This window comes from Pelobates fuscus, chromosome 11 (assembly GCF_036172605.1).
Source record: "Pelobates fuscus isolate aPelFus1 chromosome 11, aPelFus1.pri, whole genome shotgun sequence".
In the NCBI taxonomy this organism is placed as follows: Eukaryota; Metazoa; Chordata; class Amphibia; order Anura; family Pelobatidae; genus Pelobates; species Pelobates fuscus.
In genome coordinates this window covers 3,696,632-3,840,810 of record NC_086327.1, presented here as the reverse complement: position 1 = coordinate 3,840,810, position 144,179 = coordinate 3,696,632, and the positions used below count along the sequence as shown (strand labels likewise).

The 144,179-nt window shown below is 42.8% G+C and overlaps 3 protein-coding genes and 1 long non-coding RNA gene across 7 annotated transcripts in view; 1 reads left to right on the top strand and 3 right to left on the bottom strand.

Annotated features, from left to right (window-relative positions):
- Positions 1–857, bottom strand: part of LOC134577194 (uncharacterized) — a 24,653-nt gene extending 23,796 nt beyond the window's left edge. Inside the window, exon 1 of the long non-coding RNA XR_010085955.1 lies at positions 810–857. This is a non-coding gene — a long non-coding RNA (uncharacterized LOC134577194). The remainder of the gene's footprint in view (positions 1–809) is intronic.
- Positions 858–6,358: 5,501 nt separating this feature from the next.
- Positions 6,359–21,734, bottom strand: FXYD3 (FXYD domain containing ion transport regulator 3). Of its 2 annotated transcripts, none has more exons than XM_063435773.1 (8): positions 21,639–21,734; positions 10,798–10,860; positions 10,197–10,229; positions 10,064–10,087; positions 8,308–8,382; positions 7,419–7,455; positions 7,209–7,249; positions 6,359–6,499 (listed from the first exon to the last, which is right to left on the bottom strand). In XM_063435773.1, the coding sequence occupies exons 1-8, from the start codon at positions 21,709–21,711 to the stop codon at positions 6,480–6,482; spliced, it is 366 nt and encodes a 121-aa protein (XP_063291843.1). In that variant the 5' UTR covers positions 21,712–21,734; the 3' UTR covers positions 6,359–6,479. The 2 variants fall into 2 exon arrangements, with proteins under 2 accessions (XP_063291843.1, XP_063291842.1); XM_063435772.1 differs by having other exon boundaries at positions 6,361–6,499; positions 10,798–10,863.
- Positions 21,735–48,833: 27,099 nt separating this feature from the next.
- Positions 48,834–134,074, bottom strand: HPN (hepsin). Of its 3 annotated transcripts, XM_063435998.1 has the most exons (14): positions 133,990–134,074; positions 84,302–84,395; positions 83,425–83,502; positions 82,792–82,890; positions 81,909–81,950; positions 81,125–81,254; positions 79,818–79,940; positions 79,386–79,426; positions 79,058–79,223; positions 77,143–77,333; positions 63,343–63,438; positions 53,974–54,116; positions 51,561–51,725; positions 48,834–49,497 (listed from the first exon to the last, which is right to left on the bottom strand). In XM_063435998.1, exons 3-14 carry the CDS (start codon positions 83,438–83,440, stop codon positions 49,459–49,461), a joined length of 1,251 nt encoding a protein of 416 aa, XP_063292068.1. In that variant the 5' UTR covers positions 83,441–83,502; positions 84,302–84,395; positions 133,990–134,074; the 3' UTR covers positions 48,834–49,458. The 3 variants fall into 3 exon arrangements, with proteins under 3 accessions (XP_063292068.1, XP_063292067.1, XP_063292069.1); XM_063435997.1 differs by lacking the exon at positions 133,990–134,074 and having other exon boundaries at positions 84,302–84,649; XM_063435999.1 differs by lacking the exons at positions 82,792–82,890; positions 133,990–134,074 and having other exon boundaries at positions 84,302–84,649.
- On the top strand, positions 101,852–132,000 carry LOC134577687 (uncharacterized). The gene is made up of 2 exons (XM_063436548.1): positions 101,852–101,934; positions 131,367–132,000. The coding sequence occupies exons 1-2, from the start codon at positions 101,852–101,854 to the stop codon at positions 131,998–132,000; spliced, it is 717 nt and encodes a 238-aa protein (XP_063292618.1).
- Positions 134,075–144,179: the final 10,105 nt, after the last annotated feature.

Below are 144,179 nucleotides of genomic sequence, written 5' to 3'. Positions count from 1 at the left end.
TTGAGAAAGCGTGACGACATCCAGTCAGAGATGGAAGAGAGGCAAGCAGTGACACGTTGCAGGACGGCCGGGGAGAGGTCCGGTGAGGAGAGGTATATCTGAGTGTCATCAGCGTACAGGTGGTAGTTGAATCCAAAAGAGGCAATAAGTTTTCCAAGAGAGGCAGTATAAAGAGAAAATAGAAGGGGACCAAGGACAGAGCCTTGGGGAACTCCAACCGAGACAGGGCGAGGGGAGGAGGTATCCTTGGAAAAGGAGACACTAAATGAGCGTTGGGAGAGATAGGAGGAAAACCAAGAGAGGACAGAGTCACAGAGACCGAGTGATTGAAGAGTTTGAAGGAGGAGAGAATGATCAACTGTGTCAAAGGCAGCAGAGAGGTCAAGGAGAATTAATATGGAGTAGTGACCTTTGGATTTAGCGGAGATTAGGTCATTAGTCACTTTGATAAGAGCGGTCTCAGTAGAGTGGAGAGGGCGGAAGCCAGACTGAAGAGGGTCAAGGAGAGAGTTGGAATTAAGGAAGTGAGACACACGGGTAAAGACAAGTAAATTATACATTTAAAGGGATCTAGCGTGTCAGATTATACATTTTGGAACGTGCAGCCAGTTTGTGAAAAACAATACTGGGATAAAGTGTGTTGGATCATTACAGCAAAACAAAACAATAAAAGTTGCAAAATCTAAAAATCTAAATGAAAATGAAATGGGCCAAACTGCACAAAGTGTGTGGGTAACAGCAGGAAACGTGGGGTAATCCTTGGTATTCAAACCTCAAAAGCAGTTAAGAGGGTCGGAGAGATTTCTTACCAAAGAAGTCATGTTGAACTGACGAGTGTCCCCAGCGATGTGTCACCGTCTCTCCTCGAGTTTCTCTGTATTTCAGAGATTTTATTAATGGAAAACAAATGAAAATATAAACAAAACACAAGATCTGACCAGCCAGGAGCTGCTCTCAGCATCCCAGAGCAAAACACGGCAAAAACACAAAACAAGAAAAATAATACAGTCTATCCAGACTCACAGGTAATACGAAACAATTCGACTTATTGTCGTACACTTAATTATTGCATAATGTAATTAAACATTAGAAAAGGGCTTTTATTATGCTTGGATAAGCATTAGTTCCCCATGAAATGAAACGGAAACATAGCGCTTATCTATTTAACCAGGCACTGGCCTAGATTGTACAATTCAAAGGAAACGTATACATATATGTTTCAATAAAGTATTTAGTTATTCATTATATAGAATACATTTCTTATAACACCTTATCTTTGCTGAGGATTGAATTAGAGTGGACACATTTGTATTCTACAAACTAAAACCCAACACTCCTCGAGTTAAAAAACAAACAAACAAAAAAACAAAACAAGAAACGTTTTAAACAAAACCAGGTAGAAACAGCAAATATTTGTTCTGGCAGTATCCACGTATAATAAAGAAATTGATTGCCATTTTTAAAGTTCTGATCTGGGATCCTGCAAACTGACACAAACATCTCAGATAGGACCTTGACGTGTGAATAGGAGAATCAGGGAGGGCCGGGAACATTAGATGGAATCTAATCATTAAATAAGACACAAATGTGTTTATTCACAAAAAAAGGTATGAATTGCAGTGAATTTAAAGTGAATTTATTTATTCAATGCTGTAGTCGCCATTTGCAGCACTTTCCATTGAAATCACGTATAGCTGGCAAAGTCGTTTTCAGAGCACCAACATGTGCTGCAGCGCTGCACGGGGGGTTAGGAAAATCAAACCAGTTGTGACAAACAATTAAAGGTGAAAATGGAAAAGGAAGACGTGAACACAGCCCTGGCGCTAAGCGGTTTGTTTATTGATCTCTTACAAGCTGATTCATTTGAGTTTTAATGTATAAATTCTGGAGGAAGCAGTAGGAATTCAGTTTCTGTAGGGATTGTCACAGTGTTTGAGATATTAGACCCTCCCGGACACTTTCAAAGCTTCCGTCAGCCTGAATTCCCTCTCTACGTATCTCAGTACAGAATGCACCTGTAATCATTGCCGGTTATAGCTCTTACCTGTTCTGTGTTTAAGTTATATCTGTGCTGTGTATTAATATTACTTTGTATTCTTAATATTATATTGTATCCTATTGTAACGATGCAGTGTTACTGGGCCCAGGACATACTTGTAAATGAGAGAAATCTCAATGTATCCTTCCTGGTAAAATATTTTTATAAATAAATAGACTTGTCACACAAGCAGTGAAATGGAACTGCACCATTTAGCCAGCAGAGGGCGCTGCGGCATACTCCGTTTACTGAGTCGGGTGCGAGGATTACTACACCAGATTAAGGTTTTCCTTGCAGCCATTGAGTCCGTGGAAAGCCAAGAAACAGACACATTGTGTCGCAATGATCCCCAAACAAACAGCAGAGCTTGGAGGAAGGTGGAACGCCTTGATTTTATATCTGTGTCAATCGCTCACTCAGCAACAACAAAATACAGTGACCTTGTGGGAAGGTGGAGGGGGGGGAGGGGGGGGGAAGGAGGGTTTATTCTTCATTAAACCAGGAATTATATAGAACAAACCAGGAAATTGCCAATATTCCATTTTAAATAAACCTTTGTCAAAACGATCATTGTCTAAAAATAATACCAGGAAGTATTACTTTACTGAGAGGGTAGTGGATGCATGGAATAGCCTTCCAGCTGAAGTGGTAGAGGTTAACACAGTAAAGGAGTTTAAGCATGCGTGCGATAGGCATAAGGCTATCCTAACTATAAGATAAGGCCAGGGACTAATGAAAGTATTTAGAAAACTGGGCAGACTAGATGGGCTGAATGGTTCTTATCTGCCGTCACATTCTATGTTTCTATGTGTCAGTTGGCCGAAAATGTAAATTCCTAGTTTGAGATCAATTTCAAAGGAAATCTGTTTATAAAGTCCTCCCATGTATCACAGCTGTGTAAATATACAATCTGACAGCGTCACAATATAATGGATGCACATGTGAGAGTAGGATCCATTAATGTGTTAAGATACAAAAGTAACATAATAGGTGTAACGTTGTAATATGCTGTTGTATCACCTCGATATTCCGGTATCTTACCATAACGCTCCGGTAACAATATCACCTCAATGTAGTGTGATATCACACAGACGCATTATGGCAGGATACAGATGTAGTGTGAGGTCACAGACGCACTATGGCAGGATACAGATGTAGTGTGAGGTCACAGACGCACTATGGCAGGATACAGATGTAGTGTGAGGTCATACAGACGCACTATGGCTGGATACAGATGTAGTGTGAGGTCACAGATGCACTATGGCTGGATACAGATGTAGTGTGAGGTCATACAGATGCACTATGGCTGGATACAGATGTAGTGTGAGGTCATACAGATGCACTATGGCTGGATACAGATGTAGTGTGAGGTCATACAGACGCACTATGGCAGGATACAGATGTAGTGTGAGGTCAGACGCACTATGGCAGGATACAGATGTAGTGTGAGGTCAGACGCACTATGGCAGGATACAGATGTAGTGTGAGGTCAGACGCACTATGGCAGGATACAGATGTAGTGTGAGGTCATACAGACGCACTATGGCAGGATACAGATGTAGTGTGAGGTCATACAGACGCACTATGGCAGGATACAGATGTAGTGTGAGGTCACAGACGCACTATGGCAGGATACAGATGTAGTGTGAGGTCACAGATGCACTATGGCAGGATACAGATGTTGTGTGAGGTCACAGACGCACTATGGCAGGATACAGATGTAGTGTGATGTCATACAGACGCACTATGGCAGGATACAGATGTAGTGTGAGGTCATACAGACGCACTATGGCAGGATACAGATGTAGTGTGAGGTCATACAGACGCACTATGGCTGGATACAGATGTAGTGTGAGGTCATACAGACGCACTGTGACAGGATACAGATGTAGTGTGAGGTCATACAGACGCACTATGGCAGGATACAGATGTAGTGTGAGGTCATACAGACGCACTATGGCTGGATACAGATGTAGTGTGAGGTCATACAGACGCATTATGGCAGGATACAGATGTAGTGTGAGGTCATACAGACGCATTATGGCAGGATACAGATGTAGTGTGAGGTCATACAGACGCATTATGGCAGGATACAGATGTAGTGTGAGGTCATACAGACGCACTATGGCAGGATACAGATGTAGTGTGAGGTCATACAGACGCACTGTGACAGGATACAGATGTAGTGTGAGGTCACAGACGCACTATGGCAGGATACAGATGTAGTGTGAGGTCATACAGACGCACTATGGCTGGATACAGATGTAGTGTGAGGTCACAGATGCACTATGGCTGGATACAGATGTAGTGTGAGGTCATACAGATGCACTATGGCTGGATACAGATGTAGTGTGAGGTCATACAGATGCACTATGGCTGGATACAGATGTAGTGTGAGGTCATACAGACGCACTATGGCAGGATACAGATGTAGTGTGAGGTCAGACGCACTATGGCAGGATACAGATGTAGTGTGAGGTCAGACGCACTATGGCAGGATACAGATGTAGTGTGAGGTCAGACGCACTATGGCAGGATACAGATGTAGTGTGAGGTCATACAGACGCACTATGGCAGGATACAGATGTAGTGTGAGGTCATACAGACGCACTATGGCAGGATACAGATGTAGTGTGAGGTCACAGACGCACTATGGCAGGATACAGATGTAGTGTGAGGTCACAGATGCACTATGGCAGGATACAGATGTAGTGTGAGGTCACAGACGCACTATGGCAGGATACAGATGTAGTGTGAGGTCACAGACGCACTATGGCAGGATACAGATGTAGTGTGAGGTCACAGACGCACTATGGCAGGATACAGATGTAGTGTGAGGTCACAGACGCACTATGGCTGGATACAGATGTAGTGTGAGGTCACAGATGCACTATGGCAGGATACAGATGTAGTGTGAGGTCATACAGACGCACTATGGCAGGATACAGATGTAGTGTGATGTCATACAGACGCACTATGGCAGGATACAGATGTAGTGTGAGGTCATACAGATGCACTATGGCAGGATACAGATGTAGTGTGAGGTCATACAGACGCACTATGGCTGGATACAGATGTAGTGTGAGGTCATAGACGCACTGTGACAGGATACAGATGTAGTGTGAGGTCATACAGACGCACTATGGCAGGATACAGATGTAGTGTGAGGTCATACAGACGCACTATGGCTGGATACAGATGTAGTGTGAGGTCATACAGACGCATTATGGCAGGATACAGATGTAGTGTGAGGTCATACAGACGCATTATGGCAGGATACAGATGTAGTGTGAGGTCATACAGACGCATTATGGCAGGATACAGATGTAGTGTGAGGTCATACAGACGCACTATGGCAGGATACAGATGTAGTGTGAGGTCATACAGACGCACTGTGACAGGATACAGATGTAGTGTGAGGTCATACAGACGCACTATGGCAGGATACAGATGTAGTGTGAGGTCATACAGACGCACTATGGCTGGATACAGATGTAGTGTGAGGTCATACAGACGCATTATGGCAGGATACAGATGTAGTGTGAGGTCATACAGACGCACTATGGCTGGATACAGATGTAGTGTGAGGTCATACAGACGCATTATGGCTGGATATAGATTAAATTTAGGGTAACTGGACAGGTATGAACCGTTTGACGTAACCAACCTCCCTCCATACATTCCCCCATTACGGATAGGCCCATGCACACTCGCTAACGTTCTGCATTTGGATAAGAGAAGTGAGTGCGGGGGGGGGAGGGGAGGGGAGGGGAGGAAGAGCCAATCATAGGACAGGGATTCCAAATCCTACAGATCCCAGTGTTCTGCCTCCTCCTGTAAGGTGTGAGTGAGTGTGTGAACAGGTACAGGTGAAATCGAAGCCTTTTGGAGACTGCCATGAGGAAAATGAAGGGAATTAGCAGACATTGTTTCTCCTCAATTAACCAGACATTCCATTCCCTGGAGGGAAACTAGGCTCGCACGGTTTAGAAGACGATACTATGAGCGCCTCGAAGTGGTTTAACAGAATTATTTGCTGCAATCAGTCAATTCAGACAACACCAAATGTTGCGTCCCATTAAGAGAAAACAGCTTTATAATAATCTGATTATTACTTTTATAGTCCTGAAAGGACTGGGAAGTGTTTTACACAACTTGAAAAAATGTCCTTTCTTGAACATCTCTCCCCCCACGCTTTCTCCTGGTGAGAGAGCTGATAAAAGCAGGGCAAAGAATTCAAATGTCACAAAGTGGTCATAATACACTTCTAAATAAAACACACTGTGACAAAACAAGCTTTTTATTGAAATTCTAGACAAAAAAAAACAAAAAATATACATATTTTATATAAACAAGGGAGAGGGGCAGGTGTTGGATGTCATGAGAGACCAGGAAAACGAATGCATGGAGTTACAAAATCCTTCATTAAGCAGAAGATCTCTTAGCAATGACTGGCGGTCCCTGCAAAAACAAAGACATGAAAACAAAATCAGCAACAGATACAAAATGTTACAGTTATTCAGACAACAATACATAGAGCCAGTGACGCTCAATGGCCAGACAGAGAAACACATATACATATATATTACCATCTGCTGTGTTTGTGACACAAATAAACATAAAGTATTTATATATATATATATATATATATATATATATATATATATATATATATATATATATATATATATATATATATATATCGCATCAGGCCATTACCAAGTACAACACATGGATATCGTCAATGGTGTGAGAGGCCCAGGAGGAGACATTTCCCAGGTAAAGTTGGTTAAGCTCATGAAAGCAGGCACTAGTTTGCTGGGATAGGGCCTGCCAAGAATGGGGCATATTGATGTGGCAGGTTCATGTACTGTAACCAAGCGCTCACTGTTTTGCCAAGGTAAGGAGATAAAAAAAAAAAAAAAAAAAAATATACCAAAATACAAAAAAAAAAGCTAAACAAAAATTAATAAGTACACAATTCAATTTTGTGAGCTTGGATATTGCTGGATCTTGTATGATCGACACACACACCATTTACAATATCCAGGTATTGATGTACATGTTAATAGATTGAGCCGCCAATATTTTAAATGACTAATTACCATTTTTCTTGCATTCGCACTAGTAATGTATGAATTCATGACATTTTATAACGTCACACAGTTACCTGGAGTGATTATTTGCGGTTCCTGTGCTCGATTCCTTCGGCTAAAATAGATAAAAAGCAATGTGAATATTAGTAGAGAAACAAGGAACATAAAGAAAGTTATACTACGCAAACTAAAAACCATGGCAGTAATTAAAACGTGTAGTATGGAAACCTATACAAAGTTCCCTCTGACTGCTCGGCTTTTAACACCGCGCATGGATTACTTACTCATTCTTTTGGTTGAATTTACATTTGCATTTTCCACCTAAAAAAAAAAAAAAAGTTAATCATAGCAGATTTAACGAACAGTCTTAAAAAGAATGCTTTTATCAATGTCACCTTTCCTATTATCAATTCCACACAAGAGTCAGTTTACTGTATTCAGGTGGTGGATTATATCAAGCACAATTCCCACACCAGACTTCTCAGAGCCATCCAAAACACATCAATCCCACCTAATAATCTTTAAACCAAACTGCAGCCTTTGCAAACGTTTTTTTAGATATTACCCGCAATGGGGTTACCCTAAATATAGTAAAATCTCACCTTTATTCCAGTCTGCTGCTGCTGGCTCTGCCCCGATCTGCCTGCTTGGCTGACATCATCAGAAGTGTTTAACAAAAGCAGATCACAATGCTTTCCTATAGGAAAGCATAGGATTGTCTGAGACTGTCAAAGAGGCAAATCAGGGGCAGAGCCAGCACAAGTCAAACACAGCCCTGGCCAATCAGCATCTCCTCATAGAGATGAATTGAATCAATGAATCTCTATGAGGCAAGTTCAGTGTCTCCATGCAGAAGGTGGATACGCTGAATATCAGTCTCACTGTGCAGCACTGACCCAGGAAGCACCTCTAGCAGCCATCTAAGGAGTGACCAGTGGAGGTATCCCTAGGCTGTAATGTAAATACTGCATTTCTCTGAAAAGAGTGTTTACTGAAAAAGCCTGAAGGGAGATGGTGATTCCCACCAGAACAAATTCAATAATCTGTAGTTGTTCTGGCGACTATAGAGTCCCTTTAATTTCCTGCTAAACACTTTGGGATTTTTTATTTTAATTTTCTTGGAGGAAATGGAAGAAATCTATTAAATCTGTTCAGTATTGATTTGTAACTTACTCATTAAAATAATAATGCCCAAAGCACAGAGCACCCCAGCCATTATCAGTCCTGCAATCTTCAGGGATTCGTAGTCTGAAAGGCAAAGAAACAAAAAAAATAAAAGCAATAGAAGACACAAACTGCTATATAAAGGAACAGAGCTTCAAATCATTGTAACATTGCCTGCGGACTCTGCATTTGTAATAAACAAAAAAATAAATATAAATATAATGAAAATAGATAAAAGCCCATAGTGGGACGATAGTATGATCTTAGCTGCTGGTGAAATGTTTGGGGCGATGGATTATTCTCACTGAATTTCCCTCTGACTTGTCCGTGTAATCCCATGTACTCAGCCTCTCACTTACACATTGTGCCCCTTTCAAGACCATGAACCCATAGATCCGTGTATTTTACAAACAGCAACTGCTTTACCCATGGACAGCTCTAGAAGGCTGTACAATACACACACACACACACACACACACACACACACGTGTTTTGGGGCATGCAGGAACAGATCGCCCAATGCAATGCCAATGAGTGAGGTCAGAAATCCTTTTACATAGACTCCGCATCTCCAAGAGGTCTACACTCAGAAAAATGACTTCAAGGGATGTTCCCGACTCCTAGAGCACTTTAGCTTGCTGAAAAGCTTTATGTCTGAAGCGTGTGCCCTCTTTGCAACAAGTGCAGATTTCAATGGAAACTGACACTTTTCTAAATTAATCTTGGCTGTCAAGCAACTGGTCCTGTCATTTCCTGGTTTGGTTAGCTGAGTGGAGATAAACTCAAGGGGCAGCAATTGCCCAGAGCACCTGCCTTGCAAAGACTTCTCATTGAGCAGCAGTGGGAAGTCTGTGATTGGACAGCCACAGAAAGTCTGGGCGGGATTAGCAGGGGAGGGCTTGTAAAATGAATAAATAGAACAATGGAAACAATGTAGAATTAAATACATGCAAGTTTTTCCATTAAGATGTGTTTAGTAAACAAGGATTTCATTTAGTATTTGGGCAGTTGACAGTGCCTTTAATATGACTTAATGTGGGGGAGGAAACTGCAGAACCAATTACACAGACATGTTCTTTCCTAACATTTATTGTTATTAGTTACCACGCCAACAGGTTATTTTTATTGGTTAGTACCATTCAAACATCATTAAGTCTCCAAAGATAAATAGGCAGCATCTGGGTTTACTGGTCATTAAGTACTGTTTATAGTTACAGGTATGAAGCTTTCAATGCAGAAGGTAGAGTTACATACAACATGCTATAAATTCCAGGCCAATGGGTCAGATAGGGACATATTCCTGGGCCCTTAAAAAGCAGATTCTTGTGAGGTGGTGCCTGCTTTAACAGTAATGTCAATCAGTGTCTCTACGTCAAGTGACTAACAAAAAGCAACTTCTTTAGTCCGAACCTCTCCCTTGTGTCGAAGAAAAGGATTTGGGTTTTAGTGATTTAGTTCTTAAAGACTCAGACTGGGGAGGGGGAGGAATATAATGAAATGATCTATATTCTATTCAGGAGTAAAAATAGATCAGATTATCTGGAATGGAGCTGGCCTGTGTCATCTCAAATATATCTGGGCTGTTACTTGGCAAAACACCCAAAAGGAAAACAGAATATTTATCGTGTGTGTCTATAGAATTAGGAGACAAATGCACAAATAAATAAACACACACACACACACAAAAAAAAGTCAGATCAGATTTCTGTATCCTATAGCACCGTGGGTGAGATCATCCAAACAGTATACACCAAACATAACTTACCATAATAAAACTGTTTATCGCTATCTAAAAAACAAAAAGAAAAAACATTGAATGCATATATTTATATTAAATGAACACACCCATTTTACATTAACTATGCCACTGGCATTAATCAGTACGGTTGACCACCTACCTGCAATATCATTTGCCTGGAGGCAAGGGAGAGCTGAAAATAAGGAGGTTGAGATTTTGTCAGTTTTTGATCAATGATTCACAGTTTAATGTATTTGTGGGGAAAACCCTCCCAATCCCAGTGCAGCGAGTGCAGTTTAACTCTGCCCATTTAGTATTGTTGGCCATTTGTGGAGCAGATCCATCCATTTTTTTCTATGACTGACCTCCCCACCCCCTTTCACCACAGGCCACACCCTTCCCACCCCTGAAGAATCCACTTCAGTGAAACCTGCGGAGCTCGGGGGAGGTGGGATAACGCAATCCTCCTGCAGGGAACCTGACAAATTATCTCCAAAGCGGAGCTCTCCCGCTGAGAGGGGATATGGAGCAAAACAAGCCTGCTATAATGACCCATAACATTCACAGCACTGGAGGAGTCCGACTCCCTCCAATTGTCAACAATAAATGATCAAAGTAAAAATCACAACAAGTACTCGCCCCATCTTGGTAAACAAACCAGTGACGAGAGGAGTTTAGGCCAACCCCATTATACCAGGATACCTCTAGCGTGTCACTTGTCAAAGGGTTAATGTAGCAGATCGTCTCCGAGGGTCACTTACCAGCCAGGACAAGAAGTAATGCGGCAGACAGGTCCAGCATTTTCAGATTTTGCAGCGTTGAACCTGCTGAAATAGAACACATTAACAGGCGATCCTCCTTACAATAGAGTTTGCATTTGCTGGGCATAGTGAGTGCCAGGGCTGGTACCCATCTCCAGCTTTCAGGGCTTTATGCCATGACCCGATATGGAAGGCCACTATGGAGACAATTATACAGCCCAGGCCTATAAATTCTCTTTTATTTTATTTTTTATAAACAAAACAACAGGTTCCATAATGAAGGATTATAATAACCATCCCTCTCTAAACATTCAACTGTGGCACTGACAATGAAATGCTTATTATATTACATCGACTATGCTCACATTAACCAGTTTTCAGTGCGGTCAGTCCTCTCCCAGTATGTGCTATTAAAACCTGTTTTTCCAACCCCTGGAGGCACAAGGAAGAGAAACATTTTTGTACATGTTCTCCAGCAAAGACTTACAGAACGGGAAGAAAGACCACACAAAAACTAAAACCCAACCTACATCGAGTAAGGGGTAAACCGCAATAAGAACCTAGAAAGCTAGATTTACATTGTTTGGTATGAAGAGGAAATACGCCTGTATTTAATTTGTGTGTCTTGACTAGACGTTTCCATTTGTATGGCTAAAAAATTTAATTAAAGTTTGTTTTAAACAAATACAAACCGGACAAGATGAAACAAGAATAGGTTCCATTTTAATTGCAGAGAGCAGAATTAATTGAAACACGCTAATCTGTGCCATTATCAGATGATGTAGAGTGTGGAGCTCTGCCAGGGGTGGTAACACAACACATTTTTGTCTACAAAGACAAGAACAGGCCCGAAACACGCATCACTCCACCCATGAGCTGGCAATTTAGAGAGACAGAACAACATTTACCAGACTGAAATGGATATAGCCGGATTGGGGAGACAATCCCCAATCTAGAGATATGGAGCTAGTCAGGAAAGGTGTTCTAGGTAAGATAGGGTGGATATGATGGTCTGGGGAGATCCGCAGGTCTGGAGAGTAGCTGGGAGGAAAGCAGGTACTTTGTGACAAGGGCAATGGTGGGGGTCGAGACAGAGGGATGGAGAGTATTTTAAGGTCATTTGTGACATCCTAGTTTTGCCTAGGACAGGGGTAAGCAACCTTTGGCACTGCAGATGTTACAGGCTACATCTCCCATAATGCTGGCGAAACATCATGGGAGATGTAGTCCACATCTGGAGTGCTGAAGGTTGCTTAACCCTGTCCCAGGTGGTCAGTAAGATAGGTGTAATAATGGGGGAATAGACATGCAGCAGTATGGTGTAGAGCCCGGGGGAGGAATTGGTTGAACCCATTGAAGGCAGGTAAGTTATTCCAGTAGTCAAGAGAGCACACAATCTACTAATTATTATTCGAAATATATATATATATTTTTTTTTATGAGAATGTAGCAGGTGAACTGCTGAATTTGAGATTGAGGATAAAATCAAACAAGACACCAAATAGACCGCTTAAACACCTCATCTCCATACCACAAATTACCAGCTCAATTAATAGCGATTAGATATGGCTGAGAGATTCCTATCCGAAAGCGAGAGATCAATAGACATGTGCAATTTATTTCGGCCCAAATTTAAATTCGGATTAATTTCGGCAATTTGGACACTTCCGAATGGCCGAACCGAACTGCTGAAATGCTTCGGATTTCTGAAAAGTGGCAAAACAGGAGAATGAGGGAAAATTAAGGGAATGAAGACAGGAATCTAACCCTACCCTTCCTCTAACCCCAGATAGGGGTAGGGTTCGGGAATTGCCAGACCACATTTTTTGCCCATGCACATCCCTAGAGATCAATTCTAAGGCTTGTTCATTCATTCAAGAGGAATGAATTCATAAGTGTCGGATCCAGCAGGGCAATACGTGAAAATCATCATCGGATTCATTGATCAAAGTGGCAAAAAACACCAAAAAAACATTAAGATATATACGATGTCCTATTTCTCATTTTTATTATAGTGAATGAGGGAAGAGTTTCCCCTTTTTCTTAAAGATGGACTCTGCCTAATAAATCATTTGAGAGGAACTGGTTGGTTTTACTTGTATAGTCTATGTTTACCAGTGGAATAAGCCACAGGCTGATCCAGCCAGGAGGCCGTTAGATGGGAGTGTGGAGCAAGGATTGTTATTTGATCTATACATACACATTCTAGAATTGCATGTTTACAGGATTCCCAGACGTTCAAAGATTTCTCTGTTCAGTAACCGATATGTGACCAAACGTCAGAATCCTAAGAATGTGTTCTGGCCCATGGACGTTCACGTCTAGGAGTAAGATTCTTTACAGAAACCTGCAACATACCTGAGCCTGTCTGATCACTAGAAATAAATACTCATTGAAACCGGGCAGAAGATTAAACTTTCTTGAAGTCACAATACATTTTATATTTACCATTTAATTCAGTCAGGACATTACGTGGGTTTCTATAGCAGCTGCTCCACACAGTCCTTCGCCCCTGAATTTATTACACGTCGAATATCTCAGTACAGAACATCCAACTACCATCTGACTGGAGAACCCTGCGGATATGGAGGCTCCATCAAAATGCAGTTTGTGCTTTTATAAAAACAGAAATCTCCTGGGTCATTAACGCTCCCATCGCTTATCAAGCCCTGCATTGTAGGGTGCACACAGTTTAAAAAGGAGGATGAAAGCCTAGTCAATCTGGCGGAAGAATATAGTTTGATAAACTACTGCAAAAAGCAAAGCTATTGGAAAGATTCTGCCAGTCGTTCAGGACCATCAGAGCAGGTTCTCTTTAGATAACAGATCCCTTTTTAATCTGAATACATGTCTCAATATAAATCAATAGAATCTAATCTGAAAGTAAACATTGCAGTTTTCCCCCCAGTGGAATATTAAACCTCCAGCAGGACATCTAGGGTCTCCCCTCTGATTGATCCACACGTCATTTGTCAGGGCGCCATAGTGAGACACCCAGTACTTCTAGTGCGTACAGACATATCTACAGGTGTTGGTACAGCCAGACGTTGCAGAGCAATGGGCATGGAAGAGCAGCATTTTGTAAAAAGAATCAAGTAGGAATTAAAGTCATGGGTTTCCATAGCAATGTGTCCCAACCAAAAAAAGAAAACAAAGCGAAAACAAAAATCGGGCTGTGTGAAAGGGGCAGTTCACGGTAACTTGGGAAATCTACTTTGGAGCAAAAGAATTTGTTGGGAAGCTTGCTGTGAAAAAGTTATGAAAAGCAACACATTAAGTGAGGAACAAGAAAGAATGGAACAGAAACCAGGTCAACATCTGCTTTGTGTTCTTGGTTATACAGGGTATCCAACAATCAGACCTCATCTTAACGCCCCAGCATTGCCCAATCAAAACGCACTGTGTCACATTTAGGTAAACACTCAGCATTCAATGAGCAAGGATTCATAGAAAAAAAGATTGGTCGAAGCAAAACAGGACGAGTTCCGGGCAACCAGCTCCAAAAGGAGCAATCGGCTAAAAAAAAAAAAAAAATAATTAGTTTCTGTGGGAACGGTCCCACATCTAACCCAATATGTGTTGAATTCTCTCTAATGTTCACATTCTCTCTAATGTTCACATTCACATTCCTGAGAAAACATGTTATTCACATGGAAACTTGCAGAAACACTGTTAACATTAGAAGGAGCTGACGTGGAACTTTTAGGAAGAACTCAGTACAATCAGTAAAGGATATATTCCACTTCAATTACTTCTCCCAGTTCTCCCAAAATCCAGTTCCTTCTGCCTGGTTTAGTCTCCGTCTAGCCATGATCTGCAGTTATTTCAGGTACCAAAGTCCTAGGGCTCAACTTACAGAATTAGACAGCTGCTGCGGTCAAGACTCCAATGACAACTTTACAACTCGTTCTGTAAGGAGGATCTAACCAGATAATGCCGGCCAAGTCTAATCACGTTGGAAAAGAGCAATCTGGCCCGCACCAAACATTAGGGTAAAGATTTTGGACACCTCTTTCAATATCTTCACAACTTCTGTATGGAGATCCTGGATACATTGCAATGCTTCTAGAACATTGCTCAATGTGTCAGGAAGGTAATTGTACATCTAAAACCTCTGGGGCCTAATGTTCATCAATCCATACTTTTATGGTTTAAAGCCACGTGTCCTGCTTGATCCTGGAATATTTTGTTAATATTACAGAATCTAAAGATACCTGGATGTCATAAGAAAACTTCACAATTTGTCACCAAGATACAAAGCGACTACTTTACATATCAGTTATGAATTCACTCTAGAATTAACACTGCTCTCCTTAACCCCTTAAGGACACATGACATGTGTGACATGTCATGATTCCCTTTTATTCCAGAAGTTTGGTCCTTAAGGGGTTAAAGAGGGGGTCTGTGGGGGGATACAAGTGATTGCCTTCCCAGGAAATCCAGACAGGTGTTCTGCATTTGGGAGATTTTGAAGAGGTTTTCCTGAGGTGAGAGAGACGGCCATCATATTTATAAAGTGTGTGGTACGGGGTGGGGGTCAGACTAGCTGTACACCTTAATAGTGAACAATGAATGTATAAATCCCTATATGTTTTGCATCGCTGCAGATGACAATACGATACACGATATCCTCCTTGGGGGGTAATTGTATAAGCCAGCGTTCCACATGGCTGTACAGTAAGAGCCTGGTAACAGTTATCGATCTCATGAACACCTGGAGTTGTCTGCCTTGGCTGGCATGCTGCCACGCTTAACTGAAATATAATATAGAGGATGTACCAAGCTATACACGGCAACACGTAGGGCACCGCTCATACAGTGAACGTTTATAGTTAATCTACACAATGGCCATGAATGGGTGCCCAGCGCAATCTGCATGATGCCCAGGACTGCAGAGCGCACTGGAACAGAACCAGGCTTCATGCCAGGCCGACCTACAGTTATTTGTGCAAATCGATCAATAATATTAGCAACAGTGACGTTATTTGCATCATTGGTCCGCCCTGTTTTACCGCACCCATCGGCATCCAACTTCACGCAATGCTGTTATAGAGGACACTGTAGACAGAGGGGTACCAACATGGGAATAGTTTCTGCAGAAACCCAGAACACAAAGTAAGTTGTGAATGTTACGTGATTTAGCAGATTCCTTTTTACACCTGGAATCAGCAGACCCAGTGGAAACGTTTCTGCTTCTCTGTAAATACGGATCCTTTGTATCATCACCGACCTATTGACCAATACTTCCTCCTGGTAACGATACGGCTACACCGTGTAACTACGGATAGAATCTTTACAAGCAGCCAGGTTAGCTTGGCACATTAAAAAGAGCGCAGGCCTTTTTAATAGTTTATTTCTTTAGTTTAAATCATTGAAAAAAAATGGACAAACAGGCCGTTCTGTACACATAGTTTGCATGCTTTGCTCCAGACCCATTTAAATAGATCAGATTTGCATATCTAAAGAACCTGGTCTGCCGGCAACGAGAGTGACTGGGCTGCAAAACACATCACCTCTCGCTAGAGCCAAATCATTGTGAGAGAGGCAGGGATTATTATCAGCACTTATATAGCGCCAACATATTCCTCAGTGCTGTACAATCATAGAAAGAATCCAGTTTACAGATCACGGTGGGAATTAAAGAATTGTGTAGAGAGGTTAGTAGCTTGCAGGTTTAAATAGAAAAATAAAAAATAAAATTACAGACCCCGTGGAAAGGTAACATGGAAGAGAGATTAAGGGGTTAATTCACTAAACAATTCTTTAATGCATTGAAAATACATCTCTCTCGCAATTTGGAAGAAAGAAAAACAAAAATAAACCTCTCAATGTCATCCAGTCATAATGGGGTTATTTTAGGTAAATTCCTTAGTGCAAGTATTAAAGGAACACTATAGTCACCTAAATTACTTTAGCTAAATAAAGCAGTTTTAGTGTATAGATCATTCCCCTGCAATTTCACTGCTCAATTCACTGTCATTTAGGAGTTAAATCACTTTGTTTCTGTTTATGCAGCCCTAGCCACACCTCCCCTGGCTATGATTGACAGAGCCTGCATGAAAAAAAAAAAAAAAACTGGTTTCACTTTCAAACAGATGTAATTTACCTTAAATAATTGTATCTCAATCTCTAAATTGAACTTCAATCACATACAGGAGGCCCTTGCAGGGTCTAGCAAGCTATTAACATAGCAGGGGATACGAAAATCTTAATTAAACAGAACTTGCAATAAAGAAAGCCTAAATAGGGCTCTCTTTACAGGAAGTGTTTATGGAAGGTTGTGCAAGTCACATGCAGGGAGGTGTGACTAGGGTTCATAAACAAAGGGATTTAACTCCTAAATGGCAGAGGATTGAGCATTGAGGCTGCAGGGGCATGTTCTATACACCAAAACTGATTCATTAAGCTAAAGTTGTTCAGGTGACTATAGTGTCCCTTTAATAGTATAGATATTATTCCACTCATTGGGAATGAGACATTACGGGGCATGATTGACCAGAATTCTGTGTTTTCTTACTTAGAAATATTATGGGATTATTGACTAAATATTGAACTGGAGCCAATGAAAACGTCAATTGCAATAAAAAAATAAAAAGTTTAAACTATAGGCGAGTCGGGGATTTATTACACCATTATTTTCTTAATATTACAATTCTGATTTCAATTCACTGCATTATACAATTCTCCAATATGTTAATCACTGTCAATCCAAGCACCGTGAGCCCCCCATTCTCCCAATATGGTTCATGTCTTATAGCTCTGACTGCATCTTTCACCCTCCCACACCCCCCCCACCCCACCCCGTCCTGCAGGACACCCCAAAAACGACGGGCACTGGAAGCATAAAATGTGTGAGAAGAGCCACAAATTAAAATAAACAGGGAACATGTAGAAATATTTATAAATAGAACATTAAAACACACTTCAAGTATTAACAAAATCTAAAGCAAATCACATGCAAACAAACCAAACAAACAGCTCAGCAGAAAGCACCGACACAGCAGGATTTGGACAAAAGTAGGAAAACAGAGATCTTGGTAGTTTAACATGAAAGGACTTTGGCTCCCAGAACAAAGAGGAAACTGGAGCCATTTCTTTTCTTGGAATGAAACCTCTCCCCAGAAGGCCAAGCAGATGTCCTGTTTAAAGGGTCCCATGAAAATATTTTATTTGGCGTTTTAGCAGCTGTATAAATGTAATTCCTGACAATATATAATCCTTAGGTCCCCCCATCCTCAGGGTCCCCCACACTTGGCACCAAAGGGGTTAAAACCCCCTTCAGCTACTTATTTTAATCCAGCGCCGGGCTGCCTCGGCGCTGGTGATCTCTCTTCCTCCTCCGCCGTCAGCGTCCGAGTGGAGCGGAATGCGCATGCATAGCAAGAGCCGCGCGCATTCAAAGAGTCCATAGGAAAGCATTTCCCATGCTTTCCTATGGACGTCCTGCACGCTCAATGCGATTTTCGCATCCAGCGTTGCAGAAGCGCCTCTAGCAGCTGTCAGGAAGACAGCCACTAGAGGCTGGATTAACCCTCAATGTAAACATTCTCTGAAACGGCTATGTTTACAGCTGCAGGGTTAAAACCTGAAGGACCTGCCACCCAGACCACTTAATTAAGTGGTCTGGGTGCCTATAGTGTCCCTTTAAGCTTTGCCCACGCCTGTGGGTAACGTGGCCAATCTGTATCCTTGTACAAGCTGGTGTTCAATCTGTGTTGTGAACCATGTGGTAGGATTAAAGTGTAGCACAGTGGGCTAATTAGCAGAAATCAAAGCTATCTGAGCAATCTTTATGGTCAGCAGAGGCTTCTGGGACTTTAGTTCATCCTCTAGTTGTCAAAAGTAAAAAGCTGGTAACTGAACTACAGCATGCAGAGAGTTTTATTGAAAAAACAATAATTAGCTCAAAAACTATAAAATGCTGTGAAAATGTTTGGAGGGAGAGACCCTTTCATTTTGTGTGTGTGTCCCTGGATATATACAAACACACATGAATTGCATTTCCCACAGAAATCAAATTGGAGTTCATGTTTGCTGTATACAACAGCTTTGAAACAACTCAGGAAGTGAAGCAAAGCCAGTGACCCACTCATGGACAGCCGTTTCCTTGTTAATGCAACTAATCAGCATGAGGTTGGTTTCTGGCTTGCTAGTGAGGCTTGGCGTTACTTGTGAAGTCATGGTGGGGAAACCCCTTCCACCTGAAGTCAGTGGAGAGTCGATACGTTGTTAAACACAGATCTGCACACCAGTCCAGCCATAAGACATGCTTTTCTGAAAGAAATGTCAAATTTGCAGTGATGTTACTACTGCAATGGATTCTGGGTGGGCATAGACACACACACACTCTGAGCAATCAATGCAACATACAAGATTCAACGCCCTCACGCTCTTTGATAGAAAAGAAAGATAGGAAATCTCTATAATAAAAAAAAATAAAACGATCTATTAGAATTCATCCTTCAAATGAATTTCATCAATATATTAACCCAGTCATTGTATGAATGGGACGTCACTTTAGGACAGCCTTTCAATGTCAAGAAAGAAAGACCTTTTTCAATCAATCCAGGTATTTAATTTGTAGCAAATAAATTGTGTGAAACAAGCAGAAATTGGGGATCTCGGCCCAGGGATTCAAGATAGACTTTAGAAACAGCCAGCCCATCGGACACAAGGAAGATATGCCACTAAAAGGTTTTGTGGGCCCAGGACATACTTGAAAAACGAGAGAAATCACAATGTATCTTTCCAGGTAAAATATCTTCTAAGATATAAAATGATTGTCTAATATCTGGGAGAATACATACCGTATATACGGTAATAAAGATTAACTTGTCAGACACCGGCAGAAACCCTCTCTCTAGCAAGAAAAAACATTCTGGGATGATGGGAGTTACAACCAACCTTAGCGATTGTCGGGTTATTTACCAAAGTGGGGATTCAGAGTAAATCTCAAATATCAGACCAGAGTAGCCAAACTGAAAGCAAAGCAGATTGAGGGATTTTCTCTCATTTTGACATTAAATTCAAAAACTTTAAATTCTCACTTTAATGAAAAACTCCCCTCCGTAGCGCTGTATATGAGACACTTTAAAGCAGTACGTGCACCAATCCAGGGAGTAGTGGAGAACAACGGTCAACGAAATATAACTTGTTCGGGAAAATATATGAAACTGTATCAGGTTTTAGAACATTATTGAAATACATAAAACACAGACGAATACGATGTTCTAAGGAAAAGAACTGGACTCCTAATCTCATCTCTTTGTGTGTCTGTTGGCTTGAGGTTTGGAGAATTGGTCGGCCCAGGCAGACTACCATGTCATCTCCTGGCCCTCACCATCTGATATCCATTATTCAATCCTAAGGTGTGCTCCGTGAATCTCTTACTGAAGATTTGATGTGTTTTTGAAGTAAGCCGTGAGAGCCATTCTGGATGTCCTTACCATTGACACATGGTCTTCGTCAGTATCCCCCCCCCCCCCTCCCATCCAACACTACCAACTACTCAATGCCATCACCGGTACCCAATACATAACCCACATTCGTTGCACACACAAACCTGGGCAAAAGCCACCAAGTTTTCCTATAAGAACATTTATATGCCTTTTCTGAAATGCATCATTCCTGGAAACAGTCAAGGTTTGACCTAGAGGTATCTTCTAGCACCTACAGGACTTTGGTAAAAGGGGCCAATTTCTCTGGGCTGTCTAATGATACGATGGACCTCCCAGTCTGTGCTAATTTTATTGGTAAGTTCCAGGAGAAATCAAGTTTAAAAGTATTTAAAGTTACTATGCGGACTGAGATACCAGAAACATTTTACACCAAATGAGGATTTGCTCCATAGAACATTTGGGAGCCAAAGGGTTGGTCTTTAAATAGGGCGAACATTTGAAGGATTTCTACACAGGTATGGGAGATCATCATGCTATTACCGCTTCAGTGGGAACTTTAAAAACAAAAACAGATAATTTACTCTAATGATGCCGGCTGTGGGGTTGAATATGAGAAAACAAATTAGCAAATTCCTCCAGAATGGGTGGTGGGGGGCTGAGTACATTTACTGCTACACCAGCTCCACATAGAATTTTAGGAGAACAAAAAGGTTCTAAAAATACAACATGTGGAAGTGAATAGTCCAACATAATCCCATTCCCCACAGACTATTGGGCAGAAAGAGAAACAAGAAGCGTAATGTTACCTAACTCACGAAGCACAAACTGGAATAAATTCAGAATGGAATGTTTGTGTATCGGAAAACAGACTAAAAGCCTACACAACGTGCAACTCTATAAACCTGTATCCTCTGGTCACAGACCAGCAAACTCCAAATATTTTGCATCCTTTACTGATAGGACATGTTCAGGAGCACTATCCAGAGTACAGAACATTAGAACTTTAAACAAGTCCCTTGCATTTGGCAATATCGGCCAACCTTTCTTCTTACAGACTGATACAGAAGAGTCTTGTCCACAAGCTTACAATCTAAAGATAATGCTAATAAACTATGTGCTACAAAGAATAAGTGATACAAGTCATTCCTTAGTTTAGAGTGATGGTATATTTAATCCAGTAATCCTGAGCACTGCCATGGTACATTCCCTCAGCACGCCAAGATTAATATTAAAGAAATGCCCATTAAAACAAGCACTATCTGATCATTTTAAAGAGACAGGATGATTTCTGGATTAATAAAGGTGCAGAGCATATAAACCCCAGGATACAGGTAAACGATACATGCAGGCGGATACTCTATAATTGCACGATGTGGACCTAGATTGATACATGTTTATCCATAAACAGACAGCAATAGTAAGGAAGAGATGGCCATCACTTACTTGTTGCAGTCAGGATGAAGCAGCTCAGAGCAGATACAAGCAGAATGAGTGATTCCTGCTCTGAGCTGCCCATACCAGACTCATTACATCTCCTCCTCTGATCCGCCCATTCTCACACAGGTGACAACAAGTCCTACTAGCTGGGACAGCCAGACACCCCACCCACAGCTGTATTAACCACTTAACCCATTCTCACCATCTGCATTAACCCTTAAATTATTACATATTACCGCCTATGTTAACCCTTAAATTATTACATATCACCGTCTGTGTTAACCCTTAAATTATTACATATCACCGTCTGCATTAACGCTTAAATTATTACATATCACCGCCTGCGTTAACCCTTAAATTATTACATATCACCATCTGCATTAACGCTTAAATTATTACATATCACCATCTGCATTAACGCTTAAATTATTACATATCACCGCCTGCGTTAAGGTTTAAATTATCACTAAATTAACCATCCTCACCAAATGTCTACTTTAACCTATCTTAACCTATCCTCTCTAAAAATCTCGATTAATTAGCACCATAATCTGTCTACAAATGTCTACATTAACCCTTAACCCATTCTCAATGAATGTCTGCGTTAACCCTTAAATTATTAGATATCAAAATTACTAAATTAACTAAACCTTACTGAATGCCTACATTAACCCCTTAATCTATCCTCACCAGATATCTACATTAACCCCTTAATCTACCCTCACCAGATATCATCTACATTAACCCCTAAATCTACCCTCACCAGATATCATCTACATTAACCCCTTAATCTATCCTCACCAGATATCTACATTAACCCCTAAATCTACCCTCACCAGATATCATCTACATTAACCCCTTAATCTATCCTCACCAGATATCTACATTAACCCCTAAATCTACCCTCACCAGATATCATCTACATTAACCCCTTAATCTATCCTCACCAGATATCTACATTAACCCCTAAATCTACCCTCACCAGATATCATCTACATTAACCCCTTAATCTATCCTCACCAGATATCTACATTAACCCCTAAATCTACCCTCACCAGATATCATCTACATTAACCCCTTAATCTATCCTCACCAGATATCTACATTAACCCCTAAATCTACCCTCACCAGATATAATCTACATTAACTCCTTAAATTATCCTCTGCAAATGTCTACATTAACCATTAAATTACTACATATCAAAATAACTAAATTAACCCATCCTCACCCAATGTCAGAATTAACCCATGACCTGTTTTACTGAAATGTCTACATTAACCCTTTAACTATGCTCCAAATTAATCTTTCTGCACCAAAACATCTAGATTAACCCATCCACATTGAATGTCTATGTTAAACCTGTAACTAATTTAAATCTTCGTTAACCCTTAACCCTTAACCATCTTACACCAAAATATCTATAGTACGTTATCCACACCGAAATACGTTAATACTGAACTGGAGTTCACAGCTAAATTCACTCCTAAAGAAGCGGTTCATTATCCTACTCACAAACAGTGAAACATTGAAGTGTTATCAAGAAATAAAGAAAAATAAAGCCTGTTATACAGTTGCAGTAAGTAACGTTTGTTTTATTTGAGAACATTATGTATTCTCCCCAGGAGAAGTTGTACCAACAAAGTGAATGCAACGGCTACATACTAATTGAGAATTCACAGTGACTGTTACAGGGCTATTTAAAGAGCTGAACTGGAAAAATTCACCAATTCGCTATATTTTCTGCCGTTTTGGCCTACAATATTGACTTCACTTGAAATGGCAGACCATTCCCACTTCAGTGAATAACGCAATCGATTTGTTAGAATTTATATAATCCATACGACGGAGTGTTCCTTACTGAGTTCTCCATGTTACAGGCATTGACAGACACTGAAATTTAATCAGAAACAACTATTTAATTCTCTGGAATTTGCAAAAATCTCTAATTTATAAACCGTCTCAAACTCAACTGTAATAGCAGCCGGGATATTAGATATTCATTTCCCCCTGCCGGCTGACCCTGGGATTAACCTGTCTCCCGGTTTAGTGCCATTCGTCTCAGCGCTAACATAGTAATATATAAATATAACTCGCGCCAGGTTTACCTGGGCATAAAACCATGTTTGAAAACACAGATTCACCAACTCAATAATCTGCTCCAATATTAAACCTTAAAACAACTCATTTTGCTTCCTGAACAGTTTATAAAACTAAATGATTTGTTTTAAAAAAAAATACACTATTGATTAATTTGGGATAAACTTGGCTTTGCAGAAGATTGTGCACTCAGTCTCCCATGATGCTTCGTGCTGACCAAGCATCATGGGAAATGTTGTTTAGAAATATCTGAAGTGCCAAGTGTGCCATTGCTCCTGTCAATCATCTCCTTTGTGATGCTGGGCACACACTGACAACACTCACGTCACGTAAACCGGGAATTGTGGGAAATTGGCCAGGGGATAGCTGTGATGGGAATGCATCCAATATGGAGACCTTTTACATGTATCCTGGCAAATGATTAGACTTACCCCACGGAGTTTAGTCACAAACAAGGGATTATATGGAACAGGAAAACACTCTCTAAATTCATTTCTAAATTGGAATTGGAATTTTCAATTCCCTAAAATTCGCTGTCCGTAAAAATACCTTTATGTTTTTAAGATGTTATATATATATTTATTATATAACTCCTGCTGACGTGTATTTACTTTGTATATTTTCTATATATGTTACTTAAACAAGTTTATACAGAGTCAAAAAAAAATATAACAAGTAAATCCTTCTGGTAAAACAATTTCTAAATGAAACAAGCTTTGTGGGAAACCACAGGTACCCCGACATCCGCAAAGCTGATATCGAACTAATTTAAAGAATTTTCAGACCACTATCACCCCGTTGATTTATCGACAGCAAACCGCAGGTGAAAAGTTTATTTTTTCCAATTTCAGGATGTCCTTCTTAATACCCGGTGCCCATATCAACGCTGAATATTAAAGGTGGAGGTTTTAACATTTAGAAATGTTCGATTTTATTTTTATTATGTGTATCAATAGTCTCTTCATACATTACACACATTGATTGGCCTTCGCAGCCGCAGACTGGCATTCGGTGTATTGGTTGAAAGGTTTCACTGCCGGTAATACAGGGTTATTCCCTGAATTTGGAATTTAATATTTAATATCCAACTCTGTATTGCTATATTCCAGTATGACAATTATTTTAATTACCAGGTTCCAATTATGCATGTGATATTTTGCGTGTTACTCCATTGCCCAAATTAAAAATGTAAAAAAATCCCTTTTTGGTAGATATAACCCAATGAAAACATGCTTGCATTTAACCCCTTAAGGACACACGACATGTGTGACATGTCATGATTCCCTTTTATTCCAGAAGCTTGGTCCTTAAGGGGTTAAAGGATTGCTGCCTCTTGAGTTTATCTCCACTGAGTGAGCTAAACAAACCAGGAAGTAACAGGACCGGCTGTCTGATTGACAGCCAGGGGGGTGTAACCAGGTTAATTTACAAAGTGATAATTTCTATTGAAATCTGCACTTTTTGTAAAATGAAAATAAAATTGATTCAGGAAGCGAAGCTGGTTTTGGGGTCTGGGATGACCCTTTGAAATAGCTGCCGAGAACGTCATAAAATAACATCTGATTAATAGTCACATTGTTCAAGCTAAATTGTATCTTGAAATTTAAATTTTGTAGTTTTAAGAAAAAGCATTGATTTCTAATAATTCTTCAAATCCTACGTGTACGTTGTATGGCTAATACACTGAATGCTGCAGTTTAGTTCTTGATTCACTGCATTTTGATTGTTCTTATTTTAGGAGTGAATGATGCCTTTAATTTAAAGTTTTTACACCTTAGCAACCCCCGGGTGCATGAACAATTAACCCGTCCTGTTACAGCTCCCACACATCTTCATATTCCAAAATGTAGGGACAGCTGATTTTTCATCTGTTTTAAAAATAAAACGAAATTACAGAAAACACAATGTGTCCCTCTAGACGGAACGTGATCATATATTGTCTAAAGATTCTGGATTCCTTTCTGAATCTGCTGGGGAGAAAGTAACGGTATTGTTATTGTTGAAATATTGACGTGAGATTTACAAAAGTGGGAATTGTCAGAATTCAGGGTGAATTCCAGCTTAATTTTACATTTTATTCCACAATTTTTATTCCACAATAGCCTAAATGTATTTTCGGTTTGGCCATTTTGCGTAAATTCCCTTGGTAATATATTAACTATTCATTGAATAACCCGGTAAATGTGCGGGTTTGGGCAGCGCCCTCTTCACCTTCTGTTCCTGCATTTAATGTGTGTTTTACAAGGCTACTAAAAAAATCCCCGATCTCAGCAAAGAAATACGGGGATTCAGTTCCACCACATGGCCATATTGTGTTAAGCCCACCACTACTTCACAGTACCCCAATATCAGTGGGTCCTACACTAACTCCAACGTGGGAGATTAACATGCTAAATACTTATTGCTTTATTATGGGGAAGGCCTGATGCGAGTGTGGTGCTCCCCGCGCATGTGCTTTAGGTCCCAACATCGGCTGATTTCGTCGGAGCCAAGCAGTGAGGGACTTCAGTGCTGGAATAAAGTAAATTTAAAAAAAAAAATTAACCCTTTACTTACCACCTAAAAGATAGGATTCGCAAATTTAGAAGAAAAAAATGAATTTAGCCAGGTTTACTTTAAACAAAACTGGTGGAATGCATATATATTAAATACCTCGCCTTTCCTGACAAATCTACTGAATCCCACTATATATTCCCATTGGTAGCACAAGGAGCCAGTGGGCACAGTGTTAAAATAATAAATACATTTAAAAAATAAATCACAAATTAAATAATAATAAAATATTTTAATGTAAAAAAGCGTGTTCATTACTGGTATACACGGGTCAGTCCATGGAGTTACCCCGTCTCCCGGGTTTTACAGTGGAAATGGTACTGATATACAGCTATTTGGATCAGACTTGGCATCGTTCTGCCTGAATACAAGATCCGATTGAACTGTGGGAATGTTTGGACTGAATGAGCAGGCGGATTGCTGCCAGTTCTGTTTAATCTCACTGCTGAGTATTTTTATTATTTGGTAGCAGATTTCGGACGTTCCATTGCTGAATTCTTGCCTCCGTGCACTCTGATCCAGAGGTTATATGACGGTGGACAGTGGCTGGATTTTGCCCCCAGATAAACCTAGATTATGTATGCTAATTTGAACCAGACAGCACTCAGTCTTTAGTGAATTAATTCAATGGAACAGCAGAAAACAGAATCTGTCAAAGGAAAACTCCAGATACCATAACCTCTAAAGCCTGCTGTAGTGGTTATGGTGCCAGGAGTTCTCTGATGTACAGAGTCAAACTGTTTATGGTTTGATATCTTACTTGTGTCGTGCCGGGTGCCTACTGCCTCTGAGATAAGTCAGACTGTACATGGCTGCCCTCATTGGCTAAGAGTGGCATGTCTCGACTTATTGTAGCCAACAGAAGTGCCTCGCAAGAGCGTCCAGTACCTATGGAGGTAGTGATGGGACCCAGGTAACTATTCTTAAACAGTTTGACTACTTACTTTGAGAGAGCACCATGCCAGTGTTCTGCAGTAGTGATGGTGCTTGCAGTGTCCCTGTAATACTGAGGCAGGTGAAGGTTGTGTGTTATTGTAATGTCTTCTATAAATCAACACACAGGATTGTTCTGACATTCTTTGTGTTAGTCATACACCGTATTTATTTAAAATAGATTTACACGTTACTTCCTACGACACAAACAAACCTGAATTCTGTCCGTTTATTTGCATGGAAGGTGAAAGGGTTAATACAAGTATCCCTGCGATTGCACAACGCAGTGTTTATTTTGCCTCTACCCTGGATCAGACCCAGAAGGTCTGCCTTTGATGAGCCAGGTTGGATGTGACTGGGTTTAAACTGGAATTTGGAGGGTGGAGAGGGGGCTCAGCTCATTGTCTTTATTTTTAAATAAACAGCTCTAACAGAGTGAATAACACTCCCTGCAGACACTTCACAAGCTGAGTGTCATTTGTTACATTGTGATCACAAAACCAGAGAAGGATACACAATGCAACGTTTGTTATACAATTAACACACAAAGGAAAATTCCTAATTTCTCCCCAAATTCTCCCTTCCTCCCCAGCCTTCGCTTTGTTCATTTTAATTCAACATTGTTAGTTTTGGGCAGTTAATGACAGCTGATTGTATATGATAAAGGTGTATTTACTTCCGATTGTCTGTAATTAACGTCTATTCACAGCTGTAATGAAATCTTCCAGTGTTTATTTAGTATTTAAATATTGAGATTTGTGACGTGCAAACATTGCAGTTAAATGCACTGCAATCCACAATATCATTTGGTAATGGGTTTTGTTAATAAAATATTTTAAAAACACGAGAACGTGTATAATGTATAGATCAAGAAATCTCAGTTTTTTGGAAAGTCCCCTAACAATATGTCGTTTCACAGTTTATGTCGAATTTCAAGTTTTTAAAGTTCAATGAGGTTCAGAAAATGACAACCGATACCATAAACTACCTTTGATCCATAGTTAACACAAACAGGGTTTTAAAATGCTTGGAGGCATGAGTATTGCTATCCAGAAAAACCAGTAAGGGTGGGATCTCTGTGTGGATAGGCTAACGATGGCAGAGTGGATATTCAAAATATTTCTTATCTAATACGGTGAGGGGGTCAGCCACTAGTGCAATCACTTTCAATCACATCTGAATTTTGTGTGATTGGCGGTGGGTCATCGGAATCCTGTAACTTAAATCCACACATGACCGAATCACAAAACAACGGAAACGCACAACGGACGAACAGCTTTGTTTGATCAGTGATTCGGAATTCCACCAACGAAGCCAAAAATAGACAAGATTTTTGTAAAAAAAAAATTTGGTTGATGGCTAGAGGAGAGTCACTAAATGTCGATTTTTATTCACAGATCAAGAGAGAGAATTCATTAATAGAGGAAGAAAAAGAAGCAGCATAGGTTGTCATTACAAAATTCTGTTAGTTCGATAAAACTGGTAATACAAGATACAAATTCCATCTGTTATTTTACATTCAATGACTATTTAACATATAAATTTACATATTTTACAGCTTCTCTTTTACCGTCTATTTGTCACTTTTTATCTTGTAAACAGTGGTACAAATTGCAGGAAAATGCACTTCGCACCATAGTCACTTCAGCCCGCAGTGGTTATGGTGCTTGGAGCATGTCTGTAAGGTGAGCTTGTTGTGAAACAATGATAGTAAGTCAGGCTTCTAGCCTCTGTCCCATAACCGTCTCTTCAGTCAATGGTAATAATTTGAATTCAGTGAACCATGTAATAAAGGAAATGGCTCTGAAGTATCAAAATAAACCACAAGTTCAAAGGTCAAATCCTCAAAACCCTAAAATGCTGTTATTTACAATAACACTTGGTGCATCATAAGTGCCTTTGTATTACCTGATATTGTAGGGCTAGAGTTGGGGTAGGAGCTTAAGGATGGCTGTTTAATATTAGGACAGCATCAACAGGTAGGTAGGTAGGTAGGTGTGTGTATAAAACCGCCACCTCACTAACCTCAGCCAGCCACCAGTTTATTGTGGCACTCCTAGTCCAATCAAACCTGATGAAAATCCCACAAAGTCTCCAAATTCTTCTATATTTCAAATAAACTCAGATTGACAAAATCTCCAAACATGACCTGAGTGATCAGAGGAGAAGGAACAGCTGGCCGAGCGCCATGATTGTACTGAGCGCAGTTACTGTCTGCTGGCAGGCTGAGCGTGCTGAAATGTGGATTCATTAAGCTGTCTGGATGGAGGCGCCTGGTTTTTCTATTGCTCAATATCTCAATATATGTTTCCGCTATAGGCCAACCTCTACTTTAACAGGCTTAAAAAGAGGATTTGGGGAATTACTCCCAGGTACCAGCACCACTGACTCTTGAGAGCCATCCAAACTAATTTTACTTTACACAAACATTTTCTTTCCTTTACACACAGTCACGGGTCTGTCGGACGGACTTATTGCAGAACATGGTCCATCGTTCTTTTAACAAAGTGTTTGTGTAGAATGAGCAGCCCGCTTGGGTCTCACATTGAATGTCAGGCTCTCTCATGGCTTTCTGGGAGCTTGCCATGCTGTAACTATCTCAGTTCATGAAGAAAGATGGCGTCTGACTACAGGAATCTGCACTGTAGAGATTATCATAGATCAGATATGTCATTAAATGAGTATAAACATACTAATTATTGTTCAATCCAAACAATTGAATTATTTATCTATGATAATTTAACAACCGAATTACAAAGTTTAGGTAAAAGACCAAGTAAGAAAATGATGGAGATTTTCCAGTTGAGCAATTTTGGTTAAATTTGGGAAAAAGAGAGAGAAATTCACAATTCATTATTGAGTAAATCAATGAAATGTTATCAGCTAAACTCTGCAAGACACAATCAGTGGGTCTAACACGAATCTACCAAAGATTTACTTTACTGATTTTTATTTTATTTTAATTTATTTAGATGTTGCAATTGTCTATTAAACCAGAGACACTTTGTCCCGAATGATCACACGAGCGGTCAATGCGTCCAGGATGTGCAGCTTTAACAGACACAAACCTTGTGGATATTTAGTACCGGTAATTGGATCTTATGGTGACACTGTATTTGTTCAGTTCACATGTATCCAGATCACACCTGTTTCTCCACCATCTCCGGCCGCATGCGGTTTAACCGGAAGGGTAGGTTGTCAGATTAGCAGAGAGAATGCGCACAGCCCAGGGGTGAAATGCAGGATCATACATGAACGACACATTAAACATGCAAGCTGTCCACGATATAATTTGCTGGTCGCAAAATTGAAGAATTTGTTAATCTTTTAGTGTGAAGAGACCTTATAGTAAAACTGTCTGCTATGCATCCCCTGATCTGGGTTAGAAATGTCCATTGGCCATTGGCTATTATTAGAAATCCACGCCTGGAGGGTATGCATTGGCTTGCAATGAGTAACGTGTAAGGTCTCAGTAGTAGCGTAGTGCCTGATATAACTTTTAAGCCCCGCCCAAGATATTATGGGATGGCAACTCCCATAACTTCCTGCAAATCAGCGTTTAGAAGAATGATGGGAGCAGTAGAGAGGGGCGTTGTTGGGGTTAAATCCATGGCCCGTGCCACCTTAAATATAAATTATTTTATTATAAGTGTTATTGGAATATCTTCAATAGGAAGTGTTATTTCTCTCTCAATATTACACATTTTAATATTCAAAGGGGGCGATAATACCTCCAATTAAAGAGATTGAGGAGACGTATGGCTGACTGGTAAGCTCCAGTCCAGGTTAGCCCCTCTATAACAACGCCCATGGATCTAGTCCTCCCACAAATGATGGATCTGAGTTTTATTACTTTAGCACTGGCTCCAATGAATTCACTTCAAAATATTCCATTGAAAAGTTAAGTTAAAATGTCACAGATATTACAGCAATGCTAACATGTCACCTGGTTGGAATGATTAGAGTGAGAATTCACCACATATTGAAGGCAGACACACCCAACATTAAATTCTCCTTAATCCTTTTTCTCTATAACCGTAAATATGTCCTAACCTTAACTATCCTAATACTATTAACTGCACTATAATCCTAACCTTACCCTTACTAATGCTACCATGCTCTAACCTTCCCCTAATTCTGACCATATCCTAACCCTGCTGTAACTTTATAACTTCCCAAATCCTGACTTTCCCATATCTCTAATCTAACCTACACTAATCCTAACCTTCCTTTATCTCTAATCTAACCTACACTAATCCTAACCTTCCCCATATCCCAACCTTCACAAATCTCTACTCTAACCTACACTAATCCTAACCTTCCCCTAATGCCAACCTTCACAAATCTCTAACCTAACCTACACTAATTCTAATCTTCCCATATCTCTAATCTAACCTACACTAATCATAACCTTCCCTTATCTCTACTCTAACCTACACTAATCCTAACCTTAACCAAATCCCAACCTTCACAAATCTCTAACCTAACCTACACTAATTCTAATCTTCCCATATCTCTAACCTAACCTACACTAATTCTAATCTTCCCATATCTCTAATCTAACCTACACTAATCCTAACCTTCCCTTATCTCTAATCTAACCAACACTAATCCTTTTTTTATTATTATTATTATTCTTTATTTTTGTTGTGCACAAATAACAATCGGTTTTGCGCTGCCACAACAGCAGGAGCAAGCGCTTAGACACACATAGTATAACTGTGGCATTAGATATAACTGCACATTTTATATATGTTAGCGAAAGATAAATGAGTAGAACGAGGTGCAGATTGAGATGGGTATTTTAAGAGCTGTATGCACCCAGATTAGTCTGGTTTGAATAGGCAATGTTTAAATAATAAAATAATAAAATAATAATACAGCGAGAGATGTATATTTTGGAGCATAACAAGGTAAGTTCCCCAGAGGGTCCCCCTATTGGGAGTGTAGAAGGTCTTGAGACAGGATCATCTTAGGGACAGGCGGCATATCAACATTATTCATGAGAGAGAGTAAGTCTCTTTTAAGTCCAGCACCAGGGGAGTCCATTGCCCATTGCATCAATCAGCCTATGCCCTCCGTCGGCCAGACCCCCATCTCTGGGAGTGTGCCACACCACTTGCCTTGTGGCATACATGTAGGCGGGTGAGCTCTTGTGAGCAGTTGGTCACCTCCTCTCACCTTGTCTCCTGCTGGCAGACCTTTGTTGGCCTCTCGGGTGTTAGGGAGAAGCTTGTGTGGCTTGTGCTTCATTGCTCGCTGCTGTCTTTTCCTCCGCCTCTGGTGCCCCGCTCGGATGTATGTGGGTGCTGGGTGGTGTAACGGACCGTTTCAGCAGACAAGGGGTTAAAAACCGTTTAGGCGATAATCCCCTTTGCAGAGACAGGCACAGCTACTGTAGAATCACCCAAACTCACGAATTGGATACAAAATAGCACTCCAAACTGGAACCTCACGAATAGCTGCTAGCAGACGAACAGGAAAAGCTCCCAAGCGGCTTACACTCCTGGCAATCAGTCTCCAACAGCATACAGTGAATCCCCCCCAAGAACGAGACAAGGCTCCGTGTTGAGGGTCAAGCAGTGGTCTCTTTATTGAGGGCTACCTGCCCCTGTATTTATGCAGGTCTCCCACCTGGTGGACACTCCCCTAGGGGACCAAATGAGAGACTGTAACAACGGACAGGTAGCCCTCTAAATAAAAAACTCAATTCAACATGCGTTGGTTGAATGGGGGGAGGAGTATTAAGGGGCAAAGAGGGTGAGGAGGAGTGTATAGAGAGAATGATAAGGAGCTTGTTGAATGGGGGGGAGGAGTACTAAGGGGCAAAGAGGGTGGGTTAGTATAAATAGGTAGGCAGCTTGCAGGATAGCAGCCATCTTAATTATCAGTTGGTAACAGTTTGGTAATTGAGTGGTAGTTGCTTCCTTGTGTACAGACTTGCCAAGTGCTGTTTTCGGCCAGGGTCACAGTTTGAACGTCAAGGTTGTCCTTTCTGTACTCAGGGCTGAGACCTTACAGCTGCATCTACAGGTTCAGCTGGTTCGTCTGCAGGCCTCCGCGGTGTTTGCCGCCTCCATGCCCGGCAGTCAGGGGGGTTCCCGAAGGTGAGCTTGGTCACCTAAATGTTTTACACCTCCTGGGGAGGCTACGGACTCTCCTGGGCTCATGAGCGCAGCACCGACCTCGCGGGTCCAACGATCTGTGGCCACGAGGCTTGGTTCACCTCCCCCGCGGGCTCCTGATACTACCCAGGATGTGGGTCCGTCCGCAGCAGCCCATTTCCAGTCTTTCTCTCCAGCCACTCTCAGCAGGAGCCATAGTCCTACCTCCCGGGCCGGCTGGTCCAAGCAAGTGAGTAGGCCGCAGGGTGTTTCCAGGGAGCAGAGGTTTCCTCTCCCTTTGTGGGGGAATAGCCACCGGGTGGTGGAATGAAAATGTGACACCACCTACGTTATCGGTCCTTGCTCAAATACAGGAGTTTGACGCATGTTACATGTTAACATGCTAAAGTCCTACCACCAGCGGGCGGAGGAGGTAGCCACTATATGTGCTCCAGCCTCAGAAGATTTTGACATCTTCCCCTGCCTGATCTCCTAGAAGATTGAGTGCAGGCAGGGTCCTTAGAGGACTGGCTGACCGAGGAAGAACGCAGGCAAGCGCAGCAAAGGCTGTCTGCAAAGCGAGAGATGTTCTCTAATCTGCCATGGTTTACTCCACAAGCCACCCACAGAGTAGAGACCCCCGACCAACCACCTCTGTGGCAAACCCTGTACAGAATACCATAGGCTGTTCGGGAGAACATGAGGAGGGAGATCCAGGAGATGCTCCAACTAGGGGTAATCGAGCCCTCTAAGAGTCCGTGGGCCTCCCCCTTAATGCTGGTCATGAAACAAGAAGGAGCCACACGGTTCTGTGTAGACTACAGGAGTCTCAATGACAAGATGGTCTTGGATGCTTATCCCATGCCCCGTATAGGCGATCTACTCGACCGGATGGCTTGTGGCCAGTACCTCACCACAATAGATTTGTGTAAGGGATACTGGCAGATCCCCCTAGTGGCAGATACTATCCCCAAGTCAGCCTTCGTCACTCCATTGGCCTGTCCCACTTTAAGGTTATGCCATTTGGGATGAAGAATGCCCTGGTCACTTTCCAAAGGATGCTGTTGGATGGCCTCCAGGATTATGCTTGCGCATACCTGGACGATATACCCACGTACAGCGACACTTGGGAGGAGCACCCGATACACGTGGGATCGGTATTAGACAGAATCAGGGAGGCAGGATTGACCTTGAATCCGATTAAGTGCCATATAGGGATACCAAAAGTGCAGTACCTGGGACACAGGGTAGGGTGTGGGAAGCGGAAGCCTGAGCCAGCCAAGGTTGAGGCAGTGGCGACTGGCCCCTTCTCCGCACTAAGACTCAAGTGATGGCTTTCCTAGGGACTGCTGGCTACTATCGGAAAATTGTCCCCAACTACAGTGCCCTAGCTAAGCCCCTCACCAACCTTACCAAAAATAACTTGCCCAGAAAGGTAACCTGGACCCCAAAGTGTGAGCAGGCATTCCAAGCCCTTAAGAAAGCCTTGATAAATGCCCCCGTTCTGGACGCTCCTAATCCGAATAAACGTTTAATCATGCATACAGATGCTTCTTTGTTTGGATTAGGAGCGGTGCTGAGCCAGGTCGGGTATGATGGTGGAGAACATCCAGTAGCTTACCTCAGCAGAAAACTACTAACCCGGGAGGTCTGTTACGCCGCCATCGAGAAGGAGTGCCTGGCGGTGGTGTGGGCTCTCAAAAAGTTGCAGCCATACATTTATGGACAGCAATTCACGTTGCTCACAGATCACAACTCGTTGGTGTGGCTTAACCAGGTTGCTGGAGACAATGCCAGGCTGTTGCGTTGGACTCTGGCACTACAACCATAGGCGTGCGCATGGGGTGTGCCGGGTGTGCCTGGGCACACCCTAATCCCGCGGCACGCCTATGTATATTGAGACCGACAGGGGAGATCTCAGGATCCCCCCTGTCGGCTCATGCACAGCCGGCGCTATCCGAGCGCCGGCTCTGCTCTCAGCCTTCCTCCCCACTGACCCACATGCAGGGAGGGAGGCAGGAGAGGACCCGGCGGAGCTATTGCCGGCAGCTCCGCCGGGTTCCTCTCGCGAGATATGAGCGTTGCCGCGGCAACGCTCAAATCTCGCGAGAGTGAACTGTAGCCCCAGAGGGGCTAGAGTTCACTCTCCACTGGACCACCAGGGAAGGAATCAGCAGCAACAGGATCCCCCCTCCCTACAAAAGGTAAGAAGGGAGGGGGGATAGCAAGTAATGTACCCCCACCTCCACCCCCACAATCACCCACACACATACAGCACACACACACATACAAGACCCACAGACATACACAGCACCCACACACATAGAGCACCCACACACATACAGCACCCACAGACATACACAGCACCCACACACATACATCACCCACACACATACATCACCCACACACATACAGCACCCACAGACATACAGCACCCACAGACATACAGCACCCACAGACATACACAGCACCTACACACATACAGCACCCACAGACATACAGCACCCACACACATACAGCACCCACACACATACAGCACCCACACACATACAGCACCCACAGACATACAGCACCCACACACATACAGCACCCACACACATACAGCACCCACAGACATACAGCACCCACAGACATACAGCACCCACAGACATACACAGCACCCACAGACATACACAGCACCCACAGACATACACAGCACCCACAGACACACACAGCACCCACAGACACACACAGCACCCACACACATACACAGCACCCACACACATACACAGCACCCACACACATACACAGCACCTACAGACATACACAGCACCTACAGACATACAGCACCCACAGACATACACAGCACCCACAGACACACACAGCACCCACAGACACACACAGCACCCACAGACACACACAGCACCCACAGACACACACACAGCACCCACACACATACACAGCACCCACACACATACACAGCACCCACACACATACACAGCACCCACACACATACACAGCACCCACAGACATACACAGCACCCACAGACATACACAGCACCCACACACATACACAGCACCCACAGCACCCACACACATACAGCACCCACACACATACACAGAACCAACACACATACAGCACCCACAGACATACACATACAGCACCCTCACACACAGCACCCTCACACACAGCACACTAACAGCACCCTCACACACACACAGCACACTACCAGTACCCTCACACACAGTACATTAACAGCACCCTCACAAGCGCGCACACACAAACACCCTCACCCACATAGCACACTACCAGCACGTCACACACACATCACACTAACAGCACCCTCACACAGCACAGCACAGTGTGTGTATGTGTGTGTGTATATATATATATATATGTATATATATATATATATATACACATATACATATATACATACATATATATATGCGGCGTGTGCTTGTGCTTTAGGGTGCACACCCTAATGCAATAGGCTGCGCACGCCTATGACTACAACTATATGACTTAATGATTCAATACAGACCTGGTGGGCAAAACGGGAATGCCGACGGGTTGTCCAGACAGTCAGAACTGGAGAAGTGATCTGTGAGTACTCCCCCAGACATCCCCAAGCCAATCCATTGGGATCAGACTGTGTATGCCGGCTTATGGTTAAGGGGGAGCTGTGTGGCAGAACCACTGCTTATTCGTGTGTTTTCCACTTGTGTTGTGTATTTTCTCTTTCATTTTGTGTATTGTGCCCTGTATCCCCGTTCAGGAGAGTCCATACGGACAGAACCCATTAGTCTCCCGAATGGGGACCACCCCTGTGCCCCATTAGAATGCTCACACCAATCACTTAGAACGTTCATACCCGTAACATAAGTGCAAAACCGCAAGGGAAGTAATGAATGAGTGCTCCCTTGGGTGGCCGCCATTTCGCATAGACAATCGCCAACCAGGGGGAGCATTCATATCCCGAAAGGAGATGCTTCTATGCACGGTGGTCGCACAGGAACCTCAGGAACAGAGACCTGTCGGGAAATGTGCTTTTGTGAGGGTTACTGAGGTGGATGGGGATGCTTTTGGGGCACTGGCTATTTTGGCGGGCTCTCTGTACTTGTGGGCCAAAGAGACTAGATCCCTTTTCCTGTGCTTTGGATTCCAGGCATAGAGGATCCTGGGATGGAAACCCCTGTGTTTTTGTGTGTTATGCATAGAAGCCATGTGTGGCACAATAAATATGTGTTGTACTCCAAGAGCTGTGTCTTTTCCAGTTACTGGGGGTATAAGTGTCCTCATATTATGAGTGGTTCCAGAGGGGCTGAGTGAAGGAATTAGGGGAGGTAACCGGTCGGGTTACCCGGGGCCCGCTACAACTGATATTTATTTACTGATTAAATTATGTATATGGAATGTTTTATGGAATAAAGTTGAAGTTTAAAGTTTTATATGTTTATATTTTAATAACGCTGTGGCCTATTTTCTCGAAGCAAGTCTTTGGTTTGTTTATTTCAGGAAAATAAGTGGTTGTGGTTTATCGGTGGGTAAGGGTTATGCCTATACACATTTACCCTCTACCTACACACATGGTCTCCATATTACAAAACGGAGACCCATTCACATGAATAAAATAATCAAAAGCAAATCATTTGGGAAGGTTGGGCACCAGAGCAAAACTGACCTTATAACATAGCCTTTCTATGACTCTGACCGACCCTGATCCAAATTCTGACCTTTACCCTGAAATGTATCTTTGTCCCCGTCATTAGAAGCCCAGGGGCACACTATACAAGTATAAATGTATTGTTATAACTGTATATGCGTGCTTTATTGCTCGATCTCTGTGTTTGTATTTCTGGGAGTGTATTCGCTCTACTCAGGATTTGTACATGAACCTATACCCCACCCAATTACTGCAGAATGACCCGAAGGCAACAATCTCGCTCTCCTTGTACGAAACCAGCAAAAAGTCTGAACATGTTCAATGCAGACAGACACAATGTCAGATACTCTGCTCGCTCTACAAAACCTGTTTGCTTTGCTCAACCTGCACGCTGTGCTCAACCTGCACGCTCAGCTCGCTCTGCTCAACCTGCACACTCAGCTCGTTCTGCTCAACCTGCACGCTCAGCTTGTTCTGCTCAACCTGCACGTGCAGCTCGCTCCGCTTAAACTGCATGCTCTGCTCGCTCTGCTCAACCTGCATGCTCTGCTAGCTCTGCTCAACCTGCACGCCCAGCTCGCTCTGCTCAACCGGCATGCTCTGCTCAACCTGCACGCTTTGCTCGCTTTGCTCAACCTGCACGCTCAGCTCACTTTGCTCAATCAGCATGCTTTGCTCGCTCTGCTCAACCTGCACGCTCTGCTCAACCTGCATGCTTTGCTCGCTCTGCTCAACCTGCACGCTCAGCTCACTCTGCTCAACCTGCACACTCTACTCAACCTGCACGCTCAGCTCAACCTGCACGCTTTGCTTAACCTGCATGCTTTGCTCGCTCTGCTCAACCTGCACGCTCAGCTCACTCTGCTCAACCTGCACACTCTACTCAACCTGCACGCTCAGCTCAACCTGCACGCTTTGCTTAACCTGCACGCTCGCTCTGCTCAGCCTGCACGCTCTGTTCAACCTGCATGCTCTGCTTGCTCTGCTCACTCTGCTTAATCTGCACGCTCAGCTCAACCTGCACATGACTGCTGTCTAGATGTACTGTCCAACCCACCCGTTGCCCCCTTCCCCAATGACACACAAGAGACCATATTAATTTGGGTAAGGGCAACGGCCACAGCTTTATTTCGTACATGCCAGCAACATAACCATACTGTCAGCTGTTGGGGTGATTGCCCAACAGACAGGTCTATCCCCACAAACCATGAGTCCAGAGCAGCCTGCCTCTGCCATCAGCTCCCAACAGGCTGCGACTCCCCAAGCCTCCTCGGCAACTTTCTCACTTCTGCCTGCGCTGGCCAGGACTCCCGCGTGCTGTGACAAAACAATAAAAGACAAACCAACCACAAGCACCAGAAAACAAACCCACATTCCTGCAGTACCCAAATGTCCTGGGGGCAGGAGGACGGGAAAGTCAGGATCCCTGCCCTTCCAAAAGCTAACTGTCCTTATAACTGTCCTTCCATCTTGGCAACTATGCATCCATCTATACCCCTCCCTTCAAGACTCCTTAGCCTAGCCGCAGTCATGTCCCCCCTTCCTTGTCAGTCCAGGGAGGTGTCTCTCTACTTACTCTGCCCAGCCTGCTCGCTCTGCTCACTATTTCCAATCTGCTCACTCTCTTGTTTTTACAGATGCAAACGTGTAAAATGTATTGTTTCTGTCTGTGTTCCCCTGCGCACTAGCAGTATGACAGCAGCAGGAAACTCCTGACACCATAACCACTACCGCGCACTGAAATAAAATTAGTCAGAAACCTCGTTGGAAACTGTCAGCTTGAATTCCATGTTTGCTGAAATCTATGCATCTGTGTTTATGTGATTTTATACATTTTTAAAGCAAAGAAGATCCCGATTGTGTGCTTGTTACCTGCGTGCTTATACTAAACTAAAATGGAAACTCCCTTTTTAAATATATTAACATAACAACACGTTATAAGGGGAATCATGGGACACAGCTTCATTCAGCTAGAAAAACAACGAATAATCCGCTAAGTTTTCTCCAGATAGTAAATTATTCCAATCAGATTGTGACGTATTCGGTGCACTTTGGGAAGAGCTAAACACCTATAAAGTGTTTGCATTTATGTATATACTCCTCATTGGGTTAAAATCCTGGGGGGGGGGGGGGGGGGGACTGAAGATATTTTGAAAGCAGGCTTCATTCAGGCAGTCTGATTGTGTGCCAACCTCGGACTTGCCCTCTTCAGCGGGAACAAAGATCCCTCAGAGGATAATTGTGAGAGCAAAGGAGGGAACAGGAGAAGCATTCATTAGGACAAAGAACTGGGGACAAGGCCAAAGGGACAGCATTATTTGGGCTCTCTAGCTGCTCACTGGTTACTTCCTCTTCTGCTGAGCGACGAGGACCTATTCATGAAATGGCCATAAACACAATAACTAAATATGGGTTCTGTGCAACCGTCAGATTCACCAAAATAAGGGGAACGACCTGTTCTTGGACAAAAATACAAATGAAACAAATCTGGCACAATCCAGTTTAAGTTATTCCAAACCCATTAATCTGATTTTTGAGGTTTTATAATGTAATTATTCCCACTAAGTGCGATTTTATAAACTGACAAACAGCAATACAAAATTACCATTACACTACCAAGGGAATCAGGCACTGGGTGCAGCCATTTTAAATCATTAACATTTAGATGCAATCACTCGTTAAACAAACCTACTTAATTTCCCCACGATTTATCCTTGATTGTCCTCTGTTCCCGCAAGTCGTGTGAACTTTGGGAGATAAAAGCCACATTAACTTCAAAAGGCACCTCTCAGGAGTGTATTCAGGTATTGTATCCAAAATAGATGGGTAAATGGAAGCTAATTTGCATGAAATGCCAGCCCTCTCACTGTTTACTCGTTTGGCATTTTCTGATAAAGTAGTTTACCGATCATTGATGATTATTTGATTGGGCAGGGACCTCCTCACCTACTGTTCCCGTATATCAAACGTGTTTTGTTAGAACTATTTGTCTTGATTTATCTATTGTACAGCGTTACAGAATATGTTGGCACTATATAAAGAATTGTAATTGTATCATAGTTAATCTTATTGGAAGCAAATAGAACTCTTCATTAATAGAAATGTGTTCCATATCATTGTTCAATAGTCTAAATTCTGGCCAAGAAGAACTCGTTTCACAACTTAGGAGTCACTTGCAAACGCCTGAAGGCGATCTTGTTCCCAGGACAGGGAAGTTATCAGAAATCTTCCATCCAGGCGAAAACAGAAGCGAATCACGGCAGATGTAGATATTGTTAACATTTTGTAACATTGTTCATAGAAGTCCATTATCATTCTCAAATACTTTCAATATCTAGACGTTTATTGTTTCCTAACTTTTTCTTTAAGTAACCATTAATACACCAGACACAGTGAAGGGGGGGGGGGGGGGGGGGGAGTGAGGTGATATGTTACCTTAATGAACATTTGTGCAAATATGCTCGCGGCTGAATGCAGGGCTCAGTGATCCCCTGATGAGAATGGAAGGGCTTTAAATCGAAACTCTAGTGCAAGGAAATCAAACATCCAAGTTATTTTCATGGCACCTAGCAGCACAGACGTCCCTCTTGTGGCTGTCTGGTAGACTACTAGAGGTAGAGTTAACCCACCAAGCTAATTATTTTAGTTCATTAAAAAAGGTTAAGGGACCGGGGACAGTGCACCCATAACACTTCAATGAGCTGAAACGGTCTCGGTGCCGATAGTGTCCCTTTTAAGGAGAGCAACATAAAGCCGCTTTGGTATCGGAACATTACATAAAATCCTTATTTTCATAGTTAAGGTGAAGCACTCCTTAGATTATTTTAAGGCAATAATTGATGATAGTGTTCTTACAATGTTGTAAAATAACTGAAATAGAACGTTTACAGCTGCTGTTACCTTTTTCAATTGACGTCTAAATTGCTCAGAACATTTTACTCTATGTGTAAACTGAAAGGGAATACAGAAACACATTTAATTGTATTCCTTACAGGGAAACGCGAATGGCAGAATTCAAGCTGTTACAAACAAAATTGTAAATCCGCTATTTTAGCAAAATGTTGCAGTTTGGGATTTAGTTTATTGTAATTTGATGTTTAGTGAATAAATGCATTGAGTTTGTAAAATGTGGCACAAAAAGTCCAAGTTTGGAACATAGAGCAGGTCTGACAGTGACACCCCATTAGCAGCTATTAACAGTGACACCCTGTTATTACCCCAGGTTACATATTACATGCATCATGATACCCCGTGTTACATCATGTTACCCCACGTCACATATTACACACATCATGTCACCCCATGTTACATACTAACATACATCATGATACCCCGTGTTACATCATGTTACCCCACGTCACATATTACACACATCATGTCACCCCATGTTACATCATGTTACCCCATGTTACATACTAACACACATCATGTTACCCCATGTTACATCATGTTACCCCATGTTACATACTAACATACATCATGTTACATCATGTTACCCCATGTTACCCCATGTTACATCATGTTACCCCATGTTACATACTAACATACATCATGTTACATCATGTTACCCCATGTTACCCCATGTTACATCATGTTACCCCATGTTACATCATGTTACCCCATGTTACCCCATGTTACATACTAACACACATCATGTTACCCCATGTTACATCATGTTACCCCATGTTACATACTAACATACATCATAATACCCCGTGTTACATCATGTTACCCCACGTCACATATTACACACATCATGTTACCCCATGTTACATACTAACACACATCATGTTACCCCATGTTACATCATGTTACCCCATGTTACATACTAACATACATCATGTTACCCCATGTCACATATTACACCCATCATGTTACCCCATGTTACATACTAACATACATCATGTTACCCCACGTCACATATTACACACATCATGTTACCCCATGTTACATCATGTTACCCCATGTTACATACTAACCCACATCATGTCACCCCATGTTACATACTAACATACATCATGTTACCCCATGTCACATATTACACCCATCATGTTACCCCATGTTACATACTAACATACATCATGATACCCCGTGTTACATCATGTTACCCCACGTCACATATTACACACATCATGTTACCCCATGTTACATCATGTTACCCCATGTTACATACTAACACACATCATGTCACCCCATGTTACATACTAACATACATCATGTTACCCCATGTTACATATTACACCCATCATGTTACCCCATGTTACATACTAACACACATCATGTCACCCCATGTTACATCATGTTACCCCATGTTACATACTAACACACATCATGTCACCCCATGTTACATACTAACACACATCATGTCACCCCATGTTACATACTAACACACATCATGTCACCCCATGTTACATATTACACCCATCATGTTACCCCATGTTACATACTAACATACATCATGATACCCCGTGTTACATCATGTTACCCCACGTCACATATTACACACATCATGTTACCCCATGTTACATACTAACATACATCATGATACCCCGTGTTACATCATGTTACCCCACGTCACATATTACACTCATCATGTTACCCCATGTTACATTCTAACACACATCATGTTACCCCATGTTACATTCTAACACACATCATGTTACCCCATGTTACATTCTAACACGCATCATGATACCCCATGTTACATTCTAACACACATCATGTTACCCCATGTTACATTATGTTACCCCATGTTACATACTAACACACATCATGTCACCCCATGTCATATATTACACACATCATGTTACCCCATGTCACATACTAACACAAATCATGACATATGACTTATTACACCCATCATGTTGCACAATACATTATCCATATCCCAGTCCCCTCTGTAGGGTCAGTTAGTTCACATTTTTGTTTTTATGTTTGTATTCGGATGGTTTGTATAAGCTGACAGTCTGTATCTGTGTGACTTTGTACAGTTTATTGTTTGTTAGTTTTCTCTGGGTTTCACGTTGTACCAGATTGTGTGTTTTTCTTGTCTGAGAAATAGTGAAGGTTTCCCTCGGTTTCTCTCCTGTTTCATGATACTGGTAGAGAATACAGAGGTTTATTCGCTACGCAGTGACTTGTGATAAATAGACGCTTTAACACCATTTAATGACCCCTCGCAGGGTAAATGTGAAATGCACAGTGAGAGCTGCAAACACCCCGTCTCTGGGAGTAACAATATCACAAAATGAAAAGGCACCATAGGAAATAACACTCTTAGAAACACTCAACGCACATGGAGTATTTAATTATGTATGTCCCCTGCTATAGAAATTAACAACCTGCATGCATTGCTCACTGTGTGCAATAGGTGCTGCCCCCCTGTGGCTATTTAATAACATGACATTTTAATGTAACCATTAATATTTTATTGTCCTGGGCTCTTACATTGTTTAGAATAACCAGGAATTTAGAAAGTGAGTCTGTGTGTGTGTATTATATATGTTAAACAATTTATGGAGAATGTCACATTTATTTTTACACAATACACGTTTTATTGTGCTCTGTAAATACAGCCACACGTTGTATGATATATTTCAGTAATGTGCAAATATTTATATCTGTCTCACAGAATACTTGGTTTTTCTTACAAATGTACATTTATTGAAAGATCAATAAACACATTTCATATCAAGAAATAACAAAATACTTTCTAATCTCACAGAATTAACTAATCATGAAAACGGTAGATATTTCGAGTAGAGCCCATGATGAAAGTGATTTTTTTGGTTGGTATTTTTGCAGACACAATGCGAGTCTTGGTTTGACTGGACACGTAGTCCATAACATGTCTGGTTTCAATGTTTAATCAGGTGTGATCTACGACACACGTTCACTGGATCCCAGACTGGTTCTAGTGGAGCAGAGATGTGCTGGTTCTTATGATCTACGAGACACGTTCACTGGACCCCAGACTGGTTCTAGTGGAGCAGAGATGTGCTGGTTCTTATATTAAAACCCATAACGTATCACTTGGGTTATTACACACATATCTTATTCTTCACCGACTCTGGAGAAAATCTTGGAAAGCTTTACTGAAACCTGGCGCGATGCCAAGCTCTGTACATACTACGAGTGCCCAAAACTTAATGTCTTGAGCCAAGTGATGTCAACTGATACCCGGCTGATGCCAAGCTGGAGAGAAGAGGGCTGTATCGGATGCCATTAACAAAACCTCTAGATGGTTTAATCCAGGCAGACGTCAAGCACATCGACACAAGTTCAAGGACTTTACCTTAAGATTAACCGGGTTATTTACTGAATATTGTCTGCAATTCAAAGTGAATTTCACATTTAAGACTAAAAGAGATAAATTGGGAAGATTCTAGCAGTCTGGCTATATTGGTAAACGATGTGAACTTCACTATAGTAAATAATCCTATTAGTAAATAGCTCTATGGATCACACTCCAAGACCTACACATTTTATAAAGAATTAATTATATCAAATGCATTGTGAACACAAAGGGTCCCCGGGGTATACTGACCTCCAAACTTTCAATTTCTTTCATTTGCGGCTTTATTTCCTCGTTGATGACAGACTCTGCTGGGCTGCAATATACTGAATTGGGCAGGGCTGCAATATACTGCATTGGGCCGGGCTGTAATATACTGGATTGGGCTGGACTGCAATATACTGGATTGGGCTGGGCTGCAATATACTGGGTTGGGCTGGGCTGCAATATACTGGATTGAGCTGAGTTGGGCTGTAATATACTGCATTGGGCCGGGCTGCAATATACTGGATTGGGCTGGGCTGTAATATACTGGATTGGGCCGGGCTGCAATATACTGGATTGGACTGAGCTGGGCTGTAATATACTGCATTGGGCTGGGCTGTAATATACTGGATTGGGCTGGGCTGTAATATACTGGATTGAGCTGAGTTGGGCTGTAATATACTGAACTGGGCTGCAATATACTGGATTGGGCTGGGCTGTAATATACTGGATTGAGCTGAGTTGGGCTGTAATATACTGAACTGGTCCGGGCTGCAATATACTGGATTGGGCTGGGCTGTAATATACTGGATTGAGCTGAGTTGGGCTGCAATATACTGAACTGGGCCGGGCTGCAATATACTGAACTGGGCCGGGCTGCAATATACTGGATTGGGCTGGGCTGCAATATACTGGATTGGGCTGGGCCGTAATATACTGCATTGGGCCGGGCTGCAATATACTGGATTGGGCCGGGCTGCAATATACTGGATTGGGCTGGGCTGCAATATACTGGATTGGGCTGGGCTGTAATATACTGGGTTGGGCTGGGCTGTAATATACTGGATTGAGCTGAGTTGGGCTGTAATATACTGCATTGGGCCGGGCTGCAATATACTGGATTGGGCTGGGCTGTAATATACTGGATTGGGCCGGGCTGCAATATACTGGATTGGACTGAGCTGGGCTGTAATATACTGCATTGGGCTGGGCTGTAATATACTGGATTGGGCTGGGCTGTAATATACTGGATTGAGCTGAGTTGGGCTGTAATATACTGAACTGGGCTGCAATATACAGGATTGGGCTGGGCTGTAATATACTGGATTGAGCTGAGTTGGGCTGTAATATACTGAACTGGTCCGGGCTGCAATATACTGGATTGGGCTGGGCTGTAATATACTGGATTGAGCTGAGTTGGGCTGTAATATACTGAACTGGGCCGGGCTGCAATATACTGAACTGGGCCGGGCTGCAATATACTGGATTGAGCTGAGTTGGGCTGTAATATACTGAACTGGGCTGTGCTGTAATATACTGGATTTGGCTGGGCTGTAATATACTGAACTGGGCTGGGCTGTAATGTACTGAACTGGGCTGGGCTGTAATATACTGAACTGGGCTGGGCTGCAATATACTGAACTGGGCTGGGCTGCAATATACTGTATTGGGCTGGGCTGCAATATACTGTATTGGGCTGGGCTGCAATATACTGTATTGGGCTGGGCTGCAATATACTGTATTGGGCTGGGCTGTAATATACTGGGTTGGACTGAGCTGGGCTGTAATATATTGGATTGGGCTGGGCTGTAATATACTGCATTGGGCTGGGCTGTAATATACTGGATTTGGCTGGGCTGTAATATACTGGATTGGACTGAGCTGGGCTGTAATATACTGGATTGGGCTGAACTGGGCTGTAATATACTGGATTGGACTGAGCCGGGCTGTAATATATTGGATTGAGCTGAACTGGGCTGTAATATACTGGATTGGACTGAGCCGGGCTGTAATATATTGGATTGAGCTGAACTGGGCTGTAATATACTGGATTGGACTGAGCTGGGCTATAATATACTGAATTGGGCTGCAATGCTTTAGTAAATGAATGTTTGTGTAAGATGATGAATGTGACTAGTCTATCAGCGCATGTCTCTGTGATCGTATAGCCACTTGTGAGTTGAAGAAACCTTCAACTCACTGATTTGTTGAGTTGGTAAACCGATTGATTAATTGATTATATATCAATATTTACATCTTGAAAAGTTTTCCTCAGTCTGAAATGTGGCTATTAATCCATCAGTTTATATAATTGGAAATACATGATTATTTCATCAGATTGAAAACGATCATTTATTGCACGTTCTTTCCCTGAATTGCGCCTCCCCGCTGTACCGTATTCTAAAATCAGATTATATAGAATTAATTATTTGTGACAATCTTCGTAGAATAAACACGTTATTACATGACCTTTATTATTCTCTATAAATGTGTGCATTTCACAAGGCAACAGGACCGTACGCAACAGTTCCATGCTCGCTTACCCTTCTGTGCGTTGCTATGTTATTAGATAATTATTAAATGTGCTACTCTCAATAAACCTGCAACAGGCAGCCATATTACGGTTGGCAATCATGGTTGGCAATTCTCCCAGAATGCATTTTGTCAAGATTTTAAATCACAGTTTTTTTTTAATATTATTACAATGTTTCTATTGTTTCCCTTTTTACATCTTAAAACCTTCTACCTTGGATGGAAGATTTGAGGTGCGGTAACATGTTTATTTGGAGTATGATTTAACCCAAGTAATCTCGGCGTTACTGCGAGAAAGACATGCATATCACAGACTTACCATTCAGGGATCTCAAAATATATAGAAAGTAACATATAACAAAATTATAGAACATACAGATAGGAAATGAACAATAATGGGAGAAAACACTACTTTATAGAAAGGGTAGTAGATACCTGGAATAGCCTTCCAGTGGGAGCAGTAACAGTGATATAGAAAGGGTAGTAGATACCTGGAATAGCCTCCCAGTGGGAGCAGTAACAGTGATATAGAAAGGGAAGTAGATACCTGGAATAGCCTTCCAGTGGGAGCAGTAACGGTGATATAGAAAGGGTAGTAGATACCTGGAATAGCCTTCCAGTGGGAGCAGTAACAGTGATATAGAAAGGGTAGTAGATACCTGGAATAGCCTTCCAGTGGAAGCAGTAACAGTGATATAGAAAGGGTAGTAGATACCTGGAATAGCCTTCCAGTGGGAGCAGTAACAGTGATATAGAAAGGGTAGTAGATACCTGGAATAGCCTTCCAGTGGGAGCAGTAACAGTGATATAGAAAGGGTAGTAGATACCTGGAATAGCCTTCCAGTGTGAGCAGTAACAGTGATATAGAAAGGGTAGTAGATACCCGGAATAGCCTTCCAGTGGGAGCAGTAACAGTGATAAAGAGAGGGTAGTAGATACCTGGAATAGCCTTCCAGTGTGAGCAGTAACAGTGATATAGAAAGGGTAGTAGATACCCGGAATAGCCTTCCAGTGGGAGCAGTAACAGTGATAAAGAGAGGGTAGTAGATACCTGGAATAGCCTTCCAGTGGGAGCAGTAACAGTGATATAGAAAGGGCAGTAGATACCTGGAATAGCCTTCCAGTGGGAGCAGTAACAGTGATATAGAAAGGGTAGTAGATACCTGGAATAGCCTTCCAGTGGGAGCAGTAACAGTGATATAGAAAGGGTAGTAGATACATGGAATAGCCTTCCAGTGAGTGCAGTAACAGTGATATAGAAAGGGTAGTAGAAACATAGATTAGCCTTTCATTGGGAGCCGTAAAGGCTAACACAATAAAATAATTGAATAATGTTTGTGCTATTGTGAATACTAAATCCGTTAGGTCAGTTTGTGATTGCATAATGGCCAGATCCTTTGTCCACCAGTGTCCTATCTGCTGTTACAATCTATTTTTCTTTCTGTTCCTACAAACTGGTAAAGATGGGATCCCATCCTGTCCTGGCGGTAACATGGTCAGCGTATGGCGGTAACATTGTATAGTACGTATAATATTTAACACAAGCTTGGCAAGCCTTACACGGGAGTCTCAGCCCGAGTGTTTTCCCAGATGTCCATAAATGAGGATCATGTTATGTTAGGAGATTTCCTGTGGGACACAGTCTCAAAAGCTTCCTCTGTTTACAGAAAGCACCATCTTTTTACAGCATGTCGGTGATTCCAACAAAGTCTGATTTTGTCTGAAAAATGGGAAAGTGAAAAGAGGGCATGGTCAAAGAAATACAAAAAAAATAATATAAAATAACTAATTGTAATAATAAATATTCACATCATATAATATGTTTTTATTACATTTAGAAATGTTCTGTTTCGGGTTTTTTTCTCCAGCCCTGTGTGGCTGAATATTCAGTGAGGGAGATGGAGAGGGGCACGTTTTCAGACAATGCCCTGTATAGTACAGATACCTGGTTTTAACCTGGCAACTATAATAACTGTATGTGGGCAGAAATATAGTTTTACATCGTGGTAGCATTTTGGAAAGCTGCTGTCCTCAAAATACCATTCGATTCCTCCCAAATACACATGCAGGACACCACGTAAAATCCTACGCAGGACACCACGCAGGTTAAAATGCAGAATCCCATGAAAAATACCACGCAGGAAACCACACCGGAAACCACGCAGGATACCAAGCAGGAAATTACACCGGATACCATGCAGGATACCACACCAGATACCAGGGAGGATACCACACCAGATACCATGCAGGACACCACACCAGCTACCATGCAGGATACCACACCAGATACCACGGAGGATACCACACCAGATACCATGCAGGATACCACACCAGATACCACGCAGGATACCACACCAGATACCGCGCAGTATACCACACCAGATACCATGCAGGATACCACAATAGATCCCATGCAGGATACCACACCAGATCCCACGCAGGAAACCATGCAGGATATCAAGCAGGAAATTACACCGGATACCACGCAGGACACCACACTAGCTACCATGCGGGATATCACAGCATATACCACGCAGGACACCACACCAGATACCATGCAGGATACCACACCAGATACCACGCAGGATACCAGACCAGATACCATGCAGGACACCACACCAGCTACCATGCGGGATATCACAGCATATACCACGCAGGATACCACACCAGATACCATGCAGGATACCACACCAGATACCATGCAGGATACCACACCAGATACCACGCAGTATACCACGCAGGATACCACACCAGATACCATGCAGGATACCACACCAGATACCATGCAGGATACCACACCAGATACCATGCAGGATACCACACCAGATACCATGCAGGATACCACACCAGATACCGCGCAGGATACCACACCAGATACCGCGCAGTATACCACACCAGATACCGCGCAGTATACCACACCAGATACCGCGCAGTATACCACACCAGATACCGCGCAGTATACCACACCAGATACCGCGCAGTATACCACACCAGATACCATGCAGGATACCACACCAGATACCACGCAGTATACCACACCAGATACCACGCAGGATACCACACCAGATACCACGCAGGATACCACACCAGATACCACGCAGGATACCACACCAGATACCATGCAGGATACCACACCAGATACCATGCAGGATACCACACCAGATACCGCGCAGGATACCACACCAGATACCGCGCAGTATACCACACCAGATACCATGCAGGATACCACACCAGATACCATGCAGGATACCACACCAGATACCGCGCAGTATACCACACCAGATACCACGCAGGATACCACACCAGATACCACGCAGGATACCACACCAGATACCATGCAGTATACCACACCAGATACCATGCAGGATACCACACCAGATACCGCGCAGTATACCACACCAGATACAACACAGGAAACCATGCAGGATATCAAGCAGGAAATTACACCAAATACCACGCAGGATACCATGCAGGAAATCAAGCAGGAAATTACACTAGATACCATGCAGGACACCACACAGCATACCACATCAGATACCATGCAGGACACCACACAGCATGCCACACCAGATACCACCCAGGACACCACACAGCATACCACACCAGATACCACCCAGGACACCACTCACGGCATTTGATCATTTTAAATATTTATCTTTTTTGACACATTTACAGTGAGATACCAAAATGTTATCTTATTAGTCTGGCAGACCTTATTTGATATATTAGTTAGTAAACAATGAATCCTTCAATATGTCTGACATTCAGCGGTTCTGCGCCCACCTTCATGGCTCTGTAGATCCAGCGCTGGTATTGATCCACTTTAGCATACACACCAGGTTTGTTGGGCAATGCGCACCCAATACCCCAGCTCACGATGCCACACAAACGCCATCTGGACGAGCGGGAAATGGTATCCTCACACACGAAAGGTCCGCCACTGTCCCCCTGCAACGGGAAATGAAATAGCTGGAGTCTTAAAGCTTTTCCTGGGCTTCACACGAGCCAGAGACCTCCTGCCAGGGGTGGCATCGCAGCCCAGTCATTAGAATGTACAGAGAATGTGTGTAATACAGAGTAACGGGAGATACGTTGTATTATATGCTGATATTTGGCTATTACATTTCCAATTCTACTCTCTGGGATAGGAAATGGGGCAGAGTAACGGGAAATGGGGGGGAGTAACGGGAGATAGGGGGGAGAATAATGGGAGATAGGGGGGAAGTAACGGGAGATGGGGGAGATGGGGGGAGAGTAACGGGAGATGGGGGAGAGTAAAGGGAGATGGGGTAGAGTAACGGGAGATAGGGGGAGAGTAACAGGAGATAGGGGGAGAGTAACAGGAGATAGGGAGAGTAGTGGGAGATGGATGGGAGTGATGGGAGATGGGGAAGCAATGGGCAGGAGTGATGGGAGATAGTGGGAGTAATGTGAGTGGTGGAGTGATAGTGGGAGATAGTGGGCGTAATGGGAGTGGTGGAGTGATGGGAGATAGTGGGTGTGATGGTCAAAGAAATACAAAAATAATAATAATATAAAATAAGTAATTGTAATAATAAACATACACATCAAATAATATGTTTTTATTACATTTAGAAATGTTCTGTTTAGGGGTTTTTCTCCAGCCCCGTGTGATGGGAGATAGTGGGAGTAATGGGAGTGGTGGAGTGATGGGAAATAGTGGGAGTAATGGGAGTGGTGGAGTGATGGGAGATAGCGGGAGTGGTGGAGTGACAGTGGGAGTAATGGGAGTGGTGGAGTGATGGGAAATAGTGGGAGTAATGGGAGTGGTGGAGTGATGGGAGATAGCTGGAGTGATGGGAGTGGTGGAGTGACAGTGGGAGTAATGGGAGTGGTGGAGTGATGGGAGATGGGAGTCCACTATCCTGCAGATAAGAGTGATTAGTGGTTGCAGTTTTATAACCATATAATTGTTTGTTTTATTATACTAGTAACATGCTTACTTTTTTTGTTATGTTGCAATATACGGAGTATTTCACAAATTCCTATGTACAAAAATTTTATGTTCATGTTTCTAGTCTATATATTACATGTCTAGTCTATATATTATATTTATATTCTACGTGTTATGTTCTAGTCTATATATTATATTTATAGTATGTTTTATGTTTCTATATACCATTGACATGTTACAGTTATGTACCATACCTACATATAGGGGGAGGGAAGAAGGGAAGGGGGCAGAAAACAGAGAAGGAAGATACAAAGACAGGAAGAAGTCCTAGTTTGCCAGTGTAACAAATTACAAGGACCAGTCTGTACATCGAACTCTCTGCCTGGCTATAGTGGGGAGAGATGAGGAGCCCTGACCACAAGGACCAGTCTGTACATCGAACTCTCTGCCTGGCTATAGTGGGGAGAGATGAGGAGCCCTGACCACAAGGACCAGTCTGTACATCGAACTCTCTGCCTGTCTATAGTGGGGAGAGATGAGGAGCCCTGACCGCAAGGACCAGTCTGTACATCGAACTCTCTGCCTGACCATAGTGGGGGGAATATGCGGAGTCCTGACCACACAGACCAGTCTGTACATCAAACGCTCTGCCTGGCTATAGTGGGGGGATATGAGGAGCCCTGACCACAAGGACCAGTCTGTACATCGAACTCTCTGCCTGGCTATAGTTGGGGATATGCGGAGTCCTGAACACAAGGACCAGTCTGTACATCAAACTCTCTGCCTGGCTATAGTAGGGGGATATGCGGAGTCCTGACCACAAGGACCAGTCTGTACATCGAACTCTCTGCCTGGCCATAGTGGGGGGATATGCGGAGTCCTGACCACAAGGACCAGTCTGTACATCGAACTCTCTGCCTGGCCATAGTGGGGGGATATGCGGAGTCCTGACCACAAGGACCAGTCTGTACATCGAACTCTCTGCCTGGCCATAGTGGGGGGATATGCGGAGTCCTGACCACAAGGACCAGTCTGTACATCAAACTCTCTGCCTGCCTTTAGTGGGGAGAGATGAGGAGCCTTGGTCAGCAGGGTATTATATCTATATATATAGGACACACGAGGGTAAACTGCAACATTCTTTAACAGCAAAGTTAAATGTAGGATGGAAAGAGCTGGATGATGCGAATTGTTTAATGAATGGGAAGAGGTGACAAAGCTGAGAATTCTCTATATTAACGTTTTAAGACATAACCCCCCCAAACTGTAAGAATCAGTTACCTGGCAGGCGTCGATCCCACCCTCAGCGTATCCCGCGCAAAACATCTGCTCTGTGATCTGGTTTATGTAGTACTCCTGCTGGTTACACACGGAACTGCTGATTATTGGTACGGAGGCTTCCTGGAGGATGTCAGACTGATGTCCTGGGGGGAAGACAGAGGGGGGACATAATGAGACAATGAAATATACCACTATACAATAAAAATCCTCTACAAAAAGGAACAAACCCTCACAAAAACACCAAAACAAAGTGAACAAATATAGGAGGTGGAGGGATCCAGTATTATGTATATGATACCCAGGGTATAAAACTTAAAATTAACTAAAAAAAGTAAAAACAGATGTGAAAGTCTAAAACAGGATACGAAAATCTAGTGAAAACAAAAACTGCACATAGTATAATATAGTTTAAACTAAAGAATGAACACTGAGAGAGGGTTAGAGGGCACTCACAAAATGGAAACGATTCCAGGCTTGTATACCCTGCAGGGGTATATCAGCTAAGATGTGCCTTCAATCCAAAGTCACCTTGGGATGTTTGCAACTGAGAAAAACAGCAAAATAGTGTAATGTAATGTGAAGGAATAGCCCCATCACTTTCGTCTCCTTTCGCGGAAATGGATTCATGTTTATTTTGTTTTCATTTATTTCGTTCGGTCCTTGAACAAGAACCATCCCAGAAACCCATTAAAACGTGGAATGTTGAGTATCTTGTACGAAAACCGAACTGAAACAATTAATAGAATGGTGGCAACCATTTTGTGCAAGTGAATGCACGTGGTCGGGACAGTGGATGGAGGCCATCTTGTCTGGTGAACGCAGGCAGCAGGACTTTGTCATCAAATGCCTGGAACTAATTTCGGCCAGGCTCTCCCGCGTACACCGATCACCATGGACCTACTGCCCATTCAAGTTCCTCTACACTTACTCGAACGGCGTTCGGGAGATACATACTACCTTACAAGGGGAGCATTCTACTCTAATCAGTTTTCATATAACCTATGTGGTTTTCGTACAAAACCCTACGAATGGAGACCGGCTCTTGCCACAAATTCCCTGGAACTATTTTGGGCTTCGACCTCATGGCAGATAGGTTAAAACTTCCCCGTGATTCTAAAACTACCAAACGGATCTGGGTGATTTTTATATATATGTTGTTCACCCAGATCCGAGCTATCCGGGGATATGACTGTGGGTTTTCCATGTATTTTGGGGGTACTTTGGGGTGGTTAAGAATTGTTAGATTTGTTCCTGAGAGATAATTATTAGAATACACATTTATAATTACATTATCTCTTAGGCACAGAGGACCATGGGAAGGATCCCATGGGAGAATCAGGTCTTAAAAAGAAGAGGATGTAAGGTCAGCGGATACTCAATCAGGAAAAAGGTAAAACCAAAAACACATTAAACTTTTCTACATTCTTTACATTCCATAATATGCAGTTATGTTTTTTTCTGGATTTTCATATTCTGTTTTAGATACTCCAGTTTTATTTAATGTCACAAGTTTTGACACTAGTTTTTTTACTCTAGGTTCTATTTATATGTATATATATATATATTCTGATATTTGGGATATATGTATACAAACAAAAAGATATGTCTGCACAATATGAGTCTGTCGGTTTAAAAGACAACTGTCATAAAATTGACACTTCTCTTTTTTATTAAAGTTTAATTAAAATTCATGGAACTTTAATTAATGTTTAAAAAATGAGACCCGAATGTATGATGATAGTTTTTCCTTTAAATGTGCAAAGGGGCATTGGGGGCAGTCTCTGAGAGTTACCAGAGTTTCTAATCTTTACAACCCTTCTTACTTTCACACTGCATTGTTAAATCTGCCCCTTACAGATATGTACTAAATGTGCTTGTATATGTGTCTTTATAAATGTGTATATATATATATATGTAAATGACTTGATATGCACCTAGCATGCTTGTGAGTATACATTTACAAATAATGTGTTTGTAATTGCATGAAATATGTGCATGCGCTCCCATGTACACTGATCAGCCACATCCTTAAAAACACCAGCCTAATAAAGTGTTCCTCGTGCAGCCAAACCAGCATCAAGCTATGCAATCCAGAAGACCTCTGAGCGTGTCCTGGGGCACCATGACATTAGCAGCAGAACCTTTAATTCCTGAAAGTTACGAGGGAATCATATTTAATGTTCCAGCACATCACACAAATGCTCATTCAGATGAAGATACATAGAGGCGAACATGGAGTTCGTTTGGGTTACGTTAGAATTTAGAGATCACACAGTAACTCGTGTAGGTGTAATTTACAGGCCCCCAGGACAAATAGAAGAGTTAGATAATCTACTAGTTGAGGAAATAGCTAAAATGACAATGAAGGGGGAAGTTATCATCATGGGTGACTTTAATCTTCCTGATGTGAACTGGAAGTCCAAAACTGCTGCTTGTGCCAGGAGCACACATATTCTAAACTCCCTACTGGGATTGTCTCTAAACCAACTCGTTAAGGAAGCAACTCGTAAGGAGGCCATACTAGATTTAGTGTTAACAAATGGAGATTTGGTTTCAGATATTACTGTAGGTGAAAGTTTAGGATCCAGTGATCATCAGTCAGTGTGGTTTAATATAAGAACAGTGACTGAGTCACACCACACAAAAACAAAAGTTTTAGACTTTAGAAAAACAGACTTTTCTAAAATTAGAAATGAAGTTAAATGGAGTCCAGGAGAAATGGGATTATTTAAAAGTTGCACTGCCGAAGGCAACAGAAAATTGCATTAGGCTTGTCAGTAAAAGCAAAAGATTAAAGAAACCACTGTGGTACTCCGCAGATGTGGCCAAAATTGTAAAAAAAAAAATTTTAAAAAAAAATTAGCATTTAGTAATTATAAAAAAACCTAGCGTGAGTAAGACAGACAAATCTATAAGATTAGGCAGAAAGAGGCTAAGCAAGTTATAAGAGTTTCCAAATCACACACAGAAGAGAAAAAAGCACAGTCAGTAAAAAAAAGGAGGATAGAATTTTTTTTAAATACATAAATGAGAAAAGGAAAGTAAAACAAGGATTAGTTAGATTAAAAACAAGAGAAGGAAGGTATGTAGAAGAGGATAAAGGCCTAGCTGACTGCCTCAATGAATATTTTTGTTCAGTATTTACAGCTGAAAATGAAGGAAAGAGACCTCAGTTAGGAAAAAGGACAAATAAGTCATTTGTTACATGTGAGTTTACAGAGGAAGAGGTTCTATTTCAACTGTCAAAAGTAAAGAAAAATAAGTCAATGGTACCTGATGGAATACACCCAAAGTTATTAAAAGAGCTTAGTGGTGTACTAGCAAAACCATTAACAGACCTATTTAACCAATCATTGGTAACAGGAGTAGTCCCAGATGATTGGAAGTTAGCAAATGTTGTGTATTAGGGAGGAGTCGGGCAACTATAGGCCAGTAAGCCTTACTTCAGTAGTTGGGAAAGTAATGGAAGCCGTGTTAAAGGATAGGATTGTTGAACATCTAAAAACACATGGATTTCAAGATCAGAGACAACGTGGGTTTACTTCAGGGAGATCATGCCAGACTAATCTTATTGATTTTTTTGATTGGGTAACTAAAATAACAGATCAGGGTGGTGCAGTAGACATTGTTTAGTATATCTGAAGCTTGGGCTTGTCACCAGTGGGGTACCTCAGGGATTTGTACTTGTACCCACTCTCTTTAATATTTTTATTAGTGATATTGCAGAAGGTCTTGATGGTAAGGTATGTTTTTTTGCTGATGATACTAAGTTATGTAACAGGGTTGATGTTCCAGGAGGGATAAGCCAAATGGCAAATTATTTAGGTAAACTAGAAATGGTCAGAGTTGTGGCAGCTGACATTTAATGTGCATAAGTGAAAGATAATGCATCTTGGACGTAAAAACCCAAGGGCAGAGTACAGAATATTTGATAGAGTCCTAACCTCAACATCCGAGGAAAGGGATTTAGGGGTGATTATTTCTGAGGACTTAAAGGTAGGCAGACAATGTAATAGAGCAGCAGGAAATGCTAGCAGAATGCTTGGTTGTATAGGGAGAGGTATTAGCAGTAGAAAGAGGGAAGTGCTCATGCCATTGTACAGAACACTGGTGAGACCTCACTTGGAGTATTGTACGCAGTACTGGAGACCGTATCTCCAGAAGGATATTGATACCTTAGAGAGAGTTCAAAGAAGGGCTACTAAACTGGTTCATGGATTGCAGGATAAAACTTATCAGGAAAGGTTAAAGGATCTTAACATGTATAGCTTGGAGGAAAGACGAGACGGGGGGATATGATAGAAACATTTAAATACATAAAGGGAATCAACACAGTAAAGGAGGAGACTATATTTAAAAGAAGAAAAACTACCACAACAAGAGGACATAGTCTTAAATTAGAGGGACAAAGGTTTAAAAATAATATCAGGAAGTATTACTTTACTGAGAGGGTAGTGGATGCATGGAATAGCCTTCCAGCTGAAGTGGTAGAGGTTAACACAGTAAAGGAGTTTAAGCATGCGTGGGATAGGCATAAGGCTATCCTAACTATAAGATAAGGCCAGGGACTAATGAAAGTATTTAGAAAACTGGGCAGACTAGATGGGCCGAATGGTTCTTATCTGCCGTCACATTCTATGTTTCCATGTTTCTATGTTTCTAAGATCTGGGTAATATTGAGGCCAAGGCAGAACCTTGAACTCTTTGAAGTGTTCTTCAAACCATTTCTGAATAGTTTTTGCGGGTGCATTATCCTTTTTAAGGAGGCCAATGCCATTTCCATGGAGTAGTTTTTACATGGTCTGCACCAATCTCTAGGTTTGTGGTACATGTCAAAGTAACATCCACATGAATGCCAGCACCCAAGGTTTCCCAGCACAACATTACCCAGAGCATAACACTGCCTTCTTCCAATAATGCTGCCATCTTTTCTCCAGATAAATGACTCACACGCACCTAGGCATCCATATGATCTAAATGAGAACGTGATTCATCAGACAAGGCAACCTGCTTCCATTGCTCCATGGTCCATTTACGATGCTCACATCCCCATTGAAGGCACTTCCAGCAGTGGACAGAGGTCATCATTAGTGATGTCGCGAACATAAAATTTTCCGATCGCGAACGGCGAACGCGAATTTCCGCAAATGTTCGCGAACGGGCAAACCTGGCGAACCGCCATAGACTTCAATAGGCAGGCGAATTTTAAAACCCACAGGGACTCTTTCTGGCCACAATAGTGATGGAAAAGTTGTTTCAAGGGGACTAACACCTGGACTGTGGCATGCCGGAGGGGGATCCATGGCAAAACTCCCATGGAAAATTACACAGTTGATGCAGAGTCTGGTTTTAATCCATAAAGGGCAGAAATCACCTAACATTCCTAAATTGTTTGCAATAACTTGCTTTAAAACATCAGGTATGATGTTGTATCGATCAGGTAGTGTAAGGGTTACGCCCGCTTCACAGTGACAGACCAAACTCCCCGTTTAACGCACCGCAAACAACCGCAAACAGCCCATTTGCAGAAGGTTGGATACCAAGCTAGCCATGTCCCGTTCCTTGTCCTCACTGATGTCACTGATTGTCACTGATGAAGGTCTCTTCCTCCACCCAGCTACGTATAACACCAAGGGTCCCCGAAAGGTGACAACAAGCCCCCTGTATTATTTTTTTTTAAATGTACACTACTGTTACACCAGATATGAGTTGAACTGGTGTGACACTGTGCCCTGGCAGGCCACAAACACAGGTTACTGGCTATGGGAGGATAATGTATAATAAACACAGGTTACTGGCTATGGGAGGATAATGTATAATAAACACAGGTTACTGGCTATGGGAGGGATAATGTATAATAAACACAGGTTACTGGCTATGGGGGTATAATGTATAATAAACACAGGTTACTGGCTATGGGGGGGATAATGTATAATAAACACAGGTTACTGGCTATGGGGGGATAATGTATAATAAACACAGGTTACTGGCTATGGGGGGGATAATGTATAATAAACACAGGTTACTGGCTATGGGGGGATAATGTATAATAAACACAGGTTACTGGCTATGGGGGGGATAATGTATAATAAACACAGGTTACTGGCTATGGGGGGATAATGTATAATAAACACAGGTTACTGGCTATGGGGGTATAATGTATAATAAACACAGGTTACTGGCTATGGGAGGGATAATGTATAATAAACACAGGTTACTGGCTATGCAGGGATAATGTATAATAAACACAGGTTACTGGCTATGGGAGGATAATGTATAATAAGCACAGGTTACTGGCTATGCAGGGATAATGTATAATAAACACAGGTTACTGGCTATGGGGGGATAATGTATAATAAACACAGGTTACTGGCTATGGTGAGGATAATGTATAATACACACAGGTTACTGGCTATGGGGGATAATGTATAATAAACACAGGTTACTGGCTATGGGGGATAATGTATAATAAACACAGGTTACTGGCTATGGGGGATAATGTATAATAAACACAGGTTACTGACTATGTGGGGATAATGTATAATAAACACAGGTTACTGGCTATGGGAGGGATAATGTATAATAAACACAGGTTACTGGCTATGGGAGGATAATGTATAATAAATACAGGTAATTGGCTCTGGATGGATAATGTATAATGAACACAGGTTACTGGCTATGGGAGGATAATGTATAATAAACACAGGTTACTGGCTATGGGGGGGATAATGTATAATAAACACAGGTTACTGGCTATGGGGAGGATAATGTATAATAAACACAGGTTACTGGCTATGGGAGGGATAATGTATAATAAACACAGGTTACTGGCTATGGGGAGGATAATGTATGATAAACACAGGTTACTGGCTATGGGAGGATAATGTATAATAAACACAGGTTACTGGCTATGGGGAGGATAATGTATAATAAACACAGGTTACTGGCTATGGGGAGGATAATGTATAATAAACACAGGTTACTGGCTATGGGGGGATAATGTATAATAAACACAGGTTACTGGCTATGGGGGGATAATGTATAATAAACACAGGTTACAGGCTATGGGGGATAATGTATAATAAACACAGGTTACTGGCTATGGGGGATAATGTATAATAAACACAGGTTACTGGCTATGGGAGGATAATGTATAATAAACACAGGTTACTGGCTATGGGGGGGATAATGTATAATAAACACAGGTTACTGGCTATGGGGAGGATAATGTATAATAAACACAGGTTACTGGCTATGGGAGGGATAATGTATAATAAACACAGGTTACTGGCTATGGGGAGGATAATGTATGATAAACACAGGTTACTGGCTATGGGAGGATAATGTATAATAAACACAGGTTACTGGCTATGGGGAGGATAATGTATAATAAACACAGGTTACTGGCTATGGGGGATAATGTATAATAAGCACAGGTTACTGGCTATGGGAGGGATAATGTATAATAAACACAGGTTACTGGCTATGGGGGGATAATGTATAATAAACACAGGTTACTGGCTATGGGAGGATAATGTATAATAAACACAGGTTACTGGCTATGGGAGGGATAATGTATAATAAACACAGGTTACTGGCTATGGGGGGATAATGTATAATAAACACAGGTTACTGGCTATGGGGGAGATAATGTATAATAAACACAGGTTTATTATACATTAGTGTTGGAACATATTTAAGAGCTTCCAACCATAACTATCTAATAAAAGAAGGTAAAATCATCCGGGTTTGCTGTATCTGATTATATTGTGGTTGTTCTCATTTATGTTTTTTTGTTTGTTAGTTTCTGTGAAGAAACTACCTTTTTTATTTATGTACTTTCGCTTGTTTTCTATTTGGTTGATAAAACTACCGAACATCAACCACCCCCTCGCTCATTTACTTCAAAGACAACCGCCAATTTAGTGCTCTACCTGTGTGGCCGCCATTCGTATAGTCGAACACCACGTGTAAGAGAAAATGGCTGCCATCTTGTTCGCACAAAAGGAGGCAACGGTACTTGGTCGTCGAGTGTCTGGAACTAAAATCAGACACTTGACTTTCCGAACACCGGTTAAACTTCAAGAACGCCTGCTTCCTTTCCCAGACCAGCCAGGAGAGTGCTATTCGGTAGATTTGTTCCCACAAACTAGGGGAACAAATGCCACCTATGAGCCAGGGGATATGTTTGTGGATTATTTTGTTTTTTGTACTTGTCGGTCAAATTAAGACCTCCATGTAACTTTTGAACCCCTGAACCGATCTGGGTGATTTTTGCATATGTTGGCCCCTCAGATCGGTGCTATCAGGAAATATGTGTTTGTGGGGTTCCCATGGAGTTTGGGGTACTTTCTAAGTTTTACCAAAATGTATGTTTTTTGTGTTGGAAGATAATTGAGTTTAGTAAATTACTTGACTCAATTATCTCCTGTAACATATTCCTCCTCACCTTGCGGTGTTTGCACCCAATGGCCATGCATCTGTATAACTGCCTCCCGCAACATGTTGATGGATGCCAGCCGCTGCAGATCCATGCCAAATTATAGCCCCATGTCCGCCCACGTTGATGACGACGTCAGCGTGCGTGTGACGTCACGCGGGAGACGCGTGTGCACGTTCTGGGGTCATAGGCCGATTTCAGCCAATCAAAACCGTAAAAGGCTTATTTAAACACAATCTTACTTTCTCTCATTGCCCTGTCATGGTTTCCCTTAGTGGTTGTCCGAGAGTGTGTTCCTGAGCGTTTATTTTTGGTTATTCACTTTTGCTTCGTTTGACTTCCATGTATTCTGGAATCCCTGACTTCTGTCTTTCCCTTATCGTTGTGTCCCCTGACCTTGGTAAGTATCCTGACTATTCTTTGGTATGTTAAGTACAGCCATTCTAAGGCCCGGAAAGACGTTACCTTTAAGTCCTAGGTGTGACACATTTCTACGTGCTGGATCAATCAGTAATCCTGACATCTGCCCAGTACAGAGGGAAATTATATTCCTGAGAGCCAATAGACTTACAGAATGTATTTTGTCACTGGAGGGAATGCCCCTGGAATATGTCAACTGAAACCCTGTGCATTGTTCACCGCATAAAAGCCAGGCGGTTAGCCTAAATAAAGCATTTCTGTTACACCCTTCATCTAGTATCGACTCATGTTTGGGTACCTGTCTACTTGGCTGGGAGAGTATACTTGGGAGCTGTAATTCATCTGGAGAAATGTTCGAACCAACACCTGAACTGCGAGCTATAAACACTCTATAAGGCTCTAGCAGTTCGGGATTAAATAGACAAACGGGTACCTGTCATACCAGCGTTCGTTACAGTTTCCCTATTACTTGATCTTGTCCAATACAGCCATGATATTGTTCTACTCACCGTAATATTCTGTATTACCCCATCCTGTCACTGTGCAAACCTTCCCATCCACGATCTGCTGACCCAGAGCAGGCAGGCACACGGGCTGTATATATTCTGCCAAGACACAAAATAGATGTGAAATGCACTTTGGCGGGTGGAAAATATGAAAAGAGCACTGATAACGAATGTATGCATGTTGGCCATTGTGTGTCTATATTGTCTCTAAGGGAGATTCTAGATACAGTGGAGACACTTAATATTTTGAGTGATAGTTGTCTAATGTAATAAAGGGGCCAGTGAGGTCACTTCCAATCATCTCCCTATGATCCACTGGATGCAGGAGCCCTGAACTCCAGTCTTCTCTTCATGGCATTCTAGCTTCTGGTGGAACACATCTCTGAGCTTCTGGTGGTGGCACACATCTCTGAGCTTTCTGCTCAGACACATCTCCTTTCCAATCTCTTCTCTAGTGCGTGCTGTAATATGACATCACACACCGTCACGTGTGTCTTACAAAACAAAGTGTACCAGAGGAAGCAGGTAAATAGATCTGTGCAGCTGGGGAGATATGTTGCCCCCATGAAGTGAGATTTATATTCTTCCCCACCCAACTCAGTTTCAGACCAGTCCACTAATGACAGAAACAGGGCATCATTGTACTACGTCAGGAGAGAGAAATCACTTTTCCAGCATTCCAAGGGATAGGACACTGATAACTCATAACTCATGGTGGTTTCATTAGAGGTTTATCCATTCACACCAACAGAGAGCAGCTCAGACAATCTTCTCCATTTTTTAAATCTGGTCAAACGAGACCGTTTATTCATTAAATTTAGACTTGATTTTAAAGATTGATGGATAGCGTTTTATTGAACAAGTAGATAAAGAGTACACCTACTATAAAATTCTATAACTAAAAGCCATCATGTGTAAATGAGAATGGCCTTTTATTTTGCTACTTATTCAGGAGAACCAGAATGGGTTTACTATTGGTACATTGTAAACTACTACGAATAATGTGATATGTCTGGATATAAAATGAAAACAAAAACTTTATAAATAAAGAATTAAAAACAAATTATCTTATCCATTGCTCAAATTTTGTACATATGGTGTGGCTATTGTTTCTCCCGATCTATAAGTAAATAATTCTAGATGAATGTTCTAACACTACCCATCCTTCCTGGGATATCCCACACGTTTTCCATGAGATGAAAAAACAACCCATACAATTTTAATCTAAAATACAAAATGTTTGATACTTTTAACTAATTTATCTTATATTTCCCTTATAATGTGTTTCACATTGCTTTGTATCCAGTTAATGCCATAGAGATGAACCTTGTGTATTTACAGTGAGGGAAAAAAGTATTTGATCCCCTGCTGATTTTGAACGTTTGCCCACTTACAAAGAAATGATCAGTCTATAATTTTAATGGTGGGTATAGAGACAGAATAACTAAGAAATAAAAGCCAGAAAAACGCATGTCAAAAAAGTTATGAATTGATTTGAATGTCAATGAGTACTTGGTGGCAAAACCCTTGTTGGCAATCATAGGTCAGACTTTTCTTGTAGTTGGCCACCAGGTTTGCACACATTTCAGGAGGTATTTTGTCCCACTCCTCTTTGCAGATCCTCTCCAAATCATTAAGGTTTCGTTGACATTTGGCAACTAGAAACCTTTAGCTCCCTCCAGAGATTTTCTATGGGATTAAGGTTTGGAGACTGACTAGGCCACTCCAGGACCTTAATGGAGCACTATAGTGCCAGGAAAACAAACTTGTTAAAACCCCTTCAACCACTTTCCTTTCTCCAGCACCAGGCTCCTTCTGTGAAACTGCTATGTTTTCAGCTGCAGGGTTAAAACTAGAGGAACCTGGCACCCATACCACTTAATTGAGCTGAAGTGGTCTGGGTGCCTATAGTGGTCCTTTAATGTGCTTCTTCTTGAGCCGCTCCTTTATTGCCTTGGCTAAGTATTTTGGGTCATTGTCATGCTGGAATACACATCCACAACCCATTTTCAATGCCCTGGATGAGGTTCTCACCCAAGATTTGACGGTACATGGCCTCGTCCATCGTCCCTTTGATGCGTTGCAGTTGTCCTATCCCCTTAGCAGAAAAACACCCCACAAAGCATGTTTCCACCTCTATGTTTGATGGTAGGGATGGTGTTTTTGGAGTCATAGGCAGCATTCTTCCTCTTCCAAACACGGCGAACTGAGTTGATGCCAAAGAGCTTGATTTTGGTCTCATCTGACCACAACTCTTTCACCCAGTTCTCCTCTGAATCATTCAGATGTTCATTGGCAAACTTCAGATGGGCCTGTACATGTCCTTTCTTGAACAGGGGATCTTGCGGGTGCTGCAGGATTTCAGTCCTTCACGGTGTAGTGTGTTACTAATTGTTTTCTTGGTGACTATGGTCCCAGCTGCCTTGAGATCATTAACAAGATCCTCCCGTGGATCTGATTCCTCACTGTTCTCATGATCATTGAAACTCCATGAGGTGAGATCTTGCATGGAGCACCACCAGACCAAGGGAGACTGACAGTTAATTTGTGTTTCTTCCATTTGCGAATAACCGCACCAACTCTTTTCACCTTCTCACCAAGCTGCTTGGCGATGGTCTTGTAGACCATTCCAGCCTTGTGTAGGTCTACAATCTTGTCCCTGGCATCCATGGACAGCTCTTTGGTCTTGGCCATGGTGGAGAGTTTGGAATTTGATTGATTGCTTCTGTGGACAGGTGTCTTTTAAACAGGTAACAAGCTGAGATTAGTAGCACTCCCTTTAAAGGACCACTATAGGCACCCAGACCACTTCAGCTTAACCCCTTAAGGACCAAACTTCTGGAATTAAAGGGAATCATGACATGTTGTGGTGGAATCTCGGTAAAAATAAATTTAGTAGGCCGAGATTACCACGTGGCATGTGTACGTGCATATGCTGACGTATCGATCAGTTGGTTGCACGTGGCAAGATACGATCAGTAGTGTACGGAGCATGTGCAAGAATACAGGATATAGTATTCCCCTCCTCCATTGTGCTGGACAAGCCATGCGGTCAAACAGGAAGTTAATTCTTATTTGTGTTGATTGGTCAAGAGAATGTGCGGGTGGAGCTTAATATGGGAGGAGTTATGTGCCTATATAAGGAGCCTGCACTATTGTCCGGGGCTCAGAACTTGCTGTATTTTGGTGACATTAGTCCCTCTGAGTCCCGATCGGTGATCCAATAAAGAATCTCTTCCTTCCTGAAGAAACCTGTGTCCATCTCTCTGTGCTTGGCTCCCGTCAGTTTCTCCGGTATCATTTGGTGCGTTGGCCGGGAAGCTCATCGTTCAACGGTAGCTGAGAGGCAGAGGCGTGAGACGGTCTATCTTTGCCCACGTTCTCTACGGCTGCACCCCTGAACTTCTGCGTGGACCTCCCTTCGTCTCGGCGCCACTGGTCTGTTGTCCAGGAGATCATCGGCCTCTACGTGAGAAGTGCTGGGGTGTCCCCGTCGATGAGTGTGAACTCAGGTTCAGGAACGAGGAGGTAAGACAACTGCTGTTTTAGACGGCAGGACCCACTAGGGGTATACCGATTGTGCGGTAGGCCCAAAGGGGTTTGAATCTGTGTATCTGCCCCCTCTGTCGGAGGGAAGGAGCGAAGGCGCACCGCTCGATCGAACGCTCTTTAGTCAGACCGTTTGATTTTGTTAGTCAGGCGGGGTCCTGGTGTAAATAGCCCTAGCCGGACACCGGTGTCTTGTCTAGACTAGCGTTCTAGGGTGTATATTACGTTCGCTAGGTCGGAGGGACCGGGAGACTAAGCGGCGCCTGTGTAAATTCGGTTCGCTAGCTCTCAACCTATCTGGGCTAAGTGGGAAGGCGTGTAAATTTGGAACCCACTAGACTTTTGATAGTGCGACTAAGAGGCGCCTGTGTAAATTCGGTTCTCTAGCTCGCTATATGTGGTGATTGGGCAGTGTGGCTAACCAAAACGGGTGTATATAGTTTTAGGTAGTCCATCAAGGTACTGGCCAATAGTTTAGTTGGGAATTGTAAATGTGATAAAGATTGTTTAGTAAAGTGTATATCTTGTTAGATAGCGCGAGCTCAGCCGTCTAACGAGAGTGTTAATAGTGTGTTGCTGTATTATAGTGCACGGTACCATAACCCTGTATATTTACTGACACTGTATATAAGTACTAATCATTGTCGTCTATTGCATGTTTTAACACCATAACCACTAATAATTGTATTGTGACCCTAACTTGTGCTTTGACCTATGCTAACCGTACTGTAACCGCTATTTGTAAAAGACGATGTTACTGGGGTGTGTTATAGACGGGTAATTCATATATAGAGAATTATAGCGTGGGTGACTGTATAGTTACGCCAAAGGGCATAATATTGATTATCTAGTGACTGGTGTAACAGCTGTGTGTGTACGGGAATTCCCTGAGTGTTTATTGTATTATTGTGTACGTTTCACTTGGTAACCGTACCACGTGGTGCTGTTGCCAGAGGAAACGGGTGTGACTGTTGAATAGTACGCGTGTATAGTATTCGTTGTCGACGACGTTCCATTGTTAAGTATGGGTGCGTCGCAGTCAACGATTCCGGATCCCTTAGGTTGTATGGTGAAGAATTTTAAAAAGGGATTCAAAACTTGTGATTTTGGGGTTAAAATGTCTCCTGTACGTTTGGTCACTTTGTGTACTAGGGAGTGGCCTACTTTGGTTGCGGCATGGCCGCCACGTGGCAGTTTGGATCCAACTCTGGTACAGCGCTTACACGTGGCTGTATCAGGTAGGCCTGAACTTTACGGCCAGTTTCCTTATATTGATTGTTGGAGACAGGCCGTAAATGACTCGCCAAAATGGCTTCAGACATGCCACGAGGAGCAGTGTCGCCTCATGGTAGCTAGGACTTGTTTGTCCACTAGGACTGGTGTTAGGCCCATTTTGGACACGCCCCCTGAGTCCGAGATCCCTTTGCCGCCCCCTTACTTTCCGTTAAGAGGAAGTGACGCAAATGCAGGAAGTCCTGCAACCCTCCCCTCATTACCCCCATCCACTTCCGCTTCCTCCTCCAGTACAGAATCCACCCCCTCTCGTACTAAATCTCCCCTTCCGGAATCAGAACCAACCCCCATTAAATCCGAATATCCTGATTTGGCGCCACTTCAGACTTCCGGTCAAGCTTCATCTAGCTCGACTCGAAGTGTTTTATTTACAACCTTTTCCCAAAACCAAGTTCCCACATCCCCATACCCTATTTCTCCCCGACTGGAACCTATGACTGACGCCCCTCCACGTAGCCCCATACAGACCCGACAACTGACCGGTACCCAACAATTAAAGCACTATCAGATGCCTCTTCGCCTGAATCCTGGGTCAGCCTATATCGATGCCGCAGGCCAAATGGCACATGCTGACCCAGTCTTTGTATATGTCCCATTCACTACAACCGATCTTTTAAACTGGAAGACCCACAATTCCTCGTATACTGAGAAACCACAAGCTATGACTGATCTGTTCACCTCAATAGTACAGACGCATAACCCGACATGGGCTGATTGCCAGCAGTTATTAATGACTTTGTTTAATAATGAGGAAAGGACAAGAATTAATCAAGCAGCCATTAAAGCACTAGAGGATAGAGCCCGTACTTTGAATCAAGCTAATCCAGCAGCATGGGCCGCAACACATTACCCCAACACCGATCCCGATTGGAACGTAAATGGTGCTGATATGGTCCAACTCAGAGCCTATAGAGACGCTATAATTGCTGGCATGAAAGCCGGAGGAAAGAAAGCTATTAATATGTCGAAGACAGTTGAGGTGATTCAGAAAAGCGATGAAGCGCCCAGTGTCTTTTATGACCGATTATTGGAGGCATACCGCTTGTATACCCCCTTTAATCCGGAAGACGCAGATAATTCCCGAATGGTGAACTCCGCCTTTGTCAGCCAAGCTTACGGAGATATTAAGCGCAAGCTACAAAAGTTAGAAGGGTTTGCAGGTATGTCAATCACCCAACTAATGGAGGTAGCGAATAAGGTGTATATGAATAGGGAAACAGAAAGTAAGAAAGAGGAAGAGCGCAAGATGCGTAAAAAGGCTGATATGCTAGCGGTAGCGATCGCAGGCGTAGATAGACGGGGCCCAGATAGAGGCGATAGTAGATGGAATAGAGAGCCTTTGAGTAGGAAGCAGTGCGCGTATTGCAAGGAAGAAGGGCATTGGAGGAACGAATGTCCACAAAGAGAGCAGTACGAGAGAGACCAACCCAGGGCAGGTTACGGAAACTTTAGAGGCAGAGCGAGAGGTAGAGGAGGCCCCGGAGGGAGTAATGGTAATAGAGGGAGTAATGGGAATAGAGGAAGTGTTAGGGAAGACAGGTATATTCCAGCAGCGCAAAGGTCCCGCGATAGAGAAGGTAGGGACTTTGTAGGATTGGCTGACACGGTCATGGAGGACTATTGATACCGACCGGGCTCCATCCCCCTTGGTCGAGCGGAGCCTATGGTCGATGTATCAATAGGGGGAAAAAGGAGTGCGTTCATGATCGACACTGGTGCTGAACATTCAGTGGTGACTAATCTAGTTGCTCCTCCATCTGGAAGGACTATTACTGTGATAGGAGCAACTGGAAGAAGTGCTGAAAAACCGGTTCTTAAAAGTCGACTCTGTACATTGGGAGGCCACGTAGTAAAACATCAATTCCTTTATATGCCTGAATGTCCAGTCCAATTGCTGGGACGTGATATGCTATCTAAGTTACAAGCGCAGATTACGTTCCTACCAAATGGAACAACATCCTTAAAGTTTAATGGACCTTCAGGTATTATGACATTATCTGTACCAAAGGAAGAAGAGTGGCGACTTTATACAGCGTTGACTAGCCAAAACCCTAGGAGTGATGAGTCATTATTCAACATACCAGGAGTTTGGGCAGAGAACAACCCACCAGGACTGGCCCGCAATATTCCACCTATTAAAATCGAACTAAAACTTGGGGTTTATCCAGTGAGCCTAAGACAATATCACATCCCGCAGAAGGCTAAGAAGAACATCCAATCTTATCTGGATAAGTTCATACGGTATGGTATCCTAAAATTCTGTACTTCCCCCTGGAACACCCCATTGCTGCCTGTTCAAAAGCCCGGTACAGATGAGTATCGACCTGTGCAGGACTTGAGAGCAATCAATGATGCGGTTGTTAGTATACATCCAGTCGTGCCCAATCCATATAACCTGCTTGCTTTAATTCCGGGCGGGGCTACTTACTTTACAGTCTTAGACCTTAAAGACGCCTTATTTTGCCTCCGAATTGCCGCAGAAAGTCAATGTATTTTCGCTTTCCAATGGGAAAACGCTGTAACGGGCTCAAAACGCCAAATGACCTGGACAAGACTGCCCCAAGGGTTTAAAAATTCACCTACCCTATTTGGTTCAGCTCTAAGTCAAGATCTACTGGATTTCGAGTCTATCCCAGGAGAGTGTGTATTGTTACAATATGTAGATGACTTGTTGGTAGCAGCAGTTACAAAAGAAATCTGTCAGCAAGCGACGCACGATCTACTACACATTCTCTGGAAGGCAGGATACAAGGTGTCTATAAAGAAGGCTCAGTTGTGTTTGCCAACTGTCAAATATCTGGGATTCCATATCTCTGAAGGTCAAAGAATTATGGGGCCAGAGAGAAAAGAAGCTGTGTGCCAAATACCGATACCCAAGAATAGAAGACAAGTGCGAGAATTCTTGGGGGCAGCAGGCTTCTGTAGGATATGGATTCCCAGCTACGCGATACTGGCAAAACCTCTGTATGCAGCTATCAAAGGTACAGAGCACGACCCCTTCTTATGGACTCAAGAACAGCAAACGGCATTTGAAGATGTGAAGAAGGCTTTGATGAGTGCCCCAGCATTAGGTCTACCTGATCACACACGACCATTCTACCTGTATGTACATGAGCAAAGAAGAATGGCTGTGGGAGTATTGACACAGTACTTGGGATCATGGCAAAGACCTGTTGCCTACATGTCTAAGCAATTGGATGCAGTGGCCAGCGGACTTCCACCTTGTCTAAGAGCCGTAGCTGCAGCTGCCCTGCTAGTAGCTGAAGCCGATAAACTCACTCTGGGTCAAGAACTTTATGTACGAGTCCCACATGCAGTACAGACGTTGTTGGATTACAAAGGAAATCATTGGTTTAGTAACAGCCGTATGACCAAGTATCAAGCAATGTTGTGTGAAAACCCAAGAGTGCATTTAGAGACTGTAAACACCTTAAATCCAGCTACCCTTTTGCCACAACCTACTGAAAGTCAACATGATTGTTTGGAAGTAATGGATGAAGTATTTTCAAGTAGACCAGATCTTCGTGATTTTCCCATCCAGAACCCCGATGTTCAATATTACACCGACGGCAGTAGTTATGTGAAAGAAGGGATCCGCTATGCAGGATATGCAGTAACAACAATAGACAAGGTGATAGAAGCTCGGCCACTGGCGAAAGGAACATCAGCACAAAAGGCAGAATTGATAGCACTGACACGAGCGTTACAATTGGCTGAAGGTTTAAGAGTGAACATCTACACGGACTCCAGTTATGCGTTTTTAACCACTCATGCCCACGGAGCTTTGTATAAAGAAAGAGGACTACTGAATTCAGAAGGCAAAGAAATCAAGTACGCAGCTGAAATCCTACAACTATTGGAAGCAGTGTGGGAGCCGAAAGAAGTCGGTATCATACATTGTCGAGCGCATCTGAGAGGAGATGGTGATGTAACCAAGGGAAATCGGATGGCAGACAGTACAGCTAAGCGTGCCGCTGAATCGGGAAGACAGGAGTATGTGGGGCATATAGCTGCTCTAATACCAACTCCACTGTCTCAATGGACTCCAGTTTATACAGCTCAAGAAGAGGAGTGGTTAAAGACTGAACCAGGAAAGTATTTGGAGAACAAGTGGTATCAGCTAGAAGATGGAAGAATAGTCATACCAGCATCACTAGCGGTAGAAATTGTCCAAAATTATCACAACGGGACACATTCTGGGAGAGACAGCACAGAAGAATCTCTCAGAAAACATTTCTACATACCAAGATTGTCCAACTTGACTCAGGCCATTGTACGCAGATGTGTAACGTGTGCTAAAAATAATGCAAGACAAGGACCAGTAAAGCCACCAGGAGTCCAGTTTATGGGGGGACTCCCCATGTCCGATCTACAAATAGACTTTACAGTGATGCCTAAATCGGGTGGACATCGTTACCTGTTGGTAATTGTGTGCACCTATTCAGGCTGGGTAGAAGCATGTCCTACTCGTACAGAGAAAGCAGGAGAAGTTGTGAGATTCCTGCTACGAGAAATAATACCCCGATATGGACTACCCTGTTCTATAGGATCGGACAATGGTCCAGCTTTTGTTCACCAGTGCCTACAACAACTGACTCATATGCTTGGTATAAAGTGGAGGCTTCATACGGCATATAGACCCCAGAGTTCTGGTAAGGTAGAGAGAATGAATAGAACTATTAAGAACCAGTTGGCTAAAATGTGTCAGGAAACCCAACTTAAGTGGAACGTTCTCTTACCCATAGCTCTATTGCGAATCCGCAGTACCCCTACCAGAAGGATGGGCCTCTCTCCTTTTGAAATCATGTATGGGCGACCACCTCCCGTACTTGGTAACTTAAGGGGGGACTTGAGTCAGTTGGGAGAAGGAATTACCCGGCAGCAGGTTGTAGAGTTGGGTAAGACTATGGAGGAGGTACAGAAATGGGTACAAGATAGATTACCTGTGAATATTTATCCCCCTGTTCATAGTTATCATCCAGGAGATCAAGTGTGGATTAAAGAGTGGAATAATGTACCGTTAGGGCCCAAGTGGAGAGGTCCTTATGTTGTTCTTTTGTCTACCCCTACAGCAATAAAAGTAGCCGAAGTGACTCCGTGGATACATCACTCCAGGGTTAAACCAGCAGCAGTCGATTCTTGGCAAGTTACAGCAGATCCAGAGAATCCCTGCAAGATCCGGTTAAAACGCACGACTCAGTCGGAGTAACGAGGAACTATTGTGGATTACAAATTTTATTATTTTTGGGATTTGGTGCGTGAGTGAGAAGGCCATAATAAAGCCTGTGCGCTTACCAACACAACATATAGTATATAAGCCAGGAAAGTCTCGAAGGGACTCCTGTGAAGACGAGCAGAACTCCATTCCCTGCAGCCCTTACATCCTGGAAGCTGAGGTGCCTTCGCACGGACGAAGACTGAGGATGACGGCGAAAGATGTGTTGATGATAATGTTTATTTATGTGTGTTTTTATATTCAGGAAGGTAGAGGTACCGACACTCCTAGCTGTGAGGTATGCATTAAGACTACGAGAACAGGTAACCATATTTCCCAAACCCTAATTTGGCATTCACAATACGAGTGTAAAGGAGATGTATCGAGATGTAGATACCTAAATATAGACTATAGTGTGTGCCATTTAGGAGTAGGAGAACCTAAGTGCTTCAGTCCGGAGTATCAACCTCGTACAATTTGGTTGACTCTCAGGAATGGAGATCCTCAGGGGACCCTAATTAATAAGACGGTGTTAGAATCCGTACATTCTTCGGGTGTTTTGCTATTTGATGCGTGTAAGGCGATATCAAGTGGTAGAAAGCCGTGGAATGTATGTGGGGATCTTAGATGGGAGAGGACGTATGGGTCTAACGATAAATATATTTGTCCCAGTAGTAAAAATAAATATGTGAGTCCTAGATGCCCAAATAGAGAGTATAACTTTTGCCCATATTGGTCTTGTGTGGGGTGGGCGACTTGGGGACAGACAGTAGACAAGGACCTGATAGTGACTAAGTTGCCTACCAGCCCATATTGTAAGTCTATGGAATGCAATCCAGTCCATATACTTATAAATAACCCCGATAAGTTCTTAGACAAATATGGCAATTTATTTGGATTTCAGATATACGGGACGGGTTTAGATCCTGGGACAATATTGTTTATAGGGATAGAGACTGATACGGTATCCTCCCAGACTCATCAAGTATACCATTCCTTTTATGAAGAGATGAGTATAGATAATAAGATCCCCCATAATGCTAAAAACCTGTTCATTGACTTAGCTGAAAGTATTGCCGGTAGTCTTAATGTTACCAACTGCTATGTGTGTGGAGGTACTAACATGGGAGACCAATGGCCTTGGGAAGCAAAGGAGGTAATGTCCGGTTCTGAGGCAGTTGACCAATTAATATCTACACAAGCCGATTATCATATGAGTGTTAGAGGTAAATCTGAGTGGAGATTAAAGACCTCCATCATAGGTTATGTTTGCATAGCAAGGAAAGGAATAATGTATAATACTTCTGTAGGAGAATTAACTTGTCTAGGGCAAAAAGCTTATGATGATGATACAAAGAATACAACTTGGTGGTCGGCTTCAAATGTCTCAGAACCATCTAACCCGTTTGCTAGATACGCCAATTTAAAGGATGTGTGGTTTGATCTATCCATCACATCTACCTGGAGAGCCCCAGCAAATTTGTACTGGATCTGTGGTAAGAAAGCCTATTCGGAGTTGCCACAGGACTGGGAAGGGGCATGTGTGTTGGGTATGCTCAAACCATCCTTCTTCTTGTTACCTATTGAAACAAGTGAGACTTTATGTGTTAAAGTGTATGATGTGAATCATAGGAAGAAAAGGGGACCCATAGAGATAGGCGCCTGGGAAGATGATGAATGGCCTCCCCAGCGTATTATAGATTATTATGGGCCAGCCACGTGGGCAGAAGATGGTACCTTTGGTTATAGAACCCCTATTTATATGCTCAACCGTATTATAAGATTACAGGCGGTGGTTGAGATTATCACTAACGAGACATCACAAGCGCTCAATCTTCTAGCTAAGCATAATACCAGGATGAGGACAGCAGTCTACCAAAATAGATTAGCTTTGGATTACCTTTTGGCAGTAGAGGGAGGTGTATGTGGGAAGTTTAACCTGAGCAATTGCTGTCTTCAAATAGATGACGAAGGGCAAGCAATAGCTGAGCTTACTAGCCATATGGTTAAACTAGCGCATGTGCCTACTCAGGTATGGAAAGGGTATAATCCAAGTAGTTGGTTTGGTAGCTGGTATGAGTGGTTTGGAGGACTTAAGGCAGTGGTAGGTGGAGTCCTACTGATTTTAATGTTGTGTCTACTCCTACCGTGTCTTATACCCTTAGTAGTTAGGTCTGTGCAAAGCCTGATAGAAAATATAGCAGAGAGGAAGGCTGCTGCACAGATAATGGCAATATATAAATATAAGGCTCTAGATCAGGGAGAACCAATGCAGGAAGATGAGTGTTGAAGATTCACATCATAAGATAAGTCTGGTCTGGTTCAAGGTAACTTGCGGTGTAAGCAAACTAAGGTTAAGTGATGCCTCAAGTAATTGTGAAATATCAAGAGGCATCAAAGGGGGGAATGTGGTGGAATCTCGGTAAAAATAAATTTAGTAGGCCGAGATTACCACGTGGCATGTGTACGTGCATATGCTGACGTATCGATCAGTTGGTTGCACGTGGCAAGATACGATCAGTAGTGTACGGAGCATGTGCAAGAATACAGGATATAGTATTCCCCTCCTCCATTGTACTGGACAAGCCATGCGGTCAAACAGGAAGTTAATTCTTATTTGTGTTGATTGGTCAAGAGAATGTGCGGGTGGAGCTTAATATGGGAGGAGTTATGTGCCTATATAAGGAGCCTGCACTATTGTCCGGGGCTCAGAACTTGCTGTATTTTGGTGACATTAGTCCCTCTGAGTCCCGATCGGTGATCCAATAAAGAATCTCTTCCTTCCTGAAGAAACCTGTGTCCATCTCTCTGTGCTTGGCTCCCGTCAGTTTCTCCGGTATCAATGTCAAACATGTCATGTGTCCTTAAGGGGTTAATGAAGGTCCATCTAGGGTTAACCCTGCCTGCTGTAAACATAGCAGTTTCAGATAAACTACTATGTTTACAATTGGGTTAATCCAGCCTCTAGTGGCTGTCTCATTGATAGACGCTAGAGGCGTTTCCACGCTTCTCACTGTGATTTTCACAGTGAGAAGACGCCAGCATCCGTAGGAAAACATTGAGAATGCTTTCCTATGGACTGACTGAATGCGTGCGCGGCTCTTGCCGCGCATGCGCATTCTGCCAATGACGACCGAAGGAGGAGGAGAGTCCCCAGCGCCGAGGGAGCCCAGCGCTCGAGAAAGGTAAGTGTTTAACCCCTTCCTTCCCCTTCAGCCCAGCGGGAGGGAGGCCATGAGGATGGGGGGACCTATTAATACTATAATGCCAGGAAAACTAGTTTGTTTTCCTGGCACTATAGTGGTCCTTTAAGAGAGTGTCCCTAATCTCAACTCGTTATCTGTATAAAAGACGCCTCTGAGCCAAAAATCTTGCTGATTGATAGGGGATCAAATACTTATTTCACTCATTGACATGCAAATCAATTTATAACTTTTTTGACGTGCGTTTTTCTGGATTTTTTTTTTTGTTATTCTGTCTCTCACTATTAAAATACGCCTACCATTAAAATGATAGACTGATCATTTCTTTGTCAGTGGGCAAACGTTCAAAATCAGCAGGGGATCAAATACTTTTTTCCCTCTTGTACTGACATGTATGTCCGTGGTTTCCAACCAGTCTAGTTGTAACCTATAAGGTCTGTTTGGGAACCTCTGACTTTTATCACTGTATCAAGACCAAGCTCCACATTTGTTCCTTTGAGTAAGCAAGCAATGAGTATTTGTGAGAGTGAGTGGAATCTGTACCTGTGAGTGTGAATGGAGCCTGTAGATGTACCAGAGCGATATCATTACTATTCAAATCACTATCTGGGTGCAGGAAAGGTAGGTAGCCTGAATGGTAAATAATCCCTCTGACCCCCTGGAGAGATCTTCTGGATGAGAGCCGGGAGACATCACCTGCAAACACTCTCCACTGGCCAACCACACGATTCCTCCTGCCGAGACAAATACAAGTGAAATGGGAACATAAGTCATAGAGAACAATAGCTGGAAATTCACAATATATGAATTGTCAAACGATTGAATCATTTATTATGATACTGATAAAAAAACAAAACATACGCTTGGTTTCACGTCCCTATTGACCGATACAGAACAGTTTACATTTACACCAGCGGACATTTATACAGTGACTTGTTCATTAGCTAAATCCCAAATTGTAAAAAATGGAAATTTTAATGGTAACATTGAGAATAAACTAGCCAAACTCTAACTGAATTGGAGATTTATTTTTTATTTTTGCAAATAAACTTTTCTGAATTTTGCCTTTGGGATTTCAATTCACTGCGATCTGGCGTTGATGGACTTAATGTGCCGCGCTTACCTATAAACCAATGCTTCTCTGTGAGTCTCAGTGATGAATATGTGGTGAGTAATCTTTTTTGAACTTGTTTTTTTTTTATAAGGGTGAAGACAGGGGACACAATGACAGAAGTGAAGCTATCGTCCCAATAAAAACAATTGTTACTTTCAGTACTATAAGTTCACTTAAAGCGGATAAACTCTCCAGACTTGTATAATTCACACCAAGTGTATCCCTTATATTGGTAATCTGCTTCTCTGTGCATCAGCAGGCTCCTTCCTTTTATATTAACAGGACCCTCCCCAGCTTAACCCCTAGGTGTGCAGCCTCCTCCCCTCCGTATCACCTAGGAGTACAGACTCCTCCCCTGCTTATCACCTAGGAGTACAGGCTCCTTTCCTGCTTACCCCCTAGGTGTGCAGTCTCCTCTCCTCCTTATCATCTAGGAGTACAGACTCCTCCCCTGCTTACCCCCTAGGTGTGCAGTCTCCTCTCCTCCTTATCAACTAGGAGTACAGACTCCTTCCCTGCTTATCCGCTAGGTGTGCAGTCTCCTCCTCTCCTTATCATCTAGGAGTACAGACTCCTCCCCTGCTTACCCCCTAGGTGTTCAGTCTCCTCTCCTCCTTATCATCTAGGAGTACAGGCTCCTTCCCTGCTTATCCGCTAGGTGTGCAGTCTCCTCCTCTCCTTATCATCTAGGAGTACAGACTCCACGCCTGCTTACCCCCTAGGTGTGTAGTCTCCTCTCCTCCTTATCATCTAGGAGTACAGACTCCTCCCCTGCTTACCCCCTAGGTGTGCAGTCTCCTCCTCTCCTTATCATCTAGGAGTACAGACTCCTCCCCTGCTTATCCCCTATGTATGCATGTCCCTCCCCTGCTTATCACCAAGGAGTACAGGCCCCTCCCCTGCTTATCCCCTAGGTGTGCATGCTCCTCCCCTGCATACCAGGAACTCTCCCTCCCACACATTTCCCAAACATGCTGCAGGAAATCCATCCCACATACCTTGACTTGTTTATATTTATATTGTGATATTAGATAGTATTGTCGACTGTTAGACCTCTGGGGTTCTTTTCTCATATAACAGTTTATTTGTGACATTGTTCGACAAACAGCAATTAACCAAAAAGTGTCACATTAATAGTTTACAAATGTGACTATTGCAGTGGAGAAGAAGATTGTTTAAGACAAATGACATTCACACATTGTTTGCTGTCTAAATGTTTTTCTTCAGAGAATTATATAAAGACGGCAGAGTACGTGAAATGACAGAAACGGATATTAACATTTAAGACATCACTTTCATATTATTACCATTTAAAAAGGAACAAGGTTGATGTGATTTACTTACTCTGGAAAGCAATGTGCTGCGGTCACCACCCATTCACTGGAGATCAAAGAGCCTCCACAAAGATGGGTCCCTTCGTATTGTAGACTGACCTGCCAAGGCCACCGACCTAGTGCTGCATCTTGTCCTCCAACAATCCTGTCCACAGCCAACTTCCTGCGTCCACATTCTGGGTGACCAATGAGAAAGAGACTGGTTACAGGCCCAGCGCCCACTGTGATATGCCACTATCTCCGTTCACTCTCATACCATCCTACTGACATTCATTAAAACATATCAGAGCAGCACATTGATTGAGACAATGGCTACATGAAGGCACCGGTCTAGTTACCTTGACACTGGGCAGAGAGAAATCGGCCACTCGGACACTCACTGAGAATGAAAACACAGAGAATAATGAAAAATGGACAATCAGCTTCCTTCTTGGAACAGGCTGTTCTACTATCGCATTAGTACAGAGTCTGACTCATTAAGTAAATCTCTAACACACATTGATAGGTCTGCATAAGAAATATACAAGCCATATATAAAACATCTAGATCGTGTGATGCTACACTATTTAATCGACACCCTGTGGTCATATGTGGTATTGCAATCTATGTTTTTTAAACTGCAGCACACCCAGAATGCATTGCTCCTCACATAGATCTTCTGCTCACCTACCCTGACACATAGTTATAAAATATTTTACTAAACAGTTGCAGGAACTGATTGCTGGAAGAGTGAATCACAGAGCTTGCAATCTGTGAACAGTAGAACTCACCACACTGTTAGTACATCCTGCAATCTCTTAGCAATGCTTATCTTGGAGTCTTCCCCACAGAAATAGCCGGAGGTTCCATTAGCTCCAGCTGTTTCCACATGGAGTTCATTGTGAGACATGGACCTAAGGAAAAAAGGAAGACAGACCTGTGACTAGAGTGAAAAACAGCAAACATCCTGACTTCTATCGGGGCGGCGATTATCGAGTGCTTCTAACCCACATCCACAATCTCCGTCTCCTCCAGTTTATTCTACAAGATTAAAAGGGTGATTCTAACTAGACTGGGAGATTCGATTTCAAATAAATCAAAGAATAAACAGCTTGTTGGACAAAATGTCGTCCATGCAATTAGTTCATTCACAATTTAGTTTAGTTACAAGGAGGGAACTGCCGGCATGTGGCTCCATCTTTGTAATATTTAAAAATGGAAGCACGTCTCTTGCTTCCTAAATTTCCTGTTCTCCAACCCTAAGGATTAGGCTTATGGGGTCTATATGACCCCCATAGTAGTATAAAGGGTGTTAACCATACCCTACTAGGGGCATGTCTATTAAACAGCTTCTAAGCCAAACAATCAGAGTGCTTTTCTCAAGTTGCACAGCGCGGGGTGAAGAAGGATTGTACAATCCATCTCCTAGTGGGTGGGGGCTGGCTGGACACATTGGCCCCCCATTCATTTTGTTTCATAGCACCAGCCATGGCCTATGGTCCCCTTTTATTGTGACTGGGCAGCAATAGTCACTAGACTGTTTTTATGAAAGAACGCAGGCACAGGCTGCTCACTATTTAGTAGACATGCCCCTACTCGCAGCGCAGCTTGGAGGAACAGGGAGGAGGTTTTAACCTCCATTACTTACTAATACTAAGTATTTTTTTACTTACTATAAAACGATCTTAGATTAGTCACATTAATTAAATTACTTTTATAAATTTTAACTCGAAACTACCAAAATGAGAAATCTGGCTAAAGATTTCTCGTAGACCAGATACATTTTGTCCTTCACTTCTTGCAGAAAGGAGAGTAAACATCTTCCAATCTATAAACTCTATGTAGTCAAAGTTTGTAGTGCAGTGGATTCGTTTATCAAGTCTGAGAACAAGAAGATTAATCCCTTTACCTCTCCTGCCCCAGGTATCCATCACCCAGTAAACAACAAGTTGACACATTAGTACGGTTATAATATCGGGTTTGTTTCGGGTCTCAAGAAAGTTTGTGCAATCGAGCAACCTACTGCAATCCACTAATGTGCTACCGAGACTAAACTGTGGACATCAGCCTCTCAGGGGCCATGGCAGTGTGGCTCTACCTGATGAAGCCCATTTCCTCGCAGCTTAGGGTGGCCACAAGAGAGTTGGATGAGGAGGAGCAGATAAGTCGCCATGTCTTCGCCCCCTCGTCATACACAGTGATACGATTGTCTGGAGAATTCACCTGGACTGAGATAGGGAAAATAAAATGAGATTGAATCACAAAGCAACTTCTCAGAACGAAACAAAGGGTTTTTGCACATTGAAATTTGATACGCTAAATGTTATTATTTACTATATATTTTGTATTTCCAAATTTTTCACAATTGTCTATTAAATATCATGAGTGTGCGTAATTATTCATCATTAGCAAGGAGGACAATAGAGTAGGCATTAAATAGGTTCCAGGGCTAGAACCCATTACATGACATGCGTTTATCTCTGTTAATTGAATAGCAGTTTAATTTTATTGTAAAAATGCAATTCAGTTACAAGAGGTAAGATTATCTCATCTTTTCGAATTTACAGAATTTGGGTTTCTGCAGTATAGATGACTTTATGTAATATGAAGTTTTATAAACACGATATAAGTAAGACACAAGTTAGTAAAATGCAAAGGTACAAGATTTTATTTGAGGTGAAGATCTGCAAATTATAATCAGCACGAACGTATCATTCCAATTAAATAAATTAAATTGTAACCGTGAACCTTTTGGAACTAATAAAACCAAAGCGTTGTCGCTGGTATGACAGCACATTTATTCAATGAGTGACGTTAACCCCCCCAGGACCCCCGACCCATAATTTACTGAGTACGTCTGCATTCCACCAATGATTTGTTACCTGTGTATAGATTCGGGTTTTCATTCTTCAGAACATATGTGACTGAAAGTAAAAGCACGATTTGTAAATATTGTGTCCAGTGAAGATTAAAAAGTTACACATTTCTGCGTTAACAGAGTTATATTATAACTTCTTAAGGATTTTCCCATGATCTCATACAGCAAAACATTTTATTGGGGAAGGGGGGCAGGGAGGGGGGGGGGGTGTACAGCAGACATAGAAGTATATCGCCTGTTGCGTAACACACAGATTTATGACTGCATTATCAAGTAGATAATCTAAGCAGTCGATTAAAGAGAAATAGCTTAAATAGCATTAATTAACTCTTCGATACACACATAATGCAGGTGTGCACTAATTAACACTTTAATGTACCGACAAACATTGAACCCTCACGTTCTCAAGCTAATGGCGGTAGGCCTTAGTCCACATTAAGGCACACCCACCCCCCTAAATATTCAGTCCGGAAGTCAGAGCTCTTGAGACTCCATAGCTGTGATCACACGTAGTTGTTACTCTGAGTTCGCTGCATTTTTATTAAAGCACGCAACTGCGGGCTGCTCGCTGTTTAGTAGACTTGCCCCTAATCATAGCGCCGCTGGTAGTGGCAGGGGGAAGGGTTTAACCACCCTTATTTACCTAATATTAGATAATTTGTCTGAAGATTGGCCAAGCTAGCCCTGGGCACTGTGTTCAGTGAGAGCAGCTGCAGGACGGCTGATATCACCTTACAGAGCAGTTCTTACATACTATGTAATGAGTGAAACTGCTGTCAGGGAATAAATTATTTATCCCTTAAACCCTGTTGGATGTTATAATAGTGAAAATGTTATCATGGTAACAACAAAGTAACAAAAGAAACAAATAGAATATAAAATATTACCTAATACCCAAGCTGTGACCCCCAATCCAGCCAATGAGATAAAAGCAAACAGAATCACTCCCATAATCCTCAGCGGGGTCCAGTGGCAGCCTTTTCCCACTGATGTGAATAAAAATTGATAACGTTAGCCACAAAGAGGGGCATTGAGATATGAATACAATGTAGGCCATTAACCAGTGCTCGAAGACGAGGATTAGAAAGAATGAAGAAGGCAGGTACAGTATATTAGATTGGATGAAATGACACCAGAGAGCCAAGAGGAGCCAGGACAAAGGGACAAACTCACAGAATCTAATAAATAATGTATATTGAGTTTCAAGGAGTGAAACCAGCTTTCTATACAGAATGATAGGCTAAGGCCTTTCCTTTATATCCTATAGCAAATCTGATCAATTGAACGGACTTGTCTACGAACAAGGCCACAATCAGCCACCTTTCTTTCTTTTAATTTCTGGTTTAGGAAACAGATCCCATAAATATGGCCTAACATATTCCGTCTCAATCTGTATCATGGAAAATATAGCTTGTTCCTTACTGGTAATGTCAGTCTAGCAAACCTCTGCTGTAACCTGCTAGCAAAGCAAGATGGCTGCTGCCAGGTACAATCACTATATCTTCCAAAAAACGACTTGCCTTCTTTCTGTACCATGTCTGATGATGGGTAATGTAACGTCACCGGATTGCTCGTTATATTATGGTTAATTTCAGACACTGTGAAAGGAACACATGGGTTAGAATTCCAGCCTCGTTCAATGTTTTCAGAATCGGAAGAGTTTCATTTTCAGTTTTTTTTTTCAAAGTGTCACATATTTTAAGTACTTTCTGCTTTAAAAACCCATCCAGTTTTAGCGACAGCTTCCAGTAATATTATAAAGAGAGATTTATGCCTGTTCTTCTTACTAAAAGGGACGCCTAATTTAATATACCCATTTTGGCCTCAATTTAGAAATTTTCAGACAATAATCTCAATCAGCTCCAGTTAATAAATGCAGTCTTATAAAATGGCAGCTCAATATCTGCCCAAAATGTCTTTATAAGTTTAGGATTTATATTCTGTTGTTAACACTTACATCTTACAGTATTTAATACCGTAAAATATGCAATAATTTGGGGGTGTCTGCAAACTAAAATCCCAGTTAACAGAAGAGACACAAGTGGCTTTTGTTAGACAAACAATAAACCAATAGTAGTTGGTATTAGATTGTAAGCTCTGGTGATCAGGGTCCTTGTACAGCTCTTGGGCAATAATTATTCAATACATGTTTCTTCTAATTCATTCTCAATCCCCTTTGTACAATGTATTTATGAGTAATAATAAAATATATTATTATTATGTTTAATTACTAAGTTCAAACTAATTTCTCAGAGAAAAATAAAATAAGGAAAAGCAAATCAAAACAATTATTTTGACACCGACATGCTGATAATCTTTACTGTTTGAGAGCTCGGCCTGCAAGCTTACAATCTAAAGGTAAAATGGTGCATTGGGTTATTTCAGATGCTTCCTTACCTGATACGGCCACTGAGGTCTAGTTTAGGAGAGGGGGGATAGATCCCCCTGAAATCTCAGCCGAGGAGGGTGGGGGTCGCAGGCAACCATTCCACTAAACATAGGGAAAGAGACAGAGTGAGTGGAGGCTGCCAGGAGACAGCTGATAAGGAAGAGACAGGTAAAAACAATGGAACAAAAAAGGCAACTGTAACCACTGCAAGAGAGGAGACAGACAGAAAGGGGAAGAAGAAGAGAGGGTAGAATATTAGAAGAAAAGCATAGATAGTGTAAAGTAGAAGTTAAGGAAAAGGCAGACAGTGTCTGAATCCAGGAGGGATCAGGTGAGAAAGGTATGCGTGTGTGAGGAGGGGGCAGGTAAGGGGGAGATGAGAGGTTGGACGATGGGGAAAGGGAGGAGTGAAAGCACATTATACCACCCTTACACACAGACAAGGGGATCGGTTTCACACACCTGCCCTGATCTCTACCTGATGGCAAGAAGTCATAGCAAACACAAAACCGATCCAATCTGACTGTGTCCTGGGTCGGCGCAGTTATACAAAGTGATCCAAAGTTATATAGAATACACTGATGCAATGATAACTTACTAAATTGATAACTTGTAACAATGATAACGTAATACAGGAATAGATTGATATAATGATAAAGTAATAAATTGATAACTTGTTATAATGATATCGTAATACAGGAATAGATTGATATAATGATAAAGTAATAAATTGATAACTTGTAACAATGATATCGTAATACAGGAATAGATTGATATAATGATAAAGTAATAAATTGATAACTTGTTACAATGATAACGTATTACAGGAATAGAATGATATATTGATAAAGTAATAAATTGATAACTTGTAACAATGATAACGTAATACAGGAATAGATTGATATAATGATAAAGTAATAAATTGATAACTTGTAACAATGATAACGTAATACAGGAATAGATTGATATAATGATAAAGTAATAAATTGATAACTTGTAACAATGATAACGTAATACAGGAATAGATTGATATAATGATAAAGTAATAAATTGATAACTTGTAACAATGATAACGTAATACAGGAATAGAATAATATAATGATAAAGTAATAAATTGATAACTTGTTACAATGATAACGTATTACAGGAATAGAATGATATAATGATAAAGTAATAAATTGATAACTTGTAACAATGATAACGTAATACAGGAATAGATTGATATAATGATAAAGTAATAAATTGATAACTTGTAACAATGATATCGTAATACAGGAATAGATTGATATAATGATAAAGTAATAAATCGATAACTTGTAACAATGATAACGTAATACAGGAATAGATTGAGATAATGATAAACTAATAAATCGATAACTTGTAACAATGATAACGTAATACAGGAATAGATTGATATAATGATAAAGTAATACATCGATAACTTGTAACAATGATAACGGAATACAGGAATAGATTGATATAATGATAAAGTAATAAATTGATAACTTGTAACAATGATAACGGAATACAGGAATAGATTGATATAATGATAAAGTAATAAATTGATAACTTGTAACAATGATAACGGAATACAGGAATAGATTGATATAATGATAAAGTAATAAATTGATAACTTGTAACAATGATATCGTAATACAGGAATAGATTGATATAATGATAAAGTAATAAATTGATAACTTGTAACAATGATAACGGAATACAGGAATAGATTGATATAATGATAAAGTAATAAATCGATAACTTGTAACAATGATAACGGAATACAGGAATAGATTGATATAATGATAAAGTAATAAATTGATAACTTGTTATAATGATAAAGTAATACAGGAATAGATTGATATAATGATAAAGTAATAAATTGATAACTTGTAACAATGATAACGTAATAAAGGAATAGATTGATATAATGATAAAGTAATAAATCGATAACTTGTTACAATGATAACGTAATACAGGAATAGATTGTTATAATGATAAAGTAATACAGGAATAGATTGATATAATGATAAAGAAATACATCGATAACTTGTTATAATGATAAAGTAATACAGGAATAGATTGATATAATGATAAAGTAATACATCGATAACTTGTAACAATGATAACATAATACAGGAATAGATTGATATAATGATAAAGTAATAAATTGATAACTTGTAACAATGATAACGTAATACAGGAATAGATTGATATAATGATAAAGTAATAAATTGATAACTTGTAACAATGATAACGTAATACAGGAATAGATTGATATAATGATAAAGTAATAAATTGATAACTTGTAACAATGATAACGTAATACAGGAATAGATTGATATAATGATAAAGTAATAAATTGATAACTTGTTACAATGATAACGTAATACAGGCATAGATTGATATAATGATAAAGTAATAAATTGATAACTTGTTACAATGATATCGTAATACAGGAATAGATTGATATAATGATAAAGTAATAAATTGATAACTTGTAACAATAATAACGTAATACAGGAATAGATTGATATAATGATAAAGTAATAAATTGATAACTTGTAACAATGATAACGTAATACAGGAATAGATTGATATAATGATAAAGTAATAAATTGATAACTTGTTACAATGATAACGTAATACAGGCATAGATTGATATAATGATAAAGTAATAAATTGATAACTTGTTACAATGATATCGTAATACAGGAATAGATTGATATAATGATAAAGTAATAAATTGATAACTTGTAACAATGATAACGTAATACAGGAATAGATTGATATAATGATAAAGTAATACATCGATAACTTGTAACAATGATAACGTAATACAGGAATAGATTGATATAATGATAAAGTAATAAATTGATAACTTGTTACAATGATAACGTAATACAGGAATAGAATGATATAATGATAAAGTAATAAATTGATAACTTGTTACAATGATAACATAATACAGGAATAGATTGATATAATGATAAAGTAATAAATCGCTAACTTGTAACAATGATAACGTAATACAGGAATAGATTGATATAATGATAAAGTAATAAATTGATAACTTGTTACAATGATAACGTAATACAGGAATAGAATGATATAATGATAAAGTAATAAATTGATAACTTGTTACAATGGTAACATAATACAGGAATAGATTGATATAATGATAAAGTAATAAATCGATAACTTGTTATAATGATAACGTAATACAGGAATAGATTGATATAATGATAAAGTAATAAATCGATAACTTGTAACAATGATAACCTAATACATGAATAGATTGATATAATGATAAAGTAACAAATTGATAACTTGTTACAATGATAACATAATACAGGAATAGATTGATATAATGATAAAGTAATGAATCCATAACTTGTTATAATGATAACGGAATACAGGAATAGAATGATATAATGATAAAGTAATAAATTGATAACTTGTTACAATGATAACGTATTACAGGAATAGAATGATATAATGATAAAGTAATAAATCGATAACTTGTAACAATGATATCGTAATACAGGAATAGATTGATATAATGATAAAGTAATAAATTGATAACTTGTAACAATGATAACGGAATACAGGAATAGATTGATATAATGATAAAGTAATAAATCAATAACTTGTAACAATGATAACTGAATACAGGAATAGATTGATATAATGATAAAGTAATAAATTGATAACTTGTAACAATGATATCGTAATACAGGAATAGATTGATATAATGATAAAGTAACAAATTGATAACTTGTTATAATGATAAAGTAATACAGGAATAGATTGATATAATGATAAAGTAATAAATTGATAACTTGTAACAATGATAACGTAATACAAGAATAGATTGATATAATGATAAAGTAATAAATCGATAACTTGTTACAATGATAACGTAATACAGGAATAGATTGTTATAATGATAAAGTAATACAGGAATAGATTGATATAATGATAAAGAAATACATTGATAACTTGTTATAATGATAAAGTAATACAGGAATAGATTGATATAATGATAAAGTAATACATCGATAACTTGTAACAATGATAACATAATACAGGAATAGATTGATATAATGATAAAGTAATAAATTGATAACTTGTAACAATGATAACGTAATACAGGAATAGATTGATATAATGATAAAGTAATAAATTGATAACTTGTAACAATGATAACGTAATACAGGAATAGATTGATATAATGATAAAGTAATAAATTGATAACTTGTAACAATGATAACGTAATACAGGAATAGATTGATATAATGATAAAGTAATAAATTGATAACTTGTTACAATGATAACGTAATACAGGCATAGATTGATATAATGATAAAGTAATAAATTGATAACTTGTTACAATGATATCATAATACAGGAATAGATTGATATAATGATAAAGTAATAAATTGATAACTTGTAACAATAATAACGTAATACAGGAATAGATTGATATAATGATAAAGTAATAAATTGATAACTTGTAACAATGATAACGTAATACAGGAATAGATTGATATAATGATAAAGTAATAAATTGATAACTTCTTACAATGATAACGTAATACAGGCATAGATTGATATAATGATAAAGTAATAAATTGATAACTTGTTACAATGATATCGTAATACAGGAATAGATTGATATAATGATAAAGTAATAAATTGATAACTTGTAACAATGATAACGTAATACAGGAATAGATTGATATAATGATAAAGTAATACATCGATAACTTGTAACAATGATAACGTAATACAGGAATAGATTGATATAATGATAAAGTAATAAATTGATAACTTGTTACAATGATAACGTAATACAGGAATAGAATGATATAATGATAAAGTAATAAATTGATAACTTGTTACAATGATAACATAATACAGGAATAGATTGATATAATGATAAAGTAATAAATCGCTAACTTGTAACAATGATAACGTAATACAGGAATAGATTGATATAATGATAAAGTAATAAATTGATAACTTGTTACAATGATAACGTAATACAGGAATAGAATGATATAATGATAAAGTAATAAATTGATAACTTGTTACAATGATAACATAATACAGGAATAGATTGATATAATGATAAAGTAATAAATCGATAACTTGTTATAATGATAACGTAATACAGGAATAGATTGATATAATGATAAAGTAATAAATCGATAACTTGTAACAATGATAACGTAATACAGGAATAGATTGATATAATGATAAAGTAACAAATTGATAACTTGTTACAATGATAACATAATACAGGAATAGATTGATATAATGATAAAGTAATGAATCCATAACTTGTTATAATGATAACGGAATACAGGAATAGAATGATATAATGATAAAGTAATAAATTGATAACTTGTTACAATGATAACGTATTACAGGAATAGAATGATATAATGATAAAGTAATAAATGGATAACTTGTAACAATGATATCGTAATACAGGAATAGATTGATATAATGATAAAGTAATAAATTGATAACTTGTAACAATGATAACGGAATACAGGAATAGATTGATATAATGATAAAGTAATAAATCGATAACTTGTAACAATGATAACGTAATACAGGAATAGATTGATATAATGATAAAGTAATAAATCGATAACTTGTAACAATGATAACATAATACAGGAATAGATTGATATAATGATAAAGTAATACATCGATAACTTGTAACAATGATAACATAATACAGGAATAGATTGATATAATGATAAAGTAATAAATTGATAACTTGTAACAATGATAACGTAATACAGGAATAGTTTGATATAATGATAAAGTAATACATCGATAACTTGTAACAATGATAACATAATACAGGAATAGATTGATATAATGATAAAGTAATAAATTGATAACTTGTAACAATGATAACGTAATACAGGAATAGATTGATATAATGATAAAGTAATACATCGATAACTTGTAACAATGATAACGTAATACAGGAATAGATTGATATAATGATAAAGTAATAAATTGATAACTTGTTACAATGATAACGGAATACAGGAATAGATTGATATAATGATAAAGTAATACATCGATAACTTGTAACAATGATATCGTAATACAGGAATAGATTGATATAATGATAAAGTAATAAATTGATAACTTGTTACAATGATAAAGTAATACTATAATAGTTTGATAAAGATTGAGAGTTTTTTAATTAGGGGGATTAACCAAATTTCAAATTAGACAAATGAAAATATTTCTACCACTCAGCAATGAATGCATGTTGCCTATTACAGGCTAATATTAGAAATCTATTTAGAATTCCTGGCAATGCACCCAGAAAATCTTATCATGTTTAATAGCTCGACCTCCAATCATCAAAAAAAGATATAATAATCTGAGACATCATTCTATTCTCATCTGCATACCCAGAATTAGATGCTGTTAGTGTAACCTGTAAATACTGTGCGTGAGGAGAAATCAGGTCTATTACAGCCATGGATGTGTAACTGTGTCCTGACAATACCGACACATTAAAACATAGCTGCTGTGTTACGTCTTCGTATATCGTTTCCCATTGGCTCACAGAGACAGAGCCCTGTCTCAGACCTCTCCCGTAATCATGTTCTAGGTCAGCATGCTTTCTGTGTAATGTATCCAGATATACAGACTCACAGCAGCTCCTTCCCTACAAAATATAAAGACATCAACCGGGTGATTTCACTATCCTCGGCCTCCCGCCTCACACACACATTAAATCCAATTATTCATTCAACACAGTAACACAGGGATATAGTTCTATCTCTCGAACCTTCCTCCTGCTCCCTCCTACAGGGTCACACTCCACTCTCACCTCCAGTTCTGCTACTTTCCCACCATGTCTATTTGCTGTCTCTCTCAATACCCTTCCTATTGTGTTTTTACACCCCACCTCCTCTAGACCTCATCTACCTATTGTTCCATTTTGTTATTGTCTCATTGGGTGAATTCCCCTCTTATTGTAAAGCGCTGCGGAATAAGCTGGCGCAATATAAATAATAATAACAATAATAATAATAATAATAAAAGTATCCTAGCCCTAGTGGTCACTCATGGTACTGCAAATAAACCATAAATAAAAGAGAAAATGTCAACAGCCCGTTATCTTCTGTTACAAAGCTTCTTTCTAGCAGTGAAAACTGAAAATTGTCCCGGGAGACCAATATTTCAGAATAAATAAAATTAAATATCAATTCTTCCGGATATCGATGTATCGATTTGAAATTAAAGATTTGAAAATTTAAATTTTAAAAAATCCGCAAGGCTGCTGTTTAGTGATTTAATCCTTGTGGCGAAACCGACCTCGCCACGTGTCCTTGGAGGGGGCTGATTGCCCGCCTCTTGCCTTTGGACTATGGACCAGACTTTATGGGAATGTGATACCCCAGATAGCTATACCATGGAGCCTATTCATATAATGAAAGACTAGGGGAAAGACTTTAGCTCCATGGCAATTGTACTGTGTGAATAGGATCTGCGCGCTATTCGGTAGTTTTATGCGCTGAGATCCCAGCTATCTGGGGATATGTGAAATGTCTGTGTGTTATGGATAAAAAGTAACTTTCTGTATTTTAAAGTGTTTTATGTCTTTCTGTAACCATGTGGTTAATGGAGTCTGTCTCTGTGCTGGAGATAATTAGATTACTTCTCCAGCACAGAGAAGGCTCTGTAAAAAACAGTCTGAGCTGGAAAGCCAGGGGTTTTAAAAGATACTTTACTAACTTTTGAACCCCTGGTCTGATCCATGCCATTTTTTTATATGTTGTTCCCCTGAATGGATTGATTGTGGATATGTATTTTTATGTGAATGTGATGTATGGTTTTAGAGTTAGGAAAGTTGTGTAAAAGTATATTTTAAACTGCATGCATAATGGGATTATGTGTCACACTAAGGGGAGGGGATGTGTGGGAGGTAACATCTATGTCATTGGTTCTTTTATGCCTCCCCCTGGGTGTGGCCGGTATGTGTGAGTTGGAAATAAAGGCCAGGCTGGATGAGCCAGTCCAGAGTTCCTGCTTAACCCTCAAAGCGATGTGTCGTCTCATTATTGGGGGGAAGGATTTATTGCATGCTGTTCCAGTTGACTGCTAGGAGTACAAGCCTATTCGTATGGTTCCTATTCAATGGTCTACAGCATTCATATGCTTGGGAGAATTTAAAAGGTTTCTCGGATTCGGTGATTGTGGTGTCTGCCAGAGTGCTTGGAGTCCTCAGGAAGCACTAGGAGCATCCATTAACGGAGGTACCAAGTCGGGGTGCCAGGTGATCCGTTACAATTGGTGGCAAGCGGCGGGATCGTTCCTACAGCCAGAAGGACAGCTACAGAACACCAATTCCTTGGAGTTACAAATTGAGGGCAACGTTAGCACTCGTGCAGCGCCCCTGGCAGCAGAGGTATCCAGCGACTTGGAGCAGACAAGTATGGAAGGCTCTGACGCTGAAGATGATTTTATGGCCAAGGTGAGGCAGCAAGTGGGCCAGTATGGGGGTTATATATCCATGGACATATTCCAGGGGATCTGGAACCAGGTCATGGCTGAGCAAAACTCAAAGATGGACGGAGAGTATGATGAGCAGGAAGAGTGGTACAGCAGCAGAGTAGAGGCTGCATCCGAGGAGGTTAGCCGCCCCCCCCCTGAGGTGGCAGGAAGAACCCGAAGTAGGGGTCCTCATAGATTGGTCCTGTGAGGAACCACAACAGGCAGGTGGAGATGGGACCGAGGTCTCTCCACCGGGCCCAACGGGATGGTGGGCAGCAGGCCCAGATCCCCAGCGGCAGAGTAAGTCCCAGGGAGATGAAGGTGCCGTCCTTCCTCCCCAGCGGCAGTGTGTATCCCAGGGAGATGAAGGGGCCGACCTTCCTCCCCAGCGGCAGTGTGTACCCCAGGGAGCTGATGGTGTCGTCCGTCCTCCCCAGCGGCAGTGTGTAACCCAGGGAGCAGAAGGTGCCGTCCTTCCTCCCCAGCGGCAGTGTGTACCCCAGGGAGCGGATGGTGTCGTCCTCCCTCCCCAGCGGCAGGCTGAGTTACAGGGGGCAGAGGTTGTTGTTCCTGCCCCCCAGCAGCAAAGTGATATGCCAGGAAGGCAGTGTGAAGTGAAGGGAGAGGAGAGCAGCATCCTCCCTCCCCAGCGGCAGTGTGTGTCTCAGGGAGCAGAAGGTATCGTCCTTCCTCCCCAGCGGCAGTGTGTACCCCAGGGAGCTGATGGTGTCGTCCATCCTCCCCAGCGGCAGTGTGTACCCCAGGGAGCTGATGGTGTCGTCCATCCTCCCCAGCGGCAGTGTATAACCCAGGGAGCAGAAGGTATCTTCCTTCCTCCCCAGCGGCAGTGTGTACCCCAGGGAGCAGAAGGTGCAGTCCTTCCTCCCCAGCGGCAGTGTGTACCCCAGGGAGCTGATGGTGTCGTCCTTCCTCCCCAGCGGCAGTGTGTACCCCAGGGAGCAGAAGGTGCAGTCCTTCCTCAACAGCAGCAGTGTGTACCCCAGGGAGCTGATGGTGTCGTCCTTCCTCCCCAGCGGCAGTGTGTACCCCAGGGAGCAGAAGGTGCCATCCTTTCTCCCAAGCGGCAGTTTACCATCCAGAGAGAGGAGCTTGTTACACCCTCTCTCCAGCGGCAGCCTAACCCACCAAGGGGAGATGTTAAGCCCCACATCTGTGCAGATGGGACCGTAGTCTCTACACTTACAGCACCAGGGGTAGGGACGGTCGGTCCTGTCCCCCAGCCACAGAGCAGTATAGCCAGAGGGGAGACAGTTGGTCTCTCCCTCCCACAACCAGGCTCCAACCAGTCTACTTCCGCGGTAGTACTGGCACCAGGGCAGAGTACCGCTGGTCTCTGCCCACTCAGCAACCCACCAGGGCAGACTACCAGTCCCCCACACAGCCGTGGTGAGACACCTGGACCTGGACAAAGTTCTCCTCTACCCAGGTGTAGTAACCAGTTATTGTGGGTGGGCTGTACTGCTGTTTCTGTTTTGTGGGTGGGTTGCTGGACTAACCAGGGCACTGACCGGCAGGAGGTCAGATACCCTGTTAGTCTGGGGGGTAAAGGGGAGAAGTGTGGCGAAACCGACCTCGCCACGTGTCCTTGGAGGGGGCTGATTGCCCGCCTCTTGCCTTTGCACTATGGACCAGACTTTATGGGAATGTGATACCCCAGATAGCTATACCATGGAGCCTATTCATATAATGAAAGACTAGGGGAAAGACTTTAGCTCCATGGCAATTGTACTGTGTGAATAGGATCTGCGCGCTATTCGGTAGTTTTATGCGCTCAGATCCCAGCTATCTGGGGATATGTGAAATGTCTGTGTGTTATGGATAAAAAGTAACTTTCTGTATTTTAAAGTGTTTTATGTCTTTCTGTAACCATGTGGTTAATGGAGTCTGTCTCTGTGCTGGAGATAATTAGATTACTTCTCCAGCACAGAGAAGGCTCTGTAAAAAACAGTCTGAGCTGGAAAGCCAGGGGTTTTAAAAGATACTTTACTAACTTTTGAACCCCTGGTCTGATCCATGCCATTTTTTAATATGTTGTCCCCCTGAATGGATTGATTGTGGATGTGTATTTTTATGTGAATGTGATGTATGGTTTTAGAGTTAGGAAAGTTGTGTAAAAGTATATTTTAAACTGCATGCATAATGGGATTATGTGTCACACTAAGGGGAGGGGATGTGTGGGAGGTAACATCTATGTCATTGGTTCTTTTATGCCTCCCCCTGGGTGTGGCCGGTATGTGTGAGTTGGAAATAAAGGCCAGGCTGGATGAGCCAGTCCAGAGTTCCTGCTTAACCCTCAAAGCGATGTGTCGTCTCGTTCTTTGGGGGAATTGGATTGTATGCTGACTGCCAGGAGTGTAAGCGGATGGTATGCTTTTCCTGTTCAGCTGATTCCAGAGTTCGTGTGGTTCCAGTCGGGAGAGTGGTGTTTGCAGTAGCTGCCTGTGCATCTGGAAAGGGGGATATCGCCTAAACTGGGTTTTATCCTCTTGTAAGTGAAACGGTCCGTTACAATCCTGATATCATGTTTAATGGAGAAATAATGGCTCCGGTGCAGCGACTGTGAATCTCACAATTCTGTATTGCAGATCAGTGAGACAGGCAAAGTTTGGGAGAGAATTCTGAAAAGCATGGCAAAAAGTCCTATAGTTATTTCAATCGCCATGGAAACAAACAGAGTCAGCAGCATTCTATTGGTTTCAATAGTGACTGCTCCACGGTTTGTTTTAATGACGGATCTAATTCTCCTCTAAATTCTGAATGTGTAAACTGTCATTAATACAGGTATGAGTCTAAGGATAAATGTATGAATTTTAATGTAAAATACCCTCCAAAGCCCTCCACTCCAGTTACGACTCAGGCACTGAGGCTTCGTAGCCTCGCACTAAGATGGTCCTCGCCATTGGAAGGGTGAAAAGGGGCAACACAACCCAAACAAGGGCAAGACGCCCGCCAAACGACACAAGTCGGCTCCACCCACTACCCCTGCCCCACGACATGACTACTCAGAGGAGGAGGAGGGTGACCTGACCCGTTCTATGGCCATATTAGACGAATGGCAGGCGGTAGAATCGGATTTACAAGACGACATGTGGGGGTTAGATTCTGTAGCGGTACTTACCTTATCCGGGGGCCGGCCGCGGTCCTCTCTTCAAGTCGCGCGCGGTACTGCGGCTGCACGAGCCGCGCGCGGCTCATCCGACTCTCCTAACAGGAGGACGGGCAGTGACCGCGAGATGCGGTCACGTGTCCCGCCTGCAGCTAAGAGCGCGCCGCGAGTCTTGGGCGCGCTCTTAAAGAGACAGTGGGACCCTAAATTGCAAAAAGGCTCCCATTGGCTCCTGTCATGCCAATCACCCCATACACTTACCTGGTGGGGGTGTGGAAGTGACAGGAGCCAATCACATTAGTTTGAAGGCTACTTATACTCACCCTTTTCCCTTAGTTCCTTGCCCTATCGTGGTTTCTGCTTAGTTCCCTTTAGTGCTTGTTGTGTTCAGTTGTGTTTCTCCGTATTTGACCTTGGCTTTGTATTCTGACTTCGTTTTCGCTTTATCCTTGTTTGTACTGTTTGCCGGCTTGCTGATTCCTGTGTACCAGACCCCGGCTAGTTTTCGTTTACGCTGTCTCTTTGTGCCCTTGACCTCGGATCGTTCCTGACTCTGTCTTCTCCTATTACGTCGAGTCCGGCCACTCTAAGGTCCGGTAGACGTATCTCTCCTCTGTGCTGTCTTCTGTTTGGCTGGATCCTGCGTGTAGGGGTATATACTCGTTACATTACGATAGGGCCATGGACCCCGCAGATTTAGCTCAACAGATGGCGTCCCATGAGGCTAGATTTGTAGAGCAGGATCACCGTATGGATCAGTTAGCTCAGGCTCTCCAGACGCTCTTAGCTAGAACCATTCCAGCAACCGCACCTAACCCTCCTACATCCCTGCTTCCTGAAGTATCGACTGTGCCTAATGCTACGGCCCATTTAACGCCTCCTCCTAGGTATGGAGGGGATTCTAAGACATGCAGAGGGTTCATTAACCAAATAGAGTTTCATTTTGAGATGTATCCACGTTCATTTCCCACAGAGAGGTCTAAAGTTGGGTTCTTTATGCACCAACTTACCGACAAAGCACTTGAATGGGCAAACCCTATTTGGGAGGCTAATGGACCTATGGTGCATGACTTTCACAGTTTCCTTACAGTTTTTTGCAGAACTTTTGATACTATGAAAAGGTCTAAGAATGCCGCGAGAGCATTAATGAGGGTTAAACAGGGTTCTAGGTCTGTGGCTGATTACGCTATACAGTTTCGTACCCTTGCCTCACAGGTCGATTGGACCAACAATGGGTTAACTACTGCCTTCATGGAAGGCTTATCAGACTCTATATTGGATGAGGTAGCAGCTAAGGAGCTTCCTGTTGCCTTAGAGGACCTTATTGACTACCTCATCGATATAGATAATAGGATTCGTGACAGGCTCTATACCAAGAACAGGAATAGACGTTTTTTTACACCTATTCACCCCAGAGTTAATACACCGGAGAGTGTAAAAGTATCTGAAGAGGAACCCATGCAATTAGGGGTTGCCAAACTCTCTGATAATGAAAAATTACATAGGAGAAGGGAGGGACTCTGCCTATATTGTGGTAGGAGAGACCATATGGTAAAGGAGTGTCCTTTGCTCCCGGAAAACTCTCGCACCTAAGACCTTATAGGGGACTGGCCTTGGGTGTGATTTCTAAGTCTCCTACATTGCCTCCTAACCGACTGCTTCTCCCTGTTTCTTTACATATGGGAGAGAGTTGTATAGTTGAAAATATATACGCCCTGGTTGACTCTGGGGCAGCTGAGAATTTTATAGACTCTGGTTTTGTAAAGAAAAACAATATTCCCATCAGGGAGAAGGAAATACCCTTGGCCGTTGAGGTCATAGATGGTAGACCATTGATATCTCCAGTTGTTACTCACAAGACTGCACCACTAAACATGTACACAGGGGTTCTACACTATGAAACCATTCGGTTCCAGGTCATCACCTCTCCCTCTTCACAGTTGGTGTTAGGGTATCCATGGTTACGTGCCCACAATCCCATTTTTGACCTCGAGACAGGGCAGATAAAATCATGGAGTGAAGCCTGCCATGAGTCATGTACTATTGAAGTCACGCCTGTGAATTCTATTAATGTTCCTACCATTCCTCCTTTGTCTACGGCTATACCCTCTCAGTATTTATCTTTAAAGACTGTCTTTGATAAAAGAGAGGCTGACAAATTACCGCCTCACAGACCCTACGATTGTGCTATTGACTTGTTGCCTGGCACTATACCTCCCAAGGGCAGGGTGTACCCTCTATCGGTTCAAGAAAACCGTGTCATGGAGGAGTACATTAAAGAATCATTAGACAAGGGATTTATTAGGAGATCCTCTTCTCCGGCTGGAGCGGGGTTCTTCTTTGTATCAAAGAAAGAAGGCGATTTAAGACCTACATTGATTATAGAGGTCTTAAAAAAAACTGTCAAAAATGCTTACCCTATACCATTAATAACAGAATTGTTTGACAGGCTCAAACATGCTACGGTATTCACCAAATTAGATCTTAGAGGAGCATACAATTTGATACGTATAAAAAAGGACCACGAATGGAAGACAGCCTTTAACACTAGGTAAGGTCATTATGAGTATACCGTCATGCCATTTGGGCTTTGCAATGCCCCAGCAGTATTCCAAGAATTTATTAATGATGTCTTAAGGGACTTTATTCACTCATTTGTTATTGTGTACTTGGATGACATTTTAATATATTCTACAGACTTACACACTCATCACAGACATGTTACGACAGTTCTGAAGACCCTTCTTGCTAATGGTCTTTATTGCAAACTAGAAAAATGTCTATTCGACCAATCCGAGGTCCAGTTTTTAGGGTATTTGATTTCCGCTAAGGGTTTTCGGATGGATCCTCAGAAGCTTGCGGCGGTCATAGAATGGCCTCTGCCGCAAGGTCTGAAAGCCATCCAGCGTTTTCTGGGTTTCTCTAATTATTATAGACGTTTTATCAAAGGTTTTTCGTCTATCGTAGCACCTATTACTCGTATGACTAAAAAGGATGGCAATACACGTGCCTGGTCTACCGAGGCACTTCAGGCTTTCGACTTTCTTAAGACTACGTTCGCCTCTGCACCTATTTTACAGCATCCTGTCCCCTCATTGCCATATATACTTGAGGTTGATGCTTCCGATATAGGGGTAGGTGCTGTCTTATCCCAAAGAGAGTCTCCTGACAAGCCATTGCATCCTTGTGGCTTCTTTTCTAAACAAATGTCCAAAGCAGAAAGGAATTAGGATGTGGGTAATCGCGAACTCCTTGCTATCATTTTAGCACTCAAAGAATGGAGACATTTGTTAGAGGGCACTAAGGATCCTATCCTCATATTTACGGATCATAAGAACCTATCCTACCTTAGCGAAGCTAAAAGATTGTCTTCAAGGCAGGCTAGGTGGTCACTGTTCTTGTCTCATTTTAATTATATAATCACCTATAGGCCAGGTGATCGGAACACTAAAGCGGACGCTCTGTCCAGACAATTCGAGACTATTGACAAACAGGAGATTGATGTCACTCCTGTCATTCCCCCAGACAGGATAATAGCAACTACTATATTGTCTATTTCCTCTTCCCTCTTGCAGGCCATACAAGCGAAACAAAGCATGGCACCTAGCAAGAGGCCTAATGATAAATTGTTCGTTGACGTTCCCGAGAGACGGGATATTCTGTCACTGTATCACGATACTAAGACTGCTGGACATCCTGGTATTTCCAAAACGGTGTCAGCCGTTTCTCGGTATTTCTGGGGGGATACCTTACGTAAGGATGTTACTGACTATATAAGTGCTTGTACTACTTGCGCATGTATGAAATCCTCTTGTAGAGTTCCTTGTGGGCTGTTGCATCCGTTAACCGTTCCCGAGAGACCTTGGTCTAATCTATCAATGGATTTTATTGTTGAATTACCCCCTTCGAATGGTAACACAGTCATCCTAATGATAGTAGATCGGTTTTCCAAAATGGCTCACTTTGTGTCTCTTCGCAAGTTGCCCACTTCCAAGGAACTGGCTCTTATCTTCGCTAGAGAAGTGTTTCGATTACATGGTATTCCCTTATCTATTGTATCCGATAGGGGTAGCCAATTTATTTCCAGGTTCTGGAAAGCCTTTTGTTCGGAGATGGGTATTTCTCTCTCATTTTCTTCCGCTTACCATCCCCAGTCTAATGGAGCTGCTGAACGTGCCAACCAGTCTCTGGAGCAGTACCTCCGTTGTTTTGTGTCTCACCATCAGGACAATTGGTCTGACCTGCTTCCTTGGGCTGAATTTGCTCGGAATAACGCCACTCATGATTCTTCCGGCAAAAGCCCTTTTTACGTTGTCTATGGCCAGCATCCCGTGGTTCTTCCGGCTGCATTCTCCTCACAGGGCATGCCAGCTCTGGATGAGCATTTGGCTGGTTTGCGTAATACTTGGGAGCAGGTTCAGCGTTCTTTGGTGGACTCTGCTGCCCGCCAGAAGGCTCAGGCTGACAAGCATCGCAGAGCGGCTCCTTCCTATGTTGTGGGGGACAGGGTTTTGCTTTCCACACGGAATATTCGCCTCCGGGTGCCTTCTATGAAATTGGCTCCCCGCTTCATTGGTCCTTATCGCATTATACATAAGGTTAATCCCGTTTCTTATGCCTTGGGTCTGCCTAAGAATCTGCGTATACCTAATGTATTTCACACCTCGTTGTTGAAGCCTTACGTACGCAACCGCTATACCCGGCATACTCCCCCTCCCCCTCCTGTCTCTGTGGAGGGTCATGAGGAGTTCGAAGTGTCTGCTGTTATTGACTCTCGTTTCCTTAGGGGTCGGCTTCAGTACTTGGTACATTGGAAGGGTTATGGGCCTGAGGAGCGCAGTTGGATTTCTGCGGATGCTGTTCATGCTCCCCGCCTTGTACGTTCTTTCCATTCGCGTTTTCCTGCCAGGCCTGTCTCTTAAAGAGACAGTGGGAGCCTAAATTGCAAAAAGGCTCCCATTGGCTCCTGTCATGCCAATCACCCCATACACTTACCTGGTGGGGGTGTGGAAGTGACAGGAGCCAATCACATTAGTTTGAAGGCTACTTATACTCACCCTTTTCCCTTAGTTCCTTGCCCTATCGTGGTTTCTGCTCAGTTCCCTTTAGTGCTTGTTATGTTCAGTTGTGTTTCTCCGTATTTGACCTTGGCTTTGTATTCTGACTTCGTTTTCGCTTTATCCTTGTTTGTACTGTTTGCCGGCTTGCTGATTCCTGTGTACCAGACCCCGGCTAGTTTTCGTTTACGCTGTCTCTTTGTGCCCTTGACCTCGGATCGTTCCTGACTCTGTCTTCTCCTATTACGTCGAGTCCGGCCACTCTAAGGTCCGGTAGACGTATCTCTCCTCTGTGCTGTCTTCTGTTTGGCTGGATCCTGCGTGTAGGGGTATATAATCGTTACAGATTCTGGATCAAATTCCGTTTTCCTGCGAGAAACTTTTATGTGTGAACCCCAGATGTCCGAAAACATGGAACTCCCACAGGAGGAAGGGAAAACCATCCTGGACCCGACAGGTCAAAACGGAATATCAGACACCCATGCTCAGGGGATTGGACACCCCCAGAGCATTTGTCCAAATGTATGCACCTATGGTTCCGCAAGCCATTAGACAAGACGGTGCATAACCGACTATGGTCAGAATGCCCACGTCCTTTCTTTCCCAATCACATTGCCCAGAGCCCGGAATTCGACCAGGTCATGATTACATTCATGACACGGCGGTCGCGATCCCCGTTAAGGAGTGGAGAAAGGATTCCGAGGGGTTCAGGACATATTGTTGAATTCCATCGGCCCCTTCTCTAAAATCATGTATCTGGCGTACAACGCTTTCATGAGAGCCGATCAATTAGATGCCATCACATTTTGGGAATGGGAACATGACATACGGGAATGGGCACAAAGGTGTTTTTGCTTTGTGAGGAACACGAAGTTGGAGGAATTGGGCACGAAAGAGCTAGGACTTCTGGCATAGGGTAAGCTGTTCAGGGATGCATTCCTCAAAGAACTGAACAGACATATGAATGTCTTCACATCATTAAATAACGCAGAGATTTCCATGAGGAAGGTCATCAGGAGCAACCCCGCAAGAGGGTTTTTTGGACAGGCTGGCCACAAAAAGGTCCATGCAGCCAGCCTATTCTGGGCATTAGGCCACTGTTCTTCGAAACCCCAACCTTTCTACCCGAAGGTGGGCTACAGGCAACTGTTCTACTACTCCAGAGGAGCGGAAAGAGGTCGCGGACACATGGTCATGGCAGAGCACGCTTCCCCACAGGTAAGCAACCGCTTAACATAATTTCTCTCACACCATTGTACTGCAGGCCATATTGTTCTGTTCTTTCAGACCTGGACAACCATCTCCACAGACGCGTGGATACTACAAATGTCCTTTTCACCTGGACCTGTTTGCATCACACAACAACAGGCAGACTTGCAGTTCCCCCTGTTCGCTATGATGGCACGAACACTCCAATACCTGAGGATCCAACGTGTATCGCTACTACTCCTCACTCCCCTATGGCGGGGTCACCCACGGTTCCCGGGTCTCCTAGCATTGTCCTGCGCAGACCGTACCCTCTCCAACTGCCATCCTATATGACGTGATCGTCTCTCCCTGGTGGCTTGGACTCTTGCCGGGGTGCCTGGCAGATCGGCAAACTATGGCAGGCTGCTAGGGACCTCCTATGGGATTCCTGGGCACCGGGGACTAGACAATGTTACCTCTCGGTATGGGCTTCCTGGTCCACTTGGTGTGTGTAACGGAACCTCGATCCATTTACTGTCCCTATGCCATCCATTCTAAACTTCTTATCCTCCTTGTTTTCCACAGGTCGATCTTACCAGTCGATTAATGTAGTGCGTTCAGCAATTTCGGTGGCCCACGTCCCTATTGAAGGGATCCAGGGAGGGAAGTATCCGCTAGTGTGTCGGCTTCTGAGAGGCATTCGCCTGCAATGACCCCCTGGGCCCAAATACTAATGTTTGTCCTCCGGTTTTTGAGAGACTGGCCTCCTAACGAAAGGCTTTCTCACCATCAACTCTCTGCCAAATTCACAGTCCTTCTTTGCCTCGTTTCTTTCCGTCGGGTGACGGATGTTCGGGCATTTAACGTAGACGTATTTTTGGTCTCCCCAGAGGGATAACCTTTTGGGTATCCCATCACACGAAATCAGATTTGTCTTTTTTTCCTTATGGACCCCCAACTATGTGTAGTCTCGGCTTTGCGGTGTTATGTGGAAGTGACGTCCACGCTACGAGCCACCACTTCGGGTCACTTATTTATGTCTTATGTTAGACCGCATGATCCCGTCTCAGTAACAACGCTCACCAGACGGATACGATGGGTTTTGTCTCTGGCAGGCATAGAGACTGCATTTGAGACTCACTCTGTGAAACATTTATTCTTTTTTTTTTTTTCAAACATATAGGACTAATTAGATAGAGTTCTTGTAATCTCTCCACCACCTATTGGGCAAACACAGTTGTCTGCATATACCACACCTTGGGGGTCGCTGTCTCGGTAGCTCACGCAGGACAGGAGCTACCCGCTTCACCCCCACTTAGTACCTCCATTGGTACTCGGCCAACGAATGGTCTATGTTATTAAGTTGTTCATATGTTGTTCTTTTATGTTTTTGTTCGTAACAAAATATGTTGTAGTATCCAAATACACTCAACTCACTAAGTCACAAGGGTGGACACACATACAATCCTCAGATGTGGTATCCCAACGGGATCTTCTCCTCCTAGTTCCAACCGGAGAAGGGACACACCGATACACCCTCTTAATGACTACCACACTGAGTCGGGCCTATGCGGAGGCGCCGCCTAACTTGATATTGCTGAGAAAGGTGTCGCCTCTATCGAACACAAAACCACTTTTTCACTTGAATCACTTCTCACCTTTTGACCCACCATGAAAATTTACAGTCACAATGTAAGAGGATTGAATATCCCAGTATTAATTAGTCACCGAGTGGCACTTGATCTAATCACACAGGAGACAGACACCAAAGGCAGATATATAGTTTTGGTAGGCAACTTTAATAATGCAATTTATACTATTGTTAACATATATGCACCTAATTCAGAGCAAAGACAGTTCATCCAAACTATCCTACAGAAAACTAACTCGCTCCACGAGGGTATACTACTTGTATGCAGAGATTTCAACCACATTTTAGACCCACTCCTTTACTCCACGATCTCCCGAAACAGCCCACGGCTGCGATCCCTGCAAAGACAGTGCACAGCTATGCTTAACCTGTTAGCCACCCACCAACTCTATAACGTATGGCGCACCACACATGTAGAGGAACGCGATTATACCCATTACTCGCACATCCACAATACATATTCAAGAATAGATAGGATCCTCGTGACAGATAGTGACCTCAATCAAGTCCTAAATTGCACTATAGAACCAATGCTGTGGTCAGACCATGCCCCTCTCACCATCACTCTAAAAGACCGTTATGACTTCCAGCCCCGCAGCCCATGGAAACTCAATGAATCATTATTACACGACCCTAAGTTCACAAATACCCTCACCAAGGAACTAGAAGAATATTTCAGAACCCAGGGGTGGGTTTGTTTTTAATTGTTAAATATGTATCGTGTTTAATTGATTGTGTATGGTATATTAGACTGTATGGCTCATACTTTATGCTATATGCACCTAAGGAAGACCTGTTATATAGGGTCGAAACGCGTTGTGCTTGTTTGTACTACTTTTTTGTTTTAATAAAAGCTATCAAGTTACTTTTGATTCGGTTCCTGATTTATCACAACAGAGGAAATCCTATACCTTCTGGTTATTGTTTAAACTTTTCTTTGCTGCTGTGGAGTTAGTAAAGAGAGTTTTATGCAAAATACTTACCTCCTGTCATTACTAAAATTAAGATTATAAGTACACTAAAGCTAGCATAATCTCAATTTTGGGCCGTAAATCAGTCAGTGGATGAATCATGAAACAAACCAAACAGACATTTCGTGATTTGGAGTTCTGTCCGGGTCAACCTACAAAAAAGATGATTAATGAGCTTAATAAAAAAACCGCATCATTGATATCTAGGAGAGAGTCCCTAAATGTTCATTTTATTCCTAGATCAAGTGAGAAATGCCCAATAGTGGCAAAAATAGACGGACCCATAAAACACATTTATATCGATATTTATGCATTTAATAAATATAGAAAATTTAAATATATACGTTTTAAAACCGCGCCTCCTTACTTTCCCTATATTAGTTTATTTTGTCACTTGATCTGTGAATCAAATGAAAATAATAATGTTATATTTTACAATACACTGATTGGATCGTTTCCGTGCCCTTAAGTTAGTCTGAATCATTTTCCTGAAATGACAGCACGGCCGAAATTCATCAAAACTGAAAGTGAAATTTTACATCAGAAAGTTGCGTCTCACAGCAGCCTAGCAACGCGTCTGATACCGGGGTAATCATTCTCCCACCCAGATCTGTGTCCTAAATCAGGACGTGTATCTACAATCATCCCACTTCTCTGGGACATCGGAAAATCTCACATGAAATGCTCATCATCTCTTCATGTGTCGGAATATCATTAAAGAATATGATATTAATTATCGTAATATAATATCATATAATTTTTCATTATAGAATATCGTATAGTTTATCGTAGTAGAATATCATATAGAATATCAGATAGTTTATCATTATAGAATAATTGGTAATGTCTACCCATGGCTGGCCTCCATCAATATCTGGCTGGCTTCCAGCTTCATGTCAACACAGGAGCACAATGTGAATCTGACATTACCCCTTTGCCAGCTAACCCTTGCACATGTCAATACTGTTGTGCATGTAAGATGGGCTGCTAAACTCTCTGTGAAACCCTACCAGCCATGTCCACGTTTAAAGAAACACACTGCCGCGAGGTACGAATATTACATTGTTGAGAGAGTTATTCGTTAAAGGTTCGACTTGATAGAAATTGAAAGTAAATACAAAGAAAATGTGAAATATTAATTCCAAATAACTGAACTGGAGATTGTTTGCAAATTTAGCTCTGTTGGTCTAAAATCTCCCTTTCTGCGAGTTCCCAATTTCCTGAATAATTCTGTAAGTGTCCGGAGAATAGATTCCTTAACTTTCCCTTACTTTGTAGCCGATAGCAATGAATCCGGTTACAGAAATCCCTTGCCCACCACGAATGGCACTAAATTATATTCAGAAAAATGTAACAGACTTATCAACGGTACATTACAGCAATTCATATTTTATTTCAATATTTTTTTATTTGTTATATTTTATTTTCATCATATTAAAATAAATACATTTGCCTATGCAAAACATGGCCTTCATGAAATGTTTTCTGTAAGTGCAATTAAAAATCAAGCATTGCTCCAGCCAGATCTCCACAGACGGTAAATGATTCCGTTACAGTGAGAGCTGCAGGTAATCATTAGCCTGGGACCAAATGTCTGTTTCTGAAAGGACTTTATCCCTTAATGTGCGGTCACGATGGCACTCACACATAAAGACAAATTCTGCCAGAACACGCCACCTCACACAGCTCCTATAACGTGTTCCTCACACAGCCCCTATAACGTGTTCCTCACTCAGCCCCTATAATGTGTTCCTCACACAGCCCCTATAACGTGTTCCTCACACAGCCCTTATAACGTGTTCCTCACACAGCCCCATAACGTGTTCCTCACACAGCCCTTATAACGTGTTCCTCACACAGCCCCTATAACGTGTTCCTCACACAGCCCCTATAACGTGTTCCTCACACAGCCCCTATAACGTGTTCCTCACACAGCCTTTATAACGTGTTCCTCACACAGCCCCTATAACGTGTTCCTCACACAGCCCCTATAACGTGTTCCTCACACAGCCTTTATAACGTGTTCCTCACACAGCCCCTTTAATGTGTTCCTCACACAGCCCCTATAACGTGTTCCTCACACAGCCCCTATAACGTGTTCCTCACACAGCCCCTATAACGTGTTCCTCACACAGCCCTTATAACGTGTTCCTCACACAGCCCCTATAACGTGTTCCTCACACAGCCCCTATAACGTGTTCCTCACACAGCCTTTATAACGTGTTCCTCACAAAGCCCCTATGACGTGTTCCTCACACAGCCCTTATAACGTGTTCCTCACACAGCCCCTATAACGTGTTCCTCACACAGCCCCTATAACGTGTTCCTCACACAGCCCCTATAACGTGTTCCTCACACAGCCCCTATAACGTGTTCCTCACACAGCCCCTATAACGTGTTCCTCACACAGCCTCTATAACGTGTTCCTCACACAGCCCCTATAACGTGTTCCTCACACAGCCCTTATAACGTGTTCCTCACACAGCCCCTATAACGTGTTCCTCACACAGCCCCTATAACGTGTTCCTCACACAGCCATTATAACGTGTTCCTCACAGAGCCCCTATAACGTGTTCCTCACACAGCCCCTATAACGTGTTCCTCACACAGCCCCTATAACGTGTTCCTCACACAGCCCTTATAACGTGTTCCTCACACAGCCCCTATAACGTGTTCCTCACACAGCCCCTATAACGTGTTCCTCACACAGCCCCTATAACGTGTTCCTCACACAGCCCCTATAACGTGTTCCTCACACAGCCCCTATAACGTGTTCCTCACACAGCCCCTATAACGTGTTCCTCACACAGCCCTTATAACGTGTTCCTCACACAGCCCTTATAATGTGTTCCTCACACAGACCCTATCACGTGTTCCTCACACAGCCCCTATAACGTGTTCCTCACACAGCCCCTATAACGTGTTCCTCACACAGCCCTTATAATGTGTTCCTCACACAGCCCCTATAACATGTTCCTCACACAGCCCCTATAACGTGTTCCTCACACAGCCCCTATAACATGTTCCTCACACAGCCCCTATAACGTGTTCCTCACACAGCCCCTATAACGTGTTCCTCACACAGCCCCTATAACGTGTTCCTCACAAAGCCCCTATAACGTGTTCCTCACACAGCCCTTATAACGTGTTCCTCACACAGCCCCTATAACGTGTTCCTCACACAGCACTTATAACGTGTTCCTCACACAGCCCCTATAATGTGTTCCTCACACAGCCCCTATAACGTGTTCCTCACACAGCCCCTATAACGTGTTCCTCACACAGCAATTATAACGTGTTCCTCACACAGCCGCTATAACGTGTTCCTCAAACAGCCCCTATAACGTGTTCCTCACACAGCCCCTATAACGTGTTCCTCACACAGCCCTTATAACATGTTCCTCACACAGCCCTTATAACGTGTTCCTCACACAGCCCCTATAACGTGTTCCTCACACAGCCCCTATAACGTGTTCCTCACACAGCCCCTATAACGTGTTCCTCACACAGCCCCTATAACGTGCTCCTCACACAGCCCCTATAACGTGTTCCTCACACAGCCCCTATAACGTGTTCCTCACACAGCCCCTATAACATGTTCCTCACACAGCCCCTATAACGTGTTCCTCACACAGCCCCTATAATGTGTTCCTCACACAGCCCCTATAACGTGTTCCTCACACAGCCTCTATAACGTGTTCCTCACACAGCCCTTATAATGTGTTCCTCACACAGCCCCTATAACGTGTTCCTCACACAGCCCCTATAACGTGTTCCTCACACAGCCATTATAACGTGTTCCTCACAGAGCCCCTATAACGTGTTCCTCACACAGCCCTTATAACGTGTTCCTCACACAGCCCCTATAACGTGTTCCTCACACAGCCCTTATAACGTGTTCCTCACACAGCCCCTATAACGTGTTCCTCACACAGCCCCTATAACGTGTTCCTCACACAGCCCCTATAACGTGTTCCTCACACAGCCTTTATAACGTGTTCCTCACACAGACCCTATAATGTGTTCCTCACACAGCCCCTATAACGTGTTCCTCACACAGCCCCTATAACGTGTTCCTCACACAGCCCTTATAACGTGTTCCTCACACAGCCCCTATAACGTGTTCCTCACACAGCCCCTATAACGTGTTCCTCACACAGCCCCTATAACGTGTTCCTCACACAGCCCCATAACGTGTTCCTCACACAGCCCCTATAACGTGTTCCTCACACAGCCCCTATAACGTGTTCCTCACACAGCCCTTATAACGTGTTCCTCACACAGCCCCTATAACGTGTTCCTCACACAGCCCCTATAACGTGTTCCTCACACAGCCCCTATAATGTGTTCCTCACACAGCCCCTATAACGTGTTCCTCACACAGCCCCTATAACGTGTTCCTCACACAGCCCTTATAACGTGTTCCTCACACAGCCGCTATAACGTGTTCCTCACACAGCCCCTATAACGTGTTCCTCACACAGCCCCTATAACGTGTTCCTCACACAGCCCCTATAACGTGTTCCTCACACAGCCCTTATAACGTGTTCCTCACACAGCCCCTATAACGTGTTCCTCACACAGCCCCTATAACGTGTTCCTCACACAGCCCCTATAACGTGCTCCTCACACAGCCCCTATAACGTGTTCCTCACACAGCCCCTATAACGTGTTCTTCACACAGCCCCATAACGTGTTCCTCACACAGCCCCTATAACATGTTCCTCACACAGCCTTTATAACGTGTTCCTCACACAGCCCCTATAACATGTTCCTCACACAGCCCCTATAACGTGTTCCTCACACAGCCCCTATAACGTGTTCCTCACACAGCCCCTATAACGTGTTCCTCACACAGCCTCTATAACGTGTTCCTCACACAGCCCTTATAATGTGTTCCTCACACAGCCCCTATAACGTGTTCCTCACACAGCCCCTATAACGTGTTCCTCACACAGCCCCTATAACGTGTTCCTCACACAGCCCCTATAACGTGCTCCTCACACAGCCCCTATAACGTGTTCCTCACACAGCCCCTATAACGTGTTCCTCACACAGCCCCTATAACATGTTCCTCACACAGCCCCTATAACGTGTTCCTCACACAGCCCCTATAATGTGTTCCTCACACAGCCCCTATAACGTGTTCCTCACACAGCCTCTATAACGTGTTCCTCACACAGCCCTTATAATGTGTTCCTCACACAGCCCCTATAACGTGTTCCTCACACAGCCCCTATAACGTGTTCCTCACACAGCCATTATAACGTGTTCCTCACAGAGCCCCTATAACGTGTTCCTCACACAGCCCTTATAACGTGTTCCTCACACAGCCCCTATAACGTGTTCCTCACACAGCCCTTATAACGTGTTCCTCACACAGCCCCTATAACGTGTTCCTCACACAGCCCCTATAACGTGTTCCTCACACAGCCCCTATAACGTGTTCCTCACACAGCCTTTATAACGTGTTCCTCACACAGACCCTATAATGTGTTCCTCACACAGCCCCTATAACGTGTTCCTCACACAGCCCCTATAACGTGTTCCTCACACAGCCCTTATAACGTGTTCCTCACACAGCCCCTATAACGTGTTCCTCACACAGCCCCTATAACGTGTTCCTCACACAGCCCCTATAACGTGTTCCTCACACAGCCCCATAACGTGTTCCTCACACAGCCCCTATAACGTGTTCCTCACACAGCCCCTATAACGTGTTCCTCACACAGCCCTTATAACGTGTTCCTCACACAGCCCCTATAACGTGTTCCTCACACAGCCCCTATAACGTGTTCCTCACACAGCCCCTATAATGTGTTCCTCACACAGCCCCTATAACGTGTTCCTCACACAGCCCCTATAACGTGTTCCTCACACAGCCCTTATAACGTGTTCCTCACACAGCCGCTATAACGTGTTCCTCACACAGCCCCTATAACGTGTTCCTCACACAGCCCCTATAACGTGTTCCTCACACAGCCCTTATAACGTGTTCCTCACACAGCCCTTATAACGTGTTCCTCACACAGCCCCTATAACGTGTTCCTCACACAGCCCCTATAACGTGTTCCTCACACAGCCCCTATAACGTGCTCCTCACACAGCCCCTATAACGTGTTCCTCACACAGCCCCTATAACGTGTTCTTCACACAGCCCCATAACGTGTTCCTCACACAGCCCCTATAACATGTTCCTCACACAGCCTTTATAACGTGTTCCTCACACAGCCCCTATAACATGTTCCTCACACAGCCCCTATAACGTGTTCCTCACACAGCCCCTATAACGTGTTCCTCACACAGCCCCTATAACGTGTTCCTCACACAGCCTCTATAACATGTTCCTCACACAGCCCTTATAATGAGTTCCTCACACAGCCCCTATAACGTGTTCCTCACACAGCCCCTATAACGTGTTCCTCACACAGCCATTATAACGTGTTTCTCACAGAGCCCCTATTACGTGTTCCTCACACAGCCCTTATAACGTGTTCCTCACACAGCCCCTATAACGTGTTCCTCACACAGCCTTTATAACGTGTTCCTCACACAGACCCTATAACGTGTTCCTCACACAGCCCCTATAACGTGTTCTTCACACAGCCCCATAACGTGTTCCTCACACAGCCCCTATAACATGTTCCTCACACAGCCATTATAACGTGTTCCTCACACAGCCCCTATAACGTGTTCCTCACACAGCCCTTATAACGTGTTCCTCACACAGCCCCTATAACGTGTTCCTCACACAGCCCCTATAACGTGTTCCTCACACAGCCCCTATAACGTGTTCCTCACACAGCCCCTATAACGTGTTCCTCACACAGCCCCTATAACGTGTTCCTCACACAGCCCCTATAACGTGTTCCTCACACAGCCCTTATAACGTGTTCCTCACACAGCCCCTATAACGTGTTCCTCACACAGCCCCTATAACGTGTTCCTCACACAGCCCCTATAACGTGTTCCTCACACAGCCCCTATAACGTGTTCCTCACACAGCCCCTATAACGTGTTCCTCACACAGCCCCTTTAACGTGTTCCTCACACAGCCCCTATAACATGTTCCTCACACAGCCCCTATAACGTGTTCCTCACACAGCCTTTATAACCTGTTCCTCACACAGCCCCTATAACGTGTTCCTCACACAGCCCCTATAACGTGTTCCTCACACAGCCTTTATAACGTGTTCCTCACACAGCCCCTATAATGTGTTCCTCACACAGCCCCTATAACGTGTTCCTCACACAGCCCCTATAACGTGTTCCTCACACAGCCCTTATAACGTGTTCCTCACACAGCCCTTATAACGTGTTCCTCACACAGCCCCTATAATGTGTTCCTCACACAGCCCCTATAACGTGTTCCTCACACAGCCCTTATAATGTGTTCCTCACACAGCCCCTATAACGTGTTCCTCACACAGCCCCTATAACGTGTTCCTCACACAGCCCCTATAACGTGTTCCTCACACAGCCCCTATAACGTGTTCCTCACACAGCCCCTATAACGTGTTCCTCACACAGCCTCTATAACGTGTTCCTCACACAGCCCCTATAACGTGTTCCTCACACAGCCCTTATAACGTGTTCCTCACACAGCCCCTATAACGTGTTCCTCACACAGCCCCTATAACGTGTTCCTCACACAGCCATTATAACGTGTTCCTCACAGAGCCCCTATAACGTGTTCCTCACACAGCCCCTATAACGTGTTCCTCACACAGCCCCTATAACGTGTTCCTCACACAGCCCTTATAACGTGTTCCTCACACAGCCCCTATAACGTGTTCCTCACACAGCCCTTATAACGTGTTCCTCACACAGCCCCTATAACGTGTTCCTCACACAGCCCCTATAACGTGTTCCTCACACAGCCCCTATAACGTGTTCCTCACACAGCCCCTATAACGTGTTCCTCACACAGTCCCTATAACGTGTTCCTCACACAGCCCCTATAACGTGTTCCTCACACAGCCCCTATAACGTGTTCCTCACACATCCCCTATAACGTGTTCCTCACACAGCCCCTATAACGTGTTCCTCACACAGCCCCTATAATGTGTTCCTCACAAAGCCCTTATAACGTGTTCCTCACACAGCACTTATAACGTGTTCCTCACACAGCCCCTATAACGTGTTCCTCACACAGCCCCTATAACGTGTTCCTCACACAGCCCCTATAACGTGTTCCTCACACAGCCCCTATAACGTGTTCCTTACACAGCACCTATAACGTGTTCCTCACTCAGCCCCTATAACGTGTTCCTCACACAGCCTTTATAACGTGTTCCTCACACAGCCCCTATAATGTGTTCCTCACACAGCCCCTATAACGTGTTCCTCACACAGCCCTTATAACGTGTTCCTCACACAGCCCTTATAACGTGTTCCTCACACAGCCCCTATAATGTGTTCCTCACACAGCCCCTATAACGTGTTCCTCACACAGCCCTTATAACGTGTTCCTCACACAGCCCCTATAATGTGTTCCTCACACAGCCCCTATAACGTGTTCCTCACACAGCCCCTATAACGTGTTCCTCACACAGCCCTTATAACGTGTTCCTCACACCGCCCCTATAACGTGTTCCTCACACAGCCCCTATAACGTGTTCCTCACACAGCCCTTATAACGTGTTCCTCACACAGCCCTTATAACGTGTTCCTCACACAGCCCCTATAACGTGTTCCTCACACAGCCCCTATAACGTGTTCCTCACACAGCCCCTATAACGTGTTCCTCACACAGCCCCTATAACGTGTTCCTCACACAGTCCCTATAACGTGTTCCTCACACAGCCCCTATAACGTGTTCCTCACACAGCCTTTATAACGTGTTCCTCACACAGCCCCTATAATGTGTTCCTCACACAGCCCCTATAACGTGTTCCTCACACAGCCCCTATAACGTGTTCCTCACACAGCCCCTATAACGTGTTCCTCACACAGCCCTTATAACGTGTTCCTCACACAGCCCCTATAACGTGTTCCTCACACAGCCCCTATAACGTGTTCCTCACACAGCCCCTATAACGTGTTCCTCACACAGCCCCTATAACGTGTTCCTCACACAGCCCCTATAACGTGTTCCTCACACAGCCCTTATAACGTGTTCCTCACACAGCCCTTATAATGTGTTCCTCACACAGCCCCTATCACGTGTTCCTCACACAGCCCCTATAACGTGTTCCTCACACAGCCCCTATAACGTGTTCCTCACACAGCCCTTATAATGTGTTCCTCACACAGCCCCTATAACATGTTCCTCACACAGCCCCTATAACGTGTTCCTCACACAGCCCCTATAACATGTTCCTCACACAGCCCCTATAACGTGTTCCTCACACAGCCCCTATAACGTGTTCCTCACACAGCCCCTATAACGTGTTCCTCACAAAGCCCCTATAACGTGTTCCTCACACAGCCCTTATAACGTGTTCCTCACACAGCCCCTATAACGTGTTCCTCACACAGCACTTATAACGTGTTCCTCACACAGCCCCTATAATGTGTTCCTCACACAGCCCCTATAACGTGTTCCTCACACAGCCCCTATAACGTGTTCCTCACACAGCAATTATAACGTGTTCCTCACACAGCCGCTATAACGTGTTCCTCAAACAGCCCCTATAACGTGTTCCTCACACAGCCCCTATAACGTGTTCCTCACACAGCCCTTATAACATGTTCCTCACACAGCCCTTATAACGTGTTCCTCACACAGCCCCTATAACGTGTTCCTCACACAGCCCCTATAACGTGTTCCTCACACAGCCCCTATAACGTGTTCCTCACACAGCCCCTATAACGTGTTCCTCACACAGTCCCTATAACGTGTTCCTCACACAGCCCCTATAACGTGTTCCTCACACAGCCCCTATAACGTGTTCCTCACACATCCCCTATAACGTGTTCCTCACACAGCCCCTATAACGTGTTCCTCACACAGCCCCTATAATGTGTTCCTCACAAAGCCCTTATAACGTGTTCCTCACACAGCACTTATAACGTGTTCCTCACACAGCCCCTATAACGTGTTCCTCACACAGCCCCTATAACGTGTTCCTCACACAGCCCCTATAACGTGTTCCTCACACAGCCCCTATAACGTGTTCCTTACACAGCACCTATAACGTGTTCCTCACTCAGCCCCTATAACGTGTTCCTCACACAGCCTTTATAACGTGTTCCTCACACAGCCCCTATAATGTGTTCCTCACACAGCCCCTATAACGTGTTCCTCACACAGCCCTTATAACGTGTTCCTCACACAGCCCTTATAACGTGTTCCTCACACAGCCCCTATAATGTGTTCCTCACACAGCCCCTATAACGTGTTCCTCACACAGCCCTTATAACGTGTTCCTCACACAGCCCCTATAATGTGTTCCTCACACAGCCCCTATAACGTGTTCCTCACACAGCCCCTATAACGTGTTCCTCACACAGCCCTTATAACGTGTTCCTCACACCGCCCCTATAACGTGTTCCTCACACAGCCCCTATAACGTGTTCCTCACACAGCCCTTATAACGTGTTCCTCACACAGCCCTTATAACGTGTTCCTCACACAGCCCCTATAACGTGTTCCTCACACAGCCCCTATAACGTGTTCCTCACACAGCCCCTATAACGTGTTCCTCACACAGCCCCTATAACGTGTTCCTCACACAGTCCCTATAACGTGTTCCTCACACAGCCCCTATAACGTGTTCCTCACACAGCCCCTATAACGTGTTCCTCACACAGCCATTATAACGTGTTCCTCACAGAGCCCCTATAACGTGTTCCTCACACAGCCCCTATAACGTGTTCCTCACACAGCCCCTATAACGTGTTCCTCACACAGCCCTTATAACGTGTTCCTCACACAGCCCCTATAACGTGTTCCTCACACAGCCCCTATAACGTGTTCCTCACACAGCCCCTATAACGTGTTCCTCACACAGCCCCTATAACGTGTTCCTCACACAGCCCCTATAACGTGTTCCTCACACAGCCCTTATAACGTGTTCCTCACACAGCCCTTATAACGTGTTCCTCACACAGCCCCTATCACGTGTTCCTCACACAGCCCCTATAACGTGTTCCTCACACAGCCCCTATAACGTGTTCCTCACACAGCCCTTATAATGTGTTCCTCACACAGCCCCTATAACATGTTCCTCACACAGCCCCTATAACGTGTTCCTCACACAGCCCCTATAACATGTTCCTCACACAGCCCCTATAACGTGTTCCTCACACAGCCCCTATAACGTGTTCCTCACACAGCCCCTATAACGTGTTCCTCACAAAGCCCCTATAACGTGTTCCTCACACAGCCCTTATAACGTGTTCCTCACACAGCCCCTATAACGTGTTCCTCACACAGCACTTATAACGTGTTCCTCACACAGCCCCTATAATGTGTTCCTCACACAGCCCCTATAACGTGTTCCTCACACAGCCCCTATAACGTGTTCCTCACACAGCAATTATAACGTGTTCCTCACACAGCCGCTATAACGTGTTCCTCAAACAGCCCCTATAACGTGTTCCTCACACAGCCCCTATAACGTGTTCCTCACACAGCCCTTATAACATGTTCCTCACACAGCCCTTATAACGTGTTCCTCACACAGCCCCTATAACGTGTTCCTCACACAGCCCCTATAACGTGTTCCTCACACAGCCCCTATAACGTGTTCCTCACACAGCCCCTATAACGTGCTCCTCACACAGCCCCTATAACGTGTTCCTCACACAGCCCCTATAACGTGTTCCTCACACAGCCCCTATAACATGTTCCTCACACAGCCCCTATAACGTGTTCCTCACACAGCCCCTATAATGTGTTCCTCACACAGCCCCTATAACGTGTTCCTCACACAGCCTCTATAACGTGTTCCTCACACAGCCCTTATAATGTGTTCCTCACACAGCCCCTATAACGTGTTCCTCACACAGCCCCTATAACGTGTTCCTCACACAGCCATTATAACGTGTTCCTCACAGAGCCCCTATAACGTGTTCCTCACACAGCCCTTATAACGTGTTCCTCACACAGCCCCTATAACGTGTTCCTCACACAGCCCTTATAACGTGTTCCTCACACAGCCCCTATAACGTGTTCCTCACACAGCCCCTATAACGTGTTCCTCACACAGCCCCTATAACGTGTTCCTCACACAGCCTTTATAACGTGTTCCTCACACAGACCCTATAATGTGTTCCTCACACAGCCCCTATAACGTGTTCCTCACACAGCCCCTATAACGTGTTCCTCACACAGCCCTTATAACGTGTTCCTCACACAGCCCCTATAACGTGTTCCTCACACAGCCCCTATAACGTGTTCCTCACACAGCCCCTATAACGTGTTCCTCACACAGCCCCATAACGTGTTCCTCACACAGCCCCTATAACGTGTTCCTCACACAGCCCCTATAACGTGTTCCTCACACAGCCCGTATAACGTGTTCCTCACACAGCCCCTATAACGTGTTCCTCACACAGCCCCTATAACGTGTTCCTCACACAGCCCCTATAATGTGTTCCTCACACAGCCCCTATAACGTGTTCCTCACACAGCCCCTATAACGTGTTCCTCACACAGCCCTTATAACGTGTTCCTCACACAGCCGCTATAACGTGTTCCTCACACAGCCCCTATAACGTGTTCCTCACACAGCCCCTATAACGTGTTCCTCACACAGCCCTTATAACGTGTTCCTCACACAGCCCTTATAACGTGTTCCTCACACAGCCCCTATAACGTGTTCCTCACACAGCCCCTATAACGTGTTCCTCACACAGCCCCTATAACGTGCTCCTCACACAGCCCCTATAACGTGTTCCTCACACAGCCCCTATAACGTGTTCTTCACACAGCCCCATAACGTGTTCCTCACACAGCCCCTATAACATGTTCCTCACACAGCCTTTATAACGTGTTCCTCACACAGCCCCTATAACATGTTCCTCACACAGCCCCTATAACGTGTTCCTCACACAGCCCCTATAACGTGTTCCTCACACAGCCCCTATAACGTGTTCCTTACACAGCACCTATAACGTGTTCCTCACTCAGCCCCTATAACGTGTTCCTCACACAGCCTTTATAACGTGTTCCTCACACAGCCCCTATAATGTGTTCCTCACACAGCCCCTATAACGTGTTCCTCACACAGCCCTTATAACGTGTTCCTCACACAGCCCTTATAACGTGTTCCTCACACAGCCCCTATAATGTGTTCCTCACACAGCCCCTATAACGTGTTCCTCACACAGCCCTTATAACGTGTTCCTCACACAGCCCCTATAATGTGTTCCTCACACAGCCCCTATAACGTGTTCCTCACACAGCCCCTATAACGTGTTCCTCACACAGCCCTTATAACGTGTTCCTCACACCGCCCCTATAACGTGTTCCTCACACAGCCCCTATAACGTGTTCCTCACACAGCCCTTATAACGTGTTCCTCACACAGCCCTTATAACGTGTTCCTCACACAGCCCCTATAACGTGTTCCTCACACAGCCCCTATAACGTGTTCCTCACACAGCCCCTATAACGTGTTCCTCACACAGCCCCTATAACGTGTTCCTCACACAGTCCCTATAACGTGTTCCTCACACAGCCCCTATAACGTGTTCCTCACACAGCCCCTATAACGTGTTCCTCACACAGCCATTATAACGTGTTCCTCACAGAGCCCCTATAACGTGTTCCTCACACAGCCCCTATAACGTGTTCCTCACACAGCCCCTATAACGTGTTCCTCACACAGCCCTTATAACGTGTTCCTCACACAGCCCCTATAACGTGTTCCTCACACAGCCCCTATAACGTGTTCCTCACACAGCCCCTATAACGTGTTCCTCACACAGCCCCTATAACGTGTTCCTCACACAGCCCCTATAACGTGTTCCTCACACAGCCCTTATAACGTGTTCCTCACACAGCCCTTATAACGTGTTCCTCACACAGCCCCTATCACGTGTTCCTCACACAGCCCCTATAACGTGTTCCTCACACAGCCCCTATAACGTGTTCCTCACACAGCCCTTATAATGTGTTCCTCACACAGCCCCTATAACATGTTCCTCACACAGCCCCTATAACGTGTTCCTCACACAGCCCCTATAACATGTTCCTCACACAGCCCCTATAACGTGTTCCTCACACAGCCCCTATAACGTGTTCCTCACACAGCCCCTATAACGTGTTCCTCACAAAGCCCCTATAACGTGTTCCTCACACAGCCCTTATAACGTGTTCCTCACACAGCCCCTATAACGTGTTCCTCACACAGCACTTATAACGTGTTCCTCACACAGCCCCTATAATGTGTTCCTCACACAGCCCCTATAACGTGTTCCTCACACAGCCCCTATAACGTGTTCCTCACACAGCAATTATAACGTGTTCCTCACACAGCCGCTATAACGTGTTCCTCAAACAGCCCCTATAACGTGTTCCTCACACAGCCCCTATAACGTGTTCCTCACACAGCCCTTATAACATGTTCCTCACACAGCCCTTATAACGTGTTCCTCACACAGCCCCTATAACGTGTTCCTCACACAGCCCCTATAACGTGTTCCTCACACAGCCCCTATAACGTGTTCCTCACACAGCCCCTATAACGTGCTCCTCACACAGCCCCTATAACGTGTTCCTCACACAGCCCCTATAACGTGTTCCTCACACAGCCCCTATAACATGTTCCTCACACAGCCCCTATAACGTGTTCCTCACACAGCCCCTATAATGTGTTCCTCACACAGCCCCTATAACGTGTTCCTCACACAGCCTCTATAACGTGTTCCTCACACAGCCCTTATAATGTGTTCCTCACACAGCCCCTATAACGTGTTCCTCACACAGCCCCTATAACGTGTTCCTCACACAGCCATTATAACGTGTTCCTCACAGAGCCCCTATAACGTGTTCCTCACACAGCCCTTATAACGTGTTCCTCACACAGCCCCTATAACGTGTTCCTCACACAGCCCTTATAACGTGTTCCTCACACAGCCCCTATAACGTGTTCCTCACACAGCCCCTATAACGTGTTCCTCACACAGCCCCTATAACGTGTTCCTCACACAGCCTTTATAACGTGTTCCTCACACAGACCCTATAATGTGTTCCTCACACAGCCCCTATAACGTGTTCCTCACACAGCCCCTATAACGTGTTCCTCACACAGCCCTTATAACGTGTTCCTCACACAGCCCCTATAACGTGTTCCTCACACAGCCCCTATAACGTGTTCCTCACACAGCCCCTATAACGTGTTCCTCACACAGCCCCATAACGTGTTCCTCACACAGCCCCTATAACGTGTTCCTCACACAGCCCCTATAACGTGTTCCTCACACAGCCCTTATAACGTGTTCCTCACACAGCCCCTATAACGTGTTCCTCACACAGCCCCTATAACGTGTTCCTCACACAGCCCCTATAATGTGTTCCTCACACAGCCCCTATAACGTGTTCCTCACACAGCCCCTATAACGTGTTCCTCACACAGCCCTTATAACGTGTTCCTCACACAGCCGCTATAACGTGTTCCTCACACAGCCCCTATAACGTGTTCCTCACACAGCCCCTATAACGTGTTCCTCACACAGCCCTTATAACGTGTTCCTCACACAGCCCTTATAACGTGTTCCTCACACAGCCCCTATAACGTGTTCCTCACACAGCCCCTATAACGTGTTCCTCACACAGCCCCTATAACGTGCTCCTCACACAGCCCCTATAACGTGTTCCTCACACAGCCCCTATAACGTGTTCTTCACACAGCCCCATAACGTGTTCCTCACACAGCCCCTATAACATGTTCCTCACACAGCCTTTATAACGTGTTCCTCACACAGCCCCTATAACATGTTCCTCACACAGCCCCTATAACGTGTTCCTCACACAGCCCCTATAACGTGTTCCTCACACAGCCCCTATAACGTGTTCCTCACACAGCCTCTATAACGTGTTCCTCACACAGCCCTTATAATGTGTTCCTCACACAGCCCCTATAACGTGTTCCTCACACAGCCATTATAACGTGTTTCTCACAGAGCCCCTATTACGTGTTCCTCACACAGCCCTTATAACGTGTTCCTCACACAGCCCCTATAACGTGTTCCTCACACAGCCTTTATAACGTGTTCCTCACACAGACCCTATAACGTGTTCCTCACACAGCCCCTATAACGTGTTCTTCACACAGCCCCATAACGTGTTCCTCACACAGCCCCTATAACATGTTCCTCACACAGCCATTATAACATGTTCCTCACACAGCCCCTATAACGTGTTCCTCACACAGCCCTTATAACGTGTTCCTCACACAGCCCCTATAACGTGTTCCTCACACAGCCCCTATAACGTGTTCCTCACACAGCCCCTATAACGTGTTCCTCACACAGCCCTTATAACGTGTTCCTCACACAGCCCCTATAACGTGTTCCTCACACAGCCCCTATAACGTGTTCCTCACACAGCCCTTATAACGTGTTCCTCACACAGCCCCTATAACGTGTTCCTCACACAGCCCCTATAACGTGTTCCTCACACAGCTCCTATAACGTGTTCCTCACACAGCCCCTATAACGTGTTCCTCACACAGCCCCTATAACGTGTTCCTCACACAGCCCCTTTAACGTGTTCCTCACACAGCCCCTATAACATGTTCCTCACACAGCCCCTATAACGTGTTCCTCACACAGCCTTTATAACCTGTTCCTCACACAGCCCCTATAACGTGTTCCTCACACAGCCCCTATAACGTGTTCCTCACACAGCCTTTATAACGTGTTCCTCACACAGCCCCTATAATGTGTTCCTCACACAGCCCCTATAACGTGTTCCTCACACAGCCCCTATAACGTGTTCCTCACACAGCCCTTATAACGTGTTCCTCACACAGCCCTTATAACGTGTTCCTCACACAGCCCCTATAATGTGTTCCTCACACAGCCCCTATAACGTGTTCCTCACACAGCCCTTATAATGTGTTCCTCACACAGCCCCTATAACGTGTTCCTCACACAGCCCCTATAACGTGTTCCTCACACAGCCCCTATAACGTGTTCCTCACACAGCCCCTATAACGTGTTCCTCACACAGCCTCTATAACGTGTTCCTCACACAGCCCCTATAACGTGTTCCTCACACAGCCCTTATAACGTGTTCCTCACACAGCCCCTATAACGTGTTCCTCACACAGCCCCTATAACGTGTTCCTCACACAGCCATTATAACGTGTTCCTCACAGAGCCCCTATAACGTGTTCCTCACACAGCCCCTATAACGTGTTCCTCACACAGCCCCTATAACGTGTTCCTCACACAGCCCTTATAACGTGTTCCTCACACAGCCCCTATAACGTGTTCCTCACACAGCCCTTATAACGTGTTCCTCACACAGCCCCTATAACGTGTTCCTCACACAGCCCCTATAACGTGTTCCTCACACAGCCCCTATAACGTGTTCCTCACACAGCCCCTATAACGTGTTCCTCACACAGTCCCTATAACGTGTTCCTCACACAGCCCCTATAACGTGTTCCTCACACAGCCCCTATAACGTGTTCCTCACACATCCCCTATAACGTGTTCCTCACACAGCCCCTATAACGTGTTCCTCACACAGCCCCTATAATGTGTTCCTCACAAAGCCCTTATAACGTGTTCCTCACACAGCCCTTATAACGTGTTCCTCACACAGCCCCTATAACGTGTTCCTCACACAGCCCCTATAACGTGTTCCTCACACAGCCCCTATAACGTGTTCCTCACACAGCCCCTATAACGTGTTCCTTACACAGCACCTATAACGTGTTCCTCACTCAGCCCCTATAACGTGTTCCTCACACAGCCTTTATAACGTGTTCCTCACACAGCCCCTATAATGTGTTCCTCACACAGCCCCTATAACGTGTTCCTCACACAGCCCTTATAACGTGTTCCTCACACAGCCCTTATAACGTGTTCCTCACACAGCCCCTATAATGTGTTCCTCACACAGCCCCTATAACGTGTTCCTCACACAGCCCTTATAACGTGTTCCTCACACAGCCCCTATAATGTGTTCCTCACACAGCCCCTATAACGTGTTCCTCACACAGCCCCTATAACGTGTTCCTCACACAGCCCTTATAACGTGTTCCTCACACCGCCCCTATAACGTGTTCCTCACACAGCCCCTATAACGTGTTCCTCACACAGCCCTTATAACGTGTTCCTCACACAGCCCTTATAACGTGTTCCTCACACAGCCCCTATAACGTGTTCCTCACACAGCCCCTATAACGTGTTCCTCACACAGCCCCTATAACGTGTTCCTCACACAGCCCCTATAACGTGTTCCTCACACAGTCCCTATAACGTGTTCCTCACACAGCCCCTATAACGTGTTCCTCACACAGCCCCTATAACGTGTTCCTCACACAGCCCCTATAACGTGTTCCTCACACAGCCCCTATAACGTGTTCCTCACACATCCCCTATAACGTGTTCCTCACACAGCCCCTATAATGTGTTCCTCACAAAGCCCTTATAACGTGTTCCTCACACAGCCCTTATAACGTGTTCCTCACACAGCCCCTATAACGTGTTCCTCACACAGCCCCTATAACGTGTTCCTCACACAGCCCCTATAACGTGTTCCTCACACAGCCCCTATAACGTGTTCCTCACACAGCCCTTATAATGTGTTCCTCACACAGCCCCTATAACGTGTTCCTCACACAGCCCCTATAACGTGTTCCTCACACAGCCCCTATAACGTGTTCCTCACACAGCCCCTATAACGTGTTCCTCACACAGCCTCTATAACGTGTTCCTCACACAGCCCCTATAACGTGTTCCTCACACAGCTCTTATAACGTGTTCCTCACACAGCCCCTATAATGTGTTCCTCACACAGCCCCTATAACGTGTTCCTCACACAGCCCCTATAACGTGTTCCTCACACAGCCCTTATAACGTGTTCCTCACACCGCCCCTATAACGTGTTCCTCACACAGCCCCTATAACGTGTTCCTCACACAGCCCTTATAACGTGTTCCTCACACAGCCCTTATAACGTGTTCCTCACACAGCCCCTATAACGTGTTCCTCACACAGCCCCTATAACGTGTTCCTCACACAGCCCCTATAACGTGTTCCTCACACAGCCCCTATAACGTGTTCCTCACACAGTCCCTATAACGTGTTCCTCACACAGCCCCTATAACGTGTTCCTCACACAGCCCCTATAACGTGTTCCTCACACAGCCCCTATAACGTGTTCCTCACACAGCCCCTATAACGTGTTCCTCACACATCCCCTATAACGTGTTCCTCACACAGCCCCTATAATGTGTTCCTCACAAAGCCCTTATAACGTGTTCCTCACACAGCCCTTATAACGTGTTCCTCACACAGCCCCTATAACGTGTTCCTCACACAGCCCCTATAACGTGTTCCTCACACAGCCCCTATAACGTGTTCCTCACACAGCCCCTATAACGTGTTCCTCACACAGCCCCTATAACGTGTTCCTCACACAGCCCTTATAACGTGTTCCTCACACAGCCCTTATAATGTGTTCCTCACGCAGGCTAAACAGCTGGAGTGTGCAGGGACTGGCATTAAACCCAGCATGATGACAGAGTGATGGCCGAGCCTAACTTTCAGTAATGCTTAAACATAAATTCAAGAAACATAGTCTCCGAAGAATAATGTATGGGACACTCCAGGATCCCACACACGTTAGGTGCACTGTGTAGGTTAGGTTACAGTTAGTTATACTGGGTGGTGGGTTTATATTATTAAAGGGACTCTCCAGGCTCTCACACACGTTAGGTGCACTGTGTAGATTAGGTTACAGTAAGTTATACTGGGTGGGTTTATATTACTAAAGGGAACTCCAGGCTCCCACACACGTTAGATGCACTGTGTAGGTTAGGTTACAGTTAGTTATACTGGGTGGGTTTATATTATTAAAGGGACTCTCCTGGCTCTCACACACGTTAGTTGCACTGTGTAGGTTAGGTTACAGTAAGTTATACTGGGTGGGTTTATATTATTAAAGGGACATTTCAGCCTCCCACACACGTTAGGTGCACTGTGTAGGTTAGGTTACAGTTAGTTATACTGGGAGAGTTTATATTATTAAAGGGACACTCCAGGTTCCCGCACACATTAGATGCACTGTGTAGGTTAGGTTACAGTTACACTGGGTGGGTTTATATTATTAAAGACACACTCCAGCCTCCCACACATGTTAGGTGCACTGTGTAGGTTAGGTTACAGTTAGTTATACTGGGTGGGTTTACATTAGGGACACTCCAGGCTCCCACACACTCACGCTAGGTGCACTGTGTAGGTTAGGTTACAGTTATACTGAGTGGGTTTATATTATTAAAGGGACACTCCAGGCTCCCACACACGCTAGATGCACTGTGTAGGTTAGGTTACAGTTAGTTATACTGGGTGGATTTATATTATTAAAGGGACACTCCAGGCTCCCACACACGTTAGGTGCACTGTGTAGGCTAGGTTACAGTTAGTTATACTGGGTGGGTTTATATTATTTAAGAGACACTCCAGGCTCCCACACACGTTAGATGCACTGTATAGGTTAGGTTACAGTTAGTTATACTGGGTGGGTTTATATTATTTAAGAGACACTCCAGGCTCCCACACACGTTAGATGCACTGTGTAGGTTAGGTTACAGTTATACTGGGTGGGTTTATATTATTTAAGAGACACTCCAGGCTTCCACACACGTTAGTTGCACTGTGTAGGTTAGGCTACAGTTATACTGGGTGGGTTTATATTATTAAAGGGACACTCCAGGCTCCCACGTTAGATGCACTGTGTAGGTTAGGTTACAGTTAGTTATACTGGGTGGGTTTATTTTATTAAAGGGACACTCCAGGCTCCCACACACGTTAAATGCACTGTATAGGTTAGGTTACAGTTAGTTATACTGGGTGGGTTTTTATTATTTAAGAGACACTCCAGGCTCCCACACACGTTAGATGCACTGTGTAGGTTAGGTTACAGTTATACTGGGTGGGTTTATATTATTTAAGAGACACTCCAGGCTTCCACACACGTTAGATGCACTGTGTAGGTTAGGTTACAGTTATACTGGGTGGGTTTATATTATTAAATGGACACTCCAGGCTCCCACACACGTTAGATGCACTGTGTAGGTTAGGTTACAGTTAGTTATACTGGGTGGGTTTATATTATTAAAGGGACACTCCAGGCTCCCACACACGTTAGATGCACTGTGTAGGTTAGGTTAAAGTTTTACTTGGTGGATTGATATTACAGTGGGGGTTGACTGATAAAAGTGGCACAAATGTGTGGGAAATTTCTAAAATTAGAACAACTGCGACGGAAACCAAAACAATTTTCCTATCTATTAAATCGGTTTCCATCGTGAATGATCAACTATGTCCAAAGCCGGCATTGAAGGATGTAATTCAAGAAAATTTTTAGAATTCCTTTTTTTACCACTAAATTGAGCAGTTAAACTATATGAAAGTTATCACTATGACAATGTCTCCAGATTGTTAGAGGTTTGTAAAATCCACAAAGTAATACATTTTAAGTGTAGCTAAACATTTTCAGATTCAAATATCATTTTGATTATTATATATAATTGTTACAGAGCACTTCGAACTTTGCAAAGAATAGAATGTATTTTCGGAGCTATGTAATGTGTTTTCGACTGACCAGATAACAACTGTTAAGAGTTTGGGCGATTGCAGCATTAACCACAAGGTTGGGTTCACATTTGAGGTGCCCCTAGCAGCACACCACGTCTGGTTAGAAGAAATATCCCTAATACAAACAAGAAATATTCAAATGGGATCTATATTTGGATGAATTGCTTTTCATGGCACCCTTGGGCAATTACCTTGTTTAACCCCTTAACCCCTTAAGGACACATGACATGTGTGACACGTCATGATTCCCTTTTATTCCAGAAGTTTGGTCCTTAAGGGGCTAAAGGAACACTATAGTCACCTAAATTACTTTAGCTAAATAAAGCAGTATTAGTGTATAGATCATTCCCCTGCAATTTCACTGCTCAATTCACTGTCATTTAGGAGTTAAATCACTTTGTTTCTGTTTATGCAGCCCTAGCCACACCTCCCCTGGCTATGATTGACAGAGCCTGCATGAAAAAGAATACTGGTTTCACTTTCAAACAGATGTAATTTACCTTAAATAATTGTATCTCAATCTCTAAATTGAACTTTAATCACATACAGGAGGCTCTTGCAGGGTCTAGCAAGCTATTAACATAGCAGGGGATAAGAAAATCTTAATTAAACAGAACTTGCAATAAAGAAAGCCTAAATAGGACTCTCTTTACAGGAAGTGTTTATGGAAGGCTGTGCAAGTCACATGCAGGGAGGTGTGACTAGGGTTCATAAACAAAGGGATTTAACTGCTAAATGGCAGAGGATTGAGCAGTGAGGCTGCAGGGGCATGTTCTATACACCAAAACTGCTTCATTGAGCTAAAGTTGTGTCCCTTTAAAGGTGTTCTGAAGTATCTTAGAAATGAATAAGCATATTGTGCTAGGCTCCTGACACGGATCAGCCTCATTTTTATATTTTTAAAGGGAAAACCGTTTACAAGCTGGGTTACCATGTCTATAGATAATACAAATAAGAATCATGTTAGAGTAACTGGACACATAAACAAGTTGCTAGATAGCTTGATTCAGGCTATGTACACATGTCCATGTTCTAAATTCAGACAATTCATGATTTGCACGAGTTGGAAACAAACTAGATAAGGGTGTCTAGGCATATGATAAAATCTGGGCTCCAGGATGGGTAATATATTCCAGGCATCTGGTTTGAGCGTAAATAATTCAACATGCTAAGTTAACATGAATAAAGGGTAAAATGATTATTTATCTGCAGTGCCAATGGTAGCTGTCAGAATGGAAGTGAATTAAAGGTAATTTAACAAATAGTTATTACAAATCCCTCCTTGATATACAGTATATTCCATGATGTTTTATGTTATTTATAGCTAAGCTCTCTCTGCAAATAAAGATACCTAGATAGACAATCGTCTGGGCAGCTTTTCACCCCAAGTGATGACTGGTCTTGATTTGATCGATATCACGACTGGGACGGAATCTTTACATGTTGAATAATGGGTTCTGTGGACTGATTTTATGATTAATGGTTGGGTAGTGTTAGGAAAACCTTCATAAAACTCATCCACCTCACTCTCTATAGTCATTGCTGCCAGTGGGTTGTGGGGGGCAAACGGGGCATTGGTGGTTCTACTGTGTTTTCATTCTCTCTCTTCCTGCAACATTTAGACCTCACGTCACACACCCAGATCCAAATAATACTGGATCTCTCTATTACTCCTCTTCCTGTTACTCTCAGGTACTGACTGAACCTTGGAATGTACCCTAAAACAAGTAGTAATAATAATACTGTGGGTACCCCCTGGTAGCCCTGATCTGGGTGACTAACATATCCAAAATTCACCCAGATCAGACCAGGGGATCGGGAGTTAGGTGGAGGGTGTAATTTGACCGACCACACACGAGGTGGTATCCGAAAAGGGTTCCATGTGTTTTGGCCCTGCGGTCGGTTTTCATTCAGGAGGTAAAACACACATAAAATACTGCCATCCACGATTAACCTTGTATTCGTATGAATCCCCTTGTTTGAACTTACCGAACGGGAGGCTGATTAGCCTTCCCGTTCGGGGGTTACGGAGCCCTGGAGGTCTCAGCGGTGTTCGGGTAATCGAGTGTCCGATTTGAGTTCCAGATACTCGACGACCAAACACCGCTGAGATTTTTGTGCGTAAGATGGCCGCCGCCACGTGTTCGTATACCGAACAGCGGGCACCCAGATACATCAATGAAGTACTGATTAACCTGCGGTTAGAGAAGTGTGAACGCTTAATAAGGTACACACTTCTCTCTGGGGTGGTCTATTGGTTCGGTAGTTTACATCCGTATGGAGTACGGATGGAAACTACCGAACAATCATACGAATCCCACATACATTTTAAACATAGAAACAGAAATAACACACGAATTGCAATATTATTACAGTCTTTTAGGACAGCCCTGGTACCATCTGCTACAGTACCTGTCTTAAAAACCAATCTCTTGACCCGTCCTCCCCCTCTAACTATTGTCCCATATTCCTGCTCCCTTTTTCCTCATAGTTTCTGGAAAGACTTGTCTTTACCGATTTGGCTTGCTTCCTCAATTCCAGCTCTCTCCTCGACCCTCTTTATTCTGGCTTACACATCTTCCACTCTACTGAGGCTGCTCTGATTAAAGTTACAAATGACCTACTCGTGGCTAAATCCAATGGCCACTAAGTCAAATTAATTCTTCTTGACGTCTCTGTTGATCATGCTCTTCTTCTTCAAACTCTTCAATCACTTGGTCTCTGTGACTCTGTCCTCTTGTGGTTCTCCTCCTATCTCTCCCAACACTCATGCAGTGTCTATTTTTCTAATGATACCTCCTCGCCTGGTCCTGTCTCTGTTGGAGTCCCCCAAGGCTCGGTACTTGGTCCCCTCGGTTTTATATTTATACTGCCTCTCTTGGCAAACGTATTACTTTATTTTGATTCTGCTACCACCTGTACACCAATGACACCTAGATATATCTCTCCTCCTCTGATCTCTCCCCCGCCGTCCTACAACGTGTTACTGCTTGCCTTTCTTCCATCTCTGATTGGAGGTCCTCCCGCTTTCTGAAACTCAATCTCTCAAAAACTGAGTTTCTCATCTTTCCTACTCATAATACTGATCCTCCTCTGCCATTCTCCCTTCAGTTTGATGGTACCCACATCAGATCATCCGTGCAAGCTATCTATCTTGGAGTTATCTTTGACTCTGGTCTCTCTTACCTTTGAGCCTCACATCCAGTCTGTTGCCAAATCCTGTCGATTCCACCTCAAAAACATAGCCGGCATCCGCCCCTTTCCTTACTCTATGTGTTGCTAACGAGCTTGTCCATGCTCTAGTCATTTCTCATATTGTAATTCTATCCTAATTGGTCTTTTCTGAAACTGTATTGCCCCACTACAGACGGCAAAGAATGCTGCCGCCAGACTGATCTTCCTCTCCGGTCGCTCCTCCGCTGTTGCTCCTTGCATTGGCTTCCTGTATTCATAGGAGTCAATTCAAAGTACTAATCCTTATCTATAAAGCAACTAACAACTCTAACAGGGATAAACATTGAAAAACATCACAAAATGTGCTTTCTTTGGACATTTATCTGTGCTTTTATTTTAAGCAGCCGACACTTTTATTCGGTTTTGCTGCTTGAATTTCTTCTGACATTAAACCCAGCCAAAATTCAATCAAAGAAGTCATCTGTAAACCGTTGCTAATTATTGACTTTTTTTTATGAAATAATTAAATTGTGGCCATTGTTCATGTAAATTGAATTTCTAAGCACTATAATGTAAAATAAAATATATACATTTTAAATAATACTTAAAAATAACAAATACACCTGCCTCAAATACGTTTTGATTTTCTGAATATAAAGTAATAGCCATTTCTATCTATTATTGGAGTCAGATGATTATGCTAGGTCTGGGTTGCAATGAGTAAATACGGATGTTCCATTGGAACAAACATTGCAAGAAAGTGACCTGCTCAACAGATACTTCAGCTCAGAGAAAACTGGAAACGTGTGTCGCACTTTCTGGCAAATTATAAAACCAGAAATAAAATGAAGAGGTTTCCCATGGAATAAGAGCCCACAACTGAGAGCACATAGACCACAACTAAGAGCACCTAGACCAAAACTGAGAGCACCTAGACCAAAACTGAGAGCACCAAAACTGAGAGCACCTAGACCAAAACTGAGAGCACCTAGCCCACAACTGAGAGCACCTAGACCACAACTGAGAGCACCTAGAATACAACTGAGAGCACCTAGACCAAACCTGAGAGCACCTAGACCAAACCTGAGAGCACCTAGACCACAACTAAGAGCACCTAGACCATAACTGAGAGCACCTAGACCAAAACTGAGAGGACCTATACCAAACCTGAGAGCACCTAGCCCACAACTGAGAGCACCTAGACCAAAACTGAGAGCACCTAGACCAAAACTGAGAGCACCAAAACTGAGAGCACCTAGACCAAAACTGAGAGCACCTAGACCAAAACTGAGAGCACCTAGCCCACAACTGAGAGCACCTAGACCACAACTGAGAGCACCTAGAATACAACTGAGAGCACCTAGACCAAACCTGAGAGCACCTAGACCAAATCTGAGAGCACCTAGACCACAACTGAGAGCACCTAGACCACAACTGAGAGCACCTAGACCACAACTGAGAGCACCTAGACCAAAACTGAGAGCACCTAGACCATAACTGAGAGCACCTAGACCAAAATTGAGAGCACCTAGACCAAACCTGAGAGCACCTAGACCATAACTAGACCACAACTGAGAGCACCTAGACCACAACTGAGAGCACCTAGACCAAAAATGAGAGCACCTAGACCACAACTAGACCACAACTGAGAGCACCTAGACCACAACTGAGAGCACCTAGACCACAACTGAGAGCACCTCGACTAAAACTGAGAGCACCAAAACTGAGAGCACCTAGACCAAAACTGAGAGCACCTAGCCCACAACTGAGAGAACCTAGACCACAACTGAGAGCACCTAGACCAAAACTGAGAGCATCTAGACCAAAACTGAGAGCATCTAGACCACAACTGAGAGCACCTAGAATACAACTGAGAGCACCTAGACCACAACTGAGAGCACCTAGACCAAAACTGAGAGCACCAAAACTGAGAGCACCTAGACCAAACCTGAGAGCACCTAAACCACAACTAAGAGCACCTAGACCAAAACTGAGAGCACCTAGCCCACAACTGAGAGCACCTAGACCAAAAATGAGAGCACCTAGACCACAACTGAGAGCACCTAGACCAAAACTGAGAGCACCTAGACCAAAACTGAGAGCACCAAAACTGAGAGCACCTAGACCAAAACTGAGAGCACCTAGCCCACAACTGAGAGCACCTAGACCACAACTGAGAGAACCTAGACCAAAACTGAGAGCACCAAAACTGAGAGCATCTAGACCAAAACTGAGAGCACCTAGCCCACAACTGAGAGCACCTAGACCATAACTAATAGGATTATGTTAAACGCTCCATATCCTTAATAATCAGGTGTGATTGGTGGTGAATGTGTAAGAATTGAATACAATACACAAAGAACATGTATGAAAAATCTAATATTTGGTAAGTTCATAATTTCAGTCTTAAAGATTAAAAAGGATACATAGTGATACAGTAGTACATAGCAATACAGTATATTCACTAAAAATAGAGAACATTTCAACAACATATCATACTGTTAGTCTGGTCTCTACATTTAGAAAAACATTTTGTAATATTAACTCTTCTGCATATATGAGAGAGAGAATATAAGAACTCTGAGGGGTAGAGGGGTACCAGCAACAGTGCTGACATTATTGTCTGAGGTTACTGTATGTCTTGTGCAGAGACCATTTTGTGTGGGATCAGTCAGATATAGGGATGGTTTAGATTCGGTCTGGAATCACACCAGATGACCTAAAATCAGCTACAGATCTGAGCGTGGACCCACCAAAGTGCAAGCTATTTGGACTGATGTCCATTCTCAGCATTCTATTGTATTGTTTTGATTTTTATCTACATTCCAACTTTATTATATTTAATATTGCCGATGCTATGTTTCAGCAAACTATGGTTTATTTTAGCACTTAGTCTCAGCTTGTTCTCAACCAGAAGCTAAAATAAACAGGAAGTGCCCTGTGTAACCAAAAACTGCTTCCCCCACACTGCTGCAAACTCCCGACACACCTATCTCACCCATATCATTCCTAATGCCAACCCTTATAGTATAGTCATTAGTTTCATTAGTCAGAGAGACTCTGGGAGCCCTGCGTGTCTCAGTATGTATCACAGTGGATGTTTGTAGCAATGTGAAATAAATGGGTTATACAGAAAACCTGTCTGACTATGTGGGATCTAACATTTCAAATCACAAAACATTTCATTTAAAACCAACCATTGGATACATTGGATAAACATTTTATAGAATACAAAAATAACCTGCGGTTATTATCTGAAACAACTTAAATGTTAGAAAATAGGTGACAAGTTGTAAGGGATACTTCCAATATTTCTGTAATATTTATACCAGCGAGCACATTAGAAATGGATTTCTGGCAGGATAGAGAGACTATCAGAGCTATTTAGTAAAATGAGAATTCTAAGTGAGTTTAAGGCCAGAGGAGATCTGGCAACATAGCTGATTTGGATAACTGTTCCAGTTCGGCTATTTTGACTTTAGATTTGTAAATCACTTAGTGAATATTCCCGTATGATTTTGTTTAGATTGTTGTCAATCATTGAAAGCCAACGTTTAAAATAATGTGTCCGCATTAGAATTCAGATCTTCATAATGGTGCAAGGTCCGTACAATAATAAAACATAACAGGAAACTAACATTCCAAACTAAGTAAATATTGGAGCCGTGAATGTTTGGGGGCTTTATTGAAATAACTCAAAGATACAGATACCCCGGCCCAACACTCCAACAAGGACCACAGATTTAACACTAACTGTCGATATCCAGAAAGAGGGATCCAAACTCTGAGGCTGGATTACAGGAATGGTGACATCAGGATATACTTTTTCTAGAAAGAATTGTAGACACATAGAGCAGCCTTCCAGCAGAGGTGGTATGGGCTAACACAGTGTAAGAGTCAAAGAACACTTCAGATAAGCCCACACGTGTCCTGGACATTAAATTAAACTAAAGTGTTTTTAGTTAGGACATGGCATTTGTCAAGGTAGAAGAATCCCAGTGAAGGGTCCATGTTCTGTACTAGTGGTAGACTATGACCTTACTGGTGTACGCTTAACTGTGTTTAACTATGACACGACCGATATATTTCATCTCCAGCTGTGATTGAGTGAGTTTCACCCCTGGACATTTTGCATCAAAGGTTCACTGAAAACTAAATAATATCCCAATGAATCTCCAGAAATCTCCAGAAAGCTGTTTGACTCAACAAAGGGTTTGGCTGTAATTTATACTTGTCTAGAAACTGATGTCTGGTCACTTACCTCCTTGGGCACCAACCTTTATATCCGGAAGAAGGTGTATTTGAGGATTTAAAAGAAAGTGCGTATATTTCCTTTTACTCTGCTGGAAGTTGGTGGAAATGATGGGAAATCAACAGTGACCCTTCAACTTCACTGTCTGTCACTGATTAACTAGACAGACCACAGACAAGTCCCACACTCAGGGACAAAGCCTTCCCTATCACCAGACAGTGACAGCTTGTTACATGTTAGTTAGCAAAGGATAGAACCTAATAAATCCAGAATGGGTTCTAACAAATCCAGAAATCCTTTCCTATCACCAGACAGTGACAGCTTGTTACATGTTAGTTAGCAAAGGATAGAACCTAATAAATCCAGAATGGGTTCTAACAAATCCAGAAATCCTTTCCTATCACCAGACAGTGACAGCTTGTTACATGTTAGTTAGCAAAGGATAGAACCTAATAAATCCAGAATCATTCTCAAATGGTTCACTTGATAATTGGCAAGTCATTTGCATATTTTTTCCAGCTTTTTGTTGTTTTTCAAATAAAATAAAGCAGCTTTTATAAAACTCTAACATTAATGAGATACAAGGATCTGGACAAGAATGAATAAAATAATGTTGGGTAAGAAGAGGCACATTAGAACATTTCCCATTGCTTTCAGCAACATATAAGGTGCTCTAGGTATATCTGACTTTACTGTATATATAATCTCCACTTTTATGGCTGGTTTTATATCTGGTGAATGGCTGAATTCCTCAACTTCTTGGAGGGAGACAAACACAAGAGTAGCAACACTTGAGGTAGGAAAGACCAGAATTTCAGTTTTGGTCAAGTTTAGTTTAAGGAAGTGGGCAGCTATCCAGTTAGAAATAGCAGAGAGGCAGTCAGAGACACTAGTCAAGAGGGATGGGGAGAGATCAGGAGAGGACAGGTAGATTTGCGTGTCATCCGCATAGAAATGATATTGGAAGCCAAAAGAGCTAATGAGTTTACCAAGGGAGGCAATATAGATGGAGAACAATAGGGGCCCTAGGACTGGACCTTGGGGAACACTAACAGAGAGGAGTTGGGGAGAAGAAGCAGAGCCAGAGAAAGAAACACTGATAGTGTGCTGGGAGAGGTAGGAGGAGCACCAGGAGAGAGCAATATCTTGTAGACCGATATTGCGGAGGATAAGAAGAAGAGATCAACAGTGTCAAAAGCCGCAGAAAGGTGAAGGAGAATTAGGATAGAGTAGTGACCACGAGATTTTGCAGCGAGTAGATCATTGGATACTTCGGTCAGTGCCATTTCTACAGAATGCTTAGCGCGGAAAACAGACTGAAGCGGGTCTAGCAGAGAATTGGATTCGAGGAAGTCTGTCAATCTCGCATACACAACTCTTTCAAAGATCTTGGATGCAAAAGGCAGTATCGAGATAGGACGGTAGTTGGACTGGGAGTTAGGGTCAAGGTTGGGCTTCTTTACAATTGGGATTACAGTTGCATGTTTGAAGGGCGATGGAAATATACAAGAGGAGAGAGAGATTGTGAATTTTAGTGAGAGGCAGAGAAAGAGAAGAAGACAGAGTACGGATGAGATGCGAGGGAGTTGGATCTTGGGAGCAGGTGGTGGGGGTGGAGGACTAGAGCAGAGCAGAAACCTCTTCCACTGTAGTGGGTGCGAATGAACATAGAACAGCAGAGGGAGTGATCTTAGTGGAAGTATTGTTAGTGGAAGAAAGATGAGAGATCTTTTCCCTGATTGTAGAGATCTTGTCAGTGAAGTGAGTTGCAAAGTCTGAGGTGGTCAAGTTAGTAGGTGGAGGAGGAACAATAGGGCGAATAAGAGAGTTAAATGTGTGAAATAGTCGTTTGGGTTCGCAGGAGAGTGTGGTTATGAGGGTATTAAAGTAATTTAATTTTGCATAGGAAAGAGCCAAGCTGTATAAGTGCGACATAAATTTATAGGGAATAAAGTCAGACGCACAGTGAGACTTTCTCCAAAAGCGTTCAGTAGTTCTGGAGCATTTTTGAAGATATTGAGTCAGCTTGGTGTGCCAAGGTTGTAGTTGGGGGCGCTTGCTGCGTTTAAATGTACGAGGTGCCATGATGTCTAGTTGAGAATTGTAGAAGGAGGTTGCAGAGCTAGGGCAGGTGAGGTTTGAGATAGGTAAAAGGAGAGTAGTGGAGAAATGCTCTGGTTCAAGACATTGGAGACTTCTGTGAGATTGATGTTCAGATGGTGGTGTCAATTGGGTATTAGGAATGTCGATGTCAAAACTCAGCAGATGGTTGTCAGATAGAGAAAAATGTATATTGGAGAGATTAGAGGCGGTACAGAGATTGGTGAAGGAGAGATCAAGAGTGTTTTGTGCCTAATGCACATGCGCAACGAGCACAGCACTCGCATTACAGGTTTCCTATAGCAAGGTAATGAATCAATGCTTTCCTATGGGGATTTTCAAGATGCTAGATGGCCACATGCAATGGATGAGAATGTTCAACGTCGTTTCATGGAACTAAACTCCGTAAAATCCAGGTAGCGCCTCCAGTGCCTGTCTTAACCCTGCAAACTAAACGTTGCAGAGTCTCTGAATCTGCAATGTTTTCTCTTGCAGGGTTAAGGGAACACTGCACCCAAACCACTTCAATGAGAAGATATAATCTGGATGCCTATAGTATCCCTTTAAATTTGAAATTCACTCAGTGATTCACCTTGTTTGATAAAACTCCCTCTTTGAAGCTACAGTGCTGCAAAGTTATCTGATGGCACTATCTAGTGGTTAAACTATGTGTAACACTTTGAAGATATAATTCTCTAAACACCAGATTTTTCCAGATGGAAATGCCTGAAGAGAATCTGCAGCAGTCACCCAGATGTATTCAGTGTCCGGATTAAAATACATTTACCTGTCACAGCACTCTGATTGGTTAGCTTTAAATACAACAATCAGAGTGCTCTGAGTAATTTTACACAGCATGGGAAAGTTCTTTGGAATTTTCTGTGATATTCTAAATTAAACAGAATTTGCACTAAAGAAACATTAGATTACTCTTTACAGGAAGTGTTTATGGAGGCTGAGTAAGTCACATGCAGGGAGGTGTGACTAGGGCTGCATAAACAAAGTGATTCAACTTCTAAATGGCAGAGAATTGAGCAGTGAGACTGCAGGGGCATGATCTATACACCAAAACTGCTAGGGCATTGGGGAGGTGAATTGGGGAGGTGCTATTATTTGGGGGGATGGACAATGGCATATCACCCCCTCCCTATTTTATAATAATTTAGGACCCCAACCTGTCAGCCATAGGTGGGTGCCAGGGGAAGGACACTTGGTTCTCCCCCTTTAATATTAGAGTACCTCACCCAATATAAGAGGACATCACCAGATGGACAATATAGAAATCAGATTGACTATATACTTTGTAGCCAAAGATGGAGGAGCTCTATACAGTCAGCAAAAACAAGACCTGGAGCTGACTGTGGCTCGGGCCATGAGCTTCTCATTGCAAAGTTCAGAATTAAACTGAAGAAAAGAGGGAAAACCATCAGACCAATCAAATACGACATAAATAATATCCCTTGTGAATATGCAGTGGAAGTAAAGAATAGATTTGAGGGACTAGACATGGACGATAGAATGCCTGAAGAACTTTGGACTGAAGTTTGCAATCTTATCCAGGAAACCTCAAGAAAAAATATCCCCAAAAGAAAGAAATCTAAGAAGGCTTTAAATTAGCCCAGGATAGAAGGAAATCGAAAGGTAGTGGAGATCAGAAAAAAATTGTCCAACTGAATGCAGAATTCCAAAGGATAGCGACAAGGAGACATTCTACAATGAGCAATGTTAAGAGATAGAAGAAGATAATAGAATGGAGAAAGTCAAGAGATCTATTCAAGAAAATTGGGGATCTAAAAGTTACCTTTCATGCCAAAGTGGGTGTTATAAAAGATAACAATGGCAGGGATTTAACAGAAGAAGATCAGATAAAGAAGAGATGGCAGGAATACACTGAAGATCTACACAGGAAATTGCTTAACAGCAGTGATGACCTTAATAGTTTGTCCAAAGAGATGGAACCAGAAATCTTGGAGAGCGAAGTGAGATGGGCCCTAGGATGCCTTGCAGATAACAAGGCTGCAGGAGTTGATGAAATCCCAATTGAACTATTCAAAATTTCTGCAAGATGATGCTGTGAAAATTCTGCTTGCCTTATGTCAACAAATTTGGAATACTCAACAGTGGCCAAAACACTGGAAAAGGTCAGTCTACATCCCAATCCCCAAAAAAGGCAATGCTGAAGAGTGCTCCAATTGTCGAACAATTGCACTAATTTCACATGCCCGCAAGGTAATGCTTAAGATCCTACAAGCTCCACTCAAACAATATATGGACCAGGAATTACCAGATGTACAAGTTGGGTTCCGCTGAGGACAAGGCACAAGAAATCAAATTGCCAATGTACGATGGATGATAGAGAAAGCCAGAGAGTTCCAGAAAAACATCTACTTCTGCTTCATAGACTATCCTAAAGCCTTTGACTGTGTGGATCACAACAACATGTGGCAAGTTCTTAAAGAGATGGGAGTACCAAATCATCTCATCCACCTCCTGAGGAATCTGTATGTGGACCAAGAAGCCACAGTCAGAACCAAACATGGGACAACAGAATGGTTCAAGATCAGGAAAGGACTATTGTCACCTTATTTATTCAACTTATATGCGGAATACATAATACGTAAGCCTCGGCTGGATGAATCCAAAGCTGGAATCAATATTGCTGGAAGAAATATCAACAACCTCAGATACGCGGATGATACTACTCTGATGGCTGAAAGTGAGGAAGAACTAAAGGACCTGTTGATGAGGATAAACAAAGAGAGTGCAAAAGCTGGCTTGCTGCTTAACATTAAACAGCAATCTTAGTTCCTGGTAAATAGATGGGGAAGAAGTGGAGGCAGTGACAGATTTTATTTTCCTGGGATCCAAGATCTCCTCAGATGGTGACTGTAGTGATGAAATTAAAAGATGTTTGCTTCTGGGGAGGAAAGCTATGGCAAGCTTGGACAAGATCGTAAAAACTAAAGATATTACACTATCAACAAAGGTCTGCACAGTCAGAACTATGATATTCCCAGTAGTAACATACGGATGTGAGAGCTGGACTATAAAGAAGGCTCGTAGAATTGATGCCTTTGAACTGTGGAGTTGGCAAAAATTGCTTAGAATACCTTGGATTGCAAGAAGATCCAATAAATCCGTACTACAGGAAATCAGGACAAACTGTTCACTGGAAGCTATGATCATGAGGCTGAAGCTCAAATATTTTTGCCATGTAATGAGAAAGCAGGATTCTCTAAAGAAGACTCTGATGCTGGGAAAGATTGAAGGCACATGAAGAAGGGGACGACAGAGACAGAGATGGATAGATGAGGTCACTGAGGCCACGAACATGAAGTTGTTGGAGCTCAGAGGGGTAGTGACTGACAGATGTACCTGGTGTGCTATGTGTAACAATTAACCCAACACTCAGCAAATCCTCCAGTAGATTTAGAGACAAAAAGAAAGTCCCTAAGCCGGTCTTAGAATGACTGGATAATAAAGATAACTACAAGAAACGAGAAACAAGCCAGGGTCAAGGGAAGCCAGAAATACACAATAATGAGTAACAAAGCCGAGTCAGGGAAACCAGAAGTCAGAATAGTCTGGAGCAAGCCGGGTCAAAACCAAAGACCTATCACAAAAGGGTACAGAAACACACTAAAAGGACACTAGTGACACAAGTCACACAAAGAACTGCAACAGGGCACTGTTTTGACGGGAGACTGGGCTTTTATATGATTGGGGGTGTGATTATCATAACCATGCCCCCAAAAGGTATGTGTATGTTGGGCTCTATTGTATAGAGCTCTCCTGAGTTCATGACGCCGGCACGCATGTGCCGTGTCATTAAAAGGGGCAGGCTCATAGCGGGCGGCGTCCCTGTTGCTGAGTGGAGCTTCTCCCGAAATGTGGGAGCGGCGGTCCAACCGATCCCGGTGTCGGCAGATTGGCAGACCTATAAGGTAAATGGGAGGGAGCTGACATTATGGTCCATATGGTCACGGAGAGTAGGACACAACTGAACGATGAAACAACAACCTCACACAATATCCCCGTTATTTCACAAACCCCCTCCCATGAGGCCTTTTCCAGCCTTGACTGATCAATGTTTATTACATAGTTACATAGATGTTTAAGTTGAAATAAGACTAAAGTCTATCTAGTTCAAATGTAAATTCTATTATTTTATGCTGTTGATCCAAAAGAAGGCAAAAAAAACATTTTCAAATATACCACGAAAGGGGTGAAGTCCTTCATGATTCCTTAACCCCTTAAGGACACATGACATGTGTGACATGTCATGATTCCCTTTTATTCCAGAAGTTTGGTCCTTAAGGGGTTAATGGCAATCAGATTTCTCCTTGGATCAATAATCTGTTTACATACATATAAATTATATCCTTGATTATTCTGTTTAAGTCATTTATGTTTAAATAGAAACTGTCCCCGTATCTATTTATTTTATTCCCTCCAGTTAGCAGCAATGATGCATTTCCATGGTTAATTACTTCAGTGTAAATAAATACAATTCTGCTTGCCTCCGCCGCTGAGCTAGGTGGTGATTGGTCGATTTAGCATTTTCCTATGATTTGACATAAATTGAGCTCGCTAGTTATAGGATTGCGGTCTCATTATATTTAATTTCAGTAGTTATAGTTTATTTTGTGTAGTTGTGAGTTATGGGCAGTTATAGCTCTGTGTATCTTCGTATTGTAGATTCAACATATCTGTCCAATCCCGTCCTGATCTCACCTTCCATCTCTCCACTTTCTGAATCCGTCATATAAACTTCCACTAACAGAGATTACTTAATAGAATACACAAGCTTATTGTATCAATATGGCTGCCTTCATCAAATTCAAGATTTCCCTAGTCTTCACGTCAGAAAATACAGATTTTATTAAAAACAGGAGGCAAGTTTAGGAATTAACTTTTTTGTACTAAGCAGCAAAGACATTTACAATAAAGTTTTAATTGATAACAGAAAAAAAACAGTCAATAACTGAAATTGTACACTCGATAGCCAATTAGCATCCAGCGTAGACTATATAAGGATTGACCCCCAAATCTTCTTCATCTTTCGAGTTGTAATACCAGAAGATTATAACCAACAGAGAACTCCAAGAATAGGAAAGACCCCGAACCTTGATCTCCAACCAGGATTAAACTGAAAAATAAAGAATAAGGGTGGGTTAATGGGAGGGACAATACTCGCCTCATGTCTTTAACAAAATCTATATTTTCTGATAGGAAAATCTTAATTTTATAACATGACCGGAGGCTCGTATTATGTATGTTAAAAGCTGAATGACAATACAGAATACACATTAACTGTAAATATAATTACATCATTACTTCTCAAGCATGCAAGTAAGGTTTAATGTAAAATGTTTTAAATATAGATTCAGAAGATCAATCTGCCGCTTTTAATAAATCCGACCAAGAACCCCCTGCCTGAAAAACATTAGTAGTCATAGTCCCTCTAGAAGAGTGAGCTCCGGAAATAGAAATGTCAATTCCTGCCATAGGCACAGTTTGTGTTACCGATCTGTCTAACGATGTGGAAGATACAGGAAGAAAAGGTTTAGGAAAATAAATAAGTCATTGAGAGAATTTAGAATTTCTTATAAACGAGGTTTGAAGCTCATACATTTGTAAACAATCGACAACACATAAAAGAGGATGATCAGAAAAAGGATTGAATGCAGAGCGGAGATTAGTTTTACTACGTCTAAAATGAACCCCATCCTGAGTAGATTGTGTATTATTAAGGTCTAAAGCTTTAACATAAAGAAAGTCTTTTAAATGAAATGAGGCAAAGTAAAACTAAGTTTAAACTAAAGGAATGTCCTGCTTTGACAACTGTGAAGGGATAATGTCAACGGTTCTACCATTAGCTCCACCACGCAGGCTCGCTGCCTAGGTGTTTTCTTTGACTCCGACCTCTCCTTCACGCCTCGTTCAATCTATCGCCAAATCCTGCCGCATCCATCTCAAAAACATTGCACGCATCTGGCATTAAGTAGGGACTAAGGTGCTGGTCTATTCCACTGTCCTTTCTCGCCTTGACTACTGTAATCCGCTTCTCAGTGGTCATACGTGCTCCCAACTTACAGTCCACCCGTACCTCCCACGCGAGGCTCATCTTCCAGTCCGCTCGCACCTCCCATGCCTCACCCTTCTGTCAGTCCCTACATTAGCTTCCTGTAAGATATAGCGCTCAATTTAAAATTCTGGTTCTTGCTTTCAAATCTCTACATAATGCTGCTCCCACCTATCTATACTCCCTAATACACAAGTGTGTCCCGTCTAGGCCCTTACGCTCTGCTGAAGACTTGTGTCTATCTTCTGTCCGTACTCCCACCTCCGATGCCCTGTCAGGGTACCTGTTGTCTCTACCTCCGAAAGAGGTAGAGACTTAGCTGTTCCTTCATCCAGACGGTCTGATGGCTCCCTTCCCCGCGGTCTATCCGGTCATGCTAGGCCGGCCGCGAGGGAGTGACTGCCTTTTACAGCATCTAGGCAGGAAGTAGTCATCAGGACACTCCCCCGGAACAACCTGTCAGTCAATGGCTGCAGGACCAATCAGGACGCCTTGGAGGCGTGGTTACTGCTCTGAACAGGGTATTTAACAGAGCTTCTTTCATTAGCTCATTGCCCTGTCGTGGTTCTAGCTTGTTCTAGTCACTCAGTGCTTGTGTATTCTATTATCCCTTTTGGTTTTGACCCGGCTTGTTTACCTTACTCTGCTTATCTCTGTTACCCTTGATTCGGCTTGTCTCTCGCTTACCTGTCTTCTGTTACCCTCGACCTCGGCTTGTCTTTGACCATTCTATACTGTACTACTTACGTTAGTCCGGCCATTCTATGGTCCGGTATACGTATCTGGCTACTGTTTGTACTCTGCGTGTTGGATCCCTGTCCCGATCCTGACATTACGACAGGGCCAATGGATCCTGCAAGTACAAACAGTCAGCTGGCTGCTCCTGATCCTAGGTTTGAAGCCATGGATCACAGAATGGATCAGATGGCGCTTGCGCTACAGGCTCTATTAGCTTGTGCCAATAACCCACCAGAGGAGATACGTAATACCCCTGTTTCTCCTGTCTGTTCAGGTCTAGAGGTAACCACAGTGGGTGCTTCTTCTCGCATTACCCCCCCCAGTACGCTATGGTGGGGCTCCTGAGAAGTGTCGTGGTTTTTTAAACCAAATTAGTATCCACTTTGAATTGCAACCTCGCTCTTATCCTACAGATAGGGCAAAAGTAGGATTTATTATCACCCTACTCATTGAGAAAGCTCTGAGATGGGCCAACCCACTATGGGAGAACGATAACCCATTAGTTTATAACTATAACGCATTTGTAGCTGCTTTTAGAAGAACATTTGACCCTCCAGGTAGAAAGGTTAATGCAGCCAGATTACTGTTGCGCCTGAGACAGGAGAACCGAACACTGGTGGATTATGCACTAGAGTTCAGGTCTCTGGCGGCAGAAATCAAGTGGAATGAGCAGGCGTATATGGATGTATTTTTGAATGGCCTGATGTAATCCTTGATGAGGTTGCTACCAGAGAACTCCCTGAGAATTTAGAGGATTTAATTTCGTTCATCTCTCGTATAGATGAACGTCTAAGAGAGAGACAGAACACTCGAGAGAGGAACCAGAGACCTTCTTGTAGGTTAGCTCCTGCTTTTCCAAGTCCTGACTCCACGATATCTTTGCTTACTGAACCTATGCAGATAGGGTATACCCGCCTCTCTGAGGAGGAAAGACAGCACAGGAGAAGAGAGGGTTTGTGTATGTATTGTGGAGCAGAGGGTCATTTACTCTCGAACTGTTCTAACCGCCCGGGAAACGCTCGCACCTAAGTCCCTCTAGAGGACAGGCCTTGGGTGTTTCTATTTTGTCCTCTACTCCTAATTATAAGGATCACAGGCTTCTGCTACCAGTTTCCTTAACTTGGGGGAAGGAAGTAGTAAGGGCTATGGCATTGATAGATTCCGGTGCTGCTGAGAATTTTATCGACCAAGCCTTTGCCGTTGAGGCCATAGATGGTAGACAGGGCCGGCCTTAGGGGTGTGCGAGCTGTGCGGCCGCACAGGGCGCCATGGAGCA

Coding starts and splice junctions, on each gene's coding strand:
- HPN (XM_063435998.1), bottom strand. Junction 79,941..81,124: donor GAGGAAATGGGCTTCATCAG/GTAGAGCCACAC, acceptor TTTTTTCCTTAG/GTCCATGTCTCACAATGAAC. Junction 79,427..79,817: donor CAGGATGTACTAACAGTGTG/GTGAGTTCTACT, acceptor TTTCATTCTCAG/TGAGTGTCCGAGTGGCCGAT.
- FXYD3 (XM_063435772.1), bottom strand. CDS start 21,711: ATGGGCAGCTCAGAGCAGGAATCACTCATTCTGCTTGTATCTGCTCTG. Junction 10,230..10,797: donor ATTACTTCTTGTCCTGGCTG/GTAAGTGACCCT, acceptor CCTTATTTTCAG/CTCTCCCTTGCCTCCAGGCA. Junction 6,500..7,208: donor ACCGCAAATAATCACTCCAG/GTAACTGTGTGA, acceptor TTGTTTTTGCAG/GGACCGCCAGTCATTGCTAA.
- LOC134577687 (XM_063436548.1), top strand. CDS start 101,852: ATGGGCACAAAGGTGTTTTTGCTTTGTGAGGAACACGAAGTTGGAGGA. Junction 101,935..131,366: donor GCTAGGACTTCTGGCATAGG/GTAAGCTGTTCA, acceptor GACCACAACTAG/ACCACAACTGAGAGCACCTA.